We start from the raw sequence: 121,896 nt of genomic DNA, 5'->3' as shown, positions 1-121,896 counted from the left end.
GCAGGTCTAAAAATAAGAAAGGTGCTCGGTTCTTTGATTGACGCAGAGGCATGGATGGCGTAGGAGTCGTGTTCACCCTCAAAGTAGCATAGTAATTTAGCTTTGTTTATCGTCCTTCACAAGCGTGAGGTGATAGATGAAGCTGCAGTGCCACCTGCAGGAACCTTGCTTCAGCGCACTCTGCACTTCAAACTACAAACGCTGAGACTTCCTTGGCAACGGGAGTACTGAGGGACTCACAACAAGAGACTGAACGGAGATTCGTCATGAGCAGCGCGGTGAGTGCGAGCCCTCCGCTAACAGGGTCTCTGCGACGGCCCCTCAGGCTCACTGCCCCTCCTGGCACCAGTGTCTCTGATAGAACCCCCTCAATCTCTCTGCCTTTATCTCCCTCACTGTGGTTTGGCCCCCTCAACCTCAGGGCTTCGCACCCGTATGCTGTTTGCTAACCCTGTCTCATCCTCACCACCCCGTCGTTTCTTCTGTTTTGCCCCCCCATTCATCTTAATTTACCCAGCTCTCACTTGTAGGGTCGGGCCTAAGGCCCTCATGCTGGGAAATGACTGGGACGCAGGACACACTGCTGGCTCGGTGCAACTGGCCCAGAGCACGTGCGCTCGGCCTCTTTTATTGGTACTGTGTCACATGACCTGTGACATCAGTGGTGGGTGGGTGTTCAGTGTAGTTACAGGCTCAGCACTAGAATGCTGACTTGTGCTGGGCATTACATCCCTCCCCAAATTGGTTAAAAATTAAACCAAACATGAAAAAAGTCCAAACACCTGTGGGGGAAAGAAAACACAGAAAATAACATTGGACTTGCGCTTTCAAAAAGAGTCTCTTTGGCTGCTTGCAAGCCGCAGGCAGTATAGTTCTTGCGTTTTGAATTAGCAGTTCTTGGTGGCACGGTTCTTAGTTGTTCGGCGGGTTCATTCTTTCTCTGTCGGCTGTTCTCAGCCCTGCCTTTTGCTTTGCTCTCTTGGTGACGAATGGTTCAAGAGAGATGGATGACGTGGTTGTTGTTTGCCTTCCGGCTTCTTTTCTCCAAGCTGGTTGCGTGATGTTTCCAGGCAGGCTTCAGTGTGTTTCTTAGCAGGTGAATAGAGTAGGTGCGAACATCCCTCTCACTAGGATGCCCCTCTCGCCGGTTTTCTTCTGCCACAAGATGTCCGGGAGGACCTCTTTGCCAGGTTTCCACTGGACTGGTGTTTTTGGTCGCGTTGCTCTACCATAGCCTTCGGGCCGTGAGCAGGGCGCTCTACGAACCTCACCGTCGTGTCCTAGTTCCACCTGAAGGTTGAGTTGTCGACTCTCTTCATTGCTCTCGAGGCTTTCATCCTCTTGAGTCCTGCAGACGTGCTTCTGTAGATCTGTCTCCCGTTTGGGACTTGCTGCCACCAGAGTTCCTTGAGGCCTCTTCTTGGGTTGCCACGGGTCGGTGTGGAGTGGTCAGTTCACCAGCCGGATGTGTGAGCACTCTCGCCATTCGATCTTCCGCCAACCCCAGAGGTAGATGTCTTCAACAGTCTATCTTGCTCCCTTCTGCGTTCGCCATGTGGATGGATGATTCGTAGGTGGTTGTCTTTGGTCTGCTCTGCCGGTGCTCTTACCAGGCTTGTTCTCCATTGCACTCCGGTGTTCCAGTGCCTGTCACCTTTCTTCTTTTCTTAGTGGCGGTGGCCACTCAGTTCTTTCTTCCTTCTTCTTAACCTGACAGTCGTGCCACTCTGATTACTTCTTCCTTCTTTTCTTCTTAGTGGCAGTGGCCACTCTGTTCTTTCCCCTTTCTTCTTGAAGTGACTGGGTGTCACTCTGACTTCTCTTTTCTTCCTTTCTTCGGTGGCGGGGTGCCGCTCCGATCTTTCTTCTTCTCTTCTCCTCTTTTCGCAACGTACCCTGTTCCCCTTTTCTTCATCTTTTCTGGCCAGGCTTCCCCATGCAGCGCGCGCACTCTGCACGTGTCTTCCTGGTCTTGTCCTGGTCCTAGGACACTATCTTCTTGTTACACACTTCCCAGGGTGAGCGTCGCGACCTTCACATCTTCTTCCTGTTACTTTCGTTAATTTGTGTGGTTGAAGTTCGTGGGTCTAGGTCGTCGGACCGTGCATTGTCTGAACTTCTTGGACGTCGTGCTGGTCCCTTCTGCCGAGGTCTGGCAGGTAGGATTTGTGGTGCTGAGTTTCTTGGACCTCGTGCTGGTCCCTTCTGCCGAGGTCTGGCAGGTAGGATTTGTAGTGCTGAGCTTCTTGGACCTCGTGCTGGTCCCTTCTGCCGAGGTCTGGCAGGTAGGATTTGTGGTGCTGAGCTTCTTGGACCTCGTGCTGGTCCCTTCTGCCGATGTCCGGCAGGTAGGCTTCTGGGTGCGACCATCTGGCTGGTCGACTTCGTGCTTGGCGACCAGGCTGAGTGGTCAGGTTGCTTCTGTGATGTATCATCAATGCTGCGGGTTGTCTGCACAACCATTTCCTGTTCATTGCAGTTGAGTTGGTTTGGTGCGCATCTGGGTGCGCTCGCCATGTCTTCTCTTGTGACTTGCTGCTTTGGGCTAGTGCTATCCGCACTGCTGCGCATTTGCGTCATGCGCTTTCGCACTTCCTGGTGCTGGGTTCTAGAACCATCGTTGGTTCGTGTGGGGTGTTCTTACTTTCGCCATTCTGCTGCAGCGATGGCCTGTGGCCACCAGGCATCACTGTCTTCTTTTCTGGCGTTGTGTTGATGCTTCTTGAGTGTTTGCTTCTGGAGGGTTGCGTCACCGCTCCATGGATCTTCTTCTGGTCGTGCTTCTTCTTTGCGCTGTTGGTTGCGATCCTTTGGAATGTCCTGCGTGGAGTTGCTGCACTCCTGTTCCTGAGGTGTTCTTTCCGCTGTGGTGCACTCCCGCGCTGTCGCGTTTTCCTTCTCAGGCTGTGTGGAGTTCCTTCACTCCTTGCGCCTTTCTGCACATCGCAGTGCTGTGCTAGTCCGGGTACCTGTGTATAGTCCTTGCGCTCCTAGCGCTCTCCCTTGTCGGTGTCGTGGCATTTCTCTGTGTGGTGTCTGTGCGCCAGTCTTGCGCAGCTGCTTGGCGTTGCTGTGCCAGTCTTGTGCTGCTGTGTGTGCACCTGCTGTGCTGACCTTTGTTCCTTGCTGCTCTTTGAGCGCTTGCAGCCTGTTGTCCCCTGCTAGGAGTCTGCTGTCCCGTGGCACACTTGGGGCTGCTAGGGCAAAGCTGCAGTGATCACTCCCTTGCTGCAGGCTTATCTGGAAGCTGTCTTTTCCTTTTAGTGCAGTGTCCCTAAAAGGCCACTAGATGGCAGTGTCGCAATACCTGTAGCAATGCGCTTCGTTCTGATTTTCCCAGATGGAGCTGAGCTGCCGGTGCTGGGCTGCGTGTATGACAGGTAGGTCCTTTTTTTTTTCGTTGTCCGGAGGCAGGCCGGCACAGGCATGTCCTCTCCAATGCCACTCGGGGAAACAGCCAGTTCTGTGAGCGTGGCGGGGCACTGTTGGCAGTTACTTTTCCCCGTCCCTGCCCCTTGCAGCAGGCAAAGTGTTCCCGGGCTGCGGGGGAGGGGTCGCTCTGATCGGCCTCGCAGGGGGGGCTGGTGCAGATCCTTAATGCGGGTGAGCTCCGCTTTGATTACTGATTGCCCTGCAGATCCCCATACACTGCGGGCGCTCCGCAGTCAATCATTGTCCCTTCACTGTCGGGGCATACGGATGGCGCTTCGCTGCGGGGCAATCGCGGGTGGACTCCGCTTACTTCCATTAGGAGCTCGGTAGCTCTCCTCACGCTGCGGGCTCCTTTCCTCACCGCCGCGGCAGGTTTGAGCAGACGCTGCGCGGCTGGGCAGAGGTGGATGCATGCAGGCCGCGGGTGGGCTCCGCGAGCCTTGCTTGATTACGGGGCAGTTGCGACCAACGTCGCGTCGCCGTAGGCGGGTCGCGGGTGGGCTCCGCTGGCCTCGCTATAGTAGGGGCACAGTTTATTTATAGCGGGTAGGCTCCGCTTTGTGTAGTCCTGGGCGGCGCTAGCAGGCGGCCGCCATTATCGCTGTTGTGAACGTCGCGGGTGGGCTCCGCTTTTGGTGGTGTACAGTCTGGGCTCACCTTCGGCCGACGGGCCTGTTCTTCAGCGGGTGGGCACCGCGATGGCTCCGCTTGTCTTCTTGGGGCTCCGCCACGGCAGGGCGGACCACGGCAGGCTGGAGAGGTGCGGGGTGAGCTCCCGGTCACCTCCTCCTTCTTCTCTAGGCCCGGGGCTCGACACACGCCCCACGGGCCTCTCGGCGGCCGGCCCGTTTCTTCGCAGGGGGTGCTCTCAGGCGAGCAGCATTCTCTCCCCCTTTTCCTCGATGTTTAGAGCTGTGGCACGCGTGGACACAGCTACCCTCGTCGCCATTGTAGGGTCGGGCCTTAGGCCCTCATGCTGGGAAATGACTGGGACGCAGGACACACTGCTGGCTCGGTGCAACTGGCCCAGAGCACGTGCGCTCGGCCTCTTTTATTGGTACTGTGTCACATGACCTGTGACATCAGTGGTGGGTGGGTGTTCAGTGTAGTTACAGGCTCAGCACTAGAATGCTGACTTGTGCTGGGCATTACATCACTGTCCAATGTCCACATCTACCTGCTCTGAAAGCTTTCTACCCCTGCGGTGCAGGATGCCAGTTTTCATCTAACTGACCCTACATCCTAGTCATCCTTTTCTAGCTCTCCCGCCTACTTCTTTACACTTTTGGTTCCGGTGGCATTTTCACCCCTAAACAACGGGCCTCTCTCCTTCTATCTCTCCCTCCCTCCCTAAAAACATGTATGTACAGAAACAAAATGTAAAACAAAAAATTGTAAAGAGTTCTGCAAATGTGAACGAATTTGGAATTGGAGATTAGAAACTAAGCTGGTATCATTAGCTGGATCCGTCGGAGCAGACCAGGGACAACAAACAGAAAATATTATGGATGATAAGTGGCCTCAATTGATGCACCCACAAAAAGACAGCACAAATTAGGTGCAAAGGAAGACAAAGTGATATGCCAGAGTCTAGCTTATTGCTTTGTCTTTTAGAATTTAAAAACAAATTTGGAAAAGCTTAAACGTCTGCGTTTAAACTAAAAATATGATTTTTCTAAATTTGTTTGTTGTGAACTAAATTAAATATTTAATTATTTGTGAATATGTTTGATGTATACTTGTTTCCTTAGTTTCGTGTATTGTTTTGAGGTTTTAATCATAGAAATTGCTTGGGCCAGAGTCCTCAGCTTCCCATAATGACTAAGTGGGAGTCCCATTAGTCCAGTCATGGTTCAGTGGGGTCCCTGGCTTTTAGTAATGACTGAGCTGGCGTCCACAGAGGTCATAGGTTTAAGAACTACTCACATACAGCACAATTTTCTTTCTACGGCTTTACCTCCTCAGATTGCATGGAATGTCAGAATGCCTCCTCCTATGATTTTTCTAAAACCTTGCTTGAAAATGGACCTTTACTTACAACTCTTGATTGGATCCTTTGACTTCTGTCCTCAGAGTGACCCTCTCCTATATTCTTCCTCTACAAGACTCCTCTTTCTGAGTGTAGCCTTTTCTCGGAAGCATGTCTGTCTCCCTTGAACTCTATTATTGTATTTCTGCAAAAGGGTCACACTACATTTCATAGGCCACACGGTCTACTTCTTTAAAACCCAATTCCTGCAACCTAACAATAATTAATCTTCGCCAGTCTGTCTAATCATCTTTCCAACCATTGAATGAACTCGCCTAGCCCGCACTAACTAGCTCACCCAGCTCTATTAATTTAATCTACCACAAGGAAAATAACAAATAACCAATGGATTACCCTCGGTACCAGAGTAGTGTGCTATTTGCGATAAAGTGCTTCAAAACCTGCAGTTAGAATACTATATATATATATATATTTGAACGACTGCAATCAAGGTAGCGGCAACTTAACTCCACAGAAACTGTCCTTACACAGCAGTCAGACTTCATCACCAAATTTCCTGTGTACTCCTTGATCTCACGTACCAACAGATATGGTCAACTTTTCCACCACAATAACCATGCTGACCACCCTGGGCATTAATGGCAACTCTTAACTTCTCCTACCTATTGTCTGATCCCTGTCCTGGTGTGTATTGTCATCCTCACTTGGCAGGGAGCATTTTGCAGGGGTCAGTTAAGGGCCACCGTAATTTTAGTTCGAGCCTAGCGCAGTACGCATGCGCTGCTGTAGGAGATGACCTTTTGGAAGCGGTTTGCACTTTTCAGAAACTCGTGCAGGCCACGGCATCCACCTTGCAGGAGCGAGCAGCGGCGCACAGGGGCCATCTGTTTGTAATTAGTGTGGCCGCCCTTGTTTTCCATGTACTTTACTGCCACTGAAGAGAGAGGCTCTAGTGCACGCACGGGCCATCTGTTTTAGTTATCTGCTTGTTTCTCGTGTTACTTTTGGGCTCAAGTCAATTGAATTAGTCTTCGAGCTGTGCCACACTTGACTGAATCCGCTCTAACTTAGCTGCTTGTTATCTTGTAACCGTGCCCTCTTATCTTCACAGGGATGTACTAAAGTATCAAGTCTCCTCGGTTTGTCAAAAGTTCATGGAGTTTATTGTTGATTTAATTAATTTGCACTTTTGAAAGATGTTATCCCCTGCGAGTGTATTGTTTTGGTTACATTTGTTCCCTATAGTTTAGGCGGCTCTTTAAAGTTTGAGGAAACCAATTGTTTGATTTGCTCCCCTGCCGCTGATGTCGGTTACCGTGTCTGACTATCAATCACCGTCCTGTTGTCTTACACACTTTCACTTTGTCTTTACACTCGCTTTCACGTAATGTTAAATGTCACATTTGTAATAGACACAGTTCATGCTTAGTTCATTGTGCTCTCTCGCCTGCTATTTCCTTTGGTTACTCATGATTGCAGTGGTGTCCTCCGACCCCTATTCCTCATTTTCTCCAGATGGTAATCGTCTTCTGGCAGGGTTGACGTTTCCCGCTGCCGTGCAGGATATTCAAACGCTTGTATTCCTGCGGGTTTGAAAGATCGAAGTAATTTGTGACTTCAAGGTGATTATCAACGAAGCAGTTCTAGTATTCACATTCCGTAGGATGAATTTATTGCTTTTCCATCCTTGTTTAGCGTGTCAGATTCAGGGCATAAATCAATTCCTTCAGCTGGAACCTGGTGCTGCTGTCATCCTCAATTATTTAGATTAGCAATATGATTCCTCTGGACAGTGCGCTCTGCCATCTGGTGCAGACATAAAAAGGGCGGAATCCAGTCCAACAGTAAATTAGTACAACAAACGGATGTCGCACTCCAAAGCTGTTTGTTTCAGGGTTTTTATTAAACACCACTACCACCAACGTGTTTCACCACAAGGGTGTGTTCACGGTTGGGGAAGTCTGTCTCCCATTGCAATGTATACAGTTTTCCACTTCTGCCCATCAGGAGGCATTGTGGGTGTAGTTTCAATGTATGTCAAAATATTCAATTATTTACAAATATTTACAATGTTATACTTTTTTGTTTCTTGTTTACCTGTCTCCTCTATGGAAACAGTGTTTTCCTATCATCCAATCTCTTTTGCTCTTCGGTGCAGTGAACCTGTTTTGTTGTGTGTTTCCTGACCCAATGTGTCACAATTGTGAGGTCCAAGTGCCCCCTGTACCAATGTTTCCTTGCCTTACGAGAGCTGTTCCTGAGGTCATCTTACCCGTAGGCCACCTGTTACCTCTAATAAACAAGCATTGGCATAGCCAATAGGTCTTGCTTTTAGGACCTTATAAATATTTAGTTATGCAGCACACTATCCTTGGTGCAACAACATCAACTGTTGCATTGCTAAACACTTATAAGGTCCCAAAGGCGAGACCTATTGGCTATGCCAATGCTTGTTCTCCATGACACTGCTACCCTTATCAGTTACTTCTTCGGACTCTTCTGTCATCTCTTTGATGAATTGTCTTTTCACTCCCCTTGATCCCCACTAACTTTGAGCATAGAAGCCCTGATTGTGTCATGACCATGTGAGGCTGGAAGCCTCTCCACTACACCTAATGCTTTACTCTTCCAACAACTGAGTAATCGACCTCCTGTCATCCTCTGCCCCCATTGCCTTTCCTTATCACAAATTCAAAAATCTTTATTTGTTAGTGAATTAAAAGCATGCAAATATATGTTATGAAGCTAAAAATATAAAACCTACACAAAACTCCCATTTAAATTTTAGTTAAGAATTTGTTAACTTTAGCTGGAGCAAAAATGATGATCGGTCTTTTGTAATTTCCTAAATGAAATGTCCATTCATATTACAAGTCTCCTCACCAATTGTGGATGCATGCTTATTCAAGAATATAAATAGCGGTACAATAGGCATACAGATCAAAATTTGAAAGCAGAAGCTTTAATACATTTTCTTCACTCATCGAATAATCTGGGGCAGAAGCACAATGATATTTGCACCCTCTTCAAGAAATCTGAGGATATGTTTTGACTCTAGCATGAGGCTATTGTCCTTCATGTACTTCTACGACAGACTATTGATTTAAAAAAGATCAGGTTGTACTAATATCACAGCAAACAGGTTGTGGTTGTAAATATAGTGCTTACATATGTATAAATCAAAAGGAGTGTAGGCCCTGGGACAGTAGCCAGGTCCGGCCTATTTAAACAATGATACCAATGGGGAATTACCTGGCTACTACTTTGTGCATCTGTATTTTTACTTACACAGGTGCAAAAAACAAAATCCAGCACTGTGTCTTGCTTGGATATTTATTTAACTTCTTTTTCTTTCACTGAATTTTTACCTAGTTTAACTCCTTAACAAGGTCTCAAGATAAAGATACATTATTTTCTGACATACATTTACAAACAAATAATACGACATTGCACAGAAAAATAAACCATGAAACATAAATCAAACATTTGTACATTTTACATATAGAATACAATTATACGGCGAAACACCAACTACCACACAATAATTTCACAAAACCTGCGAAATTTTCATTTCATTGTAAGTCAATAATTCAGTTTCTACACAGAACCATTTTCATAAATGCCAAATACTATTTCCAAAAAATGCCGACGCATTTTGAGTTCCAATTCCACTCAAGGAACTCTCATCAGGGCTTCTGTTGTTTCAGAATTGACTTTGGTATGTATTTTTTCTTAAACTCGATGCGTTATTGTAGCTGTGACGGACTACATACTCGTCTGATTATAAACGCAATCATCCAGCCGTTCAAGTAAATCAAGACTGATTTACTCGAACGGCTGGAGGATTGCGTTTATAATCAGACGAAAGAAGCACTTAAAACAAACGATCCTTACAAAACCCGATAGCTGATCATCCAGTTGCTGTGTGTGCACGAGTGCAAGCACTCTTATGAAGGAATTAGTTAGAGAGTGGATGAATTCATGGACTGACAAACCAAGTAACAAATTAAAAAGGATTCATTGATCCCTTCCACAGAGTCCCGTATGGGGAAGAAAGAAGTGTACCCCCATGTAGTCCGTCACAACTACAATAACGCATTGAGTTTAAGAAAAAATCCACACCAAAGTGAATTCTGAAACAACAGAAGCCCTGATGAGAGTTCCTTGAGTGGCATTGGAACTCGAAACGCGTCGGCATTTTTTGGAAATAGTATTTGCCATTTATGAAAATGGTTCTGTGTAGAAACTGAATTTTTGACTTACAATGAAATGAACATTTCGCAAGTTTTGTGAGGTAATTGGTGTATTGCCGTAAAATTGTATTCTCTATGTAAAATGTACACATTTTTTATTTATTTTTCATAGTTTATTTTTCTGTGCAATGTCGTATTATTTGTTTGTAAATGTATGTCAGAAAAGAATGTTATCCTTATCTTGAGACCTTGTTAAGGCGTTGAACAAGGTACAAATTCAGTGAAAGAAAAAGAAGTTAAATAAATAACTTAATCCAAGCAAGACACAGTGCTGGATTTTGTTTTTTGCACCTCTGTAAATAAAAATACAGATGCACAAAGTAGTAGCCAAGTAATTCCCCATTGGTATCATTACATATGTATAAAAGCTTCATTCAAACATCTGTTTACATATAATCTTAATATTTAGTACAACTTTATCAGATATAGGGGTACTAAATATTGACATTATATGTAAAGATGTTGTTAAAGTATTTACAATTATAATTAAAAAGAACACATATATAATTAAAAGTGTAAAAATAATGGAAATTTGTTTTAAAAATGATCTCTTTTCAAATTGATTTAAATAAAGAACTGTATAACAACAATATATAGTTATATACAATGTTTTAAATTAAAACTAATAGTAATAACTACAAAAATGTGATAAATATATACAATATACATTTTAATAAAAGTTTGAAAAAAACTAAACAATATAATTATTGAATAATTAAATTATATTAAAACTCATATACTTGAAACCAAATGCACTAAATAAAATACAAATATTTTATTACAATAAACATATACTGTAATATAAAACCACAAATCTATATTAAAAAAACAAGAGGGAGAAAACAACATGTAAAGTAAAAACATAACCAAAATTCAAAAATACTAATATACAAACTACAATTAATAAAAATAGATGTATCCAACAAAAAAGCACAAATTATTTAAATTCTAAATCCAAAGTAATAACAATAAACATTTTGAAAGAAATATCAAACAAACAAACTACATTTAAATACAAATTAAACTAAAAACATAAATTAAATGAAATTAACATTCCAAATTCTACGAAAAAAGGAAACAAATTAATTTGGAGAAATAAAATGTACCACTCACTGTTCCCCTTTAAAAGCATAAAATCTACTATTCCTACTCCAACTTAAGCAATGTTAGTGAAAGTGTTACACTTTGTAGGGGCAAGATTTACCGTTCCCACTCCAACCTAATCAACAGTAGAGAAAGCATTGCACTTTGTGAAAATCAGACTTAATATTCCCACTCCAACCTAACCAACACTAAGGAAAGAATTAGAGTTTGAAGGGATGATATTTTCTATACCTCCTCCAACTTAAACAACAACAGTGAAAGTGCTGGACTACGCAGGGGTAATATTTACTATTCTCACTCCAACCTAACCAACAGTGGAAAAACCATTGGATTTTGGAGGGCTTAGATTTACTATTCAAAATCCAATGTAAGCAACTGTAGGGAAAGTGTTGGACTTTGAAGGGGTAACATTTACCATTCCCTCTTCAACATAAGTAAAGGTAGGGAAAGTGCTGGATTGTGGAGGGATAGTATTTACAGTCCCCACTCCAACCAAAGCAGCAGAATGGAAACAGCTGGACTTTAGATGGGCCAATTTTAACATTCTCACTAAAACTAAGCAACAGTACTGAAAGTGTTGGGAAAATATAGGATAATCATTATACAAATTGTTTATATCACAACATTGAACATTACTATAAAAACAATATCACTCAAAATATTCTTAAAACACAAAACATTAAAGCATTACAAAAATCTATTCACATTCAAAAACTCTAAAGATTGCACATAAAAATATACATTTGAATATTAACTTCTCAAAAAACAATTTAAACATGATTTACCAATTAAAAACAAAAAAGTTTAGTAAAAACAATTGCCGAGGGAAAACGAAGATGGCGGACTGAAGACTCCGTCCGGTGCAGCCTGGAAACGCAGCTCCCTCTACTTCACAAGTAGCGGATAGAGAGAATGCCTTAAACGAACTTTTGAGCTAAATGGGCAGACACTCTATCTCAACAATCGAAAGACGCTTTTAAACCGCTACAGAATTACCTGGAATCACCCTTGCGAGCGAAGGTATAGCTAAGGTTGGTGGGGAAAATCGGATGCGGCTTCTGACTGCAGGAGGTTGCGGTAGCCGCGAGTTGTGGTTGGAGACTAGCTGTGCTCGCTGGGCTCGCTGGACGTTGCTGGCCTGGCTCGGCTCCTCAGGCCCGGGCTGCGGCATACTACTTCGTGCGGGGCGCGTGACGAGTGCCTCTAGCTCCGACGACCGGGAGGAACCTTCAACACCAGGTGACTCCGCTTGCAAAGCGATTTCAAGTACGACAATGGCTCCGAAGAACCAACCGCGCAGCACTAGGACCACGAAGGGCGCAGTAAACACCGATGAGAACACCGCTCAGGGAACCACAGCTGTTAGCAATACGGCGGGAGGGAAGAGATCGGCGGCGGAAAAACAAAAGACACCAGCCAAGCCCCTCGGGAAAGACGGAGCTGGAGCTGGCTCACAGAACCTGTTCACTACTGGGAAACAGGATAAGGCTGCATTTATGGCTGGTAAGCTACAGTTACCGCGACCTCCAATGCTTACTGCTGGTGAAAAAAATAGCTTAACAAAAGCAAAGGCTGCCAATATAAATATAAATATAGACTCTGCTGCCTCAGTAAACGGCGCAAAAAATGATGTTACAGCGCAAACAAACAAGGGAACAAATGAGGCAATGGTGAATGATACGGAGAACATTGAATGTATTGATAATACCACAGGCCTTAATACGGTTGTAGAGAATGTTGTAGTGACTTTAGAACTGCCTGAAGAACTGTATGAAGCAGTTAAAACTGATAATCATAAAGAAAAAGACAAAGATAAAGTACAGCCACAGGTACATGTTCCAGACCCAGACGGTATGGGATTAATACGGATTATGGACACGGAGCCAGATTTAAGAGGCGATGAACTTAACAATATGTCTATTCAGCTGAATTATGAAACTCTGGCAGCTCAGGCAACAGAAGTGCTTAATATAGCTCCAGGACTTGAAGCTAAGGGGTTTTCTGGAGATTGTGCAGAGGGATTTAATGAGAAACAAGTGGAGTCTAATGACGAATATGAGGAACTGATCGATGAAGAAGAGAACAATGGGGTGGGCTTTTCACAGGATGATTGGAAAACAGTGTCACGGAAAAAAGGAAGAGGGAAGGCTAAAAACAAACTAAAAAACAAGAAAAATACTAATCCTTCTACTCTCTCCTCTGCTATAACCTATGCTAACACTAGAGGCAAACCAATCATTGACGACAGCCCTCTCCGCAAGTGGATACAAGCCAACGGAGGGGTAAAATCAATGGCTCTACGATTATCAGGAAACAGCTCCACGGGGCCACCAACTCCATTACAAGTCGACCAAGAAGTGGATAATGCAACTCCGTCTAACTCTTTAAGTCAACCAAATGTGGATAATTCCATGGGAACAAAGAGCCCCCAAGAAGATATTAATATCAGAGAAGGAACTGATGAAATGGCTCTCAGTTCTAATGATCTCGTAGTCATAGCTGCTATGGCTAAGGGAACAGGCTACGTTGTGAAAGATACGCTTCAGGAGGTACTACCTCCTGACAAACCATCGGTGGAGTCCTCCTCTCTGGTCTTAATCTTAAATATGTTGACCGAACAACGGCAAGAAGCACAGCAATATTTCTTGCAACTGAAAGAAGACAATACCAAAACACAAAATTATCTACTTGAAGTTAATAGCAAAATGAACACGATAACTCAAGAAGTGGAAGAGCTACAACACAGAGTTGTGCAGTTAGAAGAAACTTCGGTCAAAACTGAGCAGAAAAATTCTCGCCATGATGAAGAGATCCGGGTCCTACAACTTAAAATCGAGGAGATGGAAAATAGACAAAGAAGACAAAATCTTAGACTTTTTGGGGTGCCAGAAGGTGCTGAAGGGGCTGACCCCCGGGCCTACATAGTCAAGCTTTTCCAACGTGCATTCCCGGATCTTGCCGACTGGGACTGGGATTCTCAGTTACAAAGAGTTCATAGATTACCACTAGTTAACAGAAACAAAGGCAGTAAATTCCCTCGTCCGTTTTTTATTTATTTTGGAAATTTCTTACTGAGACAGGCTGTTTCTCTAAAAGCAAAACCTAACTCCCCCATTGTCATAGAAGATGTGACTTTTTTCGTCAGGTCAGACCTTTGTAAAACTACCATGGAGAGACGATGGAACTTACGTCAATTAATTGACTCTTTTAAAGCCGCAGGGGCTCAGGTTTTCCTCCAAGAACCTGCGTGCTTAAAAGTCACTAAAGCTGGTCATACGTACTTTCTTAACCAGATTAAGGAGGCAGAAATGGTGTTAGAAAAAATCACTAATGCATAAGATACAAGATACCAGATCTACAAGTGTTGATTCCATGTGATTATCATCTTAAAGGGTCTGACTAAAACTGACAAATCGTTTACATTTGAAGGGGGTTTTGGAATGATATACTTAATGAAGTAGGGGAGAGGCATGCGGATGGCTGCACCCTCAAGAGGCTGCCCAACCAACGGCAGCAAGTATAAAGGGGGGGGTGTTTTCCTATGGTACGGGGGGTGGGAAGCTCAGAACTGGGGAGGGAGGGAGTGAGGGAGGGGGGGAGAAAACTAAAAATGGTATGACAAGTCAAAACGAAGATAAAATGCTATTTGTAAGAAAGAAAACTAAAAAGAGTGATAAGAAAGGGGCAGCGATTTCTGATTTTATTTACTTAAAATTACGTATTGCAGTTGTCTTGCTTGGAATGTATCAGGCCTGAATAATAAGACTAAAAGAAATTTAGTTTATCAAGAATTGAAAATGTACAATGCACAGCTGGTTATGCTAACTGAAACACATATCTGCTATAAAGATAAAAAACTTTTGAATCAATTGGGTTATGAGCTGGTGGTTTGCACAACATTAAACGCACCAATAAGAGGGGTTGCAATATTAAAGAAAAGACAATTGCGGAGGGAAGTCATCAAAACCGCGGCAGATAAGGGGGGGCGATGGGCAATAATGCAAATGCAGATAGAAGATAGTATCTATGTTTTTTGTGCTATATATAGACCAAACAAAGATGAGCCACGCTTATATGACTGGCTGAATATAGAACTATTATCATGGGAGGGCGAGCTCATTTTAATGGGAGACTTTAACTGTGTATTAAACTATCAATAGGATGCAACAAAGAAAGGGCTATCCCCACGTATGCGTAAAACAAGAGCAGCAATACTGGAACTAGCAAAAATACATAACATAAAAGACATATGGCGCTGTCTTTATCCAGGTGTACCAGGATATACATATTATTCGTCTCCTCATAAACTTTGCTCCAGGATAGATTTGGCGTGGGCTTCAGACGAACTAATGAGCTTAGGATATATGCAGATTATGCCAAAAATCTCTTCTGACCATAATCCTATTATATTTACATTTGGAGTAGCTCCAAGGGTAAAAGAAGGGTGCCCTTTCACTTTTCCAAGATATTTATTATCGGATGAGGTTTTCGTAACTTCTCTCAAAAAACATATAAAGGAGTTTTCCACATATAATATGGATACAGCTAGTGTTCTTTCAGTTTGGGATGCCTGTAAGGCCTCTATTAGAGGAGTAACTCAACAATATATTTTCAAACAAAACGCAATAAGAAAAAAGGAGACAAAGACACTGACTGATAATATCTTACATACTGAAAAACAATTAGCTAATAGTCTTAGCGCCGGGGTGATGAGTAGGTCTGATATCTTGTTATTGGAAAATAAACTTTTGATTTTGCGTTCAGATATCAAAAGCTCTCTTAGAGAAAAAACACCTGTAAGATACTTAAATATAAACTTTCACAATATGAATGTGGAGATCGAGTCGGAAAGCTTTTGGCTTACAAGGTGGCTGAAGACCGAGCATCAACACTAATTAAATCTATAAAAGGCCCCAATGATGTTCTGTATTCACAGCCTATACAAATAATGGAACAATTCGCTTCTTATTATGAAAAATTATACACTCCAGAGACCGTGAATATTGCAAATCAGATTCAATCCTATTTAAATGATAAACTCCCTGTTAAACAATATTTAGATCAGGATATTCTAGATAATTTGGAAGAAAATTACACAATAGAAGAACTACGCTCAGCCGTGTTTTCCCTCCCATCTAACAAAGCGGCAGGGGAGGATACAATTCCAGTTGAATTGTATAAAATCTGTGCGGAAGAAATACTACCCCTCTTCTGTTTAGTTGTGAACTCTATTAGCATAATAGGAAAGGCTCCAGAATCCTGGAAAACCGCGAAAATCATGTTTTTTCTGAAGAAAAAAAAACCACCGACTGAATGTGGGTCATATAGACCAATCTCTTTAATAAACACCGATGCTAAGGCTTACTCCAAGCTACTATCAATGCGATTGGCACCCCTCATGCCATACCTAGTTAATGAACAACAACATGGTTTCGTAGTTGGAAGGAATACTACCGCTCATGTGAACATGGCGATCACGGCATTTGATGTAGCTGCAACTAATCTCACCCCACTCGGCATGATACTTTTGGACGCAGAAAAAGCGTTTGACCGAGTGGGGTGGGATTATCTGTGGAAAGTGATAATTCAGTTTGGATTTAAAGACCGGTCTCTTAGAAGCATACAGGCTATATATAGGGATCCCAATGCTAAAATTAGCTATGCGGGGTTACTTTCACCAACCTTTGCAATTTCCAGGGGGACTAGGCAGGGGTGCCCACTTTCACCCCTGCTGTTTGCGCTTTCAATGGAACCCTTCATCAATGCTCTGCAGAACCAAGATAAGATAATACCGGTAATACACGAACATAAAACTCTTAAATTAACTGCATATGCAGACGACCTAGCTATTTAGACCACAAATGTAACGGATGCACTAATTGGAATAACAGATGAAGCAAAAAATGTTGGCGATATTTCAGGCTATAAGTTAAACTTTAGAAGACAGTGGTCCAATGGACTAATATTTTCAAAAATCGCAATTAGTCAACATTTTATAATTCACGTAGTGGAATCATCTCACAAAATAACAACCCAGCAAAACAGCAAAACACAATCCGTGGTGATTTAATTTATTTTTCTACCACTTATAGACAGTATAAATGTCATGAATAATACAAAAAGGTCAAAATGGTTGCCCCAACAGGAGCGTGCAAAGAATAGGAAAGTAAAGTGGATTTAGTGATGGAGAAAAAGGGGAGGAAATTTTTAAAGAGCGTGACATAAAAACAATTCAACAATTCAAGAACAAAGGATCAATAATCATCCTCTCATTAAGACCTGACCCTAGCTCAATTCAGCAATATACTTTTGAATTTTTCAAAACCGTTATAATTGGTAAATCAAATGAACAAAAAAAGGGGGAGGATGGAGTTGGTCCAGGTCAATAGTCTATATTAAGCGTCGACGTTTCGACTCGACTTTATGGCCACACGGTGTGGGCCGGGCGAGTCTTCATCAGGACAAAACGGGCAACCATGTATCTTTAGGATTACCCCTGACGTTGATAGGTGATTCTAAGTTGATTTTTCTTTATTATTCAATAAATGAGAGCGTCCTCCTTCGTGATAATGTACCCTCAGGAAGGATCAAAAGTAGTAGATATTCGCCATTCCTGTCTTCCTACTCCATTATTTCACATGCTTCAAAAAGCAGTCATAGGTGGTGAGTATGTTATAGTCCTCTCACAGGACACAGCGAGCGTATTTTAAATCTTCTCAAATAGGGAGTGTTCCTCTTCTCACAAGGGGACGCCGATTCAATCCGAGTATGGTTTTCACTCACGCTTCACGTCTTCTCAGTCAGGCCGCTAGCAGGAAACTTTAGTTAGTTTCCTGCTAGCGGCCTGACTGAGAAGACGTGAAGCAGGAGTGAAAACCATACTCTGATTGAATCGGCGTCCCCTTGTGAGAAGAGGAACACTCCCTATTTGAGAAGATTTAAAATACGCTCGCTGTGTCCTGTGAGAGGACTATAACATACTCACCACCTATGACTGCTTTTTGAAGCATGTGAAATAATGGAGTAGGAAGACAGGAATGACGAATATCTACTACTTTTGATCCTTCCTGAGGGTACATTATCACGAAGGAGGACGCTCTCATTTATTGAATAATAAAGAAAAATCAACTTAGAATCACCTATCAACGTCAGGGGTCATCCTAAAGATACATGGTTGCCCGTTTTGTCCTGATGAAGACTCGCCCGGCCCAGGCTTAATCCACCGTGTGGCCATAAAGTCGAGTCGAAACGTCGACGCTTAATATAGACTATTGACCTGGACCAACTCCATCCTCCCCCTTTTTTTGTGCATTTGATTTACCAATTATAACGGTTTTGAAAAATTCAAAAGTATATTGCTGAATTGAGCTAGGGTCAGGTCTTAATGAGAGGATGATTATTGTTCCTTTGTTCTTGAATTGTTAAATTGTTTTTATGTCACGCTCTTTAAAAATTTCCTCCCCTTTTTCTCCATCACTAAATCCACTTTACTTTTCTATTCTTTGCACGCTCCTGTTGGGGCAACCATTTTGACCTTTTTGTATTATTCATGATATTTATACTGTCTATAAGTGGTAGAAAAATAAATTAAATCACCACGGATTGTGTTTTGCTGTTTTGCTGGGTTGTTATTTTGTGAGATGATTCCACTACGTGAATTATAAAATGTTGACTAATTGCGATTTTTGAAAATATTAGTCCATTGGACCACTGTCTTCTAATACTGCCAAATTCCCAGGTCCTGGGCCTATTTGGCTACCCCATTTCTAATAATGATAAGTTATACTTTAACAAAACACAAACTATTATGAATTATCAAACGAATCAAGTAGTTACAGGAATATGTAACTCGGCCGTGTATTTAGGGGTGAAAATCTCTTCCAAAATCAATGAAATAAACAAATTAAATTACGACCCCTTACTAAAAGAAGTGACAACGGTACTTAAAAAATGGCACAAAATCCCACTTAATATCTTGAGCCGAATCAATTTGATTAAAATGAACATTTTGCCCAAATTTTTATATCTCTTCCGTTCTATTTCTCTCCGAGTTAATAATATATTTTTTAGGAAACTAGATGGAATCTGCAGCAGTTTTATTTGGAGCTACAAAAAACCTAGAAGGTATCGATGGCTATACTAAAACTACCCCTAGAAAAGGGAGGACTGGAATTTCCGGATTTCAAGTCTTACTTTTTTGCATCATTCTTAGGACGGCTCAAGAGCTTACTAGATAAAAACCAAACTTTCTTTTTCTACCAATTTATGTTAGGTACAAACTCAAATCAATTCTTAGCAAGAGTACAAGACCCAAACTTTTTCAAACAAGTTAAATTTAAGACAGCAAGGGATGCTGTAGGGATTTTTAATTTGATTTTGAAATTTTGTGATACTTCCTTTTTTCATACAGACTTACCACTCTGAGACAATCCTGGGCTACCCGCTATTTTTAGTGATAAGATGGGGAGAAATTTGGGCCATTTATGGAATTAAGATATTACGGTCCAGATGGCTTCATCCAGTTCTCAACTTTAAAATTGCTTTATAATTTGCCAGGCGCAATGACATACAAATACATGCAAATTAAGGATTACCTAATACGGAAAATGAAGCTGAAAAAAATTACAAGCTCGGACATTTGGGGTTGTTTGTATAGTACAAAAAAGAAGTCGCTAATTAGCATGGCATACAAACATCTTAGTCAGCATGATGCGGATGACTGCCCAAGATTGTCACAAAAGTGGACGCTAAAATTAGGAATTAATGTGACACCACAGAACATTTCAAATGCTTTAGTTAATATCAACAAATTAGTTCACTCCTCTAGCTTAAAGTTACAACTATATAGGACGGTCAGCCAACTATATCATACCCCATTGAAAATATCCAAATGGTCACAGAACAATTTAAATAACGACCGCATTAAATGTCCTAAATGTGATCTGGTGGCAGCAGATCTCATCCATATGATTTACTCATGCCCCATGCTAGCAAAGTACTGGCAAGAAATAGAAAATACTTTATTTCAAAAACAATTGATTTATACTCCACTCACAGCACCTACGGTATTACTTTCTTTACATACGACGGGCAACAATAATACAAGTTGGCTAAACATAGCTTTGTCCTGTGCAAGATTGGTGGTAGCTAGAGCCTGGATCTCACGGAACCCACCTTGTATGACAGAGTGGCTAATTCTATTACATGAAATATATACTATGGAAAAGGCCCTTGCTAAGGGTAGAAGCCGAAAGTCTGTAGCTAAAATGGAAAAGATATGGATTAATTTTGTATAACTGCTAAAAGATACAAGCTGTACCTCTTGCCTTTTTTTTTCTTAATTATAACTTTTGAGGTTTAAAGATGGATTGCTTTTCCCCTTTTTTTTTTGTTTTTTTTTTTGTTACATGATTCGGGCCAAAGTTGTATTATTTGATGAACATTCTGAATTTACGACTTATCCCTGTTATTATTACTCTAAAATGTACGTTTAAGAATATGTATTGTATATTTTTTTTTTCTATGACTTGCTTGCCAAATAAAAAATTTTTTAAAAAATAAAAAAAAAGTAAAAACAATTGCCACTCTCTTGCCCTATAATCCCAATGACCTGAAAAAATGGGACTGATACTAAACAAATTAAATAAATCACAACAAGAAAAAAGAACATATTACTTCTTTACAGAATTAGCTATCCTGCTTTTAGGTCTTGCCTTGAGACTGCACAAGTGCGGTTGCTTGCAAGACATTTTGTTAGCTTACTGTAGGCTTAGAACTCTCCCATTGCTTACCATTGATTGGCTTCTTCGTCACTCTAATTTGCTTACTTCTCCTTTGCCAACAGATGCCAGCTTCACTTCATTTTTATGTGTTTGGCCCTTTCCTGGAGCATGGCCCAAGTGGTTATCATCTTCCATTGTTCGCCTTTTGGGACATCATTTATTCTTTTTGTTTAATCACTCCATGCATACATTTTCAATCTGTCTCCATCATGTGCTTCCCTACCCCCGCTTCTTGTCGCTCTCCCATACCCATGTGTTTTTCCCCCCAACTCTCGCCCATGAGCTGCGTGCCCCCCGCATCACTCTCTCACCCTTGTGCCTCTGTCTCTCCTACCCACTGTGTTGCTTTCATTTGTTACTGCATGCTTCTCCCCCACCCTGCTCCAATTGCTGCCCTCCCCGACCTGCTACCAGACCAAATTTAACATTAACATATGGCCAGAAGAGGCCCAGGCCAGTGTTTGTAAACCTGCCCTTTCCGCCTGCTCTACTCTGGCACAGAATTGTCCCTGGCTTTCTGCAGGATTGAGAAATTGGCTGCCTGCAACATGCACAAAGGAGTGCTAAACAGCAGCAGTTTGATGGATGTGCTCAGTGTGGTGCGCCACATCTTGTTATTTATAAATTACCCTATGTTATAACAGGTAACTGAATGTTTCTTGCTGCTCTGAGTGTGTGCAAGCCCTGTGTGCCCTCAGCCATCTTACTCCCCTGTCTCTACAGTGTTAGTGTATGTAAATAACTATTTCACTGTGCTTGTCACTACTTTCTGTTTTCTCCCTGCACCGCCCCACACTTTCGTCACTCTGTAATAACTTTAGCAGGGGGTTACAATCTGTGCAATTTGGCTACAATACCCCCAGGATGACAGACGTTGCAGTTTAGACTAACACACAATAAAGTGGATATTATTTTAGAGGGCTGCCCCATCATATTGAACAGGAAATCTCCTGAATTGGTTTATTCACTTATGAAAGTGGCTTGTCTCATTCAGATGTACAGAATGAGTTCTGGTCATGGAACCCCTGACAGTTGAGAAGACCCTGGACCTGAAGTGGGGGCGGAGTCAAGATGGCGGGCTGAAGCCGCCAGGTGAAGGAGGTCGCATGGAGTAGCTCCTTACCGCTTCTCAGGAAAACTACGAGGAAAATTGAGAAAAGCGTTTATGCGGCACAGCTCCTTAGCGTAGCTACTTATCGTGAATCGCTGATTCAAAAAGCATCCTTCAAAACACTCGTAAAATACCTGTAGCTGTTTCCACCGTGGCTGGATCCGGATGCTGCAGTTTGTTTGTCGGCTGAGCAGAGGAGTGTTGCCGGCCTGGAAGATCAGGAATACCGGCTCCCTCAGAACGCTCGGCAGGGCGTGCAATAGGGCGGGCCTTGGATTATTCTCCTCGCAGCTGTGCGCTTTGAGTGAAGACCGAACGCTGCAGTCATCACCAGAACTGACAGAGACGAGCCCCTCTGCTGTTGCGTCGATGACATCGAGACACACCACCCGCTCTACTAGAACTGGAAGGGCAGGGAGGGCGGCGAAACTGGACGATACAGGTATGTCTGCCAGCGAGGTTAAAAGGACATTGGGGGGCTCTGCTGCAAAGATTAAGGTTGTTACGGGAGTACTGGCGGGAGTTTCAACTATAAACACTGAAGGCAAGGGCGCAGTCGGGGCCACGGCAGACGGGCGGACACCCTGTTTAGTAGCCGTCGATAGAAGTGCCAGCGGAGATGATGAAACACTGGTTTCTCGAGGGGGGGGCTCTTAATTGCCAGACTTTGGGAGGGAGGGGTGGGGGGGAGTGAGCAGACTCAGAGACCAAGTAGAGTGTGAAAAAGGCCGCTTTAATGAAACAGGTGCACATTTACACAACATAACCTCGGCAACAGCCTAACAATCTAAACCTTTACCAATTGATTGTATTGTTTTTCCAACCCCCAACACACCCACCCCCGCCCCTCACCCTCCGTCAAACCCGCCCCCAACTGTACATACCCCATCACATATTAAAACCATACAACAGCCCCATTACAACATTATAACTTCAACATGCCCCAAAACCATATCTCAAAACCCCACTTACAGCCAAAGCCCGACCAGATCCCCCAGCCTATGCCTCCAAACCCGAATTCCACCTGCACAACTTCCCCTGACAAAATCCAAATTCCAAAATATCAACTCCCCTCATGCCCAACAGTGTGAAATCAAAATAATCCGCACCGCACCTGTTCCAAGCGACAATGAAATAACAATAATAGACAAACCCTATGTCCACCTGTGACAAGCCGCTGCGCTCGAATAAAGACCAGGAAAAATTCAAACCCATGAAAACCCAAAAATTGGAAAAAGAGAGGGGGCAAAAACCATAAGGGAGGGAGGGAGGGACAAAAATTCCCTATACTAACACCCGGCCACCAGGTCACCTAAGCCTAAAATGGTGGCCGGGAGGAGGAGCCCACGACCCTTATAGGCTGGGCTCCTCCAAAACTAAAAACAAGCCCAAAAACAGCCCAAACCAAAGCCTGCTCCAAAATGGCTCCCACCCGCCCCTCCCAAACAGCCCGGGGGGGGGGACCTCCCAGGGGTCGGCTGCCCCCTCCCAAGCCCCCCTTGGGAGAGAGGGGTGGGGGGGAGTGAGCAGACTCAGAGACCAAGTAGAGTGTGAAAAAGGCCGCTTTAATGAAACAGGTGCACATTTACACAACGTAACCTCGGCAACAGCCTAACAATCTAAACCTTTACCAATTGATTGTATTGTTTTTCCAACCCCCAACACACCCACCCCCGCCCCTCACCCTCCGTCAAACCCGCCCCCACCCGTACATACCCCATCACATATTAAAACCATACAACAGCCCCATTACAACATTATAACTTCAACATGCCCCAAAACCATATCTCAAAACCCCACTTACAGCCAAAGCCCGACCAGATCCCCCAGCCTATGCCTCCAAACCCGAATTCCACCTGCACAACTTCCCCTGACAAAATCCAAATTCCAAAATATCAACTCCCCTCATGCCCAACAGTGTGAAATCAAAATAATCCGCCACCCAGAAAGCCGTGGGGGAGGAACACCGAAACCCACCTTTCTGCCCCCCCCAAAACCGCGCTCAAAACCTGGGAAAAAATTGGGGGTAAAACCACACTAACCCAAAACACTTCGGACCTTCAAACAGCGGGACAGAACCTCCCGCAATTCCAAAAGATACAAATCTATCCCCATCTGGGACAAATGAACCCCGTCACTGTGGAAAAAGGCTACAGCATCATAACGGATATCACTATGAACAATCCGACCAAACCCCAAGTCCCGACAAAACCGAGACACCTCAAGATTAACCTTCCTCCGAGACTTGTCAATAGCCTTAGGTTTAACCGCATTCCGCCAACACCTCCTCGGGATCAATTCCGTCCACAGGACGTGACACCCAGCCCATTGCTGATGTAACAAGGAAAGATCCTTTTTCATGGTCCTAAGAAGAACAACACCTTTACTGAACAAAGGTAATTCTCTCCAAGATGTAACACTAAAATATCAGGACAAACCCCACCCACCAACCATGAGTTAAGAGCCGGAATAAGATCCTTCCACAACATACCCCCCTTACCCTTCCAAACAACATTAAATAAACGTTCATTGAAGCCAAGCATAGCACCAAAGTAACTCAAACGAGCTTGAAGTTGAGCTCTTTTAACGAAGGAGTGTCCCACAATCCATATCGTCAGGAAAGCGGAACGAGGACCAGCCACAGAACCTGCAAGAAAAAGAAGCATCAGAAAGGCAAAACAGAAGAAGACGCGGGCGCATCCCCAACCTCACGTCGGACATAGCGCTGAAAGCAGTTTGAAGTCCAGCGCCCCAGACGCATAATGTCCTCCCTTGACCAACCCCTGTGAAAAGCCTCTGTCGCAGCCCCAATTCGAAAAGAATGTGTGTCATAACGAGACTCATCAAAACCAAGCTGACGCAGCGCTTTCCGCAACACCATGCGCAGTTGATATGTAGTGACCACAGAACCATCCAAGTGTTGAAAAACATTGTGTTCCAAAACCCCACCCGAAAGCTCCCACCAGCGTCGCGCCCAGCGCAAAGGGCAAGTCTCCAATGAAGAAACAGCATCCAACCAAACACCCTTGCCTTTTTGCCTCTGATCTGTCTTTGAATGTGAGAGCCAGATATGAACCCCTTTACCTGCCAAACGAACATCACCCCACAAAACTGCTTTGTTAAACCGATTACCCAGCAACTCAGACACCCGAAAAGCGCCAAAAAACATCCAAACCATCAAGGTGGCGAACAGGCAAGCTTCAGACTCATCCCTACAAACTGCCGGCAAAATCGCCACTACACTTGCCAGCCTCTGCCATGATAAAGGAGACCTCACCGCCTGAACACCACCCCGCTCCCGAGCCCACCCTTCCAACATTCTCCGACCCAATTCCCCCGCAGACGGGGAATAACCCCATAACAACTTACCCATAAATGAAACGCCCGCCAACTTCCCAGCAATAGTAACTCTGGTTAAACCCTTATCCATTAAACACAAAATAAACTGAACCACATCCTCTGATCTTTGCCACGGCAGTTCCCTCTTGACAGCTCCAGAAGCCAAAAAGTCGTTCCACGCCAGCTCATAAGCTGTTCTTGTAGAAGGTGCCAATGACCCTACCACCAGCTGAAAGACCCTGTGTTGCCTACCGTCCACAGATGTTCCGGCATGGGAGTCGGCGTCGCGTCTGCCTCCAAAGCTAGCCCACGGAATCTCTCCCACTGTGAACGAGACAAAGCATCCGCAATGTCATTGTCCACACCAGGAATGTGCAGGGCCCTAAAGCAAATATCAAATCTAAGGCATCCCAACACAAAGACCCTGAGCAATTTCAGAACTTGCACATCCTTCGCAGATTGCCTATTGATCACCTGCACCACAGCCAGATTGTCAATCCTGAAAAGAACTTTCTTGTGAGCTAACTCCTGGCCCCACAACGTAACTGCCACAACAACCGGAAACAGTTCCAAAAAGGCAATGCTCCGGCCACCATTCTTGCAATCCTCGGGCCACTGCTGAGCACACCATCTTCCTTGCCAATACAAGCCAAAACCCTCACTACCAGCCGCATCAGAAAATATCTGCACATCCCAAATCCAATCAACCTCCCTGTATAGAGGAACACCATTGAAGGAATGCAGAAAGGTGACCCACATACGCAAATCCTCTTTGACACCCGCTGACAGCCGAACCCGGTGATGTGGCAAGTAACGACCAGACAGAGCCCTGCCTAGACGCCTACAGAAAGTCCTGCCCGCCCGGACCACCCGACATGCAAAATTAAGGTGACCCAGTAAAACTTGAACCTCCCGCACCATGACCTTCTCTCTAGGTAACATTTCCTCCACCAACTCCAACATGTTCTGTTTCTTATCAAGGGGTAAACGGGCTTGCATGGACTGAGAGTCAATCTCTATGCCCAAAAAAGACATGGTCGCGCAAGGACCCATGGTCTTCTCTGGAGCCAAAGGAACACCCAAATGGACCATAAGTGTTTGGAACTTAACCAAAGCATTCTGGCAGTCTAAAGAATCAGCAGCACCCACAAAAAAGAAATCGTCCAGATAATGTGTGACCAAAGTGTGACCAGATTCCCATGTGAAAAACCATTGTAAAAACGTACTGAACGTTTCAAACAACGCACATGACATGGAGCAGCCCATTGGCAATGCTTTGTCCACGTACCACTTCCCAAGGAATTGGATACCCAGAAGCGGCCAATCTTCAGGATGGACTGGAAGCAGTCGAAATGCGGATTTAATATCGCATTTTGCCATCAAAGCAGAAGGGCCCGCAGCCACTACCAAAGACATGGCCACATCGACAGAAGAATAGGAGACAGAGGCCGCTTCGTCATCAATAAAGTCATTCACAGAACCACCCTCTGGCCACGACAAGTGTTGGATAAGCCTAAACTGCCCCGGGTCTTTTTTGGGAACCACTCCAATTGGTGAAATAATTAACACCTCCAGAGGCCAATCATCAAAAGGACCTGCCATTCTGCCTTCACACACTTCCTTGTTCAACTTCTCCTGGACTATATCCTTATGTTCATCCGCTGACTTAAGATTCTTCGACCACCTCCTCACACGAGGCCCCACATAACCCAGATGAAAACCATCTCTGAAACCAGACACCAAAAACTCTCTCAGCTCAGCAGACCCATAACCGTGTAGCGCCTCAGACAAATGTAGCACATTAACCGGTGTATGAGCCTTTGGGCCCAACACCTGATGAACCTCTCCCTCCCCTGGGAGCCTGAGGTGTCTGTGGAGTGGCATGATGTGTTGAACCCTGCTGTGACCACTGTTGCCCACCCGGAGGTCTGAGTCCCCAACATCGTGAAAGCGGGTGGCTCTTTTTCCCACACTGTGAACATTCATGTCGGAACTTACAAAACTCTCTAGTGCATGTCCCTCGATTGAAGTCCCAACAGGTCCCAACATTAGCCTGTGCTGATGTACCTGACCCCACCCCTCCCCGGGTGGGTCACGCCTGAAAGGGGCGGTAAAGTAAAGGCAAACCACTGGCCGTAAAGATCGTTTTACCACTAGAAGACGCACCCATAGTGTGTTGCCAAAGGTCTGTGTCTAATTCCCCCCATTTCGCCTCAGGGTCCCAAGCCATACGGGCCCTAAACTCCTCATCATACTGCGCCCAAGCAAAGTCATTTCTCGTGATTTGAGCTTTACGAATCACATCCATGTATTTGAACAACGAAACGCAGCGCTCAGGAAACTTCTCACAGTATACACTGGCGTATATTAAAAACGCCGCTGTCCAATTTTCGATGGTCAAGGGGACTTTAGGGCGCTTAGCCAATTCGTATTCCTCCTCCTTGGAACCCTCTTTAGCACGCACTTCCCTATGTAACAACTTTAGGAGTTCCACAAACTCACCATTCCAAATTTTCTCCTTAGTGCTCAACATTAAATGAGCTCCCAATGGCTTAGTGACGCCCATATAGGGCAACTTCTTGATTTTCAACTCCTTACTATGTACAACCTTACCTGTGTCCGTTCCGACAGTAGAAGTCCCACTGTCAACCTTAGCCGCCACCCCCTTGTCAACCCCATCAGTACCTACACCCTGGTCTTTAACATAGCGACCCTTGTGTAACCTACCCCCAGACCCCGTGGAGACTAAGGCCCAGATGTAGGTAAAATAGATTTACCGATTTTAATTTACCGAATCATACCGATTCGGTAATTAAAAATCGGTAAATCTAAGGGGTTGAGATGTAGGAACATCCAGATGTTCCTGCTACCGAATCGGTAAAAATCGGTATTTACCGATTCGGTAAATACCGATCGGTAATGGCCCATTCATTCCTATGGGCTTTGAAGCCCATAGGAATGAATGGGCCATTACCGGTCGGTATTTACCGAATCGGTAAATACCGATTGACACAAGGGTGCAGGGGGTGTCACTTTGACACCCTCTAGCACCCCCAAAAAAGATTCGGGGGCCATGTGGCAGGCATACCTGCCCTAAGGGCAGGTCTGCCTGTCATATGGCACAGGTGTGCATGCACACATGTGCATGCACACCGGAATCGGTTTTTTACCATGAAGTTGGATTTCATGGTAAAATACCGATTCTGTAAGGCTTGTGGGACTCAGAAGAGTCCCACCTACATATCAATGATACCGAATAGGTATGAATACCGAATCGGTATTTTACAGATTCGGTAAATTTACCGATCGGTAAATTTACCGAATCTGTAAAATAATGTGTCCCTACATACCGATTACTGAATACCGGTCGGAAACGGCCGAAAATACCGATTTTCGGCCGTTACCGACCGACCTACATCGGGCCCTAAATCTTCCCCAGACCCCACAGACACCATTTTAACCTGAGGCTCCACATTCTCACCTGGACGTAACAAAGGAGGCTGACTTGGCTCCGCTCTCCACTCCACATGGGAAACATCATCCGCCGTCCGAGGAGCCCTCACTGAGGGGCCGAGCGCTCGTGGCCTGGACAATTCCGCTCTCGCACGCACCACCGGTGCCTGTAAAGAACTAAGAGACACATGAGACTGCCCCCCCTTAGACACAGTATCCCACACTTCGCCCTCCTCAGGGCTATCCTCATCATAGTCAAGAATTAACGAGTCATCCAACTGAGAGGGGGCAGGCAACACCACTTCCTTCCGGACCCCTTCAAGGGTCTGTGAACGATCACGGGCCTTACCAACCCTGACATGAGAGCGAGGCGGGGAGGCAGACTGTACCCGCCTGTATGCCCCACCATTATTACCAATCCCAACACCTGTCACCGGCAACAAATTGTGAAGACCTTGCGGAGCAAAAGCAGTCGCGCCGGACCTGCTCTTGGAAACTGCGCTGTAATCCCTCGGTGGAGCCAGGGAGATCGCACGTGACCTACTTAAACCAGCTGCGCCGACATCCCTCGTTGGGGCCACTGAGGTCGCGCTTAACCTGCTTGTAGTGGCCACGACGGGATCCCTCGTTGTGACGGGACGTGCCGCGCAAGGCTCCACCCTCTTTTCACCTTGGCGCAAATGGGCTGCCTTCCGCCCTACCAAGTCCGCTGCTCCAGACCGCTCCCTATCCTGAAAAGAAAAAGGCCGGACTGATGTGCCAGGGTCCAAACCACCTAAATAACCAGCAGCTGGGAACACGTCCCCTGTTGCCCTACCAAAAACCTGTCTGCCCCCCTGAAAATCAACTGGAACCGGCCGCTTACTCTTAAGGGCCGCGCTCAAACGAAGCGGAGGGGGAGAAGGGGCACAAACTTCCTCATCACTGCTGCATTCAAACATTGCCAGAATTATATCTGACGCCGTACCCTGGACCTGAGAACCCAAGGCCACGCTGTCCTGGTGCGCCCCCTCCGAAAAGCCCGACGCCCTATTCTGACCACCAACCTGTAAACCCGGAAAATGCACCACACCAGACCTCGAACCCTCCTCACCTTGAGCTACACCAGTACCAAACTGTGCAGCATCACGCAGCCCTTCAGCCCAAGAGGGGAAAACATCCAGACCCCCAAAAGACCGAACCCTAACCCCCGAGGGAGCCCCACCCACATCGCCCCCCACTGTAGAGGATCCCACCACCCCCTTATCTGCAGACACAGAAAAAGAAGAAACCTGAGGAAAAACAAATTCCCCACCACCTACACCTGATCGCAAAATGGGAGAAACATCATGCCCCCCAGTCTGCGCCCACTCACCTTCCCCCACAGAACCACTGCAAACTGAAACAACTTCCCCCCCAACAGATAAAGGGGGAGAAAACAATAAAGGGCTAAAAGGCACCATAATGGAACCTGCCCCACCACCTCCCTCCAAAGAAGAACCAACCTCCTGAGCAGACGTGAAAGAAACTTTATGAGGCCTAGAGGTATTTAAGGTAAGCCCTCCCCTTGCCACCCCCGGCGCTTGTAAAACATCCTGTAAAAGCCCATCCTGTAATGAAACCACAGAGTCATGCTCCTTTCCGACACACTCGCTCTGAATGGGCATAATAGACAGCGCATCGCGCTCTGAAAAGGCCTCCGCCCCTCCCCCCACAGCGACGTCACCAACCGCCACTGCAGAGGTTGAGGCAGAGCGCCGAGTACCACCACGTTGCCCAGAGGCCCGGCGACCCTGCTGAGAAGGAGCTGAAAATGCCCGCTCCCGGAAGGCAGACACCGGTACTGTAACCGGCTCCGCCCGCATGAGTCCACTACCCGCCGGCCCCCCTGTGACACACACCCCTGAGACGCTGGGCTCCGAGATCCCCTCCCCCCTCCCCCGCTGCACCTTCACCGCCGGGGCCGCTCTGCGAGAACGAGAGCGGCCCCGCTCACTTACCGACTCGTTGCGACGACGTTTGGGAGACACACACGCCGCCACCACGGCGGACACTCCCGCCGATGCACGACGCTGGGGACGCGGCTGCTCGACCTGCCGCTCCCCAATCACCAAATCCAAGCGGCCCGCCTCGCTAAGGAGGCGGATCGCTTCAAGGACGCGATAATCCTCAGCTGCCATCTGTAAATCTCAACTATGTCGAAAACCTGACTATGACGCACAAAATCTCACTCACAAAAATTCCCTATACTAACACCCGGCCACCAGGTCACCTAAGCCTAAAATGGTGGCCGGGAGGAGGAGCCCACGACCCTTATAGGCTGGGCTCCTCCAAAACTAAAAACAAGCCCAAAAACAGCCCAAACCAAAGCCTGCTCCAAAATGGCTCCCACCCGCCCCTCCCAAACAGCCCGGGGGGGGGGGACCTCCCAGGGGTCGGCTGCCCCCCCCCAAGCCCCCCTTGTCTTCTCAAAACGAACTAGTGAAGACAGGAAATAACGATAAAACCGGTTTAAAACCAACTAACACCACACTAGCCCTGCTCACTACTACTGATACATGCCGAGTGATCTCTAAAGGAAATGATAAAGGCAAAAGCAAGTTTGAAAATGCAGATAAAGCTGACAAACTCGAACTTTACACCGATGCCGATGCTGATCTTACCCTTGCAGCCGAGGCTGCAGCTGCAAAGGGAAAGGGAAAGGAAAGCGCTATCATTAATTTTGATACTGATGCAGCAGACGGGGCTGTTAACGCTCATTTGGATAGTGTGCCAGCAATACTACATGGTAATCTAGATATAGATGCTGAGGCTGAAATAAATGGTCATATCGACAACATGCAGATTGTACAAGCAACTGAATCAAATTTAGCTGAATCTACTTTTGAGAAGCAAGTTGCCGAAAATACATCCGGGAAGAATATCTGCCTATCAAACGATGAAATAGAAAGAGCGGAAGAAAGCTCCAATACAGAATATGAGGAAATCTCTGAAGAGGGCGAAATAGAAATGGAAACATCTGCTAATAGAAATAATGCTGGCCGAATATCTGGGTCAAGAAAAACAAAATTGAAAGCTAAAACTAAGCAAAAAACGACAACTCGCAAACTATTGAGCAAAGACCCTATCGCAAACAAGAAAGGGCGTAAGGCTATAGTTGACGATAGCCCATTGAGGAAATGGATTGAGGCAAAAGGAGGAGTGAAAGGTATGGCTTTAAGACTATCTGGAGGGGGGCGTGGCCAAGATGGCGTCGGTGTAAGACGCTTTCCGAGCCTCTCCAGCGCCGATCTGATATTGCTGCTGATAGCTCGCTGTCCCCGGTGCAGGTTGGCTCCAGACCGTTGTCGGAGGTCTGCGACACGGTGCGGAGTGGTCCGGTGCCGTCTGCGGAGCCCTGAGCCGCTCGTGGCGGCTGCTGGAGCGGAGAGACGGTGCGGCCTTTACATCCGCGGCCTCGCGTACCCAGAGGGCCGACCGAAGATTCGGAGTGGCCGCGGCGACGGAGAGGGGCTCGCCCATTGCCCGACTGGGGATCTCCCCATACACCGGCTCCCTGGGGCGAGCCGTATGATCAGCGGTGGGCAGTGCAGCGTGCCAGAAGACGCTGGTGGTGTGTGGCTGTCCCGACCGGAGGTGAGGAGAGGGCCTGAGCTGGAGGGAGCGCGGAAACCACGTGGGTCAGGCCCGGAGGAGTGGAGGAGGCTCCGGGAGCATTCCGGTTGCTGCTTGCCCTTGTGACTCGCTGTGGGGCCCGGACACTGCAAGAGAAGCTGCGCACTGGCCTGGACGGGGGTGTGAGTGGCGCCCAGCAGCCCGAGCCGGGGGAGTGACCTTGGAGCCGGCTCGGCTACCTACGGAGTGGGAGAGCCCTGGGAGTTGCGGCCTGCGGGGGCCCAGGTGGAGTGTGGGCCCGGGGAGGCTGAACTCCGGCTGAAGTGCGTGATCGCCTGGGGGGTCTGGTGGAGCCCGCGCCCCTCCCTGAAACTTGGCTCGTGCTGGCCCAGTTCACTGGCTGCGGACTGGAGCAGGGCTAGTGAAGAAGCTGGGAGTTTGCCTCTGAAGGTTTGGCCTGGACAGGGGGAGTGTCGGCGCCATTTTCTCTGGCTCTCCTGATCGCTTAGTGTGCCCATCGCCGGCGTCTGGATAGGGGGTATCTGAGTTGCCCGCTGCACCCTCCCCTCCGGAACTTGGCATCGGGGGCTGGGGGCTGGGGGCTTCCTGGTCCCTTGACTTTTGTACGGTCCTGTCCCTTGGGTTCTCGGAGATCGAGGTCTCTCTGGGAGCTGTCGGCCTGGTGGTCAGAGGGGGGTACCGAGTTGGGCCGCCTTGTGGGGCCGTTATCTACATCTGCGGGCCCGGGCTCCCATCCCCTCTGGCTTTGAGAGTGTCTCGTGGACGCCGCCCGGTGGAGACCTGCCCGGCATCATGTCTAACCAGGCCCGCAAGGGGCGGGTAGTGAAAGACGGAGCTTCTAAATCCTCACAGCAGCCGGCCTCCCCCGGTCCTAGTGGCTCGCCGAGGCTGTCCGATGATGAGGCCCCGGCTACCAAGGCATTTATGACCGAACTTTTTGCCTCCATCAAGGAGGATATCTCCGAGCTGCGGGCGCAGTTGGCATCCGACCTTCGGGAGGTACGAAGGGATGTTGATGGGATTGGCGAACGAGTGGCGACTTTGGAGGACCATGATTTGAGCACAGCCAATGATGTGCACTTACTCCAACAGGATGTCCTCCGTCTCACTGAACAAAACTTGGATCTGCAGGCGCACACGGAGGACTTAGAAAACCGATCCCGTCGGAATAACATCCGCATTAAGGCGGTGCCATGGGACGGCGAGGCAGGAGACCTGCGAGGCTATGTACAGGAACTGTTTCTGCAGATCTTGGACGAAGACGATGTAAAGGAAGTCAGAATGGATAGAGCCCATCGCGTTGGTTTGCCCAGGAGAGGGGGGGGCCGCCCCCGGATATCCTTGTCTGTGTCCATGATTTTCAAGTGAAAGAGCGCATCCTTCGTAAAGCCAGGGCCATTGCATCGCTGCAGTTTAGGGGTCATCGTCCTCAGCTGTTCCAGGACTTGGCAGCCTCCACACTCCAAAAAAGGAGAGATTTCCGCCCAGTAACTTCCTTTCTGCGGGAGCGTGACATCGCATACTCCTGGGGCCATCCCTTCAGGATCATCTTCAGATGGCAAAATCGGCTGGTGCAGATACGCTCCCTTCGGGAAGCGAAGGATCTCCTGGGTTTGCATGACGCGGCGCCATCACAGAGGTCGAGTGCGTCCCCGTCTCGGCGGCGCCGTCGATCTTCTTCATGGCACAGAGTGGGGTCCTCTCCGGATCGGGTACGCCCGGACCGCAATGCCAGCCTGCAGGAAAGGGTGAACGCGGTAGCTTCAGTGGCTTCGACGACGCTGCCGGTGTCGCAGGCCAGTTCCGGAGCAGCGTGACGTAGATTTCGTGGATGACGGATCGGCGCTGGAGGGGGCATCGGCCCCCCTGGTCTGGGTGAATGGAAGTACTTTTGGAGAAGACTCCCCGGATCGTGCCCTTGGGAGGATCCAGATTGGTCTCCCTATTCTGTCCCAGGAGTGGACGGATCTCCGTGACTTTTGGACTACTTGGAGCGATGCAACTCACGATGAGTATCGTTTCTATTGTTATTGTTCTTGGTATTATCTTACAATGTTATTTCCCTTTGTGTGGGGTAGGGGTGGGGCGGGGTGGGATGGTGGTGATGTTTGTCTGCTGGGTGTGTGAAGTGATGTCGCCTCTCGAGGAGTTTTTCCTTAGCTTCTGTTGTTGGTGCCGCCTCTTGGGCCCGGCAGCTGTTTTTGGTCCAGATTTGGACTCTGTACTTGCTGTAGGCTATTCTGGCATGGACCCCTTAGTGTTGGAGGGGGGGATGAGTGCTGGGTTGCGGAGGGGGGTGTCGAGTTGGCCATTGTTGATGCCGCCTCTGTCCCGCTGCCTCCCTTATGCTGTGTTTAGTCGCCGGACACGGGTTGGCTTAGGTTCATCAGTTGTCTTCCAGTGGGATGTCCAGGGTGGTCCCTCGGCTGGTCCTCTAATTGGGGAAGGGTCTGAGTATGGTGGGGGTCCAGGCACGCTGGCTGTAGAGGGCTTGGGGATACTTTTTTTTTGGTATGCCTGTTAGTATAGGGACTTGGAACGTTAAGGGGCTCAACTCGCCTCAGAAGCGGCAGAAAGTATGGAAGTACGTGATGGATCATCAGTTGGATGTTGTGGGGCTTCAGGAGACGCATTTGGCGCGCAGAGACGAGCTGCGGCTCAAGCATAAGGCATATCCCCTTATATACCGGTCTTCTGCTTCTACGAAACATAGAGGGGTGGCCCTCCTTTTTCGCGCTGCACTACACTTCCAACCCATTGAGGTGCACACTGACAGGGATGGCCGATGGTTGATGGTGAAAGGGCTTGTTCAGGGGCGGCTTTGTTCTTTTGTTGTGGTGTACCTTCCTAATGCAGGTCAGAATAAGTTCTTACAAGATTTATTGCAGAAGGTGGGAGACTTTGCTGACGGTCATTTGTTCCTCCTGGGGGACTTTAACTTGGTGTGGGACAAGTCGGTGGATAGGTCAGGGCTCCACAGGGCTGGGGCAGGGGTTTTTTCAGCAGCTACACAGCAGCGGGTGGGCGAGTTGGGGATGGTTGATGGCTGGCGCTTTTACCACCCTACTGCCAGGGATTACACTTATTTCTCTCACGTACATCACTCCTATTCCCGCCTGGATCACATTTTTATCAGTCAGGCCCTTAAGGGAGATGTCCTGGACTCCACCATCCTTCCGCTTTCGGTGTCAGACCACAGTTTGCTGGTGCTTAGCCTCCGTTGGGCGTCGACTAGCGGTGGACAGAGAAAGTGGTACTTCCCGGCTTCAGTGATCAGGGATGATGCCTCCAACAAAGCCTTGCGGGCGGCCATTAGGGAGTTCTTTGAGCTTAATCCTGTATCAGATACGTCGGTCGCTAACACTTGGGATGCCTTTAAGGCTTCCGTTAGGGGCACGTGCTTGGGCCTCAATGCCCGTCTTAATAAGGAGCGGCGTAAGGACCGGGAGGCTCTGGAGGCGGAGGTGTCCCGCCTCGAACAGGCCCATAAGCTCAATCCCTCGAGGATTACCCTCCGACCCTTGACCGCGGTGCGAGGGAAGCTGCGGGCTCATTACAATAACAGGGCTGAACTAACGATGCTGAGGCTGGGCCGACATTCTTACTCCGGTGGGAATAAGGTGGGTCGGCACTTGGCACGTCAGCTGCGCGATAAGAGGGAGCGCGAATATATTGGAGGGATCCTGGATGAGGCGGGTGTATTGCAACACAAGGATGAGGTGAAGGCGGCTATTTTTGGACGCTTTTATGCGGACTTGTATGCGGGAGACAGGCTCGCCGCGGAGGCTCAGAGGGAGTACCTGGGGCGATTGCCCCTCCCGCGGATTTCCGCCGAGTGGAATGGTTTGCTAGAAGCACCGATTACCAGGGAGGAAGTACTCGAAGCCATTCAACGCTTGAAGTTACACAAAGCGCCTGGGCCGGATGGCTATACAGCGATCTTCTATAAATCTTACGCCTCAGAACTGTGTGACTTCCTAACTTCTCTTTTTAACGACATGGCCGTGTCCGGCTCCTCGGCCGGCTCCCTAGCGGAGGCGGTGGTTACGGTCCTGCCTAAACCCGGGAAGGATCTCGCCCATTGTGCATCATTCCGCCCCATTGCTCTACTTAATGTAGACGCCAAATTATATTCCGCGATCCTGGCGCATAGATTGCAGGATCTGTTACCTGCGATCATACACCCGGATCAATCCGGTTTCAAAAAGGGGCGCCAGACCCACGATAATACTCGCAGGGTGGTGCACTTACTTGAAAAAGCCGACAGGTTCCGTATCCCAGCGGTGCTGGTGGGATTGGACGCCGAAAAGGCTTTTGACAGGGTGGATTGGGGCTTCCTATTTAACACCTTGACCGCCTTCGGGTTCTCGGATAAATTCATTACTATGGTGCGGGCCAATTTTAGCTGCCCGAGGTCTAGGGTGACAGTGAACGGGCATGTGTCGGGGTTTTTTCCGCACTCCAGAGGCACCAGGCAGGGGTGTCCCCTTTCCCCGCTCCTGTTCGCATTAAGTATTGAGCCCTTAGCGATTGCGGTGCGAGAGCATGAGGGGATTCGGGGGATCCCGTTCACGGGAGAGCAACATAAAATCACGCTCTTCGCGGATGACATTTTATTATCGGTAACGGAGCCGGAACGTTCACTGCCATGCCTTCGGGAAGCTCTGCTGGCCTATGAGGCGGTGGCAGGATTCAGGGTTAATTATGGCAAATCCCATATCTTGAATCTTACTCTCTCTCAGGAGGAGGTAGAACGAGTGCGGCCCTTGACTCCTTTGGCTTGGGCAGATGGATCTCTAGTCTACTTGGGGGTTCACCTGACCCCGACGGTGGGCGGGCTTTTTTCGGCCAATTTCCCGCCTTTGTTTGCAAAGACCCGAGACGAGTTGGAGAAATGGAAGCCCAAATTTATATCTTGGTTGGGCAGGGTCCATGCTGTTAAGATGGTTCTCCTCCCTAAATATTTATACTTATTTCAGGCCCTACCCATCCCTCTTCCTAACAATTTTTTTCGGCGTCTCAGAACTCAGATACTGCGCTTTGTATGGCAGGGGGGCCGGGCCCGCCTTTCCTTTACGGTGTTGCGGCAGCTGAGATCCGAGGGAGGTGTGGGTCTTCCTGATCTGCAGCTTTACTATAAAGCGGCGCAATTGAGAGTGCTGGTGGAGTGGTCGCAGCAGACGTCGGAGAAACATTGGCTGCATATGGACCGGAGCGTGGCTGGCAGGTCAGTCTGGGACCTGGCGTGGAAGCCCAAGAAGGACCGTCCGCTGAACGCCTATATCAGTACTCCTACCGGTACCACCCTGAAGGTCTGGGATTCCTTAGCTGCTGATGAGCGATGGACTACGTTCCCATCGCCGTTTACGCCTATCCACTTCAATCCAGCTTTTCCGCCGGTGCTTTGGGAGGGGGTCTTTGATGCATGGAGGGAGGGAGGCTGCCGGGCGCTGACTCATCTGTTTCATGGGCGGGTACCCCTAACCTTTGCTAACTGTATGAGGGACTACGGGTTAGCCCATACTGAACGGTTTCGTCATTTACAACTGTATCACTGGGCCACCTCACCCGTGATGATGGAGGCTGCGACGAGACCCCCATCGCCTTTCGAGGCTTTCATACTGCGGTCGAATGTCATGAGGGGAGCCATCTCCTTCTTATACCAGCTGTTGCTTAAATCGGCTGTGGCGCTTAGGCACCGCTACATGGGCCAGTGGGAGGTCATGCTGGGGAGAGACATCTCCGATGCGGAGTGGTCGGCCTTGTGGAGGGACATAGCGACATTTAATCATTCGCTCCACTTGCGGGAGGCCCACCTCAAGACGCTGACGCAGTGGTATATGTGCCCAACTCGGCTTCACCGTATTTATCCGGCCACGTCTGACCTATGCTGGAGGGGATGCGGGCTGCTTGGGGACTTCCGCCACATCTGGTGGGACTGCCCAGTGATTAGGCCCTTTTGGGAGGAGATTCTCTCGCATATCAGGGACATCCTTCACTACCCAGTGGAGGACGATATTGCCTTCGTTCTGTTGGGTTTGCGTGACCCCGGTCTTGAGCATCAAACTCGGGCCGACAAGAAGATTTTATGGCTCTGTCTGGGCGCCGCCAAGCTTACACTGGCTGCTGCCTGGAAGCGGAGTGAGGCACCGGCAATATCTCTGTGGCATGCTCGACTTTGGAAGCTTTTAAGCATGGAGAGGTTGGCGGACATCTTCCTGGGTAAATTCAAGGATTTTCAGTTCCAATGGGGCCCGTTAGTTGACTTCCTGTCCAAAGGTCTGCCCGCAGCTGTATGTCCTGCACCCTTGAGGTCACTGCATCTCTTTCAGGTTTAGTATGGAGGCCGAATGTGCGGGTATGTGTGATGGGGTCACCACCATGGGGGGGTGGGGGGGGGGAAACTGTTTAATTTCTTCTTGTTCTGGTCACTCAGGTGTTTGTTGCTCATTGCTGGGGCCATGGCTATTCGGCTGTGCGGTACAGAACTTTGGTCTGGGGTCCCTTCCCCTTGGCATCCGCCCCGGCCGCTGCTGACGCTGGCTTCACCGAACTGTTGGTGCTATGGCCTTCATCACGGAACACGGACTTACTTCCGTGGGAACAATGCTCCTGAATCAGTGTCCTTGCAAGGCGGAATATGTAGCACCTAGATGACCTTTTCATGTATGTTCTTGTTTGTACTTAAAACTGCAAAATAAAAATTTTATAAAAAAAAGACTATCTGGAGGAAGTTTCGAGGAAGACCTGAATTCATGTGATAAAAATACACTCCCTAGAAAAGAGACTACAAAAACAAACGTGGATGTAATAACTTCACCAACTCTACCGACTGAAATTGGATTGGTCAATGTCAGCTCCACTACAGTAATACAGCTAGATTCTTTAACTACATCCTTAACTACTAAGCTGATGAGTAGTCCGGTAACAAATTAAATTTCCAAATTGCTTGCAGATTCAATAAATTCCAAGACAGGGTCAATGTTGATCGAAATCGATTCTGATAATTATTCACTGGGAATATCAAACGCTGAGCATATTGAAACAGCGAATACAACTACGATCCCTAGCTCCTTTGGGGGTAATACCTCGGTTGTAACATTAGAACATAGTGACACACCAAGCCAATCGCAAAATCCAACAGCCAAACAAGGGGAAGAAATGAAAACCTACCCAGATATTACATCTACGGATCTAATTATGCAAACTCTTATGGCACAAAGAAAGGAAAGTCAACAACAATACTTACAATTAAGAGAGGATAATACTAAGCTACAAGCTTTCATGAGTGAAGTCTGCCAAAAACTTGGAGGGGCCGCGCAAGAGATAGAAGACTTGAAACAACGAGTTATGGAAGTCGAAGAAGGAGCTACCCGATCAGAGACAACAACAAGATCTCATTCAACACGCATTTCGAAATTAGAAGTTAAAGTGGAAGACATGGAGAATAGGGCACACAGACATAATCTTCGATTGTTTGGAATTCCTGAGGGCATCGAGGGGGTTGATCCCCGAACCTTTGTTGTGAAACTCTTCCAAAAAGCTTTTAGTGATCTATCAGACTGGGACTGGGATTCCCAATTACAACGGGTGCATAGATTGCCCCTCTTCCAAAAGAATCAAAATAACAAATTTCCTAGACCCTTTTTGATATACTTTGGGAATTTTTTATTGAGACAAGCTGTATCTCTTAAAGCGAAACCCAATAGCCGTGTCACTATTGATAATATTACTTTCTTTGTACGCTTTGATCTGAGCAAGGCCACAATAGATCGACGTTGGGAGCTTCGCAAATTGATAGATTCCTTCAAAGCTATAGGTTGTATGGTGTATCTTCAAGAACCTGCCCGTCTCAAAGTCATTCGAAATGGCCAATCATTATTTTTCACTGAGCCAGAAGAGGCGATTCAAAACCTAGAGAAATTTACGAGAGAGAAAGACAAATGACTTAATAAGACTTAACTCTGATTATCTGAGCAGTTTGAAAATTATTTGAATCTAACTTACTAAAGGAGACATGCTCTGATTGAAACATATTTTCTCTTCTCTTTTTCTTCTCGTCTTCGCTCTCTTTTTTCTTTTCTCTCTCGCTCTCTTCTCTCTATTATTTTTTTCTTCTACTCTAATGCTTTCCTCTTTGATGTATATATATTTTGATTTGAAAGCGGAAAGAGCAGACTCCATGTTCACAACTTCACCGCGCTGTCCGCCCAGCGGCAGCAAGGGATAGAGGGGTGCTCCCCCCTGAGGGACCTGAGGGTGAGTGGGTGGTGGGGTGGGACTGTGACTCTGGGGTGGGTAGGGACAAAAAAATGGGAAAAATCTTTATTGCAAGAGTGCAATGTGGATAGAAACGGTTAACAAGGTTGTCAATTTTTTTTTCAAGCAATATATTTTACAGAGGAGGCTGAGCAATACAAACATAAGATATGTCTTCTTTTAGATGCTTGGTTTGGAATGTTGCTGGACTCAATAATAAATGTAAAAGAAAATTGGTACAAGAAGAAATGAACATGTACAAACCTCATATGGCTTTTATTTCTGTAACCCATATTGGATACTCAGACCGTAAGCTCTTATCACAAATGGGTTACGACCTTGTTGTTTGCTCTACTTTAGGGGCATCAATCCGAGGGGTAGCTATCTTGAAACAAAAATGGCTAAGAATGAATATTATCAAAACCGCTGCTGATGCCAAGGGAAGGTGGGCAATAGTACAATTGCAATTAAATCAAAAATGCTATGTATTTTGTATTGTTTATAGACCCAACTTAGATATACCCAAACTTTATGAGCAATTGAATATTGAATTACTTGACTGGGATGGAGAAATGCTGATAATGGGGGATTTTAATTGTGTTATGAATTATACAATTGATTCTACAAGTAAAGGAAATAGAAATAGGATGGGTAAAGTGAGATTTGCTATAACAGAATTGGCTAGGATACATAATCTGAAAGATGTATGGCGCACTAAACATCCTAATATTGCTGGGTTTACATACTACTCAGCTCCACACAAAACCTGTTCTAGAATTGACATGATATGGGCAACAGACAATATTTTAGAGAATTGTGATATAGAAATTTGCCCCAAGGTTACCTCAGATCATAATCCGATATTGTTTGAATTAAAAATTTTGGACCGTAAACAAACAACCCGACTGTTTTCATTCCCTAGATATTTACTAACCGATTCTAAATTCATTCTTGGTATTAAAAGCCATATAAAGGAATTTATATCACTGAATATTAATTCAACTACTGTCAATTATGTATGGGATGCGTGTAAATGTAGCATTAGAGGTTATGTTCAACAATACATTTTTTGGGACAATGCTGAAAAACGTGGTGTAGAAAAATTACTACATCTAATATTTTACTAGCCGAACAACAATTGTCAGATGCTATAATACAAGGCAAAACCAACATCGAAGAGCTAAGTTTAGGATTAGTGTCATTAAGGGCGGCATTAAAGAAAACTCTTAGGGAAAAATATAGCTCCAAGTTACATAAATATAAACTGGCTCAGTACGAAGGGGAGATAGAATTGGGAAAATTCTGGCTTATAAGGTAGCCGATAAAAAGGCCAAAACCACTATAAAAACAATAAAAGGGCTAGATTCTAAAGAGTACAGCATATCGGAGCAGATTTTGGAGCAGTTCGCTAAATATTACTGTCACCTCTATACTCCAGAAAACACACCTACTTCAGAAGCCATTGAATCCTACTTAGAGAAACATACACCAGAGAGACTAGATCCAGAAATAACCAGACTACTGGCCTCAAAATCACAACCGAGGAAATAAGGAAAAATATACAAGCACTCCCCCAAGGCAAGGCTGCTGGAGAAGACTGCTTGCCTATAGAGATCTATAAGATCTGTGAAAAGGAACTACTCCCTCTGCTCCAGCAGGTGATAGATTCTGTGGGGGAAACAGGAAGTGCTCCTACTTCATGGCGTACTGCCAAAATAGTCTTTTTTTTAAAAAGGAATAAACCACAGGAGGAACAGGGATCGTACAGGCCAATCTCACTAATCAATACTGATGCAAAAGTGTTTGCCAAAATACTAGCACATCGCTTAGCTCCTATAATGCCAGATTTGGTCAATTGTCAACAACATGGATTTGTGGTGGGGAGAGACACCACTACCCATGTTAACACTGCTGTAACAGCCTTTGACGTTGCCGCGGTTACTCTTGCCCCACTCGGAATGGTCATGCTAGATGCAGAGAAAGCATTTGACCGAGTGGGGTGGGAGTACCTCTGGGCAACACTGAAGGCGTATGGTATACAGCGGCAATATCTGGGCTGGGTTCAATCCATATATGAATTACCTACAGCAATAGTTAGCTATCTAGGAAACAACTCGGCTAACTTTCCAATTAAAAGAGGGACTAGACAGGGGTGTCCTCTATCACCCCTGTTATTTGCTTTAGCTTTGGAGCCATTTCTAAATGCGTTAACAGCTCAGGAGAATATAATCCCAATGGAACACGAAGGCAAGCGCTTAAAAATCACAGCTTTCGCTGATGACATAGCTATATACACTACTGATTTAGTTCTGGCAATGCCTAAAATAATTGAGGAAGCTAGCAAGTTTGGTGACATCTCGGGGTATAGGTTAAACGTTAATAAAACACAAGTGATAGCGAACCATAAACCTACACAACCGATAATAGGGCTTTGTTCAAATGCTACTTATTTAGGAGTCAAACTTACTGCCAATATCGGGAAAATTATAGCTTTGAATTATGACCCCCTACTCAAGGAGATTACTTCTACTCTTAAAAATTGGAATAAAATACCACTCAGTCTGATAGGATGCATAAATATAATTAAAATGAAGATTGTACCGAAAATATTGTATCTATTTCGGTCTATTCCGATGCAACTGAACAATCTATATATTAAGAAAATAGAAGGTATCTGCAGTAGCTATATTTGGGGATATAAAAAAGCCCGCAGGTCAATGACCGCATTGAAACTATCAATCGAAAAGGGGGGACAAAATTTTTCAGATCTAAAAATGTACTTTTTTGCCACTTTTATTCAGCCTCTTGTCTAAAGAAGCTCCCCTATTGTATCATCAATTTATGCTGGGACCACAAAGTAATCAGTGACCGCAAGAGCTATTAAAAGAATCTGGGACCAAATTATGAATACTGACAAAATCTCATTTTTTAATGCTGAACTTCCTTTATGGGGGTACCCAGGGATGCCAAACATTTTTTCTGATGGTGCTTGCGCCCAATGGATGGATCAGGGTATAAATACTCTAGGAGATCTATACGGATCGGATGGCCTTTTGAGCTTTAACGCACTAAAAACACTATATAACATTAAGGATGCTATGTACTTTAAATACACACAGATACAAGATTTCTTGATCAATAGAATGAAAATTGAGAGAGTGGAACATTCAGACATCTTACAATGTATCTACTCTAACTATACTAAATCCCTTATTAGTAAGAGTTATGTTTGTCTTAATAAAGGCCGAATAGGAGATTGTGTGAAAATGGCGGACAAATGGACCAATAGATTGGGAATTAATATTAACTCTAACCAGATTGCAGGATCGCTTAAACAAATAAATCGGGTGGTTCAGTCTTCAAATCTAAGGTTACAATGTTATATAACAATCACACAAATCTATTATACGCCTCAAAGAATTTCTAGCTGGACCTCTGGAAACATTTCTAATGAACGCACTAAGGGGCCGATTAGGATGGCGGACGGACTTGCGTCCGTCCGCCACCCCTGAGTTGGAGGGACCGTCCGCATGGGCAGCGGCGGTCCCTCCATAGCAATTAGGATGTGACCGCCACCCTGGCGGTCACATCCTGTATGTTTTACATTGCGGCGGATGCTGCTTGAAGCAGCATCCGCCGCAATGCAAAAAACGAAAGGTGTGCATTTGCATGCACAAAGCGGCAGGCACCGCGCGGTGCCTGCCGCTTCGTGCACGCAAGGGCAGGGGGGTACCATAGGTACCCCCCATGTGCACCCCCCACGCAGCCTTCACCCAGGGGGCCCGCAACGGGCCCCCAAAGTGACTGTCCGTATGCTTTTCCACGGCGGTAAAGCCGCCGCGGAAAAGCATGACTCACCCTGCATCCTAATATGGCTGGCGGTGTCTGATAGACACCGCCAGCCATGTTATTGCTTTTCCGCCGTGGTCGCCTTCCGACCGCGGCGGAAAAGCGGCGGACGGATTGGGAGACCCACCAGCCATCCTGATTTGGCGGTGGGTCTTTCAGGCCTCCTCGGCGGATTTCCCGCATACTCCGGGCCGGCGGTGGCTTCCGCCGGCCCAGAGTATGCGGGAAATCCGCCATCCTAATGACCCCCTAAATGCCTAAAATGCAATATGGAAGCTGCTGGCATAGAGCATATGCTTTATCAGTGTCCAAAACTCACAACTTTTTGGTTGGGAATAATAGAGGTTCTTATACAAAGACACATAACAACACCTGCTCTTTCTGCACACTTAGTATTGCTAGACATACAAGATATCAATAGTAATTATAAAGATGTGATATCAATTGTTTTTGCCTGTGCTAGATTGGTCATTGCGCGGATTTGGATATCGAAAGAACCTCCAAGCGTCATGGAATGGTGGCATCTCATTCATGAAATATATACCATGGAGCTCTCATTGGCTAAACTTAGGGGCCCAAAGGCATTGAAAGGGAGGGAAAAAATATGGGGAACGTTTATTAGGTAGATTTATAATTGTTTTGAGAGACCAGCATGTTAGTTTTTTCTTTTTCCTTTGTTTTGTTATGCTTTAGATACTCTTGAATATTTGTATTGTAATCCTCTGTTTCTACTACAATGACAACTCTATGTATAGACACTTATGTAAGGATATATGTATAACAAAATATGATTTCAATTTTTAATTTATGTCTTCTCTTGCAATAAATAAAAAAAAAGGAACCCCTTCCAATGTTTTGGGCCACATTTGTGCTGTGTAAAACTGCAAAAACAAATTTGTAGGTACTGGGAGTGGGAAATGTCATTCTAACTTTAGCTTCCTAATGCTGGGTCATTCACAGCAGAACACTAAACAAACCCTGTCCAGGGGCGTCAACATACGTCAGTACACGAGCGGAACAGTCCTATAGTACTGCTAACCACTCCAACACCACACATATATTGTAGAAGTGTTTTCACTGCTATGCGCCACAAACATATAACATATAACGTAAAAAGTGCCTAAAACACACAGCACCTAGTTCCCTTAACCAACTTTATTCATAGGGAAAGCATTTAGATGCTGTGTCAGTAAAAAGGCTGGTTACTAGTCATGCACACCATTACCTATTGCCAGTGCCGACATGTTTCACTGCCAACTACTGTAGGGCAGTTTCATCAGGGCTGCACAATACGCTGCCACTCAACTTTGGACACTTGTTCTTTGTTAACCAAAGACCACCTGGTTGATCATACCGGTCGCCTAAGGGATGGGCGAGATCTGTGAAACTCCAGACGTGAGGTCCTACATACACTCCAGAAAATAGCTATCTGCGTGAACGCTCAAACGGAGCTTTCCCTATGAATAAAGTTGGTTAAGGGAACTAGGTGCTGTGTGTTTTAGGCACTTTTTACGTTATATGTTTGTCACCAGCAGATTGTTTCTGCTTTTCACACTTTTGTCACATATTTGTGTTGTATGTGTTTGAACACTCTTTCCCTTTTTTCTTTGAGGACCAAGTGACTACCGATGATGAGACAGGGGCTTGTCTGGAAATTACATACCAGTTACCCCGTTGGTGGTGTTTCCGTGAGTTGTCACTTGGCCTTCACACATTTTTTCATAGGAGAATGTGATTCTACACTTTGAAGGTGGATTGTTTTGATAGACCTAGAGGAGTCATAAGACTGGGTGTTCGTTGTTTTTCTGTCAAGGAAATTGGTCTTTTATGAATCTGGGCGCATAGCAGTGAAAACACTTCTACAATATATGTGTGGTGTTGGAGTGGTTAGCAGTACTATAGGACTGTTCCGCTCGTGTACTGACGTATGTTGACGCCCCTGGACAGGGTTTGTTTAGTGTTCTATAACTTTCGAGTGGAGGGCGACCCTGCCTGTTTTCCCTCTGTGCTCCAATTGTAGTTGTGAGTCATTCACAGCAGAGTCTAGAGGTGCAAAGGTAGCGCTAAATATATCCAGGTTAGCAAAGAATTCATATCTATCTGGAGCACAAGCTACTGCTGAGGCATCTGGACTGCAGGAGCTACTTCCAGAGCTGAGTTAACCTTAATCCACACACCTGCAACAAGATTGTTCGCAAGGCCGTTGCTATCCAGAGTACAATACATGACAGCTGACCTATGGGGGGGGGAAGGGGGGAGAGAGAGAGAGAGAGAGAGAGAGAGAGAGAGAGCGAGAGAGAGAGAGAGAAAAAGAGACCTGAGCACACCCTTCCTAGAAATATTCACAGACTCAAGTGCCTAGTTATTATGAAAGGAAGACCCACCTCTGGTGTCCTTTTTACCCATGCAAGTATCTAATGATATTTGGAGAGCTCACATTACCCACAGTTTGTTGTGGCATGTACATTTCGACTGGATAAAAACAAGGAATCCAGAGATGCTATAAAAAAATCTTGGGGTACACCCTAACGTTAATCATTTTCTTTGGAGAGTACCCTAGATATGATTTAAAGATTATGTATAGGTTATTTGATGAAAATCGATGTTTCATCTATCCATAATGTCTTCCTAACATGTTTTGACCAAATTATGTGCCTAAACAGGACACTGGCCTTCTTCAGGGCTCCTATTATCTCTACCTAATATGCATTCATATCATGCAACAGAATGAGGCATGGAGCTCCCAAACCTGTTTCTAAATTTTTTTTCTTGAGAAATAAAAACAAAAATAGTTTAAAATATGTTATTATTATTGGATTTAACATTTGCATCACAAGCACAGTGGACCCTGCAAATTAAACAAACTAAGGGCCTGATGAAGAGTTTGGCAGAGAGGGTACTCATCGCAATAGTGACAGAGTACCCTCTCTGCCAAACTGGACATATGCCCACCTCCTTTAGAGTCAGGCAAACCTTTAGTTTGTCAGGGACGGGGACTCTGGCTCTGTCGCGGACTATAGTTCCCTAATGGCCTAACGGAGTAAGGGCCAACTGAGTTTTGCCCATATGACCGCCTTCCCAATTTAGAGTAGGTGGTCGAATGGCCAGGTTCTACTTCTACATAAAAAATGTAGTGGTAAGAGGAAGGAAAAGCTTTTAAATGTCCAATTCCCATAGGCGAAAGCTTGAACGGAAAGGGGGTCATTTGTGGATTTTGTTCTTGGAAATAAAAAAAACGTATTGAAAGTGTGTCGGATGGCACCACCAGGTTGATGGAGCCCTATGGCACACTTGCAATAAATTGACAGGAACCACCTTACTGATAGTTCCTGCCAATGTTTGGAGATGTCCGCAGATCTTTACATTTGCCAGGCGGAGGACCCTGGGAATGGTGGGATTAAATTATTTCACCACACTGTAGGATTTACCTCCATCCGCCAAAGTATAAATACGGCCCTAAGAACGTATACCAGGTGATGTGTGAAATTAGTTCACTACGAAACTTCAAACGTGGTCGTACATTCACAAAGCACTGTAACTTAGCCAATTTTAGGGCTGTTTTTTTTACTGGTCATGATGGGGGAGGCACTTCCCTGAAGTCACACACTTAGAGGCACAATAAGTAAGTGTAGCAGCATTCGGTGATTCTTCAATTTTCATGTCATTGGGTCATGTATATAATTATCCTCCTCATCATCATTAGAGTCAACATAGACAAAAAGGCATGCAAAAGATTGACAAACACTTAGGCTTATATAAGCTGTTTACAAGCAAATTTGAAAACCGAACTTCATTCACATATTGATCGATGCCTTGGGTTGTCATAGTCACATTCCAAGCCAGTGTTAAAAATACAAGCATGAAGGGACTTGCACATAAAGAGGTTTGTGATAGTCGTTTATGCGTAATCATCAAAACAAATGCAAATGTGGGATCTTTTCATTGTTGCAGATGTCATGAGTATTAGGATTTTAATTTAATAGTTTTTTTTAGTTGAAAACATTTACTTCTTCAAGGGTGATGTGCCGCTGACAAACCTATCATTCCACTTATTGGACAGTTCTCGATCTAAGGTAATGTCAGACAGCACAAACTTAAGCAGTGGGGACCCATGTTAACTTGTGCTGCCAACTCTCGTTATTATGTTACGTGTGCGTATCACATAATGTAATGCTCAATGGCATCTAGGCCTGATAAGTACAGTAGATTTGACTGTTTTCTATTGGTATAGACATGGGTACTCAGAAACATTTTCCTATGGGCCACAAAGTTTGGTCTGTGATGTGACCAAGGGCTGCATCAATGCCAGCAGGGTGGCGATACGGGCGGGAGGTGGGAGGGTGTTAAGGTTAGCGAAAGCTAAGAATATACATCTATAGGCTGAATTGCACAATGTGAACCCAGTAAACCTGGGGTTAATCCCAGCTTCCCCATTTTACCAAATTGTGTGCTCCTAGGCAATTGTTTTATTTCATTTTCCCTCATTTTCCTTTTATTATCACACATAAGAGGACCTCAAAATACATGACTTCAGGATGTGTGCTGTACAAAACCTTCTACTGTGTTTGATTTAATAAACTATAATGTAGTTCATGTATAATAGGAGGCCACCCTAAGAGTGCACATAACAACTGACTTGCCTCTTAGTTCACTATTGGCATTGTTTTCAGTGTGGGGGGAAGAATGAATGTTTCTAAATTCACATTTATAAACTTTCACTTAAAAAATACTTATCAATACACTAATATAATCTAATATACTAAGGTGAAATGTGTCTGCATGTCACTGAAATGTACTTTTTGAATTTTGAAGACTCTTTATCATATTTGTACACTTTTGCTGCAACATGACTTTGAAAATTAGGGTGTTCCTAAAGTTAAGTGGTTCAGGACAACTTAGTCACTTCCTTTCTTTAACTTCAATTAACCTTTAAATAAATGCTTGCCTATATATTTAACATCTTTTTGATTTTAGTGTGGAGTCAAGTGAACCACAGCCCAGTGCTGCTGTTGACCAGGGGACCCCATGTCAAAGTCAGGAGGGCTTCATGCCGCCCCCGGGTCATACTTTGAGGATCACTATATACATTATATACTATGGAGGCTAAAGTTTGTCTCTTGTAATGTTTGCCAATGGATTTTGGCCCTCATTGCCAGAAATGTTTTATGGGATAAAACAAATGCCCTCGTTTTATGATTCTGTGTGGGCATGATAGACTTACATAAGATATGTTGACACTAATGTATCATTGAGTACCAAAATCCCATGAAGATGACGCGCATCTGTAGTAAATAGGTGTTAAGGCATGCGTTGGTGCTATTTTAACTCCATGTCTTAAAAGTTGCAGAGTCAAATATTTTGGGTAGCCATGCTGGAAACTCTTTCTCAGCAACATTGGTGTTTTCTAATATCCATGACATTAATCTGACCGAGACCAAGGGCATGATTTGAACGTCTTGATTGCGTACTTATACATGTTTCACATACTGGTCGTGATACTTTGATAGTAGCTGGGTCCATAAGATATCGTCGTTCAGTCCCTGATCAGACGTCCTTAGGAGAGAAGGGGAGAGGATGTAGCCTTGCGGTTAGAGCTGTCGACCTCGAAGCTGGGGAACCAGGTCCGAGTCTCGGCAACGACGCTCAACATCCTGTGATTCTGGGCAAATCACGTAATCTTCCCGTGCCTAACACAAAAGAATGTGTCCCTCCGTAACTAAACTGGTGCTCATGTAAAGCGCTCTGTTACCCGAAGACTCGGGTATAGTTCGCGCTATATAAAACTCGTAAAAAATGTTTTTTTTTAAAGTTTAGTGCTTAAAGTAAAGCAGTTTGGAATCCATGTTTTTGGTGTCCAGTGCTAGTTTCTCAACAACATACAATTCAAGGTCCTTTTCAGAAGGCCCCTTTTTCAGAGAGTGTCTTATGAGCTTAGCTCTAGATGTTTTACACCTTAAAGTGCTCCTATGTTCGTTTATACAGGTGTTGAGTGTTTGTGCTGTCATTCCAATGTATTTAAGTTTGCATAGGCAAATGTCGATATAATGACAATATTCGAGTCACAATTGGTGTGGTTTTTAAAATCCATGGTGTACAGAGACCTAGATCTCGTTATTTTACTTTTTTAGTGATTGGGCAAATATTTCAGTGTCCAGAGGGGAATTGACCAGTTATTGAAGGACGATTGCATAAATATCTTACAGTGTGTGGTGATGTAGCCAACCTCAACAGAATGAGAACATTGGGGCATATATATAGATTATGACTCTGCAGCACTGCAAGCCATCTTGCTGCGCTGAGCTGCTTCATTAGTAAAGTGCAGGGATGCGCCATATGTACAGCAATATGTTGCATCCCTGTGCTTTACCCTGTGCTGGCGCACAATTGGCTGCCTAACACCAATGCAGGCACCCTTCCACCAGGGTCCAAGGGTGTTTGTGTTGCAGGGATGATTGTTTTTGTGAGGTAAGGGACACCTTACTGCACCAAAATAGTAATGGATTGTGTTTTCCTCCTTCTATGTGTGCTGCTGAATGCAGTACACATAGAGAGAGCAAAACACGGGGAGAAATAAAGGTATGTCTCCTTGTTGCATCACTTTAATGCCTCCCTGGGGGAGACGTTAGAATCTGACGCATTACCAGGTTTGCGAAACAGTGTAAATCTGGGAATTATCAGAATCCATGGGTATTGCGTGAGAAAACCCATAACACCACCCATGGAATGCCCCTTTCACGCAGAGCAATGCATGAAAGGAGTCCATGTTTACAAGGCCATGAAACATCATGAAGGGTGGCTTCGCATGGCCATGTAAATATGGCTCAGCATTGTGCGCCACCGGAGCGTCATAAAAAATGACGCTCTGGTGGCCTTGTAAATATGCCCTATAGTTTTATTGTACTTTAATGATCCAGTCATAAGTATTGGAGTGAATTCCAAGCATTGTAATGCATATTAGGTGATCCGTCTCTGTTTTGTTAAATATTTGGAGTAGTTGTTCCCAGTAATTGTTCAGCGCCCGTTTCATAGCCTTCTGCACTATCCTGTTGAGGTGATCTTCTTCACTGAGTTTGTGAGCTAATTTGTTTGTACGTTCATGAGAGATTTTCTAGACAAAGGGCATTCTGAAAACTACCTTGAATGGTATGTTATGGGAAACCTATCCCCGGATACCAAAAATACGGATTCCAAACTGCTCTACTTTGAACAGCCCAGGATTTATCACCTATGGACATCTGATCAAGGATTGAAATACAATGTTGTATGGATCCAGCTTCTATCGAACCAGCATGACCAGTATGTGAAACATGTATAAGTACCTAATCAAGCCATACAAATCGTGCCTTAGGTAAACATGATAACGACATACATGAGCCTATGAGATGAAAATTGATAAAGAATTACTGAAAGTAGCTACACTAATTTATTGTGCCTCTAAGTGTGTGGCTAAAGGGAAGTGTCCCCCAGTCATGACCAGAAAAAAAGCAAACTGCCATAAAATAGGGTAAGTCCCAGTAATCCGTGAATGTGCAACACAAGCATGACCATGTTTGCAATTTTGCAGTGGACCAATTTCACACATCACACAATTTCACACATCACCGGGTACACAGTTTTCGTTTGTTTGATTTACAGTATCCATTGTGCATGGGGTGCGAATATGAAATCCAATATTGGTAAAATATTTCTAACAATGATGTTTTTTATTTTGTATAAGCCAGATATCTTTGCAGATACAAGAAAAACCTTTAGAAACAGGTATGAGAGCCCTGTGTCCCCTTCCATAGCATGAAATGAATGCATACTAGGCAGGGATTATAGGAGCCCTGAAGATGGTCGGTTACCCGTTTACACACGTAATATGGCTGAAACATGTTAGAGAGACATTATGGAAGAATGGAGCATTGTTTTTCATCAAACATCCACAAAGAACATTAAAAAAATATCTAGGGTTCCCACCAAATAAAAGGAATTCCTTTAGGGTGTACCCTAAGATAATTTTGGAATAAATGTGAATCCCTGCTTTTATCCAGTTAAAATGTATTCGGAACTTCTGGGACTGTTTGAGTCAATCAAGGTTGTATTCATTCACCTACCTTGGCATGGAGAGGTCACCAATGATGAAGCATGCACCAATAAACTGTGGGTGGGGTGATCTCTCCAAATATCTTTAGACAGGTGCATGGGTACAGAGCATTCCACGGATGGATCCTTTTTTCCTAAGACCGAGGCACTTGTATGTGGGCTACAGCTGACCTGCCCATCTGCCCTGCGCGATTCTTTCTTGGTTCTGTCTTAATAATAGAAGTGTTGGGCATCAAGGCATCTTTCTCAGTGCCTTCTGAGAGTGAGCACATTCTCCAGTTATTACAGACAAGAGTCAGGCACTCCACTTATTTATGTAGCTCATGGGTTTGCACATATATCTATGTCAGAGTGGTCCCCTGTTTTGGCATTAACTAAATCCATGCAAAGACAAAAGATCTGCAAAGATGACTCCATTTGGTCAAGTGGGGAAGCTAAAACACAGGCCCTTGGTCCTGGAACCTCATATGGTAGTAGACTGCAAGGCACATCAGGTAAAACAAGCATCGACTAAACCATTAAGTCTTACCCACGAGAGAGCTATTGGCTTTGTCAATGATTGTTGGCTCTGTTGTACAGCAGCACATGGCTGAAAGTAAAAAAAGCTATATGATATTTTGTTACGTTTATTGTCTGTATTATTGTTTGTAATATGACTCCTGGAAGCTGGATACTTTCTTGCATAGTTTGCAATGTAAGAAATTAATAAATACAAACATTTAAATTGTTTGTGGGCAAAAATAAATACACCAAGATAGCAGATACATATCTCAGGTGCCATAAAGCCAATGGAAAATTCAGATGATATACAATGTCCACTGATCTCAGATGATATGCAGCTGTAGCATAGTGGACCTGAAGGTTCCACACATCCAGGTCACATACTGCTCCCTCATATCCGAGGAGTCATACAGCTGTCATGTGTCTCAGGTGGTTGGCAGCTACCATACATCTGACCTGATCTGCAGCTACAGACTGACAGGACTAGTACTGCAAAGATTGATTGAACAAAATGCATAAGTACCCACAACTCTGTTTCAGACTTTTCTGTGTTTTCCTACGGTTGGACCTCACAAGCATGAACCCACCAGTGGCGTGACAAAAGTCTCCACAGCCCCTTGGAGCTCGGGTCCCCTCTGGCACCGCACGAGCAGCGGGCCACTTGCCTAAGAGCTCCTGACTGTGTCCAGAGCGTGCCCCCCCCGCATGTGCTTTGCAGGGGGGCCCCCTGGAGTTTCTTTAGGCCACTGGAACCCACATCCTTTGGGCTCTTGCCTGAATAATAAATGATATCTCCTTTTCTGTTACAAAATCCCACTGTTCCTTTCTATCTCCACCAGAAGGTCCATTACCAAGCATTGCCTGACTTTATTCCATGAATTCCCATTTGCCCTTGCATAACAAAGGTGGGCATTCATGCAGTAGCAATGATCATCTTTTGCTTCAATTGTTTGATGGTTTTTCGATATTAATGTGAATTTGTAAAGAAATGGTGCACGCCTCATCCTTTGTTTGGGAGTCATTGTTGCACTCCTAGCCCATTCCTCTTTTCAAGCTTCTCTGCTCCTTCCGCTCCTCCTGACACTTTCCTAAATATCTGATGTCTGCTGCTTCTTCACAGGCTTTTATGCGATGGAAACTTCCGGAGCGGTTTCTGCAGACACCTCATCCCAGTGAAGGTAGGACTCGATGCAAGGCCATATGCTAAATGGACAGAGAAACTTACAAAGTCAACTCTTCTATAACAAAAGGCTCGGAATACAGGAGGAAAATGAAACTGGGGCCCCAGGGTCGCCATTGCATGTGAGGAGTGAGGCGCCATTGCATGTGAGGAGTGAGGCACAGAACCTAGCAGAGAAGGAAATAAGCATTGGTAATTCATCAGTATCACCTGTGCAATGAATAAAGAGCTGTTTTCATCAACCAGAAGTAGGTAAGAGCCCCCTGACAGATAACACGGGAGTGTAGAGGATGTGGTGCAGCAGCCAGAGCTGCTGACTCAAGAGCTGGGGATCTGGGTTTGAGTCTCGGCTGCACCGCGCAACATCCTGTGGTTCTATGCAACTCACTTAATCTCTCCGGGTGATAAATTGTTATATAAATATGCTGCAATAGTAAAAGGCAAAATTTTATGAAAATATAGTTCCACCAAAGCGGATGTAAACAGTATTTTGGTAGCAGGCAACTGATAAGAGAAGCAGACAGGAACAAGCATTGCAGGAAAATATGCTACAGCCAATAGAAATGGAGAAAGGGTAAGTGGCATGAACAGGAACCAATGAGAAGCCAGGAAAAAGAGAAGTCCCTTTTAAGTTTATATTAAAAATAATAGAATTCTCAAGCACAGCGCAAACGCTGTGCAGGCGAAACCTAAAAAGGCGAATGAAAGATGGCAGCAGTCAAAGACTGAAGGCTAAAGAGTGACATGTGTTTTAGACAATGAATTAGGAAGAAAGAATAATGGAAAATAACACTTACTTCGTGGTGAGAGGAAGCCATACAAAGGCATATAGACAGAGGGGAGGAGTGAGACTCATGCAGGAGGAGAGAAGAGCAAGTTAAAGGACAGCTGACTTTCCGTTCACAAATGTTTCCATTAAATGTCTCCAACTGTAGGTGGAGCAGACGGCACACCCTCCTTGAGACGCGCTGTGCAACGGCCTCCGGGAAGTGACCGCAGGAGTTGGGAGGCCAAGCCAACACGAAGCGGGGCTTTGGTCACTGCATCATGGCCACCTCATCAAACTGAGAACAAGGTGAATTTACATTATGTAAGACTTTCAGAGCTTCTAAACCATTCTAACTGGTTTCTCAACACTTGGTGGAAGGTATAGAAACACTACTAGCCGAACAAACTAGGCACATTTGATTTCAACAAGAGCGAAAAGCTGTATGAGAAGTAATTGGAGAAATATGATTTGAAAAGATATGATCTACTACCCAAATTGCATTAAGTGTGTTGCTATGTCAATTATTAGGGACAGTGATCTGCTGAGGTCTGCATGTATGTACGTGAGACAGCACCCACACCTGGGAGTGGGAGATTAAGTTATGAGGGAAGAGGGATGGATTAAAGATGGGCCAAGCTGAGCAAAGGTCTCTGCACAAGTAATATCAGGGGCAAGGATTTTCCTGTCTGAGTACAATGAGGAGACAAGGTATCTTTCTGGGTGAAGATGACCATGAGGAGGTGAGGTCCTATCCTATGTGAGGAGCACAATGAAAAGACAAGCTCTCATCCTTTGTGAGTATGAGGAGATGTGATGCCAATCATACCACGTGAGCCTAAAGAAGAGATAACGTTTCATCCTGTGAGAGTACAGGAGGCAAACATTCATTCTGTATAGGTAAGATGAATACAATAGTTCTCATCCAGGAATGATCAAGTTCACTGAGGAATCGGATATCTCTGTAAGGATGAGAAAGATGATTCATTAGGGAGGCCATTTTTGAGAGGTAGAAAGAACCCAGACGGTGCACATGTTATACCAGGGCTATGGGAGTCTCTCTGCAGCTTTAGGGAAGACCTGGGCTTGGTCAGAGGATTCACACTGTGAAAAAAGTAGAGGCATCAGTAACATAGGTTACTCTGTCTCCAGGAAGGAGTAGAACCTGTGTCTGGTCCTCGGTACGTTATGAAACTATCTCATCCTGCCCGCCGTCTGTGCTCTTTCGATGCGCTGTTGGCAGTGGTCCCTAGGACAAAGAGGAAAACATGGGGTGGTTCATCCTTTTCGTTCCTTGCAGCGACCACCTGGAACGCTCTCCCTCTGCAGCTTCGCTCAATAGAGGATGAACTCTCCTTTAAATGCCATTTGAAGGCGTGGATGTTGGAAAATGCATTTAGAAACCCTGTTGCACATGATCAGTCTACAGGCCTAGCTAGCACCAAGACACTCACTGGGTAGCTGTGAGCTCTATAAGCCAGATGATTGAATTATTGAGGAACATAAGGGAACAGGCCTGTAAGAGGAGAGACACAGGGGCAGATTTGCAAGCCCAGTACGCCACTTTTGCGCCGCCGGTGCGTCACTTCTGTGACGCAGCGGCAGCGCAAAGCCAGCACCATGCTGCGGGGTATTTACAACATGACGCATCTAGGGAGATGCGTCACGTTGAAAAGCCCTGCGCCACATGAAACCTGCGTCAGGTTTCATGTGGGTGTTCCGGCACGGGGGGGGGAACGTTCCGGCGCAGGAACACCTCGGAAAAGTGGCTGAGTGAAATCTACAAGATTTCACTCAGTCACTTCTCCAACCCTGCTGTGTCAAAACCTTACGCCTGCTTGGAGCAGGCATAAGGAGTGTCGCAGCACAGCTAGTATAGGGTGTCCCAGAGCAGTGCTGGAGTTGCGTCGCACTTGCGACACAACTTCAGCACTGCGTCACCTTTACGGCATCAGATGTGTCACGCATCTGTCGATTCTTGCACCATGGTGCGCTGCATTGTAAATGCGGCGCATCCATGGTGGCGCAAGAGGTTTCTGTTGTGATGCAAAATAACTGGCGCATCCCTGCTGATATGCAGGGATGTGCCAGTTATTGTAAATCTGTCCGAGAGTGCCAGGGAGAAATCATCACTGTATGGAAACAGGATAGAAATCAAAAAGTTACTAACTTTTGATGTAATGGACGATAAATACATTGTCTCACTGTACTTGATTAGTGTTTTCCTGGAGTGGTAGTAACAAATGCAGATAGATGCCTTCAGAAGTAGACAACTGCCAATAACACTAGCCCATGCTTTTGCATCTGTTGTTATGACACAGACCAGAGGCATTGTGTCATCTTCTCTGTCAGATGAGCACCCTGGCCCAATGAAGTGGCATCCGTACAAATGGTGGCCTGCTACTATGTAGGACTGAAGAGATCACACAGAGAGGGTGGATGGGCACTTTCTCCAATGGAGATCTGAGAGAAGAGACATAAAAAGGCACACCTGAGCCAAGAGGCTTCACTAATCCTGGAGCTACTGCTGCCTCAGCCAGAATTGAAGGGCCTCCATACATCATCTGAAGTGTGGTACCAACAGGACAGATAAGGCTTTGAGACCCAGAAGACAGAGGACTTGCAAAACCAAAATCAGAGTTTTCTTAAAAAACAATAGAATCATATCTGGAATGTTAGCAATCCTTTCAGGGAAAGGAAATACATCAATGCAGGTCACATCTAGCACCACACCTATGAAGGCCATCCTCTGTGTGTCTTCGTGTGGGGATTAGGTGGGGTGCCTGGTCATTGATGGTAAAACTAAAGTCTTGCAGAAGAGGTGTGGTTCACTGAAGATGTTCTTTGACCAGCAGAGGGGACCAAGCCTTCACAAGCCAGTAATCCATGTATAGAACAACATCGACTGCTGAATTTGAAGGTGAATCTGTCACCACAGCCAACACTTTTATGAATACTTACGTAGAGGTCGAAATAACAAATGGTAGTACTGGGAACTGGTAGTGTTGGGACCCCACGGTGAATTGCAGGTAATGCCTGTGAGTGGTGAGAATCATCAGATGGATATAGGGATACCTGCATATCTATCAACAAGAACCAATCATGTGCATTGAAGACCAGCAGAACCTCGCTCAGGCCAACATTTTGAACTTATCCTGATAAATAAAAAGGGTCAAGAGCCATAGGCCCTGGACGGACCGAACATTGTAATCCTTCTTGTTAGACAAGAAAGTAAAAAAGCTGTTCCCCTCTCCCTTGGACATCGTTTCTATTGCCCCTTTGTTTAATAGGGCAGGGATCTCCACCTCTAAGATCGAGGCATGTGCAAGAGAGCAGTCGATGGGGAAGACAGGAAGAGAAGGGTATGTCTGGATTATCCAGTGATTCGTTGTGATCATCTCGCAATTGCTATCAAAGTAGGAGACCCACCTTCCAGCCCCCTCTGAAGCTGGTAGTGGCGGTGGAGGAGTCAAAGGGGTTTTGATGCAGCAGATGCCGCTAAAGATGAGGCAGATCAGAGCGGGTGCAGCTGAATATGTTGCTGTTCCTTTGATCCACCCTTTCCCTGAAAGGAGTGATAAAGCGGGTAGGGGGATTTCTGGGCTGACTGGGACCGTTGCCGTGAGAGTTGTCCCAATGGGAAGCTGGAGAAGCAATGGAACTGCTAGTGGATATGCTTCACTAGGGCGGCTATTCTTTAGGTGGCTCAGGTAAGCATCAGCCTTTTCCCAGCAGAGCTTCTCACCATCAATGGGCATGTCCATGAATGCTGCCTGGAAATCTCCTGATAAGCCTATGGAATGCACCCAAGTCTGCTGGCACTACATAACCACCTTGGTAATCGATTGGGCCATTGTGTCAGTAGAATCAAGGCAGCACTTCAGGATTTGAATGGCGGTATCAAAACCATTGTGGACCTGGTCAGAGAGGCGGGCATTGCAGCCAGGTCCCATAAGGCGTAAAAGTATCAGCTAAAGAAACATGTATTGTAGGCAGTGCACAGAGCTGGGTTGCCGGGCACAAAGTCTTTCCTACCCAGGGAATCAAAATCAACTAGCCTCACGTTCGGGAGGAGTGATGGAGAAAGAGTTACGAGTTATTTGGCAGATGATGCCTGTTGCACTAAACTCTTTGGTGTAGGGTTTGCGGACAAAAACATTTAGTGGATGGCACAAGCATATGGCATTGTACAATTTGTGTGTGGACTGCAGGGCCCGAGAAATGTTTCTTCCAGGAAGGCGAGAGTTCTTTATTAAATAGCAACAATGGTTCAGAGACGGTTAGGATTTCAACCATAATGTTGGATTTAGTTACCGCAGTGGCAGTTCCAGTGCTGCAGCTACTGTCCGTACCACAGAGGATAAAACCCAGACTCCTTCCAGGCACATTTCAGGGCCTTAGGGAGGTGCTGGGCCCGAGGTTCATCATCAAACCAGGCTTTTTATTTTACTATTAAGGTTATGTCAGTAGATTTCAAAGATGATAGCGGTGCTGATTTTGGCTCGAACGGTGATGCTGGCGATGGCATCATAGGCAGTGACAAAAATACAGGGCCAGTATCTTCATAGACTACAGATTTTTTAGAAGCAGGGCCAAGGACAGGGTCCATGGAGCCATGGAGTCAGGCAGCAACTGGTTTGGAGCACTCAAAATACCAAACTCAAAGGATCGTACCCACCTTTGGGAAGAGGTCCAGAGGGTAGGGGGCTAGTGTTGAAAATGTCCACCATGGCGAAACAAAAACCTTGAAAAGATAAGGTTGGTCGGCGGAGCTGGGAACTGCCAATTCATTTTTTTAGAAGAAGAATTGGCTACGAGGACGAAGAAGGGACCAGCGTCGGGAATGGGGCTGGTGAGCATCTGAACAGACCTGGGAGCAGGTTTGTTGCCTTCAGGAAGAAGGCAGCTTTTTCATCCTGTGTTTTTAGTGTTTCTTAACGGAAAATCCTTCTAATACCAGCTTTCTCTCCTGCAATTTACCTGAAGGAGAAGCTAGGGAATAGCCTTGTGAGCCATCGCCAAAAATAATGACTTCCTGCTCCCTAAACGCTTTCAAGTGCATAGAGGAGCAATAGTGTCAGGTTGAGAGGTCATGGTTGGCTCCTGAACACCATGTACTGATGTTGTGTGGATCCGATAGGGACATATTTTGCAACACCATAGACCGTATTTAAACCTCGAAACCCTAGTGGGACATTTGACCTAATTGTTGTCCCATTCATTGAAGAGTTTTATCCGTAAAACAGCGAGAAGAGTTCTGGACCCACATCAATGAGGCATGTTAAAAACAGGAACAGGCGCCATATATAGTGGATATTGTCCCATCCAGGATGGATGGAGCTGCAACTGTAGTTGTGGCACCACCTAGCAATTCTGGAGAAACATAGCTGAAGAATGTTTCCAGATCCAGTCTGGTGGGGGAATCCTATGAGGAGAAGTATCCATCAGAACAAATGCTTCATTTTTATAGAGCTTCTATTACTCTTTAACCTGTTTCCAAGTGTGCCCAGTTTTGAGGCGTGAGAGAACTGAGACAAAACATGTTTTTCACCAGATAGCATGTGCATGTCAGGCCAAGAACTCGACCTCCTGCTTCAACATCATGCAACTTAAACACTAGAAAGAATGGTCTACCTAGAAAATGGATTGTTGCTGGTCTTTGGTATGGAGCCATGGGTGACCTTTTATCTGATGAAGAGAAAGCATTGAGTTTGCATTTTCTGGTGAACAACAAACTGTACGAGGGAGAGACCACTTCACATGCACATACATGGGGGACAATTTAAGGTTTGGTGGAGGGAGAGATTTATGTTGTTCATTTTTGCTGCCTGAAACTTCAGTCTTAGGCAGCTTAGTTAGGAACGGTGCTGGTCACGTAGGGAGAAGTCTCATGCATGCCAAGAACCTTTCTTTCTTTGTTTCTCACAAGGAAACCTATTTTTGGAGGTTTGCTTCTGAGAAACATAGATCTTACCAATCAGAATGCCTTGAAATACCAGCCTGCCTTGCAGTGATATTTTGCTGTAAATCCTCCCACCATGTAGGAAGATGCCCGTTCAATTAAAATATCCCATTAGAGCAGGCGTGAAGTGAAAATACAGATGGGTTGTGTTGTCAGAGGCTTGTGGCCAAAAAAGATCCTTGAAATCAGAATTTAAATGAACAAACCATTGAACTTGGCCTTCAGTGGGAGGGAAGGTTGAACATATCACATCTGCGTGATAGACCCTTGTTGTTTAAAAGAGGGGCACTTTCCCGAATGACAGCCTTAATTTCCATCTCAAAATCAACCCCTCTGACTACCCTTAATCTAGAACTATCAGAGAAAGAGCCAATCAGTAACAACTTGGGCCAAATATGAGACCGTTTGCAACACCCCATTCATATAGATTGTGCATAAATAGTTTTCAAGATGCCAACGAAATAGAAAACAGACAAATATGTCTATTTAGTCCTTAAAAAAGGACCAGCCACTCAAAGATGGCATTTGGGGAGTATGGATTAGGAAGACTACACTGATTGAGGAAGAGGGTGACCGGTAAGGACTTTTGTAGGAGGAAAGCTAAGTGTCCTACAGAAGAACATGAAAGCAGCCAGTGGGGGGAAGGAAGGGCTGAACGTCAACAAAAGAAATACTAAATACATTACACTTGTGTAATATAACATTTATTTTTTCTTACTATCTAAAATTCTCCAGAAAATCTTGGATATGGCCCTGACCAAAAACATACTTCAGGCCGACCATGGTGCATTGGAGGCTAAAGGGTCCAGGAGTGAGGCTGCGGGACTTGTGGAAAGTCGGAGAAGAACAAATATATCCTGTGAGTGGAGAATACATAAGGCTGCTGCATGTGGTTGCTGAATGAATACATTAACATATGAAATTTAAACATGCCAATAGTCTTACAGCAGCTTCTATTGCAGGACATAAATATACCATCCAAAGTTGAAATTGCTTCCAAATATTTTTTATGATATGAATTTGGAGCTTTTCTATAACTCAAACGGAATCAGATTTGAAATCATAATTAAAAATGTAAAACAAAATCTGACTGACAAATGAGAATACTTGTTAATGTAAGAGGAGAGAACATAATTGCAGTTTCTCCTTATTCTTTATACAGATGTCCCAGCTTATGGTATAGTCTAGTCTACACAAATAACAAGCATTGGCATAGCCAATAGGTCTCGCCTTTGGGACTTTATAAGTGTTTAGTTATGCAGCACAATATCCTTGGTGCAACAACATTACCTGTTGCAGGGCTAAGCACTTATAAGGTCCCTAAGGCGAGACCTATTGGCTATGCCAATGCTTATTTTGTTATGGGGGCATAATCTTTGACCTGAGGATAGCGCCACAGGCAACGGCTGTAGGGATGGATAATTATTGTTTTAAAAAAAATTGCCCTGTGGGGGCGACGCAAGGGTGGGTGGGGAGGGCTCAGGTGAGGTGCCAGCCGGGAGAACGGTGGCTCGGTCCAGCCCCGCTTCCATGCTACAGTAACGAGGCCTTTGGCGTGGGTGGGGGCGCTGGGCTCCTCATCATCATCACAGAACGAAGGAGGAAGAGAGAAAGGCGGAAACGGACTTCCACGTTGCGCATCACCACCAAAAGATCAGGAGGGGGGAAGAACGGACTTCCACGTTGTGCATCTCCACCAAAAGATCAGGAGGGAGAATAACGGGAAAGGCAGAGGGGGGCATTTAATGGGTCATTAAATTCAAAGGGAGACTGGAGGAAAGGCATTATTGGATTTAAAAAGAGAGAAGGGTGGGTGGCGGAGGGGAAAGGGATAACAAGGCAGAGGGTAAACCGGAGACAGTTCAGAGAGGTGGAGAAAAGAGTCAGGGAGAAGCCGAGAGTATAGCAGGACGAGAGCAAGAGGCGGTAAACAGGTAGTGAGATAGGTGGGAACTGGAGGCAGTGAGGCACCCTTGGAAAGTTAAATGGAATGCTCTTGACCCATGCTGCCGGGTCAAGTGAAAGAACTCGGAAAGTAGCAATCTAAAAAAAAAAATCGGGGTTGGATATGTGCAGAGAGGGAGGTTCTCTCAGTGCATAACTCGACGTTTCTCCTGTGCTGCTCTGCGGGGTGTCAAACAAGTCATCGGGCACTGCATGCTGGACGGGGCCAGACTGTATCAGAAGAGGGGTGGGGTTGATTCAGAGAGACAGCCGGCTTTGCAAGGAGACGGCGTAAGGTCTGCTGTGAGTCTGCGGGACAGCTAGGTTCTGTGCTGCTTAATGGAGAAAGTCTAGGGAACCTGATGCTCCAGCCGCAAGACTGACTGCACAGCACAGCGTAGCCACAGGAAGCTGCGGCCACTGTCAGGAGAGTAATGCCTAGCTTGTTTACAATGCCAATAAACAATCCATCAGATTGGGTGGCTCAGGCACGTGCTACCCAAGGCTAGTGATGCTTTAAAGCTGGGAGTCGATAAAGGGCGGCTGGGGCCACTGAGAATCGGTGGATGGGCAATACAGATGGCGGTGGGGGGCCCGTGCTAAATTTTCATTGAAATGCCAACAGCGATCAAGGCCTGGTGATCTAGGGAGCTGAACAGCAGAGGGATGGAAATACAGACAGGGGTAACGGAAGGAGAACAAGGGGAGACAAGGCAGGGGGCAGAGATAGAGCGACGGGGAGTGAAAACAGAGAACAGTACCGGCGGTTCTGGCCAGAACGTCGTCTCACTGAAGGCAGTGGGGATATGTGCAGCCTGTCTTTGATAACATGATAAATGGTGCAAGAAAAACAAACATTGGCCGTGCGGCCGAGAAAGTGACGCCATGACGAGAGAGTTAATGACCCATGACCTGTGACGATCAGTACTACACGCCGCATGCCCAGGGCTGTTCCTAAACACAGCACTACTCCTACGCTGCCTTTGTACAATGCTTTGCGCCGACGCTGCCCAACTGCCTCTCGTCTCACCCGCCTGTTTTCAGCAGTCTCTTTTAAAGCGTCCCATGAATACCGTCCGCCCTGAGCCGGCTGATGTACACAGAGGAGGAGGACCTGGGAGAACAGTGCAGCGTCGAGGCCAAACACGTGATTCAAGGGAGGAGGGCCGTGGCACTGTAAGGGGAGGGACTGATTATAGGCACGGGAGCTGCATGGGAAAGTGACATGAATCAATCAGGCAAAAGGGACTCACGCACGCGAGTGGTGTGCAGCGTCACCGCAAGTGCTACCTTGCCGGCCACCAGCTTGCTATTACCCGCATGCACACGCGCTCTTGTGCGCGTGATAGTAAGCTGGTTGCCGGGAAAATTGTAGCACTTTTAAAAGCAGCTACTAAATGTCTCGGCCAGATCAGCGCATGCGCTGGATCAGGCCGAGACCTAAAAATCACTGAATGGGCACACACATTTATTTTGAACATCTGTATCTTAATTAGGGGTGGGAGGTAAACTCCACTCGGCCGGCGAAATTTGTGGAGTTTTGCCACTCCGCTTAGAACGCGGAGTTCAGCAAAAACTCCTCCAACTGCCAGAGGAGCGAAGTTTACAGGCGCGCTCACCTGTAGACTTTATCCCCCAACCAGTAGTGTACCAGGAGGTGTGTTTGCAGAATAGTTGAGAAAGGGGATGTGGCCTTCGATGAGGTCTCAGCAATCCTATTGTGGGGAACTTACTTGTGGCAACAATAGGAGTTTCTGGCCCCCAACGAACCTCAGCAGCCAAAGGGAGTTCACCCCCCAAACAGTGGTGCACCAAAAGGCGTGTTTGCAGACGGGTTGAGAAAGAGGGCAGGGCCTCCGACAAGGTTTCAGCAATTCCACTGTGGGGCACTTACTTGTGGCAATAATAGGGTTTCTTGGCCCTCAACAACCCTCAGCAGCCAAGGGGAGTACATCCCCGTACCAGTAGTGTGCCAGGCGGCACGTTTGCAGAGTGGTTGAGAAAGGGGGCATGGACTCCAACGCGTTCTCAGCAAACCCGCTGTGGGGGACTTAGTTATGGCATCAATATGGGTTCTTGACCCCAAACGGCCTTCAGCAGCCAAGGGGACTTCATCCCCCAAACAGTAGTGCACCAGGAGGCCCATTTGCATTGTGGTTGAGAAAGGAGGCAGGCCCTCCTACGAGGTCTCAGAAAACCCGCTGTGGGGGACCTACTTGTGGCAACAATAGGGGTTCTTGGCCCCAATGACGCTCAAAAGCCAAAGGAGTTCATCCCCCAACCAGTAGTGCGCCAGGAGATGAGTTTGCAGATAAGTTGATAAAGGGGGTACGGCCTCTGACGAGGTCTCAACAATCCCACTGTGGGGGCCTTAATTGTGGGAACAATAGGAATTCTTGGCTCCCAATAACCCTCAGCAGCCAAGGGGAGTTCATCCCTCAACCAGTAGTGCACCAGGAGGACCCTTTGCAGGGTGGTTGAGAAACGGGGTGGGGCCTCCAACGAGGTCCCAGCAGTCCTGCTGTGAGACTTACTTGTGGCACAAATATGGGTTCTTGGCCCCCAATGACCCTCAGCAACCAAGGGGGACTTCATTAGGGGTTGGCTGAGCAACACTCCACCTGCTCACAGACCTTCACAGAATTTGGCAGAGTTTTTCGGTAACTGCGTGAAATTCCATGGAGTGAAACTCTGCAAACTCCACCTAGGCCGAATCTTAATGCATGCATTTACACAATGACTACAAAATGACCCCTTGGAATTAGAGAAGACATGTAAATAATTTAGGAACATTAGCGGACTATTAGAAAAAGATGACTATTTTCCCTGTAACAGAACATCTCCCTAGCTACCTTTCGGCTACCACTTCTGCTTAACCGTTATGTATTAGATAGCTGGGTGATTAATCAGCTGTAAATACTCACATTTAAAATGAAAAGTGTTCACATTGAGCACCAATAACTATGTTCTATCACATCTTCAGTACCACACTGAAAAGTATATTCTCAACATAGGTTTTTGACATTCCAAAAGTTATGTTAGTTAACCCCTCATGTCTTCAAAATAAATTCTCTTGCAAAAAAATGTTTTACATAAAAAAAATAGAATGCAAAATTGACAAATCTCCTGCAAGTGCACCGCAATAAAAAAAAAATGGCAGTACCAGTGCAAGTGCTGCCCAGCCCCCAGAGACCTAGCAGGTTTGGTAAACAGCACAGAAGCAGCGTGATTACAGTCTCCCCACAAGTCATTTGCTGAAGGAGAGTCCTAATTTTATTAGACACAGAGAGGGGAATACTATGCCATTTCTCTTCTTGCTGATTATTTCAGTAGCATATCGAAGCCCAAAACTGCAATTACCACAATCCTGCTAATCTATGCAGGAAGTAGAAACACAAGGAAAGCACCCCATAATGTAAACACAGTAGTCACACCAATCAACTTCCTTTTTTATGATGAGTGTGCTCAAAGTCTGTGACTGAAGCGAAAAACAGACATGATAGCAGAAATCCCCAAAAGAGGCGTGGCCAAGCCGAACGGCAAGATGGCCGCTTAATCAGTCCTCTATCCGATTAAAAGTGCCTCCACTGGGGCCTTAACCCATTTACCACGGCCGTTATTTCGTCACAGTGCGGGCGTTCCACGGAGTGGGCGGGGCCGCGTCGGCCGTTCGCAACACCAGCGAGGTAGTGCTCGCGACGGCCAATGGGAGCACGCAAGGGGTTAACATCAAAATCATCGATCGGAAGGGTTGAGGATTGGTTCGTTACCTTTTGAGGCTGGAAAGGAGACTCGGAGCCCAGGCAGCGTGACTGGGTCATCGGGCCGGATTGACTTGGAGGAGCGGCCAAACCCGGGCATGTCACCGACGGGGCACTACCTCAGATAGAGCTGCCCAGAGTGGCTGACTGTTGGGCATTTGCTGGCGGCACCCCATTGAGTCGGAGGGTGAGAATCGAACCGCGTCCGCCATCATCTGTGGGCCGTATGTGTGGTGAGCGTGCCGCCGGCGATCGGAGACCGTATGCTGTGCAGCGCGGAGGGCTGAGAGAGTGGAGAGAGGAGCCAAGGGGCTGGCCGGCGCACCCCTGGAGCATCGGCATGGACGCCCCGATCGGCCCCCACTGTAGCAGCAGACAGACCTCGTGGGGAGGCTCAGGGGAGGCTCAGGTGAGGGAGAAGCCCACGCTAGTTGGGATAGTGGTGCAAAGCCGGGCTCCCCATAAATCTGCCAGGGAAGCTTCACGAGGCTCTGCACGCCAGGGAAAGCAAGAGGCTGGTGTTACCAAGCCACTGTGTTACAGGATTAGCATACAGTGGTGCATTTGAAATCTATACCCTGACCTCCATGTCTGCAGTCGGGTGTGGTGCTGGCTTGCTTCTGACTTGTGGCAATCCAGGCGAACAATTCAGTGACTGGGAGGCGGTGGTGACCCCTCGGGGCCACCTGGGGGCATCGCGCTGCCGCTCTGCCCGGTTGGCCGCAGCAGCTGTCGCGCAAGTGGGTACGGACTACCGTTAAGGGAACCTGGGGTGTTGACCCTCCTTCTCCGGACACTGGCTCTGGTGTACAGCCGAGGCGCATAACTGGGGCGGCTCTGGTGCACGTTTGATCACACCCTAGAACTGTGGGCTCAAGGAGGGCAGATTCGGAGTCCACACTTCGGCCATTGAAAGGCTAAGTTGCACAGGAAGGCGATTATTGGAACCCCACTGCTGCCCGCCACTCAGTGCCCTCAGCGCCAGCAGCAAGTTAACCTGACTGAAGAGACCGGTGTGCACCATGGCAGGGGGACGCAGTTCAAAAGCAGCCCTCCAGGCAAAATTAACAAAATACGCATGGGAGGGGGGTCCCAGCGGGAGACCCAAAGGAGGATTGATTGCACCTGACAAACCCGATCCCGGAGGGAAGACGAAGGAACCAACGTTATAGGACATTCTAGAAGCCATAACCACGGTCCGCACGTTCCTAGAGTCGCGTATCGATACGGTGTCCACCGTAGTATCTCTTATCAGGGAAGATATGCGTTCAATGAATTCGTGTTTAAAGGATGTGGAAATCAAGGCAACCTCCCTGGTTGAAGACACGTCAGAGTTGCAGAGAAAGGTGGATGATCTGCAAAAGCATGCAACAAAACTGGAAGCACAGTTGGATGACTATGAAGGGCACTCCAGGAGCAACAACGTCCACATAATTGGGGTCCCGGAACGGGCGGAGGGGCCATCTGCGGACCTTTTCATAGAAGAGCTGATCACTACTTACCTCAACTTCTTCTCAGTCCGAAACCCGGAGCCCCCCTAGACCCCTTCTTGCCAGGATCTTCAATTTCCGCGACAGGGACGTCATCCTGCAGTGTGCCCACTCCGCCCCGCCGGTGGAATTCCAAAACAGTCGCATCACTTTCCTCCCAGACTTCACCCTCAAGGTGCAACGACAATAACAAAGCTTCCTGGAAGTGAAGAAGGCGCTCCGCGACAAGGACTTGAATTATGCAATGATGTTCCCGGCTAAGTTGAGGGTGGAATCGGAGGGGAAACCCTGGTTCTTCACCACCCTGGAAGAGACGTGGGACTATCTGGAGGGATGGCGTATGGGGGGCCGCCACAACGCCCCTGCTCAGGAAGTGAGGGGGACAGGGATGCCCGAGCTTCTGGGGGAGGATTGCCACATCGAGACCTGAATGAGGCGATGGGTGGTGCTGAATAACTGCTCTGTATGTTTTCCCTTGGGGAAGTGAACTGTGTTCAGATGGATTGAGGGCTGTGGGGAGGCAGCTGTCCCCGAAAATTGCGATGGACTTTTGTTGCCTGGTGATTGAATGTCGTAAATGACTTTGCCCGATCTATCTCCTTAGCCTTTGCCTGTTCCCCTGCTCACTCCGTGGGCGGTGTGGGGAGTATATTTGGCCCCTGCCGAGGCTTTTAGGGTAAACATGGTAGGCCTTATAGTGAATATTGGGAAGACAAAAATTGCTCAGGGACGAGTGCTCGGTTCGGCTGCATGAACCCGTAAGTTCTTGGAACGGTGGGCGATAGGCACTCTGCTAGTTTGGGGGAGCGGGACTCACAAATTGATTTTATTAAACATTTGGGACCCCACGGACCTCAGTGCTAAGGAGAGAATTTGGGTGGCTCTGGGCTTCATGGTGGCTAAGCGAAACATTGCACGTCTATGGAGGGCCCCGAACCCACCCAGCGTTGCCGATTGGGCCAAGGACATAGACTGGTGTATGGTGACGGAAGTTCCTATTTATGCCTCTAGGGGGTGCCCGACGAAAAGGTCACAAATATGGGGGTCATGGAACACTTTGAGGGAATATATGTGAACGACCTGGGAGCGGGATGAGGGTGCTGCTGTAGTTGTATAGTATGTGACTCTTGACAACGCTTATAATGTACTGTGCAATGGGCTATTACTGCTGTGTCAATGTGCTCTACTGACCCTTTGTGCATTGTAGTGCTTTGATTGTTTGAACGCCTTTTTCAATAAAAAGAATAAACAAAAAAAAAAGAAATCCCCAAAAAAACGATGGGAGTCATTATGATGGTAGGTGGATCGCCACTGCCCGACATGCGGTGGCCATCCACCTGACATCTTTCCCTGCCTGCCCGCCATTTACCCCCACCATATTACAATGGCGGGGGTACAGCGGCGGATGGAAAGACCGTCCGCCGCTTTTCTGCGGGCAGGCAATCGGTACGATTGCCTGCCGTGGGGACCTGGGCCATAATATGGTGGCGGTGCCTAGCAGCCACCGCCCACCATATTACGATATGTGCGGATTTAGGCCTTTCCATGGCGGCGATGCCGCCATGAAAAGGCATGCGGTCTTTGGCTTTGGGGTCCCATTGCGGGCCTCCGGGGTGTTGGTGGGTTAGGGGGTGCCTTGGGGGTACCTATGGTACCCCCTTCATTGGCATACACAAGGTAGCAGGCACTGCGGGGTGCCTGTCACGTTGTGTATGTCAATGCACAACATGCATCTTTTACATTGCTGCGGGTGCTGCTTACAATGTAAAAGATGCAGGATGCGCCTGCCAGGGTGGCGATCGCATCCTACTTGGCCACGCGGGACCGCCGCACCTCTGGCGGTCGGTCCAGTTTTCCGTTACTGTGGCGGGCTGACAAAGTCCACCATCGTAATGGGGCCCTATATGTCTTCGTCCTTCTCATTTCCCACCAGCAAACTGAACTGTCATCCTGGACCAGCAGATTTCCGAATTCCGAAATCGCTTCCAGTGCTTTGGAGTGTAGCCAGGGCAGGACATAAAGGAACTAGGGAATAAAATAACGTTACATAGGATCCCAGGTAGGGTGGGCTGAAATTCAAGTAGGGGAATAATATTTTCTTCCGGGTCTTTAAAAGTTCAGGAATCTCCTTCAACATATGGCGAGGATAATCTGCAATTTTATTACAAGCCCGTAGGCTGTCTTTGAGTGTTAAGAGTTTAATAACTACTGACAATGCTGCATGCTAAAGGCTTACAATAGAATGTAGTAACTCTGGATCAGTCATCAGACCTGAGAATGTCCTCTAATCTATCACCAGCCTGAAAAATGCTTGAAGCCATAGCAACTCTTTCAGAATGGGTTACAAATAATTTTGTATGCAACTCTGTTAAGGTGATTATCTCTTCTACCAAGTGACTAAGTGTAGAAGAAACTGAAGAGTAATGTTTGCGAATAGAAATTACTTACTAACCCAAGTCTTTTGTCACCCGCACATACTGCTTAATACATCTCACCACACACAACTTAGGAGGTAATAGAAAAGCATGAAACTCAATAGAAGTAGAAGCATTTTTTGGAAAATGAACTCCATTTCGGGAAAAGTTCATATAGGTAATACCAGTGCTCTAACATCAGAAATCCTCCTAAAAGATATCAAACATAATAACATCACAAGCTTAGCAGATAACATTTTTAATGCTAGTTCATCATTATCTTTCCAGGACTCAAACAATTGAAACACCAAATTGACATCCCACAGTCAAGTATAGTGCGGCAATGGTGGATTTGAATATGAAATTCCATTAGCAGTCTACAGTGGAGTGGTGTGGCTCACTGGTTAGAGGCGGCAGACCCGGAAGCAGAGAACGGCCCGGGACCAGGGTTCAATTCCCAACGCGGCAGGGTTGTGGACCAGGGTCAGCGGACTCGATAATTCTCGCCTCGGTGCCTACTCTAACCAGGGATCACACTCGGCAACTCTGGGCATTAGCTTGCCTCATCTCTACAACGGCCCCCCACATTCGCCGGGGATGCCTGGTTTCACCTTGGAGATACCCAGTAGGGGCCATCTCACAGGGATAGCCAGGACGGGTTCCCCAGCGGTCTACAGCGCCAGGACGCCTCAGGGCAGCAGTGAGCTTTACAAGACACATACATTTACATTTACAAACTAGAGAATGTTCACCTACCAGCTAATTGTCCATCTCCAAATGGCCCGCTGAAATGGGCTGATCTTTACCCATTTATGGCATGATAAGATTTTTGATGAGATGCCACAGGTGCTAAGGATTTCAGAGACAGCGGAAGAAACGGGATTGATCTTTCTTTTTTTCCATGCACCAACCAGACTCAGAGCCGTTTTAAGGTGTAGGCAAAGTGGGCAATTACCCAGGGTTCCACACTTCCAAGGTGAACGTCAAAGTGAATCTTTTCTCTAGCTTACTTCTGTCTAAAACTTTAGCTCAACCTTTGACTTATAATCCAATATTGTTAGGCTTCATGTGGCCTGAATTAACATAAAATCAGAAAGAACATTCAAAGTTGTTGTGAACAAGGCCCCCAAAATCCTTAAAATGGCAGTGGCTAAAGAAGAAGCCCTAAACTGATCCATATGCGTTTGTTGTTCCTGCTACTCGCTATGCTCTAATGCAGTGGTTCTTAACCTTTTGACCTCTATGGACCCCCACTGACTCATTACTTGATACCGGGGACTTCCCAATGATTTGAACCATAAACAATACCCAAATAACACAGAAACACGCATTGCTCAAACAAACATACAAATGATTAAATATTTTAGTTAATTCATAAACAAATATAAAAACATTCTAATTTTATGAGGAAGGTTGGGGCTTTTCTAAATGTAATTCAGACCACTCATCGCCCATCCAATATTCTGTTTGTTGCACTTGCACTGCTCCCTTGAATCAATCTGAGGATACTAACTTAAATTTTAGCTTCTAATTTCAAAGTACTTCACATTTACAGAACATTTACAGAATGATTTAAAAGTTTCACTTGTACCTTTTGATTTTTTTATTTATATGCATTTTTATTAGCCTCATAATATTATTTACTTTTCTAAGCAGTACCTGGCCCTCTGGGGTCCCTGGACCACAGATTGAGAATCACTGCTCTAATGTTTTCAGAGGCCAATTCGGAAATTCCTGGGATGTCTGTAGGTGGCCTGAAAGGGTCCAGGCTACCAGATTCAGGTTGTCCCATAGGACTGTATTGTGCTACTGACCTTCAAAGTTCATCAACAACTGCTGAAGGACAGGGAATGAAATTGGGCGCTCTCACGACTACTCCAGCAAGGAAAGGACACCAAGGCTGTTTTCTCAATAGAGGAATTAGCATGACTACCGATGCACCCAAGCTGCTGTTCTATGCAAGACCCATGGATATCATGCCAAAAGGAAAAGCATACATATTTTTGAAGACCAGTTTGCATAAGAGCATCTGTTGTAAACACCTTTTTGGTCTAGTCTCCAACTGAACAACTGATGTAGTTGAGCTGATAATTGAGAGGCAATTAGGTTTGCCACAAAATGCCCCCAAAATTTTTACCGGTCCATGAAAATTGTAGGATGCAGCTTCCAGTTGCTGCCTTCCTGGAGTACCAATCTACAACGAAGTTGCATGTTCCCAAAAGATACCTGCTATCAATGATATTCCCTGGTGAGGAGAGAACTCCCATAGGCACTTGGCTTGGTCCGCTGATAGTTTTAATCTTGTTCCCGCGCAAACTATGTACCTTTCTGCTGTTACATTGTCCATATGCAGCAGATTTGCACAGTTGAAACATTCAGACTGTGAGATAAGCATCTTTCAAGTCCAACCACGCCATCCAACTTCTGTGAAGAAGAATATCAATGAGGTGAACTGTTATCTCCATCCTAAAATGGTGGTACCACATAAACTGACTGAAAGCTTTTTTTTTTTTACAAATTTCTTTATTGGGTTTTACACATTCTGGGTTCAGTAAAACAACATGTAAACTGCAAATGAACTATTACACTACAGCATTCATTCTCTGGTTTACAACGTTAAATACTTTCATAGAGACAGTTCAGGCTTTCGTATACATACAGTACAGATCACAATATACTATGGAAATATGCGTTATCATCAACAGTTGGGTGTTCACGTAAATATACCTTGAGATATTTCCAATAGTCCCGTGGCCTCGATCTAGTGGGCAATTCCTCTTCATACGTGCGCAGTGTGTCTTGGCAATACGCCATATCCTCAAGCCAACCGTTGATAGATAAGTAAACAACACAAAATGCCCAAACCACAGTTACTCAATACAATTTTTTGATATAGGGTAAGAAACACTTTATTATCGCTTCCCTGGACACCATTATTTTGTGTCAATCATTTTGTATTTTCTATAATTTGAAAAAATTGCTGACAGAAAAAAGACATTGATTGCAAATATTTACAAATATTTACAAGGCTGGACTAATGTTAGCAAACATTAAGGGCAAAAACTATTTACACATTTTAGAAATTATTAGAACACACAATAGAAAATATTCTCACATCAGACATTATTGAAAAAATAATAATACAAACATATCAATTTACGAACAACAAAAAGCTAACAAACACTGAATGAGAGAAACTAGTGGTTGGGAAGATAAATGATTAAATATCTTGTATATTTTAGTGCTGGACCAGCCGGTCCTAGCTTTAGTGCAACAGTAATACTTTATGTCTCCCAACCAATACTGCCGACGCGTTTCTAGACCAGACTGGAGTCACTGGTCTGTCATCAGGGCTGTATGTATCTTGTATCTGTGGGATACAAAAGCAATGTTTTGCTTAATCTAGTGTGTGGGCTCCTTTTTATCATACAGTAGCTGTAATGTCGGTGTGCGCTACATACCAAGGCTGCTCAGTGTTGAATTTCAGATCGGGTCTTTTGGGGGTCCGTTTAAATGAAATAACGTGGCCAGGCAGAGAAGCCTAAAAGAATTTAAGGGATGTTTTTCATTTTTATCATTAGCGGTGTGCACATTATGTTAAACAATCGCTTGGAGAATTTGAGAAGGGATTGCCTACCTTGATTTAATCTCTCATTTGCGCATAAATGGAATTGTTGATTTCAGCATTCTACACAGAAAAACAAAGCGCACCCTTAGTAGAATATTTTAACTGATTCAGCGCTCAGCAAGCGCGTATTAGTGCAAGTGGGACAAATACCTGTGGCTGGAGCTGCTGCTCTGTGCTGTGGGATTCGAATTTCTCTCAGTAAAGATGGCCGCCGCTATTTCCTGTTTGTTATATGCAAAAGCTATACTCCAAGCGAGTGTTTAACATAATGTGCACACCGCTAAGCGTCTGAATATTAATCTTTCCCATATCTCAGAACCCAAACTGATGGTCACGCCGCTTTTAATGGACCTTGCCAGCACTCGGCACTACTGAAAGTAAAAGGTATGCTTCCACTCCCCAACTTGTTTTAGCTAGTGAATATATTGTACCAATCTCGTAATGATAAAAATTAAAAACATCCCTTAAATTCTTTTAGGCTTCTCTGCCTGGCCACGTTATTTCATTTAAACGGACCCCCAAAAGACCCGATCTGAAATTCAACACTGAGCAGCCTTGGTATGTAGCGCACACCGACATTACAGCTACTGTATGATAAAAAGGAGCCCACACACTAGATTAAGCAAAACATTGCTTTTGTATCCCACAGATACAAGATACATACAGCCCTGATGACAGACCAGTGACTCCAGTCTGGTCTAGAAACGCGTCGGCAGTATTGGTTGGGAGACATAAAGTATTACTGTTACACTAAAGCTAGGACCGGCTGGTCCAGCACTAAAATATACAAGATATTTAATCATTTATCTTCCCAACCCCTAGTTTCTCTCATTCAGTGTTTGTTAGCTTTTTGTTGTTCGTAAATTGATATGTTTGTATTATTATTTTTTCAATAATGTCTGATGTGAGAATATTTTCTATTGTGTGTTCTAATAATTTCTAAAATGTGTAAATAGTTTTTGCCCTTAATGTTTGCTAACATTAGTCCAGCCTTGTAAATATTTGTAAATATTTGCAATCAATGTCTTTTTTCTGTCAGCAATTTTTTCAAATTATAGAAAATACAAAATGATTGACACAAAATAATGGTGTCCAGGGAAGCGATAATAAAGTGTTTCTTACCCTATATCAAAAAATTGTATTGAGTAACTGTGGTTTGGGCATTTTGTGTTGTTTACTAATGTTATTAGGTCTAGCCCTCACCACATAAAGGACCTAACCCCTTTTGTTCCCAAAACCTTTGATAGATGGCACATTTTTACTGCCCCAACTCATGGATATTCTGCGTTTAGCTAGGAGTAACGCCACCATACAAAATTTACGCACTAGTGCTCGTACATTTGGCAGCAGACCCAGTAAACAAACTTTAATAGTACAGTCCACAGGCACTCCCACCATTACAGCCAATATTTCGGTGACTCGTTCCCAATATTCATGTATTTTTACAGAGTACCACGCTAAATGTGGAAAGTCAGCATCATTATATCCACACCTTGCACAATTTGCGTCTGCGCGTAGACCATATTTATAAAGTTTCGTGGGTGTGTAGTACGTTTGATGGAGATACTTTATATGAATCAGTCGTAGGTTACCATTAGGCGTCAGGTGTTGTGTCAGTGTACAAGTTGTGGACCATTCAACTTCCGTTAGGGGGTCTTCTAAGAATACATTCCACCTAGCCATGGTTTTGTGGCTATTGTACCCTATGTCATCTTGTGCTACCGTATAGAGTCTGGACACCAAATGTGCAGTGTTGGGTGATGTGATCAGAAGCTGTAGCATATTCAGTTGTTCAGGTTCGTGGGCAAAAGTCGGGTACAGTTTCTTAATGGCCCCTTGTAATCGATAATAATTCAATCTGAACAGGAGCGATTGATTCTGAATGTATGATAGGTCTTGCGCTGTGTTAAAAGTACCATTAGGATATAGGTCGCCCAGAGTGGTGATTCCCACTTGTTTTAACATTTCCACACCTATCTCTATATTGGCCACTGATATCTCAGGGTGGTGATGTAGCGGGAGTGCTGCCTCATACAGAGGCAATTTGTTTGCCATTTGTCTTAGTTTACACCATGCTTTTACTGTGATATTGATGGTGTTGATGTCCCGTTCATGCAATGGTGGCCTGCTATATGTGACAATCGCATCTAATGGGATCGGATGAGCATCTCCTTCCTCGATTGCTGTGTGGGTTAAATATGGAATGGCGTGGTACCAGTATGCAGCGTATTGCGCCTGCGCGCACAAGTAATACAGTAAAACATCAGGTGCATTCAGCCCTCCCTTAGAGTATGGTAGTGTGAGTGCGTGTAATTCGATACGTGCCTGTTTACCGGCCCATATCAACCTCAGTACCACCGACGTAATCCTCTTAAATACCTCTCTCGGTGGGCATATAGGTATATTATTAAATAAATAAAGTAGTTTTGGCAGGATCACCATTTTTACGATAGCATTGCGGTCTGCCAACAATAGTGGTAATTGTATCCATCTATTTACTTTTTCTTCTATGCTGGAGATCACCCGCCCATAATTAGTGCAAATGACCAGTTCTGGGTCCCTATGGTACCAGACTCCTAAATATTTAATAGGTTCTTCCTGCCATGCCAGTGGTAATTCTGTATCATGCGGAGTTGTGGAGTCTGTCAGCGGTATGAGGGAGGATGTGACCCAATTAATCTGTAACCCAGATTGTCCACCAAAAAGAATGTATTCATGCAGCAGGGCTGCTAGATGTTTTTCAGGATCTTTTACATAAAGCATCATATCGTCTGCATAGAGCGATATGTGCAACGGACGACCCGGGAACTGGAAGGCTGAGGGATGGTGGAGTCGTCTGATCTTACAGGGCAAGGGCAAATAGGAGGGGGGAAAGAGGGCAGCCCTGTCTTGTCCGACTTTCGATATTAAAAGTATCCGAGACATATCCGTTTATACGGACTCTGGCCACTGGTTTGGTATATAAAAGTCGTACCCATTGGATGAACATTGGAGGAAAACCCATGCGTTGAAGGACCGCTAATAAATATGTCCACTCGATCGAATCAAATGCCTTGGCGGCATCTAGCATTACCGCCACTGCTTTAGTATTGGGCCTCAAGTAATGGGAGAGTGCAAACAATGTTCTGGTGTTATGCGATGTTGACCTTGAGGGTATGAATCCAGATTGATCGGGGAGGACTAAATTGGTCATAAGGGGCTGTAATCGCGTAGCTAATATTTTGGCTAAGATTTTGGAATCTACATTTATTAACGACAGTGGTCTATAGGAATCGCATTTATCAGGGTCTTTCGCAGGTTTTAGTAATGCCATTATCATTGCTTCCCTCAGGGTTGGAGGTAGGGAGCCATTGTCAAATGCTGTACCAAACATCTCCACTAAATGGGGTGCAAGTAGGTCCACGTGAGTTTTATAAAATTCGCCCGTGAACCCGTCTGGTCCCGGGTCCTTACCATTTGGTAGGGATTTGATAGTTTCGGTGACTTCCTCAACAGTGATCGGAAGGGATAGGTATGCTCTTTGCGCATCAGAAAGCCATGCAATTGCTACATTTTCGAAGTATGCGAGGAGTTCATCCGTTGGTGTGGTGAGTTGTGTTGTATATAGCGTTTTGTAAGTTTTCACAAAGCCACTGAGTATCCCTTTCGTATCAGTATGTATGATCCCATCCTCGTCCTTGATTTGTAACACTGTTTGTCGTTTTTTACCTTAGCAAATTTTGGACGCTAGTACACTACCTGCTCGTCCACCCTCGCCGAATCTCTTAGCTGTGGAGCGTTTATGTATGTATTTTACCTCATCTTGCGCGAATGACTGATGCTCTGTGAGTGTTTGTCGGATGTCCCCCAGTATGGCTGTGTCTTGAGTGTCAGTATATTTGGTTTCTAGTTCCTTGAGATGTTTTTCGCAGCGCATAATTTGGGCCCGTATGTCCCGTAAGATTCCTGTCGAGGTGCTTATACAAACTCCTCGTATGGTCGCTTTAAACGCCTCCCAGAGCATGCCCGGGTCATCCGTGGAGCCTTCATTGCAGGTAAAATAGTCATTTATAGCTTTAGCTATGGTGTCTGCGTACACCGGGTCAGTGAGTGCTACGGCATTAAATCTCCAGCTGTATGGCGGAGGCGTATAATTAGGTATCTGGAGGGATACCGTTACAGGGTTGTGGTCTGACAATGTTTTGGGTAAATGTTTCACCCCCACTGTCCACAGCAATGCACTCTCCGAGGCCAGCCAATAGTCTATGCGGGACCAGCTATTGTTAGCCGCGGAGGTGTGAGTTGCTTCCTTCGATGTTGGGTGTTTAGCTCTCCAGATATCATATAGCTTCATCTCCGCCATTATGTCCAAGAGTTTGGCTCTCGCTCTCTTATGTGGTTCCGTAGTTGACCCCGACCTATCCAGTTGATTACTAAGGGCCACATTAAAGTCATCTCCCCAAATCAGGGTCCTAGCTATGTCCTCCTGCAACTGTTAACATAGAAAGCCTTACAGTGGGTAAGGACTATCCCTGGGCACTCTTGGTGCACGCAAGTGCGTAGGTAAGTATATCTCAGTACTTCATGTTTGATGTGAACGTTGTATTCTTTAATTGGTTCAATGAAAAGAATGTTCAAAACTGTCTCATTTCTTCATATTTACATCATATGTCAATGACGTTTTGATACATGAGAACAATGCGAATCAAAATTTCATATAAATTTACACTCCATAATAGAATAAACCCCGATGCATTTCGTGCGGGTTCGCACTTCTTCAGGGGGAATCTGTGTGAAAAAGTAAAGGAGAAACTGCTATGGAACGCTGATACCTGGGAGCTTGCAAAGAGTTAAAAAACTGGGTCAAAGGGTACCCATAGAAGTCTATTTACTGGTAACTGTAACTTAAAGGTGTTCACTGAAGTAAGTATTTATAAAAACTGTGTGGGAATATTAAGATTTTAGGTTAGAGTCAGCAAAGAAAGGAAATGGAAAAACGATCTGGATTAAAATACGTGTAGAGTAAACCACAGTGTAATCAGCAAGGACATAACACCCATGGGTACAGAGGCTAGGAAAAGAAATGAATGAGGGTGGTGAGTGGTATTATTCCAAAGTGAAGTGCAAGAGTAAGAGACTACACCTCGTGCCGTGGGGGCACGGGACAAAGTGAAAACAATTTGTATAAAAATCGTGGATTACCAAAGTAATGCATGCACGTAATTTATCGGTGCTGGTGATCCCCAGCCCGAGAACGTGAAAAGCGGGAACAATTTAGACCAGTGGGGAGGCCACTTACCGGCCATGGAGTAAATAAACAGCGTTAGGATGGTTAAGCCCGGTCCGAACGAACGGCAACCAGGAAGACGCCGAGCATGCGTACATGCTCCTTATGAGAAAGTGAAGTGCGTGGACATAGAAAGGGGACTACGCAGTGAAACCGGACAAAGAGGGAATGTGAAGAGTGACTTGAAACCGAAGTATACTGGATATTGATGATGTGGGTGGATCGTAATAAGCCCAAATCGGCTAATAATCAAGGGGGAATATAAAATATATAAAAGAATAGATTTAAAAGACATACAGCAAACCATAAAGAAAAACGGGACTATAGAGAAATTGAGAGTGAAAAAATGTAAACGAAGGCAATCTAGGGCAAATGTAAAAAAGAAGGAACAGAAAGGTTTGATAAGAGAAAAGAAGGAAAAGATGACTAGGGTAAAGGAAATACAGTAGATGAAATAGACGGAAACTATAGTATACATAGGTCAACATCAGTAAATAGACAAAAGAGAGACCAAGTGAGTCTTCACGAGGTAATCATGATACAGTTAGACAGTCATAGGTGACAGCTTAATTCTAATCTGTCATTGAGTCCTTTCGGATGCAGGGCATGGAGAAGATGTATCCAATGTAATTCACGTTGTAGCAGGTGTTTGTTATTGTCTTTATGTGGCAATTTATTAACCACTTCAAGAATTAGGAATCAAATTTGACTGGGATTGTGAGAATGTTGAACAAAATGTGTAGCGATGCATGACTTTAGATTCTTCGTTCGAATGTTGCTGCGATGTTCCGTTAGCCTCGTTTTGATTTTACGTTCAGTTTTTCCCACATATGGGAGGCCACATGGGCACTTTAACATGTATACAACATTGGTTGTATCGCAGGTAGCATTCACTTGAAGATGTATCGGAGTGCCTTTCGTGGGATGATACAGGATGTTACCTTGTATAATACTGCTACAGTGACCACAGTTGTGGCATGGTATTGTGCCTTTGAAAACAGTATTCATGGGCAGTGTAGGTTGTTTCAATAAAGATTGAAGTTCTTGGCACGCTGGTAGGCAAAGATTGGTGGTTTGTCGAAAATTTTGTTGAAATCAGTTTCCAATTGTAGCAATGGCCAGTGTTTGCGAATCGACTCTTTTATTTTAGTGGATTGTGTAGAAAATTTGGATACGAATACAGGGCGTGTCATCCTCCTGGGAAATGTTTTTAGATTTCAGTAGGTCTTCCCTGGTTCGAGCGGGTGCTCTATGTTCTGCGGTTTGAGTGAGATTTGTGGGGTAACCACGTTGGTGGAATTTGGTGATGATTTTTTGACTATCTTGTGCATATAAGTCAGGAGTAGATGCAATCCTTCTAGCACGAAGAAGTTGTGAATACGGTAGATGAGGTTTCAGACTTGGTTGATGGAAGCTTTGGTAATGGAGGTAATTGTTACGGTCTGTTTCTTTGGTATGTATCGATGTAACGAATTGATTGTTGATCAATTTGATTTGTACATCCAGAAAGGATATCTCAGATCTGCTAAGGGTGTAAGTGAACTGAATGCGGTCATTTACTGAGTTGAGAGAGTTAATGGCATTGGTCAACTGTGTTTCATTGCCCTTCCATACTACGAAAATGTCATCGATGTACCGGTGGTATGAACAGAGAAATGGTTGCCAATCTTTTTTTTTTTTTTTTTTTTTTTTTTTATTTTTTTTTGTTCAAAAACCTTTATTGGAGTAAGCACAGAAAAGTACAAGAATGGGCCTACAACCTCACGGGCTGGCCGCTAATAACAAGGCACAATGCATGAAATAAAAATGTACACCCGTGGTCAGGCACAGCTCGAGCACAAAGCATTACTCTACATATATCACAGAGCAATTTGAATTTTTATTTTACAAAAAGAAAAACAAACACTAAAAGGCGAATGCACGATAATGAAGGTCAGCCCAAAGAACGGAGGGGACGGTCCACGATCAGGAGAACACACCCAGAGCCCAGAGGCTCCAATCAAGTTGGGAGGGGGGGAGGGGAGCAGCGGGGAGAACCGGAAATATAAAAGAAAAACAATATGGAAAGGTTCCGGGAACGCTCGTCTAGGGAGATAGGACAATCTCAGCAGTGCCTACAAGGGGAGGGGTGCAAATACCCCCACGATAATCATTCCACTGGTCCCAAACCTTCGTCCACGCCCTGGGTCTGCCCCTGGCCACATAAACCGTCTTCTCACGAAACATGGACCAGTCCATGTTATCCTCCCACTTCGAGACCTCAGGGGGCCTGGACGCGCCCCAGAGTTGCGCAACATCCCGCTTCGCAATCATGTAACCCAGGGTGGCCCATCTGGTCTGGGCCACAGAGTAGTCAGTGGGCTCCCACACATTCAACAGACATCGTCGAGGCTCCGGCCGCAGGGCCACACCCGTCACAGCAGTCATCACCTCAAGCACAGCAGTCCAGTAAGACGCTACAACCGGGCACTCCCAGAGGATATGTAAAAAGGTCGCACTTAAACCACAACCACGCTTACATAGCCCATCCGAAGAAAAGCCCATTGTCACCAGACGCGGACCCGTGACATAAACTCGATGAAGAATCTTAAGTTGAACCAAACGGAGTCGGGCAGGAATGGCCACCTCCTTGGGAGAAGAGAGTGCCGACTGCCAATCCTCGTCGTCCAGTTCCAACCCATCGCCAACCCAAGCCTCCCGAAGTCGGACCAATAAGTCCGCCCGATTATTGATCAATTTCTTGTAAATCAGAGAAATAGTGCTATCGGGAAGATGCCCATCAAGGATACGGTCCTCGAGGGGGGAAGATTCAGGCAGGGCCTCATCAGGAACCAAGACTGAGGCGAGGGCGTGCCGGACCTGCAGGTAGCGAAAAAATTCCCTACCACTCAAACCATATTCCGCCTGGAGGGCCTGGAACGACTTCACACAACCGTTCGAGCACACATCACCCACTTTACAAATCCCAATCACATCCCAGCGGTCGAAACCCTTGGTAGACCAGAGTCCGCCCAAACGTTCTGAGGCATAAAGCGGCGTCGCCAACGTCAGTCGATCCTCCCACCCCAAACTCACATTCGCAGCTCGCCATACGGATACTGCGATGTTGGATGGGCCCACAAGATGGCGCCCGGCCGATCGAGAATAAAGCGCTCTAGTAAAGTCCCCACCCGGAAGCTGGAGTCTATCCATCTCGAATGCAGGATTACGACCCGGGGAAAACATCACGTGATTAATGGCAGACAACTGGGAAGCCCAGTAATATCGCTTGATATCGGGGAGCGCCATGCCCCCGTCATACCAAGGGATGGTGAGCTTTGCGAGTGCGATACGCGGACGCCCATCCCATATCAATTGCCGTTGAAGACTCTCAATCTCTTGGAAATAGGTCTTAGGAATAGCGTCAAAGGAGTTTTGAAGCGCGTAAAGGAATCGCGGCAAGGACATCATTTTAAACAGGGCCGCCCTGCCCAGAGGAGACAAAGGAAGCTTACGCCAACGGGCCACATCCAAGCGCAGTCTAAGCAACGGTGGTAGGAGATTACGCTCAAAGCGGAGCGACGGGTCCAACGTAATAAAAATCCCTAAATACTTAAAACCCGACTGGACCACCTGAATAGGAAGTCCGCTCGGCAAGGGGGGCAAAACACCCGAAAGAACATACACACAGGACTTGGTCCAATTAATAACGAGGCCCGAATTGGCTCCAAAGGAAACAAGAACATCAAACAGAACAGACAAAGATTTACGCGGGGAGGTGAGATATAAAAGGATATCGTCCGCGTAAAGCGAAACGCGGTCCTCAAAGTCCGGAGACCAGCGAATCCCCTTAATGGAAGGTTCCCACCGAAGCCAAGCAGCCAATGGTTCCAAGGCGAGAGCAAACAGTAACGGAGACAAGGGGCATCCCTGACGGGTACCCCTACCAAGGGCGAAAGGAGCCGAGACCCTACCATTCACCACTACTTGCGCCAGAGGTTCCGCGTACAGTAACTGGACCCAACCAATAAACTCAGGCCCAAAACCAAATTTCTCAAGAGCCGCCCAAAGATAAGGCCACTCCACCGTGTCGAAGGCCATGGATGCATCCAACGATGCCAAAATGGCCGGCTCCGTCAGAAGCCCCGCCCTTGCAACCGCGCCGTGAAGACGACGTAGGTTCAGAGCCGTGTTGCGATGCGGGATAAATCCAGATTGATCCGGATGGACCAAGTCACTAATGACCGTCAAGAGACGGGATGCCAGGAGTTTCGCCAGAACCTTGGGTTCAACATTTAGCAGGGATATGGGCCTATAGGAGGAACAAAGATCACGCGGTTTACCCTCCTTGGGGATGACAACTATTGTGGCCAGTCTCTGATCATAAGGGAGAATACCCCGTTCCCGGGACTCCAGAAACATGGCGCGAAGAAACGGAGCCACCTTATCGGGACGCAACTTGTACAATTCGATCGGCAACCCGTTCGGGCCCAATGCTTTGCCCGAACGGAGGGAACGGATGGCAGTAGCTATCTCATCAACCGTAAAGGGGGAGTCCAACGCCACACGGTCTAAATCGGAAACAATGGGCAGGGCTATATCACGCAACAGAAGACGAGAGTCAACCACATCCCTCACAGACACAGGGGTATACACCACACGGAAGTACTCGGCAAACCGGTCAACTATTCCAATCGGGTCCGTTACACTCACACCACACGCAGACTGAATCACGGGTACCACACGATTAGCTCTCTCCTTCTTATCCAGCCATGCCAGCAATTTACCCGCTTTGTCACCCACATCATACAAACGTCCCTGTTGCTCCCGAAACATCACTTTGGCGGCATCTGTGACCATGGACTTATAAGCAAATTGTTTCAGACCCAGGGCATGGAGCTTCTCAGGCGTGACACCAGATTCCAAACCCTCCTCCAATGCAGAAATCTCCCCCTCAAGATCAACCACCTCTCTATTCCTCGCTCTCTTAGCCTCGACAATAAGGGAGAGGGCCTGCCCACGAATCACGGTCTTAAAGGCCTCCCATAGGGACACAGCAGAGGAAACTGACCCCTCGTTATCCAGAAAATACGAGTCCAAGGACTTAAGCAAAAGGGTGCGGGTCTCGGGGGAGGTAAGGTACCACGGATTAATGGGGGCCACCCGGCCCACTGCCTCCACCCCAACCTCAAAACGAAGCCAGAGCGGAGAGTGGTCAGAGATACCCCTGGGCAGTTGCACAATCTCACGCACCGCCGGGGACTGAGCCGCAGGCATCAGGAAATAATCCAGCCGAGACAGACTCCCGTGGGCCCCAGAGTGAAAGGTGTACTGAAGCTGCGTAGGATGCAAAAGCCTCCAGCAATCCACCAGGCCAAAGGTATCCAAAAATCCACCCAACCATTGCTGAGCCACCGGGGTATCCCTAGGGGGGTGGCGATCGTGGAGGCCGGAGACTACCGAATTAAAATCACCAGCCAGAAAGAGAGTACTATCAGGAAGGTCCAACATGACACGGCCCAAATCTGAAAAGGTAGAAGTCTGCAAGCCGGGGGGCACATAAACAGTTAATAAGGAGAGGACACGGCCTTCATATCGACCCACAAGGACAGCAAACCGCCCCCGGTCATCCTGAATAACATCATCAATAGCCAGGGGGAGGGAAGCCCGAATAAGGATACCCACACCCCTGGAACCCGAGGTAAACCCCGAATGTGCTACGAGGCGATAGCCCCATCTATTCATTGCGTGACAAACATTGCCTATCAAATGAGTCTCCTGCAAGAAAACAATGTCAGGAGATAAACGTCGTATACATTTCAACACCACACTTCGTTTGATACGATCTCCCAGACCGTTAACGTTCCACGAAACAAATCTCAACCCGCTACCCCCATCCCACCCGACAAAGCCCAAACCCCCCACTAATGAGCATGACCACAAAAAGCAGTTCAAACACAGAATAAAGTCGCCTTGAACACAGAACACACAAACAACGAACTTCCCAACCACCCCACCCCCAAATAACAAGAAAACACCCCCCACCCTGCACTCCTGCAAAAAGCTAAAAAGCCACCCCAACCTGCAGTGTGCCTGTCGCCCAAGAACCCCTATTCTACACAAAGACCCCGGAGGAGGAAAGGCTCCGTCCCACCCGCCCCCCGATCAAACCAATGACGAGAAAAAGAACATACATCAAAATACACATGAGGTAGAGGAACATAGGCTTACATCCCTGGAAAAGTTATACAAAAACAAGGCATCAGTAAAAGACGAAACGTTCAGCTCTCTACACCACCTTCAGCACCGCCCGGGCGGGCTTCGGACTCAGTCTCAGGAGGGCGATTAGGCAGGGAGTCCAGCCAGTCATTCACAGCATCTGGCCGATCAAAGAAGAAAGTTCGATCATTATACTCCACCCGCAGCCTGGTCGGAAAGAGCATTGCGTAACGCATCCCCATGTCCCTGAGACGCTTCTTGGCACCACGAAATCCCATACGCTGCTTCTGGACCTGTTGGGAAAAGTCCGGATAAAAGTTCACCGTGGCATTCTCAAAGGCCACCGGGCCCTTCACCCGCGAGGCCTGCAGGATAGCGTCCCGATCCCTAAAGTGGAAAAGCTTTGCAACAATAGGTCTCGGCGGGGCGCCTGGCTTGCCCTGGCCCCCCGGAACACGATGTGCGCGCTCCACAGTGAAAAATTTACTAAGGCCAGACGGAGAAAGGTGGTTCTGGATGAGGTCTTCAACCAGGAGATCAACCGAGTGGGGTTCTGGATTCTCCGGCACACCAACCACGCGAACATTACAGCGACGTGCCCTGTTCTCAAAATCCTCCAAGCGCCGGGTCATGAAATCGTTCACCCTACGGAGATTGCCAATCTCCGTCTGAATATCAGAGACGTCCGTCGTGAGGCTGGATGATTTGATATCCAACGACTTCACCTTTTCGTTCGTCTTGGAGAGATCGGCTCGAATCAAATGCACCTCAATTGCCACAGTGTCAAGTTCGTGGGCCAAGGTTTCGTACTGTTGGCCTATGGATTCCCTCATGCCGGAAATGGCGCCCATGATGTCCTGCAAAGAGGGCTCCGTCGACGCATCCACTACTTGGTCAGACGCAATGGGACCGGGCAGGGCAGCTCCGGGGGACCCCTTAGAGTGGGTATAACGATCCATAACATTAGATTGAACCGGACCCCCGCGCAGAGGCGTCTTCGTCTTGCGCGTCTCTCGGTCCCCTCTGCCCGCCATTTTGAAGATGCGTCACGAGTAAAGTCACCAGGGTCGACGGACCGGGCACCAGAAATGGAGGCCCCGGGACCAAAGGAATACAAGAGGGGTACCACTAGGATAGAGGCAGCCAATTAGGAGAATAGTCCAACCAAAGGCTCAACAGCCGACGCGTGTCCTGGCACCAGCTCTGGCCCGACCCTCTCACCAATGTCCCAGTCTGAGGCAGAAACGAAACCGAAACTTAAGAAGGGGATCCACAAGACCAATCCCCCTGCCGTTGTTGTTCAACTCCAAGACGGCCACCGAACCTCACCCAGTCCCGGGCGCACTTCGAGGGCGGAGCCCAAAAGTTCAATTGAACATAATTCAGGCACCCGATGTCCAAATCAGTTTCTGAAAGGTCCAGGTAGATCAGCCCAACGTCCTCTATATGAATCCTCGCAAAAAATCAGGATTAAAGCAGGATATTAAGCCGGGAGCGGCGGGGGTCCGGGGAGCGCTGTGCTCACGCGGCCATCTCGGATGCCCACCTTGGTTGCCAATCTTGATGATTCAAAATGTGTTGTTTTTCAAAAAAAGTACATAAACAAATTCGCATATGCCGGAGCGGCACAATTGCCCATGGCAACTCCGGACAGCTGGAGATAATGTTTATTGTTTGAAGATTTGAAGTAACTATGATGAAGAGTGTAAATTTATATGAAATTTTGATTCGCATTGTTCTCATGTATCAAAACGTCATTGACATATGATGTAAATATGAAGAAATGAGACCGTTTTGAACATTCTTTTCATTGAACCAATTAAAGAATACAACGTTCACATCAAACATGAAGTACTGAGATATACTTACCTACGCACTTGCGTGCACCAAGAGTGCCCAGGGATAGTCCTTACCCACTGTAAGGCTTTCTATGTTAGTATTGTACAGCACCTTTTTGAACCAGGAGGTGATCTCCCGGAGCACCTATAAATATTGGAAACTTACTTGACATTTTTGTTTACATTGTTTACCTTGGAGTGCAGCGGTCCCAATAGATATTTTCTAAATTCTCCTGCAACTGTTGCCATATCTCTTGGAAAAAATCCGGGGCATCGATGTTGGGACCATGAGTGTTGAGTAGTGTTACCTGTTGTCCTCTAATTATACCCCTTATCAATATAAAGCGCCCTTCTTTGTCAATGACTGCGTTTTCCACCTGGAAATTTATACCCCTCTTAATCATAATAGATACTCCCCTAGAGTATGATGAGTAAGTGAAATGGTACACTGCCTCTGCCCACCTCGTGCCTATATTTAGGGACGCAGTCGGGACCATGTGAGTCTCTTGTAGCATTATAATATCAATGTGCCACCTGTCCATACACGCAAATATCTGTCGTATCTTTTTGGGGTTCGTGAAACCTCTAATATTCCACGTGATGATGTTCAGCGCAGTGTTACTGGGCATGTTGGAGGTCATATTTAAGTGTCGCATGTGTCAAAAGGTATTGTGTATTGTATTCATCAGTTACCTGCATGTCTCTAGGCCAATAATACATATAAATTTTCTTCAGGTCGCATACATACCGCAGATCCCAGAGTGTAGCAATGCTTCTCAAGTGTTCTAGTTCATTAAAAAAAAACATACCCCTTCTCCCCCCCGCCCACCTCAGCAGCCCAAACCTGTGAAAGCCATCCCCTAACATAAAACTTCCAACAACAAAAATTCAGGTTGGGGAGCACCCATAAGGCGGCCCACCGAGGGCACACATCTCCATCCAAGTTAATGGATGTGGACGGAGTACGCCGTAATAATAAACAGCAACCACAGTCCTCATTGTACAGACAATGTGCAAGTGAAAGGTTATGCTGTTATCTGAGTGGTCTGATCGTGTCAGTTTGCATAGTTAGGCATAGTGTGATCAATAGTAAGCAACCATTATATAATCAAGTGAGCCGCAGTGCATATTCATATTTGTCGTTTTACCAGTGTACACCCCCAAATCTGGTTATACCACCTACCCTTCAAGAGCTAGAAGATGCAATCAGTCTCTTCCGCCTATACGAACCATGCCTCGAGTCATCACTAATGGGATGGGACAGTTTGTATGACAGGCACTTGGATGTAGTCTCTAAGTATAGTGCGGTGCTTTGTAAACAGGATCAACAACAAGGCACAATGGGAGGAGAGAACATTATAGCAGTTATTAGTACATAAGGCTTACATTCTCAGAATGTCAATTGATAACCACAAACCACCAGCTGCAATGTACCTCTGACTCCTCATTAATTAGCAAATTGTGCAATCACCATTTATCCAGCTATCAACTCAGCCGGGTCCATAATATAATTGATTAGCTCCAGACAGACAAAGCCTACATCTACATCTCGGGTTACCAAAGAGCCACAGCACAACTGTGGAGGCCTGCATGTCCAGTCGAAAGAGCATAGTATTTACAGTGTTCAGTTTAGTATATGTCCCTCAATCAGCAGGTATATGTTACCTCCCAAATGCAGGTTTCATCTGGTACTCCCATAGTTCTATCCGTATCTTTGCTCATGGTTTCTCTGTGGAGTGTCCCACTTGTTGTCTGGACTTTATTCAGAGTCTTGCATTTGCTCCGCTTGTTTCCTTTCTTTCCTCTGTTCGTGAACTTTCTTAATGTAGTCATGAGCAGCTTTTGGCGTTGGGAGTATTGTTGTTTTACCGTTCCAGGTGACTTTCAAACGAGCTGGATACAGCATTGCGTAGTCTATTTGCAGGTTCCGCAGTTTGGTCTTGGCGTTCGCAAATTCTTTCCGTGCCTGTTGCACCGCAACCGTGTAATTTGGATAGAACTCCAGTCGGTTGCCCTGGTAGTCAACGTCTTTTCTTTCTCTTGCCATTCTTAGTATCCCATCCCGGTCACGATAATTTAATATTCTCGCTACAGTAGGCCGAGGTGGGGTGCCCGGTGGAGGTCGGGGCGCCAGAGAGTGATGAGCTTGTTCCACTATGAATATGGAGGACAAGTTATCTGCTCCGAAGACCGCTTTACAGAGGTCCTCGACATACGTTTCCACTCGGCCTGTGGACTCTGGTATACCCGCTATCCTTATATTATTGCGGCGCGAGCGTGCTTCTAAATCTTCGGCTTTGTGTCTGATTACTTCTAGTACCTTGTCCATCTCTCCAGTTTTGGTGGTGCTGGCGTCAGCTTCATCTTCGACCGCTGATATCCTTTTCTCTGCTTCATCTATTCTCTCACCTTGTTTATCCATTTTCGTCGCCATAGTATCCATACGACAGGTTAAATGGTCCAGTTTGCCGATGATGTCTTGGAGACTATTCTGAATGGCTTTCAGTATGGATTCCATGCCATTCTCCGTGGCGCCCTCAGAGGCGACGTCATCCTCAGCTGCGTTTGAAGGGCCATGCACTGATCTGCGTGGTTCAAATGTGAGCTTTGGTCGCTGTTGTTTTTCTAGTTTCCCCATTTCTGCTGCGTTGAGGAGTGAATTGTACCACAATGTATGGTGGATCGCTCCGAGGTCGTGTGCCCCACGTGTCTTCGGCGGCTTATGTTTCCTCCACAGTGTTCTGAACCCTACACGTGCAGTGACATAATGAACACGGTAGCAGCTGGTGTGAGCGGGGTCAATAGTGGTGCGGTCGCAGTATCATACATATCGGCTCAGAGATAGCATTTCACCTGTCCATGCATGTTCGGAGTGTACTATACAGATAGTCTTTATGAGGGGACAGTACCAATGGGAGTGCAGCAGAGTGATATTCCTCTCGATTTCTCTTGTAGTCAGCAGGTTTTGTCTCCGGGCACGTGGACGCTGTTATGCTTGTGCCCCCCTGCTGAACACCCGGCCACCCTGCGGTGTAATCATGCCATGTCACTGTGCGCCGGTGTCACTTACTTGCCTCTCTTCAATTCCCCGATGGTGTCCTCCCGTCATGTACCATGCTGCAGTGGGCCGCCATCTTAAAGTCTTTCACTGCTGTCTTCGTGCCTAAATTCTTTGCTGCCACCATCTTCTCCAATGTACTACAGTTGTGTGGCCACTCTAGCTTCCGTCCCCACTTGTGCCTATCCGCATATATATAGCTCTGCAGCTGCCAGATTTAGCCCGCGTAGGTGTGCGGGAAAGTCTCACTGTAGGTTTTCTGTCAGGGGAGTCAGTATCAGTGGGTATGCAGCAGAGCACTTCTTCATGGCACCCTTTTTGCGACCCACGCTTAACTGAGCAGAGTGTTCCACCGGGCAAAAACGGTCACTAGTGCCGTCTGTCTCTTGTTTGCATATTATAGCGTGTACGCGTCTTCGTCAGTTTCCCATCTTTGTATAGGGCCCCGCATCACGAGCATGGTATGTGATGGAGCGCAAGAGTTATTGATGTGTTTAGTTACGGCCTGTCTGCAGCCTCCGGGTAACGGTCGTTGCACCTCTGGGGGCCGCCATCTTAGGGACAGTCATCACTGCTTCTGTGCCCGATCTTTACACCCCCTTCGTCTTCACCCGTGCGCCCCTGAAGCGGGGATGCCTCAAACACTGGCTACGTCGTGGGATTTCACTGCAGTAGGTCGTAAGGGGATCCGACCTCTAATGCTTTGTTGCCCGGGATGATGTGTATTTTCATAGCGCGGCAGCCGCCATCTTACCCGCTACCCTCCCGGCGCTGCAGGAGTTCGTTTCAGCACATTCCTCCATTTTGGTCCGCTATTGCAGCCTTATAGTAAGATCCTTTGCTGCCTGAAGTGTTCCGATCTATGATTGTGTTTGTTGATCCGCGGTTACTGCCTTAGATGCGGTGTTTTTACCCATTCATTGTTCCGTCCGGCGGAGCTGCCTCAGTAGTCAGCCATTCCGCGGTGCGCCCCCTAGCGCCTCCAAACTGACTGAAAGCTTCAGATTTATTACAGGGCGATACTTCTTCTTTCTTCTCACAAGTAATATGTTACTGGCAAACCCCCATCGACCTAACAGACAGGGTTCTATTGTCCTCTTCATAAGCAATTCCTTCACATCTATGTATATTAAATGCTTTCCCTCTTGAGAAAACTGAATTGAGATTGGAAAAGATTTTCTGAACTGGATATCAGTAAAAAACCTATTTGAAAACCACATACTGTTTGCAAATCCCAGCGGTTGATTGAAATATTAAACCAATTTTGGGCCTAGAGAGCTGACTAAAGGACCTCCATGTCTGCCTGCCCAACCCCCAAAAACTCTAGCCTGGGAGGAATGGGCCTTATCTAGGGAGACGAAGGGCTGAGCGTATTTGCCTATTTCTCTGATGTAACCATCCCCATATAGACCCTGGTTATCTGGTTCTATGTCCGAGTCCTTTAGTTCCCTGAGCTTTGGGTCTATTGTGATCAAATGACCTATACTTTTATATGATGATCCTGAATTAGCATTCCCCATGAAACACACAGCTCTCGAACCCAACTAGAATTTACATCAGAATGCAAAGGTTCCAAGGAACTTTTTGCTTGTTCTGCTAGACATACACCTTGGTTATTAGGGCCCAAGGTATCCAAAGGCTTATCTTGTCTTGATGCTCAGGCTCTATCCACTCCTTTTCTAGGTTCTTTTTCACCTCTACCTAGAAAGGTAACTATTTTGGGGTCCTGAATTCCTTATTTGCTACAGTCGGCCAAGGACATTCCACCCTCATTCTGGATCAGAGGAGTTATACATGGAGACATCTCCCTCATCCAAAATCACGGTATTAACTAGGCCTGGGTGAAATCTAAATTACGCTGGTGTAATGGGAGTATTTTCATTAACTACTCATTTCTCCTGTGAATTGCGAAATTACATGACTAACCCAGCTTGAGTAATTAAGAGTAATTTTGGGTAAAACCCCTTATGCAGGAGCACAGGAACAACAAACTAAGGGAGAGAGTGTAGCTGCTGGCCAATGCTGCAGCATTCAGTGCTATTTTCTTAGTGCAAAATGCATCCTCTGGCCCTTTTTGGACAAGAGGGTGCATTTGCACTAAGAAAATAGCGCTAAATGCTTGATTGTGCTTTTCACGTAACTATGCATATTTGCAAGTAATTTTGGAGCAATTACGAATAATTATGCTAGAGAGAAATATGCTGGTTACGCCCAGCCCCTAATATTAACCTTCTCTTGCAGTTTCATTTTTTGGGGGGTGGGAGGTGACTCCCATCACAATCATCATCCTGATATACATTATCAATATACAAGCTATCTACCTACCTATTGATCATCAAAAGACCTTTTGGCCAAACCAACACACCCCTAAAAAGTTGGGAGTTAGATTTTTTGACTAAGGGTTTGTAAACCATGACTAGGTTGCTGTAGCATAATTCAGTGCTTAATTTGTAAAATATTAATTGCAGGTGCCCACATTTTTCTAAGAAGCCACACCCACTTCTGTTACTGGCTCCACCCACATCCATTACTGGCTCCACCCACACCCACAACTAGCACTGCCAAAAACCAGCTGTAATACCCGATCTGAATGTCAGCGAGCAACTGACTACAAGGAGAAAGATCTTTCCTCCCAACTGTAACTCACATCTCCTTATGAAGAGCTATCGAAGAAAGCCGGGCAGTGATCTGTGTGCAGCAGAATTTTCAGGATGGGCTCTGTTCTCATCAGACAAAGGACCACTCGCACCACTACCCTTCCTCAATATTAATACCCAAACACCTTTGACAGCTCTCTATTTAAGCACAAGACCTCCCTTCTCACTAGGAGTAGAAAAGAGATTGAGGGACTGACTGATCCTGAAATGTACTTTCAAACTTGTAATATCTATACAAATATATTCAAAGACCTCAGGAAACTCATGCCAGCCATCAGAGATAGAAGAGAATTCCTGATACTCACTGGATGTAGTCAGGGCTCACAGCACTAAATGGAAATAGTAGAAATCACCTATAACAACCACTAGGCCACTTTGCAGTGTACTTCATTACTGCCAAATGGCCTACATCATGCTTGACCCTCAAACAGTTCTGTGTTTTAGCTAATTTTCTTTTCTTTTTGTACCAGTTACAAACACCTGGAACGAAAATTATCATTTGAACCTTCAGAGACCCCTTCCCGCCTCATTCTGTCTACACACTGTGCACAAACACCATCCATAGTCCCTTACACATCCCTTATGCATTCATCTTCTAACGAGTGAGTGAGTGACGAGAAACAACTGCTCATTTAACATTTAATTTAAAATGTATTAAAAATGACATACTATCATCAAACCACCCGCGGCCCCATAATCATTAATCCCTGGATCTTGCAAGTTCCAGATATCAAAGAGGACTTGCTTGAACATACCGAATTCTACTTTACTGAAAACGTTGGCTCGGTTCAATCGGCAATAACTCTATGGGAGGCGTATCTGGCGGTCATTAAGGGTAGATCATTATCGCTTAAACTAGGTTACCTCAGGAAACATAACAAGCAGATCCTACAAGCCGAATCAAACCTCCTCCAGATGGAGCTGGCCCACAACGCATCCCCCTCGACGAAATCGGCTCGCCAACTCCGCGCGGATCAGCTTAATTATCGGGCTCTAGCGCAAGAAAAGGCACAGGCTCGGCTGCTCAACACGCGACATCGAATATATGAACACGGTGACCGTGCCGGGAAAATGCTGGCCAGGCTGGAGCGTCGCGAACAGGGGGCGAGATGGGTTTCCTCTATCACACGTCCTGATGGATCGGTGACCTCTGACCCGCAGGAAGTGGCGGAGACCTTCGCAGACCACCTGGCACACATCTATACTGCAGGGGCGATTTATACCTCGGAAGAATCTAGGCAACTCCTTGAGGAGATGCGACTACTGACGCTCTCAGAGACAGATCGAGACATGCTCGACGCCGACATTACAGCGGACGAACTTACGTCGGCGATTTTTTCCCATCAAATCAGGTAAAGCCATGGGTCCCAACGGGATCCCGATTGAATTCTTAAAAGCGATGTCCCCAGAAATCGTCCCCCACCTACAAAAGATGTTCGAGGAAGGACGAGACATTGGCTCCCTTCCCCTAGATCAGCGGCTGGCTTCTGTGATCGTCATTCTCAAACCAAATAAACCACCCAACAAATGTAGCTCCTACAGACCGATCTCCCTAATTAGTACAGAGGCCAAGGTCCTGGCGAAATTACTAGCCAACCGTCCCCTTGATATACTTCCCTCTTTAATACACGCCGACCAATCGGGATTTCTTCCAGGGCGAAACACGGCCCTAAACCTACGCCGAGTCAACAATGTCCTAAGTAGACAACCATATATCCATGAGGACGCTGCTATCTTGTCCCTCGACGCCGCTATGGCGTTCGACTCAATAGAATGGTCCTATCTATTTGAGGTCCTTCTGCGATTTGGCTTTGGGCCTAAATGTGTCCAATGGGTGCGTCTCTTGTACACAGACCTCCTGGGCCAAGTCCGAGTAAATAATCATACGTCCAGAAGATTTCAACTCCACAGAGGGACCCGTCAGGGATGCCCCCTGTCGCCGCTGTTATTTGCCTTGACCCTTGAGCCTCTTGCCCAGTGGATCCGCACTGACGCCTCCATCATAGGCCTCCGATGGAACAACGAAGTGACCGACAAGATTTCCCTCTATGCAGATGATATCCTGATTTACGTAGCCTCCCCAAAATCTTCTATCAATAGTCTGTTCCACGTCTTGACTAACTTTGGGAAGTACTCAGGTTACTCAATCAATTGGGCTAAATCGGCTCTGTACATGTTACATGGCCCCCCTCCCTCGCTACCCCGCGGATTCTCTATACCGGTGGCTCAGGAAGGCTTCAAGTATTTAGGCATCTTCGTCACTTCAAATCCCGCCCTCTTTCACGACCGGAATCTACTTGCCCCATTGCGCAGACTACACAATGATGTGACACATTGGCGATCCCTACCATTGTCCCTAGCAGGTAGAGCAGCCCTGTTCAAAATGTTGGCACTCCCACGCTTCCTGTATGCCCTCCAAAATTGCCCTTTTCCGATTCCAGACTCCTACTACAAGTCGGTGGAGAGCAATCTCCGCCTTCTCCTGTGGGATGGTGGGGCTGCTCGTATTGCCCTACAAAAGTTGACAATGAGCTGGTATGACGGAGGCATTGCACTCCCCAACCTGCGCCTCTATTACTGGGCATCGCAACTGGTTGCCACGAACCACTGGATACACGGCTCACCCAATGACCCAGCCTTCCACCTTGACAGATACCAGACTAGGCGGGAGGGATATTTCGGGGCCCTATAGAGTAAGCCCAAAAAGAATAGATACATTGGCCCTATGGCTCACACGGTCACAATATGGCATCAAGCCACGGCTCGCCTGGGATGGTTGAACAGACTCACTAAAGCCACCCCACTGTGGGCATCACAACAGCTTGGTTCCCTCTGCTTCCAGCTGGGTTTCGACAAGTGGGACACAATCGGCATCTCGACAATAGGAGACCTGATACATAAGGGTAAACTCTTAACCTTTACAGAATTACAAGCCAGATACACACTTGCACGAACTGAGGCCTTCTGATACCTCCAAATCAAACATGCCCTCCTTTCCGCCGTCCCTGATCTCTCCTCCTTGCCCGAGTCCTCCCCCCTGGAAGACAGATTACTCTCAGAACCCCTCCCGACAAAGGCCATTTCCTACACATACCGTAAGCTCTGTAATAACCTCCCAAATACATTTCAGCCCCTAAGAGATAAATGGCAGACAGACCTAGGCGACCTGGAAGAGGACGAATGGCAGGCGGCCCTGATGTCCCCCAGGGAAGTGGCGATTAATCACCGACTCAGACTGATCCAACTGAGAATCCTACATAGGACCTACATGCCTGCAACTCAATTAGCTACAATCGGGAGGAGGGAGGACGATAGATGCCTAGGATGTTGCGGACAAAGTGGCACCTTCTACCATATCTTATGGGAATGCCAAGTGATACAGCGCTTTTGGGAGGGGGTCGCCCGAAAAATGAGAGACTCACTGGGAAAAACCATGTCTTTGTCACCAAAGGAAGCCGTCCTCAATATCTGGGGTGCCACAGACCTAAATGACCTAGAGTTACAATGGGCCGCCTTGATTTTCTTAATTGCTAAGCGTTCAATTGCAATGAAGTGGGGTGCTGCTGATAGACCTCCTCTGGTGGTGGATTGGATGGCTGAACTGGACAGGTGCATGTTGGCCGAAAAAACTGTTTATAAGCTCCGTGGCTGCCCCGCGAAGTGGGACAAGAAGTGGGGCCACTGGAACATTTACCGAGGTGAAATCTGTGAGTCCCCCACGGTGGAACTGGCCATGAGCCGGACTAGACTACTGGGCTGAACTGTACAATAATTTCTTATTGTGATTGTACCATGACTTTGCTTGACCATGTCAATTGTACACTGATTTTGACTCTGCAACGCTTTCAATAAAAATTGATGTTAAAATATATTAAAAAGACGTAATTTGCTTTCTAATTACCAGGACAGTCATCCCTTCCCTTTCTCAATGGTTATCATCTCATGACTTGAAATGATGCACTTTTAACAAACCCAGAAGTAAAATCTTTGTACAGGAGTCATAATAAATACAAGTTGAAAAAAGAGACATTGAATTAAAACTTCTCCTATCCTGAGATCCTGAACTTGGACTCTTGTCACGCTATGGACTCATACTCTGTGTATCCACATCACACCTCACCTCCAGTGGCTGCTCCTCCGCTAAGGCAGAGGAGTGTCAGCCCACTGCTCACGAAGCACTGTAAAAGAAAAAGAAAATTATAATAACTGAAGTAAGCTTAGGGCGGGGTAGGGCTTGCGTCCCCTGATGTCGGGAAAGAGGAGTGGTTGTTGCACTCTAAAGGGCGCAGGACGCGGCAGTCTTGGCCTGGCCAAACCATGTGCACTTTTGCATGTTCTCCAGCTCAGGGGAGCCTGGGTGCTTCCTAGAAAACACTTGGATAAGAGACGCGCCGATCAAGTAAGTTACGTTTGTTTTTCAAGCGCCTCCCCCTACCCTGGCCGGCCACCCCGTACCGTACCGGCTGCCACTGCTCACCTCAAGAAGCTTCACTGGCTCCTTATTTACAAGCACAGCCAATTCAAACTTCTCACGCACTCATAGAAAGCCCTACACAACAATGGTGGCTCCTCCACTAAGGCGGAGAAGTGTCGCCCTACTGCTCTCGGACCAGTGTAAAAGCAAAAATAAAATGATAATAACAGGAGTTATTTCTTTTATTATCATATTATTTTTAGTATCAGCCAGGTTGGGCAGAGCGGGGCTGGGCTCCTGTGACATCCGGGAGGAGGATTGGTTGCTGCACTCCAAAGTGGGCATGATTATCGGGCCAGTCAAACAGTCATGCACATTTTGCATGTTCCCCACGGGGCTGCATTACACAGCCTGGAGGGGTACATGCCCAGCCTCCCATTCCCCATCTGAGCACCGAGCCATGTCGCTCATACCAACCACAACGCTGCATTACAGCGTTGTGATTAGTTTAGGGGAGGGAGCCTGTGTGCGTGCTTCCTGGTTCCAGCCACAGAGAGACGCCGAGGAACGATGGAGGAGAGATGGCTGAGGACTGAGGCAAATGTTTTTTTTTAAATGTTGTACCCCCGTAAACTCACACCCGTTCACTCTCGTTCCCTGCCAGCCGCTACTGCTACACAATACAAAACCAGAATAACTGAACAGCCGCATACACTTTCACCAACCCACCAGACACCTATGCTCTGTCTCACTCTAATTCACATTTATTCCCTGCATCCGCAAAAAAAAACTGGAAGTTGCCTATTCTCCTACATCGCACCCAAGACATGGAGTAACCTCCCTCAACACATCAGAGCCTCCTCCTCACTTCTTGAGTTCCGCAAGAAGCTGAAGACCTGGCTCTTAGTATAAGCACATTGAGGACCACACACCTACACACCTGCCAAGCGTTTGGATACCTTCTCAGGATATTCATGAGCTATACAAATCATATATAACATAACATATGGAAAGTCTATGACAACAACTCAAAAGTGAACTTAAATTAGAGAATGTGTGTATATCTCAAAATGCAGCTTCAGGAAAGGTCATTTGTGGACTTGAGGCAGCTTTGCAAACTAAAGAGAATGTACTTGTACTGTGCTGTTTAAAATAAAGAGAGGGGTGAAGGTAGGAAAACATTAAAGAAGGCAGAAACAAATGCAGGAAGGGGGGGTACTGGTGTGACGAAAGAAATAAATAAAGGATGAAAGAAGGAGAAAAGAAGAAATGAAGGGATAGAGGGAGAAAGGAAGTGAACGATGTGTGATGGATGAATAGAAAGAAGAAAGGAAATGGGGAATAAAAGCAGAAAGAACTGTTGAGGATAAGAAAAGAAGAAATTAAAGAAGGGATGAATGAAAGAGCAGGAAAAAAAGAAAGGAAGGAACGAATGGAGGAAGAAGGAAGAAATGCACCAAAGGCGAAAAGATGGGGAATGAAGAGGGATGTAAGGAAGCAAGAATGGACAGAAGAAAGGAGGCATGGCCGGGGGTGCTGAGGAAAAGAAAAAGGAAAGGAAAATATGGAAGGAAAGAATGGAGGTCAGGGGAATTAATACACGTATGAAAGGCACTGGGTCAAGGAGGGACAGAGTGAATAATGACAGTGTAATATTGCAAAGAAATTGAAAAACAAAAGATTAAAATACATTGCTGTGTCCTTAACACACCATGCAGGTTTGTAAACCACATATTCACCAGAGGGGGCCTTGACACTGATTTAAACATTTTGTTATCCAAATCAATGGCACAAATGTTATCATCCTCAGAAAGACGAAAGACGAAAGACTGAGTAGCCACACCAAGATTTAAATTTATGTCCCTGAGATCAAACACAGATTCCTGGAGTGGACATATTAGCCACTGATCAACCAGACACAGTGAAGCATTTCTTGAAATAGAAGGTAGAAATCTGGAGGAGGCAACTTATCACAAGGAAGATGTTGTCCGACACAAACACAGATAATTGTAACAAGACAAACAAAAAGGACGAAGAGTTAAACAACAGACTGCATTGCAGCTTCTTTCCCTTGAGAAACACAAATTAACTATATAAAGACAGTCAACTGTGTAGTGATAACTCCACCACGGCAGCCAACAAGTGGAGAACCTAAAAGTAGCATTAAGATTCAGCAAAAGTCTCCAGGCAAGTATGACAAATACATATGGACCTCGTTCAGTTGCACTTTCACTCTGGGTCCAGGTGTCACTGAACCTGCTACATTGATAGTTACACCCCTAAAACTCATCAAATAGTCAGTATCCCTACTCCATAAGCCAAAAACTATGATGCACAGAAACCAAAGAAAACCTCCCTACACAGCACCAGGCACATTGACTTTTCAGAGCAGAGATGTAGCACCCATGACATGGCATTTTAAAAGATCTACCTACAGTGCTTCAGAAGCAGTCATTGCTGAGCATGGCATAGTCACAGCTCTCAATCTTAGTGTTATTAACTTTAGTTTTGAAGTTCTTACTTTACTTGGGAGTCTGATATCCCCTCCCATGGGTGAGCCCATCACTGCTGGCCCAGAACTTAGTCCAACTTCTTTGTTCCAATCCAGACGAGTGAAATGTCAGCTTACACAAGGGTCGAAACACTCAGCACATGGTTGCTACAAAAGGAGGAGACTGTGGCCTACTGGCCAGTAGCCGGACCTGGGGATTGGTAATCCATGTTTGAACCTTGGCCTTGGCTAAATATCCTAACATTCTGGACAAATCAATCTTCCTGTGTTTAAAAATAATGTATATAGTCTGTGTCTCTTAACGTGCTCCCGTTCCCTCGGGCCAAGATCTTCTTATTTAAAACTGCAATTCGAAAAAGTCATTATGTGTTCTGATTGAGTTTATGTTTAATTCTGTGCCACCTTCCCAAGTGGCACAGGTTGCTTCCCTGCTCAGTGAGGGGTGATGTGATGGTGGCTGGTCACAGGAGGTCACTGTCGCTCTCGTGGGTTCGTGCTCTAATCTTCTGTCCAGGTAGGGCGGGCATCTAAAATTCAGATTAGCGTGCCATGCCTGCTGCCCATTTGCTCCCTGAAATGCTGCCACTGCCAGGCTCACGCAGCACAGCAATTATGGTGCCGGTGCTGGCAGTGTGTGTTCAGTGCTGCCAGTGCCAGTGCACGCCGAGGTCTGACACCCCGAGACTGCAGTTGGTGGTGGGCCCAGGCCACGAGCATGGAGGAGGCAGAATGAATTATATCTGGCCTGCTTCAGCTGGTTTCACTTTCAGTTCAGTGCGCGGTAGCTTAAGTGCTCCCGTCGGCCAACAGCTGTCGCAAGCACAACCTCCGTAGTGCTACGCACGCCCATTGGCCGACGCGGCACCGCCCACTGATTAAAACCGCAGCAGCGGAATTCGCGGCGCGGTTAAGCGTTTAAAGAAGCAGGCTACGCCTGAGCACTTTTAATTTACACTGCATCACAGTTTGTCCTGAACGTTCCCAGCTCACCCATCAGCCACAAGTATCCAAAGAGAATGAGTATGACGATGCTCCTTTGTGAAAGGCAGGCGTGCACTGCTGACCAGGGGCGTAGGAGACACTAAATTTCTGTTGGGGACAAGGGCAAACTTTTTGGACTTTCCAGTGACCCTATACAGATCACCCATTGTCTGAGAGCCATATGGTCCGTTAAACTAATACAATCGTATAGTTTAGTAGTGAAACAATGATAAAGGAAGGCATGTAGTCACAGTTTGCAACTATGCTTTAATTGTTATTTACATTCACAAAGTAATTAGACAAAATGTGAAAAACATGTTTTTGAATCTTACATTTTCATGCACCAAGCAAACAAAGATGGGACGAAAAAAAAAGAATAATAAACTGAATGCTCTTTGCGACATTCCTAAACCTCAAAATGCAATTGGATTAATATTGAAATGTATTGGAGACAATGTACAAGCACACACAGCTGTAAGAGCAGAGAAATGTCCACTTTGTGAAAGTAAAATAGTAATATGAAATCCAACCACACCAATTAAGAGGATTTATCTTTGCGATTCCAAAGATGTAAACATGGCACAGCTACTCCTTTCTAACCAGGAATTACAGCTTAAAAGAAAGTATTTAGGAATTGCCAGTGTTAATCTATGAGAGGAGTATGCCTCACAGTAGTGAAACATGAATGTAGGTGTTTTTCACTACACAGGCATGCAAAACCTAACAGTACATGTCCTACCTTTTAGTAACATAGCACACTGCCCTGTGGGCTACCAAGGGCCAACTTTAGGAGTGATGTATGTGTAATAAAAGAGAAGTTTAAGTCTTGGCAAGGAATTTTTAATACCAAGTCGACGTGGCAGTAAAACTGCACACACAGGCTCTTCAGTGGGAGACCTGAGACATGTTTAAAGAGCTACTTGTCTGTGTGGCACAATCAGTTCTCCAGGCCCACTAGTAACATTTACTTTACAGGCCCGGGGTTTATGGTATACCACTGTACAAGTAAATACAATTTGCTAGTTGTTTAAACACCAATGTTACCATGTTTGGGGGAGAAGAACATGCAATATAGCATTGGTCAGCAGTGATAAATTACTCAGAGTCCTAAGGCCAACAAAAATAATCAGCATAAAAAGGAGGTAAGCAGGCAAAAAGTTTGGGGGAAGACCACCCTAAGGCTGGCAGGTCCAATAGTATTGTATAGGATTCTGTGTGTCTGTTTGAGTATTGAATTCAGTCGGATCCCTTTTGGAAAACTCTGGTTTACCAGGGCACAAGAAGGAGAGCAAAAATGGTTTCTCAAACAGTGGAAGTTTATCGCCTGCATTCCTGAGGCTGGAGAAAACCATAATGCATTGCAAAATATACAACACAATACCAAAACTTTTGTTGTCTAATCTATGAGAAGCTTTATTGCAGATGTATGATATGAATGTAGTGCGCACTGAAACCACATTATCTTGCACAAAAGGATAAGAAGCCCCATGAGATACATTTGCAATAAGAATTAGCCTTGTGTGGGATGCTAAAAAAAATGAAATGTAGTGTGTGTGGGAGATGCTTACCAATGTAAAAGAAAAACGTGCAGTGTGAGACGAGACACATATGTGATGCTCACAGAAGATAGGTATAGTGAGATATGCAGCATGAGGTGTGTGGCATAGCTCAGATATGAGTTGTTAGTTTAGTAATGATCACCAGAAACATAGTGTTTGTGTGTGAAGCTTACAAATGAATACAGTGGGTGGAAGGTTACAAATGAGTAGTGCGTGGGATGCATCAAAGCACAAAAACTTTGTTATATGGGAGGCTCACAAAAACTATAAAAATGCTCCAAACTAGCAACTATGCTAGGTTTATTCGAGCCAAAGTAATAAGCATTTAATTGAAACAATGATTGAAGGTGTGGAGATCTTGCTCAGGAATATGATGATTTATTTACAAATGACATTTGGAGAGTTGCGTATTAACAGTGAAGTAATCTTTGGGGAATAGTTATTGCTACCAAGAAAAAAGGTCAGATGGGCAGGAAAACTTGGATAACGGGATATAGGTGGTGATGCTCCAGAAGATGAGCCAAGGGTGTCCAACACGCATGACTCTGCTTCTGAGAATGTCCTGGAGGAGTCTGAAGACCCCTTACTGGAGAATCCTAGTCCCTCAGGGAATAGTTCTATTGACACAGAGGGATGCCTTAGCGGTGGGACCCCTTTATTCCTCCTGGGAGGGTACAAGGAGGTCAGGGGAGGTCCAGGTCCTCTTAACTTAATTCTCCTTCCCCTGCCACTTCAAAATGGATCTCCATCTATAGCAAGAGGGAAGATTCTTTAGAAAGGGAATACTACCTGCTCAGAATCAAGAAGGAACTGTTCATCCAAGATAAGGAAATCCTAGGAGTACAAAGAGAGCTAGGAAAAATGTGGGATTAGAATCCCATGGTGGCAGCACTAGTGAACCTAGAGTTAGGGAACAGTCCTTTGACACTGGGAACTTGAGCAGGATAGTCCCTCCTTACCAGGAGGGTGATGCCATCCATAAGTGGATTACTGCTTTAGAGAAGGCCTGTAAAGTTCAGAAGGTTCCTCAAGGGCAGTGGGCAGCTATACTATGGTTCTCCTTTGCTTACAAAGGTAGGGACAAACTCTTGACTGTAAAGAAAGAATATGCAGACAATTACAAAGTCTTGAAGACTGCCTTCATAGATGGGTTTGGATTAACCACTGAGCAATACAGGGTTAAGTTTAGGGACATACAGAAGGTACTCACTCAAGACTGGGTAGATTTTGTAGATAGTGCTATTAAGGCTCTGTAAGGCTGCTTCAGGGAAGTAATGTGCATGATTATGAGGGACTGTACAATTTACTTGTCAGTGATCTTATCCGTAATGACTGTCAAAATCAACAACTGCTCACTGTGTTACTAGATTCAAGCTAGCCTGGCTGATGAGGGGTAATGCCCTGAAACCGGTCCCAGGATGCTTGTTTCCAGTCCAGGGAGGACTAGCTCGGCAGTTTGGGCTGCGCTGGTCCCATGAGGCACAGAGACAAGGCTGATTATCATATGGCTGGGTCTAAACTGGGGTGGCATGGTGTGCAAAAGAATGATGGATTTAACCCAAATCTATTGACTGGGGGTGAATGTTTGATTTGCTCTGCATTCCGTCCATCATCTGTGTGTCTTTTAAAATCATCACCTGCACCAGTACCTGGTGGACTCGGGTCTGACCTCTACCCAAGAAATGGGAAAGATGGCAGACATGTGGATCCGCACCAGGGTGAAACAATAGTCTCATGGTGGTCGTGATCAGAAGAGGCAAGGTGCTTCTAAGGCCCAGGTGAAAGGTGGGGTAAATCTAAAGAAAAAAAAGAGTCTTCTGAAGGTTCCCACAAATCTTCCTCGGGGGGTAGTACCCATTCCTCTTACTCCTCTAACACAAAGCCTTGGTGCTATTTGTGTAAGGAAAAAGGCCATAGGGCAAAGGATGCCAATTGCTCTAAGTCTAGCACCAATATGGCTACTACTACTCCTAAACCTTCTAGTGCCCCTAGTAATAACACTGGTAGTAGTAGAAGTGCCCCCAGAAGTTTAGCTGAGTTAACCTTGGGTACTAAAGTGGGTTCTGGCCTAGTCAGAATACCCACTCAGGCTGTTTTAGTCTGTGATGGTGGCACTGAGCTCGCCATCCTTATTGTAAGTCCCACTAACTTGGGCAAATACAGACAACAGCCTCTCATCAATGGAAAGGACAGATCATTTCATGGCAGTTATTAATCTCATCTGGGGATGGGTAACTGGCCCAAAGAGAGTTGTGGCATCCTCAGACCTACCTGTGGATTGCCTACTGGGAAAAGATTGGGAAACGTTTGCCTGGTCTGACGGGGAGTAATTGACTCATGCAGAATTTATGAGAGTTTCAGTCTGTGTATTTGCTGTCACTTGAGCTCAGGCCAAGACATTAGGCACGAGGGGAGCCCAAGATCTTGAAAATAATGGACCAGCCTGCTCCCAAGAGAAGGAGCAGGAAGGGTAATTATTTATCCTCCTTTAAGTCTCGCAGTGAGAATTAGCCTCATGAGGGGGATGGATCTCAGAACCTTGTCACAGAGGAGCTTAGCCCTGACAAGGCAGAGGTACTGGGGCAAGGGTCCTTCCAGGGAAGCCTTGAGTCTGGAGCAGAAGGCCTACCCCTCTTTTGAACAACTCAGACAGCAAGCTGCTGCTGAGGAAGCAGGGAATGTTAGTGGGTCCCACTCCAAACCATTCATTGTCCAGACAGATGCTTCAGAGATAGGGGTAGGTGCAGTATTGTCATAGCTCAATGCAGAGGGCCATGATCAACCAGTAACGTTTATAACCAGAAGGTTGACTTCCCGGGAGAAGCGTTGGTCAGCTGTTGAGCAGGAGGCCTTTGCTGTGGTCTTGACCTTGAAGAAGTTGAGTCCATACCTCTTTGGCACTCACTTCATTGTTCAGACAAACCATAAGCCCCTCTTATGGCTTAAAAAGATGAAGGGTGAAAACCCTAAACTTTTGCGGCGGTCTATTTTTCTACAGGGGATTGACTTTTCAGTGGAACATAGACCTGGGAGTAACCATGCCAATGCAGATGGACTTTCCAGATATTTCTACTTAAAAAAAGAAGACTCAACTCTGCAAGGTTATCTCATGTCCTTACATTTGGTGGGGGCTTGTGTAGGTAAGTAGGATCTGCTTCCATGGTTAACCCCAATTTTTGCCTGGTGTACGTGTGTTTTGACTGTAGTCTGCTGGGATCCTGCAGGACCCCAGCAACTGTGCTCTCTCCCCTACATTGGCTCTGGTAAGTACTTTGGTAAATTCACAATTGACTACTGGTGTACCCTGTAGGTTGCTAGTGTATGGTACCAAGGTACCCAGGGCATGGGTTCACCAGGGATCTCCTGTGGGCTGCAGCATGTGCCACCTATGAGAGGCCACTTAAACTCCAGATAAATGCCTGCCATTGCAGTCTGTCTGAGATGTTGCCTGCACCTCTCATGACAGATATACGTTTCTCTATATCTGAGGTCACTGCACTTATGTCACCCCTATGGTAGGCAGGGTGCTTGGTTAAAAGAGTGAGGATGAGGATGAGGATGAGCAGGACACCAATACAAATCCCAGAGATGATTTTCAAGGCTTTGTAAGTGTGGTCAGCCATTTTAAGGTATATAGTGGACTTCAGTTATTACAAGGTATCTAACTATATACTGCTGCACTGAACCTGGTCATATTTGATATCAAACATCTTGAAATCATACCCCAACACCGATTCTAGTGCTGGAAGTATGATCCCAAGTATTGGGGGACTCCAAAGGGGACAGACTCCTGATAATAGCCTTTCAGGGTCTGCCAGCAAGCTTGTGCTGCTGTCGACCACAGACCTGATTCTGCCCTCCTGCTGCTGAGCTGAGCTTGAGCAGGTGAAGGTAGAACAATAGGTTTCCTGTCACAGAGCGGTGTGACACCTCCTAGAAAGAACTTAGGGGCATATTAGCAAGAACCTTAAAATTATCGCAGTTTTAGCTGCAGGAAACTGCCGCTAAAATGGCAATAATAGGCTTGCTAATATGCGTTGTAGAATTCCAATAGAAGCCCAGGTCAGATGTCCTGCACATCTAACCTGGTCTTCTATTGGAATTCTATAACACATATTAGCAAGCCCATTATCGTCGTTTTAGCGGCAGTATCCGGCCGCTAAAACGGCGATCATTTTAACAAGGTTCTTGCTAATATGCCCCTTAGTGTATTGGGCTGGGATGGGGGTGCTCTCCAGCGCCACCAGACTGCTTTGAAGGGCAGATTTGGTGCCTTCGTTGCATACTCCGGCTTGAGCCAGTTCAGGTACCTTTGGTTCCCGCACTGGTGTTTGAGGGATTAGAGTAGTGTTGTGATGTTTGTGTTGTGTAGTGTAGTGTATTAGCATTAAGTATTTAGCCTAGTGTTGGGGCGTTTATTTTTATTTTCATTTAAACATTTTATTAAGTTTCTAAGTGTTTGGGTGTTTATAAAAAGAAAAAATGCGATGTTAAACCATGCGGTGTATTTCAATTCGATGTAATGGCACTTTTAATGCATTTGCAAAGAAATGCAAACTAATGGTACCCGCAATTATAAATTGCGTAGTAACTGTACATGCAAACTAAAAACAACGTTGTTAAAGTATACTTTGTTTTGGTTCACGTTGTATCAACATACATTCACCTGAACACCAAAACCTGAAACCTGATATGGGACAGCTCATGCTTGGCTCCTGGCCTTCCTTAGCGCTGCCTGGTCCTCACAGCTGCAGCAACAATGTCACCGTCTTCACTCTTCAACCTCCTGTCATCGGTGGGCCTTGTGCTTCCGTGCCTCCTGGTCACTTCTGAGTGGCATAGACTCTGTTGCCTCTAATTGCAGGTTCTCTTCTTCAAAAAATCAACTCTTGGATTCCACTGGACTCCTTCACAGGCCTCCCCAAAGGTATCATCTTCGGAGTCTTCCGTTTTTGTCTAAGGCAGGTTCCAACGTCACATCACCCCCTATGCTTGCCTGGTGCAAGTAACCTGGTTCCCGGGGCATCTCCAACCTCCAGTCTTACAAAGGGTCTCTCCGGGGTCCTCTGGGAAGGGTCCTTCTACTTCAAATTTGCAACTGCAACTTTTCAGTTGACTTCCATTGGGCACGCAGCTGTGTTTCAACTTTGAACTGCCACCGGGGTTCCTGGGCACTTACCTTGGGTGGTTCCTTGTGTCCCTAGCAACTCTGAGACTTCTGATCCAAGTTCTGTTACGCTTTGTTGTTTGCATTCCACTTTCTTAGTTCATGTGGTCTCCCCATGGAGACCAGTGTATATTTGTGCTACTTACCTGATTATTTTGAAGGATTCTTGTGTGTCATTGTAAGTGACATCACAGTGTGTGACATCGCACGTGACCTCGCAGGAAGTGATATCACACAAAATTACATCAGATTCTATGACCTCACATATGTTAAGCAGGTCTATCATGAGTACATGTGAGCGCATTACAGTATTTAAAAAATACGATTTTGCGTCGGAGCTGAGTCAAAAAAAGTGATGCAACACTGGCGCAAGATCTAGGCCTCCACTTAGACATTTATTTATTCATACTCTGCCAGAAAGAAATCGACAGCAAGGAGAAATGTGGCAGTAAATATGTTATGCTTAATTGGTTGCAAAAACTGCATTTTAAAATATCTTACTGGGCTAAGCGACCTGCTGCAGAGATTTTTATGTATCCAGTAAATCAGAGGAAATAATGGTAAAATAATTCTGGAGGTTAATGCACTTGCTGGAGAGACATGGATTTTGTCTAGTCCCAGTTTTGAATCAGAATAGCATACAGGGTTAATATGTCTCCCACAAAGCACATCATGTGAGACACAGATGACAGATTTTTATTTTATGTAGCTGGGTAAGTGGGTTACTGCATTTAACAAAGAGATCCTTTAAGTGCTTGCGTTTCAAACATTGTAATCTTTCGAATATAGCACTGTAACCTATGAAGTAAAGCACACGTGACTCCTACACCTTGTAACGCTCTCTATCTTATGTAACACATCCCGTAAAATGACTTACACACACGTTTTATTGTCAAAGTATAATGTGTATGAGTGATGTAAAGCGCTCCGACACCCAGGATGGGGTTGAGTAGCGCTATAAAATAAATAAGACAATATAGTGGTATTTCAATTATTTGTGTAAGTATTAGGACAGACTAACACATCTATCACAACGTAACCCAAGATGTGTGCTTAGAGTATGACTAATGCTAATTTGTTCTCATGTTCCAGGGTGAGTTTCAACTGCTTAAAATAAACATTTAAGCAAGGAGTAGCCTTTGAGTGACTGAATTGCACAGGTAAGGTCAGGTCGGGGCTTGGGAAGGGCAGGATGCAGACATCAATAAACAAACTACTTCTCTCCCTTTGTCCTGAAGCGCAGACTGAAGGCAGCCAGCGTGGCGGGAACGAGGTGTGAAATTATTCCTGAAGCTTTGCAGCACACAAAAGGGAAATTCACAGGTCAAGTGCAGGGCCATTGGCACGTCAAAGCACTAGTGATTTTACGTGTCAAAGGCCCTGCAACTAATAGAAGGGAGAGGGGAAGTTCTTTCGTCCCCTCGCCCCCCCCCACCCCTGTCCCCCGTGTCCCCCCCACTAGAAAATCTGGGGGGGATATGTCCCCCGCGTCCCCCACACTTCCTACGCCCATGCTGCTGACATCACTAGTGTGATGCAGTCATCAAACCTGGACCTGGGTGAGCCATCCTCTGGAGACACACCAGGCTGGCATCTGAACCGAAGGAGAACAGGACAGATAGGTACATTCATTTATAATTTTTACGGGGCCCACTGGCCAGGGGAGAACAGTTCAATAGACCCCCGCCCCTGAGAAATAGGTGCTGATGCTAGCCGGCACAAATTAAGCACTGGATAGAAATTACTACAAAATTATGTGTAACTAGGAGGAATTACACAAAATGCATCATGCACTCAAAAAAATTACCTGAGTGATCCGTTTGGATTATGATGCAACTCAAAAATGTAATTTTGATTTGTTTTTCAGTCGCTCATGTTCAAACCACTGCCACTCACGTTCGGATGTGTAGTTTGTGCTTAAAAAATCTGAATGTTTATTGATCGCTCACCTTAAAGGAACTACCATTCACATTCAAAACACTGCCATTTGCATTCAGATTTGTAGTTATACACTACCGGTCTGCTTGGGGAAAAAAAAAGACTACCTGAATTGTTAGTTGGAAGCCTGCGTTATAGCAGGGGCGGCCTTAGGCATGTGCAAGCTGTGCACCTGCACAGGGCCACCAAATCCCAGGGGCCACCACGCCAATATATATCCTTAATATAATAATCCTCGGAGGATGAATACATATTTGCGTGGCGGACCCTGGCAGGGACTTGGCGGCCTCCGGCTCTGTTCCACTTCCAAACACCCAGACCCCCCGCCCCCTTCACTGACCTCCACGCTCCGCCCCACCCGCACCCCCTCTTCCGGGGCCCCCTACCTACGCTCCCTGCCCAGGGCCGCCATGAGCCTAGAACCGCCCCTGGTTATAGGAACTGCCGCTCACATTCAAAATAGTGCTGCTTGTGCTAATAAAATACTCAATGGTACATCTCATGTTAGATTTCTACTCAAACGGGAGTCTCATTATGTGATGTGGCATAATAGCGTAATTTCAGTAATTTTATGTAGAGTGTGTTACCTGAAATTACCATAATTACGCCAATTATACTGGCAGAATTAAAATTTCACCCAGGCATCACTAAGGGGATTTGAACTACCACATCCAAAAACGATCTCATTACTAGAATCACTACAGGGCATCAGCTTTAGGGTGTCTCTAGCTGTACTGGTTCTGTACCCCCAAACCAACAGATAAACCTGAAAATACTAGGCCCGAATGCTGGGGATAGGATTTGTTACCACCAGCAGACTCGGACAAAGTATATGAAATTGCCCTCGCAACCGATTAACCAATGACAGAAGGAACACTCTTTAATGAGTAGGACACAGCGTTCTGTATGGAACTAGCCACTGACTCCTCCAACAAATCACAGAGGTTTCTTTCAAACACCTCATCATCCTCCACTTTATAGACTTTCTTGTCAGAATCCTTATTCAAACTTAAAAAAAATATTTATACTGCAACCAAACACAGGGATTTAAACCCTCACCACGCATTTGGTTTAAATAATTAATTCAGAAATAATCAAGAGGTCTGGCTTGGTCAGAAGAAACGAGTTCCAGCTAAAGTACAAAAGAAACCCTCTAGCGCAGTGGAACAAAAAACAAATCAGCCCCCCCCCAAAAAAAAATTGCACAATTGTTTTATTAAACTGGCAATATTTAAATATGTCTAGACTTATTTAAACATTGAAGTTAAGTTCTGTTACCGTTTTAAAAATGCAATCAAATCCACAGTTTGATAATTAGGAATGGGGTGATGGTTCTGAAGAATATTTGGAGTCCTTTTCCTTTTGACACCTTCTCCCAGCAAGGATATTGACAAAAGATGCTAAGGATGGCCCATTACAGAGTGGCTTGGTGCCACTCATCTTTTTCCTCGGAAAACAAAGCACTTCTTTTGGCCACAGCCTGGCAACTATTTATAATTGCTCACAGCGTCCGGCTCGGTTTGATAGGCCACCCCTTGTAGACGCCCCTGGCAGGATTTGATACGTGTCACTCTGTGTAGAGTGGGGGAGACAACTTTACATTTTAACATTTGCAAACGAATAACTTTTGGCATCTTCTTATTCGGAAAGAAACTATTGGGTGCAGAAATATGTTTAGCTGTGCTGCACTTACTGAACTGCTATTGGTAAAAAAAGACATTCTTTAAAGAAAATTACATAAAAACAGGGAATCTTGGGAGAACAGGTGACTGTTTGCATTTCTTGAACAGTGAAGTCCTCAATAATCTTCTGAATTTTATGTGAGGACCTCAAGGATTATTACCAGTTGGTGAGACTTGTAAATCCCTTTTTTCTTCCACAAGGTTGAAAAACCTAAGTGTGCCAGTTTTAAAAATGACTTGTCAACCTGCTGATCCCGAGAAAGGGGCTGGAGTTGTAGGCAGGCATACATCTAGATTCGTTTTCTAATATGATTCATGCCTACACACCTATTCATGTATTTAATTTAATTTCATAATTTCATGTATTTAATTTCACAGAGTGGCATATACACCAAACCAATAATTCTCTTTCTTCACAATTTTAGCACACAGGTCCCCCATCCATTCTCAGAGAGCACTGAATGTAGAAACGAAGGATGAGAAACACAATAAAGGAGAAACAGGGGCAGCTTGTCAACAATCAACGCAGCCACAGTGAGTACCCCACTTATACAAGGAAAGAGGCAACAGTGTCATATAGCTCCGGATGATTAACTGTTGCCTATTACACTTGATTCCAAGCAACGTACCTAGATTTTCATCCTACGCCAACAGTGGAGACAAGTCATAGCCAAAGGGCCATTGTTGTGTTAATTTCAATGGAGAAAAGACTGAAGACATTGTTATATATGCTGTAGAAATGTACTATTAGTTTATTATGGTTGATCAACCCAGCACTATCGATCTAGATAGAGAAGCTTGGCTCAATGGTTAGAGCGGCAGACCCTGATGCAGAGGTCTGGCCCGGGACCAGGGTTCAATTCCTGCCTCGGCGACTCTTGGACTCAATTTCCCCAGACCTGATAATTCTCGCCTCGGTGCCTAGTCTAATCATGGGCCCCACTCTGCGACTCTGGGCAATAGCTTGCTTAATCTCCACAACGGCCCCAGCAGCGCTTGGAAGCCTGGCTTCACCTTGGGGGTGCCCAGGAGTGGACATTTCACAGGAAAGCCAGGACGGGTTCCACAGCGGTATGAATACAGCGCTACGAGACCTCTGGGTAGAAGTGCGCTATATAAACACATTTACATCTAGCTATTATATTTCTATTTATCAATTCCTACCATAGCCAGGTCTGGGTCCTGTTGCACCTCCAATGGAGACAAGAAATAGCCAAGATTGAACACCTATATCTCAAGGAAGTCTGCCATGTTCAGAGTCCTCTTCTTGTTCAGTAAAAAAATCCGGAGTAAACTTTCTATCCACAATGTTAACCCCCTTCAACCATTGCTTTAACTCTCCCTCTCTAGCCTCAAGTTGACCTAAAAGCGGAACCATATGCAATTTAGGCCCTTTTTCCACCAGTCCCAAAGCGTACCAGCTATAGTGGCACATCTGTCCCTTTCTGGTGGGGGGTTCCTAGGAAGACAGTGAGTGGACTGTGAGCTATAAAACATGAAATACATGACAAAGAAGGCTTTTCCTTCCCATTATCCCAAACGTGGAAATGACCACTTTAGACACCCCTTTACCGGCAGTACTCTCAGAAATATCATTTTCGGATTGATGGCCTGGCGTAAGGTGGTTTCACTGAGATCTCACAAGCTTATCAATGAACACTTTATCCCTTTAGCCTCTTGGCAAAAAGGGCAGGGATATTATAAAGATCGCTCAAGTCTGAATTCCCATTGCGCAGGGTGCTAAAACACAGAAGATTTACAATCTGGCAAATATTCTTCCTAAACCCTTTTAATTCAATTTGATCCCCCCCCCCACCCAATAGTTTGGTAGTTCTCTTATAGTTCTCCTAATAGCCCTATTGTTTTAGTCTAGATCAGGAACGTGTTTCGACAATAACTACCACTCCAATAAGCAGACTGGAAGGGCACAGAATACCCATCTAGCTGCAAAACTGATCGGTGGATGGAGTTTGATCGATTACAAAATCATAATCTTTTCCCCCATTAGCAGACCACTTAAAAATCCCCACTTTGCAATGCTCACATTATGGTAGATTAAACATGTACAATTGTTTGTAATTTAGGCATTAGAGCATTTCTTATACGATTAATACATATAGTGGAACTATAGGAGTGGCTGTCTCCTTTTGTAATTTCAAACAATTGAGATATCCTGAATATTTTATTATTTTTATGTTTGTCAACTTTTATGGATTTATACTTCAAAAACCAAATAAAGTTTATATTGATTGATTGAGATCAAATTCTTTAATAATGGGGTAAAGCTATGAATCATTATCAGTAAGTATGATATAAAATGTACTTGCCTGCATAGTATCACTTAAAATCTTACCTGCTAATTAAATTGTCTTTGAAAACGAGGTCCTAAAAGATTAAAAAGGGTGGGATGCTGAATGATAGATGTATAATCAAGTAACAAACAAGCTCTGCATTCAGGTTTTAAGGACTTTGTGACTGCAAAACTGTCCCTAATGTTGTTTTCTCCATAACAGACACCAAGCACCAGCAGTCCAGCTCCCACCACTGACTCCAGTCCAGAAGAAAAGCATCAAATTACAAAAGCATCCACGCCACCTCCGCCTTCTCACCCCTGGCACAAGAGCCAACAAGACGCTCTACCAAACATGGCATGGCCGGCCCATCTACCACGACTACCACACCTCTTACCGCTGGTCCATGTTTGCCAATGCACGCAGAGGGCATGCGCAGGAGTATCTCATTCACCCGGATTGGAACTAATTATGAGTGACTGGGTGGCAGAATGGAAACAGTAGGGTTCAGAACCAATAAGTGCCTGCGTAGAAAAGACATTGGCCCAGATTATTGTTGGTAACATGTTACAGCACATATCACAATTAGAAGTTGTGCGATAAACACTGCGACCCCGACATTGTCCCCATATATATATTAGTAATAACAGGAGCTGGAGATTTTGGGATGATAAACACCAAAATCTGCATATTATACACCATTTTCAGGCTATAGCTGTAACTGGGTGGTATTTATTGCAACCGATAAATTCCGATTCCAGACATGTCGGCATATATCAAGTGATATAAATATCACACCTGTTTCTGGCTAACCGTAATTGAGGCTAAAGACAGGAGCAAGTAAATAAATGGTGAGTAGGAAGCCCTATAAGCAATTCTTTGATTCCTCCACTCACTGTTTTTAACACCAGCCCTTGGCCCCGCTTCACGTTCTGTTTTAAATCGGAGGAGATAATATAATTTCTTGGTTGAATGTTTATCAATGGAACCTAAGATAGTGCAGTTTGTCACCTAGACCCCAGTTTGTCACCTAGACCCCAGATGTAACATTAACACTGCAGGGCACCTGGGTCTCCGCATTACAGAAAAAAAGCTCTGAGTCGACACTTGAGTGTAGGTTAGCGTTGGATGTCAACAACTGGATGCCGAGAAGAAGCCTCCTCCTGTCGTTCGTCACTATAGAGCACAGTTTATTGGGAAACTGGTCTAAGAATAGCACAAGTACTGTGTGTGACAGACCATCTTAAGATTTCCAGTGGTAACCATTTTTTGGTGATCCAGGCCAGATATTTTTTTCATCCCAACATTAACCCGCCAACATACACATAACAGAACACACTCGGAAAAGGTGCATAAACAAATTCCAGAAGGAGAATTTCTGAGTTTGTCTTCCACAAATAATGCTTCCTGTTATTTTTGCAGTGGCAGGAAATCAAAAAACATCATCAGAGAAACATACAGCATTTACAAAGGTTGCCCCCTACTTTAACTCCGCTTACCTCTTCCTATTACTGTCCCACGTTGAACCCTACAGTGGTATTTCGCCTCAACAAGTCCCTATAGCAGGTTTTTCACTGCAAAAATATCTGGCTGATCATCTGTGCTGATATTTTCAGCACATCCTTCAAAATGGTGCACAGAATCAGAAGTAGAACAGGAAAGATGTAGTATCCGCGCAAAGATGGCCTCTGCACACGCTGTACACCAAAATGCTAGAGCCTTCATCTTAAGCAAATTGATGCTTCTGTACATCTTTTTAAGCAAGTAACTGAACTACTATGTGAATAAATATAAAGCAAACAATCACTGGTGCGTTTTTACTCAAATTAGACATTTTGGAAATATTTCAGAGGCTGCCAAGTTTATGAACTGTAAATATTAATAAAATGCAACAGCAAAGAACACAAATATCTTTGGAGTATCATTAAGCTCATGCAAAGATAGTGGACAGATATCTTAGTTCATGATGCAGTTTCCACAAAACAGCTGAATTCACAAATCAAAGATGGCGGCACTATTTACGGAGCAATATATGTTCCCTAATCCCACCAGATTTCTAAAGCACTGAGCAAGATTTAAACCAGCACGGCGTGGTACTGAGAGAGAACGGCTCACATTGGGGAAAGCAGAGCAGGGCTATGGCCATCGATGCTTTTTGGTGATGACCACTAGTATACAGCTCCAAAGGTTGGCGCTCCTCTGGAGCCTTCTCTTGAAGCACCAGCATCCTTTAGCCCATCCTGGGTGAAGACAATCTACAAATATTTATTTTTTGTATATTTTATTTTTATAAACATTTAATGCCCACTTCTCCTGTCACGGATTGGATAGTACTGCTTTTTCCCACAGAACTCCACTTCAGCGGGACAACAGCAGCTTTGCTGATCACCGTGCAGTCACAAGTGGGATAGGTTTTCATTCCTTCCTACCTAGATCACAGTAGTGGGTAGCATTTTGAGTCTTGTTAGTGCGAAACATCTTCTTTCCCCCTTATTCTCCATTGCTGGAAATGAATTCATTGTTTTGGGCAGGCTTTCTGCATCTTCGAGCTGCTGTAGATGTTTTGTTGAGGCCAACTTTCTTTTCCTCTCTCAATTCTGAGGATCTCATATGCTGAATACAGTTGTTGCTTTAATCAGGTCTTTGGCAGATATGTTGTTCTTGAGGTAAATGGAAGATGTACCAGGCCTAATAATTCAGTTTTTAAGGTGGACGGGATCAGACAAAAGCCTTTCCAACTAGCAACTGTCTAGTAGGCTGTCGTCTAGCTTGGTGTGCCGACTTTCTGGCTGTTAACAATAGTGGGACAAAACCACATTCTACCTCCACAGGTGGTGTGAAGTTGGAAACTTGAAAGTATTTTTTACAGAATTTACTTTGTACTATATAAACTGGGCTGGAGCAGTTACCAAGGTCCCAACTTCAGCTCCACATGACATATTGTAACCAAATGTGTCTTGGTTGATCTTTTTTATGATTTAATATCTCATCACCATGTCTGAGTGAATTTCAGTATGCCATACACTGGTGCTTCTTCTCTCTGTGTTTCTCTTGAGATGATTTTGGATCCTGTTGAGCAGTGACAATAGGGGGGTTCCTAAATATTTAAAATGTTACACTTTTTCCAGGGGTTCCCTGCCATATGTACACTTTCTAACTCGCAAATATCTCTGTTTTAGGACACGGTTTTGTGTTTTTTCTTCATATTCATCTTTGGTGATGATTATTTCTAGGTTCTAGCAAAAAGTTTCCTTTTGGTTCAGTAGCATGTAAAAGCAATCCCACTTCTTGCCAGTAACACAGACTCATTGTTGTAAAATAATACCAGGATTTGCAGATCTCAAAAATGTACTTTGGGTACAGCAAACGGATAAGATTTGTGTTTAAACAATTAAAAATTAAAAATAAAAAAGATGTGTGGGGGAATGATGGAAATTGGTCCGCTGTTCTTAGACAAGGGAGGATAGGAGCATTAAATGCACGGCTGCTGCTTTAGGAACGTGTTGCCTCGGTTTTTTTCCTAACTAAAAAAAATCATATTGGTGAGGTCTGTGCCTAGAGGGGATGTATGTGGAGTTATTAATTTAACTCCATTAATTGGGCTAGAATGTGGTGTGTCTAGATGAAAGTTGTAGTAGCGTCACATGGTATACCAAGTTAGCTGTATGAACAATTGTGGTAGCTAGTCAGGACACTTGAACTAAGTTTGGAAAAGAAAAAATGGAGCCACATCAAAGATGAGGTTACAGAAGAAAGCTAGAGTCAAAAGAAATAACTATTGCCAAGTTGGTATCTCCCATTCAAAAAAGTGAAGACGATGAGAACAGAAAAAAAGAATGAATCTCTGTCCCGAATAACACCATCAGGGAGTAGAGAGCAAGGCCGCATCCAAGGAAAGGCCTCTAGGTGGATCTACTACTCATCTAAAACATTCCTTAGAGGACCCCCGTTGGTTTCAGTGTCCTTCATGGATAGAAAGCATAACCCTAACATTAACCGTTGTTCCAAGATGCTCGGGTTAAATATACAGGCAATGTGAAAATATATGGCATCCTTAGGCTTGCCATTGCAGGAAATTAAAAATGTGCATTGAACCATCGATCTGCTGCTTGCTTCTGTCGCTTCTCATCTAGTGTTGGGTCTAGAGATTTGGAAGCTCGTTTTGCTCCAAGTATTTATTCGTAACCAAGCATGAGTAGAATGGGCGATTCCTGCGTCACCTGAATCCCACAATGTATCTGGATTTGGGGAAGTTCATAGTTGAAAGTCATCAATCAAAAGTGGTGGATTATTCACTTGCACCAGAAATAGACATGCACCCAGGGGCGGCTCCTCCACTTGAGTGGAGGAGCGTCGCCCCGTCTTCTGCGAGTGCAGCAGGCACACATGAATAAGTCACGTCAATGCCAGGTTACTTAAACGTCCCAGTGCGAGGGCAGGCGTGGGGCTGAATCCTGCAATTGCACGATTACAGCTGCCCCTGCGATGCGCATGACGGGTTGGCCAGCTCTATCGTTAAGGCCAGCCTGACATGCGCATTGTAATACCAGCCATCCCCCGATTGTTAAATAGCCAGGGGATTGCTGGCACAGGCCCCCAGCTTCAAATGAGCGCTGGGTTAGCCTGCTCTCAACAATCCTTGAGCTGCTCTCAGCAAGCAGCTCCAGGATTGGTTGTATTGGTGTGCACTGAGCAGGATGGAAGTCCTTCCCTTTCCTGCTCGTGGACACTAATCGGGGAAAGAGGTGCGCACCTGGGGAGCATTATATGTTGAGTTTGGCACCGTAGCACCCCACCATATTTGTATAGTTGTAGCCACCACTGCATGTACCTCAGCTCTTAGTTATTGTTGCACACTAGTTGCCTTCAGAGCTAAACTTCTATTTGGCCAGACCCTAAAAACCATGAAGGATGGAGCACAGAGAAAAGAGGAAGCTCTCCAGGCCTCTGATGAACAGACTGATCCATGTGGCGACTCCACACACATCCATTTTCAGTCTGGAACAAAAGTCAAAATTCTGTGAAGTAGAAAAACATGGAAAACAGTTTCTTCTCACTCCTAAACTGACCTAGTTAGGTATTTTAACTTGAACCAGCCAAGATGGTTGGTTTTTCAGTCCTATTTATCATTACTGTGACGGTTTCCTGCTTCACTATTCCGTTGGTCAGAAGCTCATTTGCCATGGTCTTTAGAAGCTTTCCACTCAACAATGGCAGAGTCCTCTTCTTCACATTGGATCCTATACCTCTGTGCCAGCCATCATCTCGCAAGCGGAGCGAGAGTGCATGAAACATGACACATACCAGACAACTCTTTCCCAGGATCAACTGTTTGTCCACTCATGAAGCGAGAGGACATCACCGCTTCGGATGAAGCCAGAGGACATCACGCTTTGGATGAAGCCAGAGGACATCACCGCTTCAGATAAAGCCAGAGGACATCACGCTTTGGATGAAGCCAGAGGACATCACTCTTTTGGATGAAGCCAGAGGGCATCACTGCTTTGGATGAAGCCAGAGGACATCACCGCTATGGATGAAGCCAGAGGACATCACGCTTTGGATGAAGCCAGAGGACATCACTGCTTTGGATGAAGCCAGAGGACATCACCGCCTCAGATGAAGTCAAAGGGCATCACTGCTTTGGATAATTCTTGAAGTCTCGGTTGGTCTGCCCGATAATGACTCTTTTGTTTCATTAGATATTCATAAGAAACAGAGCCATTTAAAATGTTGTTTGACCAAACACCTTCCACCATTGCCACTCCCCTACACCCACATCCACTGCAACTCCCACATCATTTCTCCTTCTGCAGTGCAAAAGTCCAACCCAAATAAGCAGGTTTTTAGCAAGTTTGTGGTCTCTCTTTATAGTGGACATCCGACCCACTAGTGCTTCTCTGTGTCCAGCAAACTTAGATCTTTCAGCGCCCTGGAGCACGTTATAATTGAATCATGCGCCAGAAATCGGAGCCCCATAGTTTCTGAAATTGCCATTTATTTTCTGACAATTTATAGGTTATCTTCTCTATCCCCAATAGTGTCCGAAATGTTTTGAAATTTGGATCCAACCCACTGGTAAGATGTCAAGAATCATAGGTTTTGGGCAAACCTCCCATAACGTTCACCATGAGTGTGCGGTCTATGTAACACCATTTGTTTTGCATCTGTATGTGCAAACACTCTAGAAACTATTGCAGAACAGAAGCCTGATAAAATGAGTAGTCCCAACCCTCCATCTTCAGACCACCAAATCCTTGCCTTATGTATATATAGTCCAGACAAAGGGTTTCTAAGTCGTGTGCATCCATTTTCGGGAGTAGTCAGTGGGAGTACATGATAGAGATATAATATTTTAGTAAGATCTGTATTCCCACCTATGCTATTTGCCCCTACCATAAGATTTGGTGTTTATGCCAGTTAAACATTTTGCCTTAGCCATACAAGTTATCTCGTAACGTTTCTCATTATGTCCAGCAAAGTTTTAGCTAGGACTACTCCCAGATAGGAAAATGCTACTTACCAGTATGCATCTGTTCTTAGCATGTAGAGCTGCAGATTACTACACTGTGCATTAGATCGCCACCTGGTGTTGGGCTCGGATGATTGCATGTTGTTGTCGTCTTGGAAGAAGTCTTTTGTAGTCACGAGATAGGCGACTCCTCCCTTGGACGATAGTGCGCATGGGCATCGGCTCCATCCTTAGATTGTTTTTCGCCATGATGGGAAATGATGGAGTTAGTAGAAGTAAAAAAAAAAGATGCCCATGCGTGTGCATCTAAGTAAGATTAAAATTGGAACAGATACAGGTCCGGGGAGGCGGGAGGGCGTGTAGTAATCTGCAGCTCTACATGCCAAAACAGATGCATACTGGTAAGTAGTATTTTCCGTTTGAGGCATATGAGCTGCAGATACTACACTGTGCATCGATTGTGCAGCAGTGTCTCCCCTAGCTGTGGTCACCTGTATCTGTTGCAGTAGTTTGAAAGAGAGTTTTAAGGACAGCTTGGCCTACTGCAGCTTGCTGCTTGGCTTGCACATCAACACAGTAGTGTTTAGTGAAGGTGTGTGTTGTAGACTATGTTGCTGCCTTGCATATGTCTTCTAGGGGGATGTTCCCTAAGAAAGCCATAGATGCTCCTATTTTGTGTGTGGGGTGCGCTCTAGGAGGAACTGTTAATGTACGTTTTGCTTTTTGATAGCATTTTGTATACATTTTACAATCCAACTTGCAATTCCACCCTTCGAGATGGGGTTGCCTTTATGAGGTGGAGAGAAAGATACAAACAATTGTTTTGTTTTTCGAAAAGATTTAGACCGATTTATATAGTAGAGAAGAGCTCTTTTAACATCTAGTGTGTTTAGAGCTCTTTCTGCTACAGAGTCACGGTTTTGGAAAAACACAGGTAACTCTACAGATTGGTTTAAATGAAAAGGAGTAATGACTTTTGGAAGGAATTCAGGATTAGTTCTTAGAATCACTTTGTTACGATGTAGCTGTAAAAATGGTTCTTGTATTGTGAAAGCTTGTATCTCACTTACTCTTCTAAGAGAGGTAATGGCAATAAGGAAAGCTGTTTTCCATGGAGGAATTGCAGTTCACATTTGTGTAAATGTTCAAAAGGTGGTCCCATGAGTCTTGTAAGAACAACATTTAGGTTCCACACTGGAGAAGGTGGTAACCTGGGGAGAATAATTCTTTTTAATACTTCCATAAATGCTTTAATAGCAGGTACTCTAAAAAGAGACAGATGTTGTCTGTTTTGTAAATATGCTGTAATTGCTGCAAGGTGCAGGCGTATGGATGAATATGCCAAGTTACATCTTTGTAAATGTAAAAGGTAGCAAATTATATTCTGGATAGAAGCATCCAGGAGATCAATTTGGTTATTGTTGCAATAAATGGCAAATCTCTTCCATTTAGCAGCATAACAAGCTCTTGTAGTAGGTCTCCTGGCCTCTTTAATAATGTTCATACAGTCTGGAGGTAGGTTAAGATAACCAAACTCTAAGACTTCAGGAGTCATATCGCCAGATTCAGTTGATTTGGGTCTGGATGTCTGATGTCTCCATGGTTCTGCGTTAGCAGAGATGGTGTTAAGTGTAACTTTTGGTGAGGAACTAGAGAGAGTTCTAGCAGTGTGGTGAACCACGGTTGGCGTGCCCCTGTGGGAGCTACCAGGATTAATTTGAGAGACTGTTGTCTGAGCTTGCTTACTACTAGTGGTATTAGTGGTAGTGGCGGAAAAGGGTACGCAAATCTGCCTGACCAGTTCATCCATATCGCATTGCCCTTGGACAGCGGGTGTGTAAACCTGGCGGCGAAGGTTGGGCATTTTGCGTTTTCGTGTGTGGCGAACAGATCTATATCTGGATGCCCCCACTTGTGAAAGAATGGTTGAAGAACTTGCGGATGT

At 45.7% G+C, this 121,896-nt stretch overlaps 1 protein-coding gene across 1 annotated transcript; it reads left to right on the top strand.

Moving 5' to 3' along the window:
- The first annotated feature begins 254 nt into the window (after positions 1–254).
- Positions 255–114,495, top strand: LOC144772709 (uncharacterized). Its single transcript, XM_078657216.1, has 6 exons — positions 255–278; positions 53,894–53,951; positions 54,889–55,028; positions 61,417–61,540; positions 111,614–111,722; positions 113,702–114,495. Exons 1-6 carry the CDS (start codon positions 267–269, stop codon positions 113,946–113,948), a joined length of 690 nt encoding a protein of 229 aa, XP_078513342.1. The 5' UTR covers positions 255–266; the 3' UTR covers positions 113,949–114,495.
- The last annotated feature ends 7,401 nt before the right edge of the window (positions 114,496–121,896 follow it).

This window comes from Lissotriton helveticus, chromosome 1_1 (assembly GCF_964261635.1).
Source record: "Lissotriton helveticus chromosome 1_1, aLisHel1.1, whole genome shotgun sequence".
In the NCBI taxonomy this organism is placed as follows: Eukaryota; Metazoa; Chordata; class Amphibia; order Caudata; family Salamandridae; genus Lissotriton; species Lissotriton helveticus.
Note: the sequence above shows the minus strand (reverse complement) of the source record. Positions and strands in the feature narration are given on the sequence as shown.

Excerpts from the sequence above, each read along its gene's own strand:
- LOC144772709 (XM_078657216.1), top strand. Across the intron at positions 53,952-54,888 it reads GACACCTCATCCCAGTGAAG|GTGGAGCAGACGGCACACCC; the intron begins GTAGGACTCGAT and ends CTCCAACTGTAG. Across the intron at positions 61,541-111,613 it reads GAGAAGAACAAATATATCCT|CACACAGGTCCCCCATCCAT; the intron begins GTGAGTGGAGAA and ends TCACAATTTTAG.